The 128,212-nt window shown below is 38.2% G+C and overlaps 1 protein-coding gene across 4 annotated transcripts; it reads right to left on the bottom strand.

The window, feature by feature from the left end:
- Nucleotides 1-8,560: 8,560 nt before the first annotated feature.
- Nucleotides 8,561-126,803, bottom strand: MAPK8 (mitogen-activated protein kinase 8). Of its 4 annotated transcripts, XM_037056664.1 has the most exons (13): nucleotides 126,636-126,803; nucleotides 99,595-99,709; nucleotides 47,804-47,974; nucleotides 44,300-44,429; nucleotides 39,757-39,815; nucleotides 39,529-39,667; nucleotides 29,779-29,944; nucleotides 26,216-26,287; nucleotides 24,565-24,747; nucleotides 24,156-24,280; nucleotides 23,305-23,368; nucleotides 20,227-20,304; nucleotides 8,561-12,845 (listed from the first exon to the last, which is right to left on the bottom strand). In XM_037056664.1, exons 3-13 carry the CDS (start codon nucleotides 47,923-47,925, stop codon nucleotides 12,700-12,702), a joined length of 1,284 nt encoding a protein of 427 aa, XP_036912559.1. In that variant the 5' UTR covers nucleotides 47,926-47,974; nucleotides 99,595-99,709; nucleotides 126,636-126,803; the 3' UTR covers nucleotides 8,561-12,699. The 4 variants fall into 4 exon arrangements, with proteins under 4 accessions (XP_036912559.1, XP_036912560.1, XP_036912558.1 ...); XM_037056665.1 differs by lacking the exons at nucleotides 26,216-26,287; nucleotides 99,595-99,709 and adding an exon at nucleotides 26,639-26,710; XM_037056663.1 differs by lacking the exon at nucleotides 99,595-99,709.
- Between the last annotated feature and the right edge of the window lie 1,409 nt (nucleotides 126,804-128,212).

Below are 128,212 nucleotides of genomic sequence, written 5' to 3'. Positions count from 1 at the left end.
CTGCCCACTCTATCTGGAGCAGTCATTATACCACCTATCTTCCCAGAGTCAGGGATAAACTATTGCACCAGAGCTTGCATGCCAGGGTCTCAGTGCTCCCAGGCAGTGCTGGCCTTCGTGGTGGGAGCTCTGAGTTAGGGGGTCAGAGGGGCGCAAGACTTGGTCTGCCCTCAGGCCCGCTGCCATCACAGCAGGCAGCCTGGGGAACCAGATTTCCCAGAAGATAAAATAATTGTCCCCCCTTTATTCCAAGGAGAAAAAAAAAGAATATGAGGTGACTTTGATTCCTCACAACCACTCAGTAGGGTAGGAATTGGCCCACACTCCCCCTTCAGAGGAAAAAAGCTAGCCGGAGGTAAGTGAAAACAAGATGTATTCTTAGGGTCCTGAGTTCCACAGACCTGGAATTCTGCCAACTTTGACCTGGCCATAAAATACCCCCAGGCTGTCAAAGGGACAGAAAAGACCAAAGGGCTATCACATAATGGAAAGGGCATTTGTCTGTCCTTTCTTAGCCACTAATACTGGCAAAGGCTGAGCTTTTAGCCAAGTCCTTTGTCAACACCTGCTCGTGAGCCTGCTGACAAAACTAGGACCTGCAAATGCATTTTTTTTTTCACAGAGAGTCAATTAGCAATGTTCAGGAGACATTCTGTCCTCCAATTCCCACTTACCCAGCACCGCCAACCCCATTTTTTCTATAATACATGCTGACTTGCTCATGAAGCTCCGGGGCTGACAGGCTCTGTCTGGCCCCATTCCCTTTCACTTTGGTTCTCCTTGAGTGAATGGCAGACGCTGTTCCCAAACCTGTGGATTCAAGCTATAATCCTTGTATTGACATCATTGAATATGATGAATGATTTATTCATCATTGAATAAAGCAGTGAAGTATGAATGTGAAAAGACAAGGAATTAACTTCTTGAAAAATCTACCTGAATGTTTTAGAAAAGACTCAGTAAAGTCAAGTTGCTGAAAGAAAGTTGTCGCATTAAGTATGGATGAATTGAACATGCAGTAGCAGAAAATTAGTGAAAATGTAGCACTCTGCTCCATAACTACTTCAAAATGTATTTACAGAAAAAACAGGAAATTTTAACTCCCATACAGAAAAACAAGGAGTTGGCTGATATTAAAAGACTGACAAGTGATGTACATTTTAAAAGTTAGAGTGCAATTTTGTGTGTGTGTGTGTTTGTGTGAGAGAGAGAGAGAGAGAGAGGCAGAAATGGCTGTTAAATAATGAACCAGGCACAAACCATGTTCCCTTCACATTGTAAAAGGACTTAGGAATGAAATCCATGTATCCATGCTCTCCAGCCTGTGTGAAACCAGTGAAGTCAGAAATAACCACATTTGATGGCCTTAAGTATTCCATTTTGGAGGATAAAAATGGTGTAGAAGATAGGTCCTGGCCATTAGTTTACCAGCCCAAGACTTTCTGAATGCCAGCTTTCCAGGTGTTAACTGAGTAAGACAGGTTCTTCACTCCGGGAAATGCCAGAGGGAAATATCAGCAGAAGCTGAGCACACAGGACGCACCTGCAGACAATATGAAGAGGCCTCCAGCACACTGATGTCTTACACCCTCTGTGAGGCCAGCCGGGAGAGTGAACAAACACGAGATGGGCATGGGGAAGAGAAAGGCATTGCAGAGGGAGGGGGAATTCCTTGAGCTGGGCCTAAGCAATGAGGATTTTAAATACGCAAGTGCAGAGCAAGTAAGCAAAGCATCCAGCTGGAATGGGCTAGACAGCAGGAATGAGATGAAATTGACACTAAACAAAATTCAATACTGACTTTCAGGAATTTCTCTCCAATGAGGAATCATTCTCATCAACCATGTGAAGACTGGGATTCCAGGTGATGGAGACGGTGACTTGGGGGTCAGAGTGTATGGAAGTTTTGTGATGTGACACCACACAGAACTCCTCCCTTTCTTGTTAACGTTGCTCCATCTCTTAAAACACTTCTTTTCCTTTCCAAAGCTAAAGCCAATAAATACACTTGCTTTACATGGGTTATTTTAATAAAATACATTAAGTCAGTTTTACAAAGTGATCGACACGAAGTCGATCATTACAGTAGCCCTGTGAGACTCTCCAGTCACATGAAAGATGAAGCAACACTACACTCCTCAAAGTTAAGCCTTGTTCGAGATTATTCAAACTCTGTATCTTGAGCTCAGGCTGACTTGAACCCACGGGATTCAGCAGATCCCACCTGGTCTAGGACCTTGTCTTGTCAAGGGTTTTAGTTTTCCCTTTTTTCTCAAGACACTGTCATGTTTCTTTATATTTCCTGCCAAAGTTTCAAAAAGACTTTTTACTACTGCTTCACCGTTGACTCAAACCTTAGCGATCCGAGCTATGCCCCCACCTGTCCAGGTAGTTCTAAGTCGTACATATATTACACCCAGCAGGAATCCCCTTGTCTTTCTCCTCTGTCCACAAAATGACAGAAGGGAAATGGTGCAAAGGCTGTACCAGCGGAGGAGGCAGACCTCCTGAGGGAAGAGACTACAAGACTGGAGAGGTCTGCTGGGTTAGGGAGCAATTATTCCTTTCCTCTCACTTTCTCCCCATGTCTGAAACATACCCAATGTGTGTTCTGTCATAGACTCTTCAGACTGGGGTGTACCAGCTGGAAAGTACATTGATGTGTTTTCCCTGCACATCTACAGCCCAATCACAAGGGCTTGAAACCTGAATAGCTGAAGTGCTTATTAAATGGAATAGCAACTAAATAGATAAATAACCCCCCCCCGCCCCAAATGCTAATTTTGGTGATTTTGCTTAGTAATGCCAACACAAGTAACATCTTTTCCATTCTCATTACACAAAAAGGACCACAACTTTCTCATCTGAGTCTCCGTGGCTTCCCAGTCACCAATTTCCACGCCTCCAATCTAGTGAAACTAGTTTCCACTGCCAGCGACCCTCCTAAAACAAAAATTTGGTCACATTACTCCTCTCTCTCACAGCTGCAAGTTCTTGCTGCCTTTGAAATAAAAGCTTTTCCTCCAAAATGTTTCAATTCTGATCCTGAAATTTCAGTCTTATTGCCCATTCTATTCTCTCTTCATATTCCCATGCCCACGCCAGGCCATTCCTCACTCCTTGCCCATTCATTAAAATTTTCTTTTAGTTTTATTTTTTCCCATTACCATTTAACCCTCTTCCCCCCTCCAGTAGCTGCCATCCTGCTCTCCATCTATGAGTCTGTCTCTATTTTGTTTATTCGTTCAGTTTGTTCACTAGATTCCACATGTAAGTGAAATTATATGGTATTTGCCTTTCTCTGATTGGCTTATTTCACTTAGCATGCTCTCCAGGTCCATTCATGCTGAAAAATTTACATAAAGGGTAAATTTTTCTTCTTTTTTGTGGCTGAGTAGTATTCTGTTGTGTAAATGTCCCATAGTTGTTTTAGCCACTCATCTACTGATGGACACTTGGGTTGCTTCCGTATCTTGGTGATTGTAAATAACACTGCAGTGGACATAGGGGTGCATAAATTCTTTCAAATTGGTGTTTCAGGATTATTGGGATATCTTGCCAGAAGTGTAATCACTGAGTCAAAAGAGAATTTCCTTTTGAATTTTTTGAGGAAACTCTGTACTGTTTTTCACAGTGGCTGTACCAGTCTACATTCCCAGTATGTGGTTCCCTTTTCTCCACATCCTTGCCAAACTGTCTGTTAATTTATTGATGGTAGCCATTCTGACAGGTGTGACACAGACATCGGCAAGCAGTGTCAGTGGCGTTGTGGCTGAGACGAGACAAATTCATATGGACTACCGAGTCCTTGGGAGGAAAAGGGACGGCATGGCCACTCTCTCAAGAGGAGAGCACACTGACCCTTGCTTTGACAAGCTTTTATGGGCTTTATTTGTGTAGGAATACAGGGCATATATGGAGAGCTCATCAATCATTGTCAGGCAGTAATAATCAAATAGATAACATTTAAAGAACTCTTGAGGGCTTATTTTGAGTCAGGGTCAGATACCTGAAGGACCATAATACTTTGGGGAAACAAACTCATTTCAGACTTGGACCCTTATCATTTAAATTGAGGATATTAGCAAAGCAGGTTTCACAGGATTTTATGCATTTTTTCTTAGGCCTGATTGCCCCAGGAACCTGCCCTTTCCAGCATAGGGCTGCACCCACCTCTGGCATTGTTTCAGGCTTAGGTTGAACAAGGGAAGTAAGGCAGCCAAGAGATTAGGAGACTTCTTGCAGACAGAATGAGGACTCAGGCTATGACAAAGCTTAGGGGTGAGGGTCCATCACCCCCTTTTTCTATGGCTTCCCAAGTCCTTCCCTGAGGGCCTCGTCATGACTACATCTGTCTTAGGTCATCCCTCCTTTCAGGAATCTTACCTGTCATTGGCTAAACAACCAGTCATGCACTGGGGGCCAGGATGAGGTAAAGTGGGCAGAGGTGGTACTCCTGCCGGGGAGATAAACTTTGTTTCCTTAGTAGCTTAGCATCTCCAGGTCTCTCACTCAGCCTTCGCCATGGGCGTTACAGTTTCTGAAACCAGGCAGGGGAGTTCCCAACATGTGAGGTGGTATCTCATCATGGTTTTAATTTGCATGTCTGATGGTTAGTGATAATGAGCATCTTTTCATATGTCTATTGGCCATCTGAATATCCTCTTTGAAGTGTCTATTCAGGTCCTTTGCCTTTTATTTTAATTGGAGTTGTTTAAGTTTTTAATGAATTTTTGATATTAACCCCTTAGCAGATGTATTGGGGAACACGTTCTCCCATTCTGTGGGTTGTCTTCTATTNAAACCAGGCAGGGGAGTTCCCAACACGTGAGGTGGTATCTCATCATGGCTTTAATTTGCATGTCTGATGATTAGTGATAATGAGCATCTTTTCATATGTCTATTGGCCATCTGAATATCCTCTTTGAAGTGTCTATTCAGGTCCTTTGCCTTTTATTTTAATTGGAGTTGTTTAAGTTTTTAATGAATTTTTGATATTAACCCCTTAGCAGATGTATTGGGGAACACGTTCTCCCATTCTGTGGGTTGTCTTCTATTTTGTTGATGGTCTCCTTTGCTGTGCAATAACTTTTTAGTATGATGTAGTTCCACTTGCCTGGGAAGGTAATATCAGATAAAATATTGCTATGAGCAGTGCCCAAGATTTTACTGCCGATATTTTCTTCTAGGATTTTTGTGGTTCTAGGTCTAGTATTTAAGTCTCTAATCCATTTAAAATTTATTCTTGTGTGTGGTGTAAGAAGGTGGTCTAGTTTAATTTTTCTGCACATATTTGTTCAATTTATCAGCCCCATTTGTTGAATAAACTATGTTTAGTTCATTGTATGTACTTGCTTCCTCTGCTGAATATTAATTGACTACAAAGGTGTGGGTTTATTTCTGGGCTCTCTATTCTGTTCCATTGATCTGTTTATGTCAGTACCATGCTGTTTTCATTATTATGGCCTTATAGGATAGTTTGATACTATGTGGAGTGATTCCTCCAAATGCATTATGAGGATTGCTGTTCCTATGCAGGGCTTTTTATGGTTCCATATACATTCTTGAAATATTCTAGTTCTGTAAAATATGACACTGGAATCTTGATAGGAATTGTATTGGGTAGTATGGACTTTTTTTTTGCCTTTTTAAAAATTTATTTATTTATTTATCTTTTTTGGAAAGAATGTATATGTTTCCATATACATTCTTGAAATATTCTAGTTCTGTAAAATATGACATTGGAATCTTGATAGGAATTGTATTGGGTAGTATGGACATTTTTTTTTGCCTTTTTAAAAATTTATTTATTTTTCTTTTCTTGTATGGACATTTTAATGATGTTAATCATTCTTATCCATGAACATGTTATGTGCTTCCATTTATTTGTTATCTTCTTCAATTTCTTTCTTCAGTGTCCTATAATTTTCCCAGTACAGGTCTTTTGCATCCTCTGTTAGATTTATTCCTAGGTATTTCATTCTTTTTGGAGTAATTGTGAGTGTGATTGCTTCATTTTTTCTTTTAGATTTTAATTATTTATTTATTTATCTTTAGAGGGAGAGGGAGAAAGAGATGGAGAGAAACATGATTGTCTGAGCTACATCTACTGGTTGCCTCTCACTTGTCCTCTACTAGGGACCTGGGCCACAATGCCAAGCATAAACCTAGACTGGTAATAGAACCAGTGACCTTTCAGTTTGCAGGCTGGTGCTCAATCCACTGAGCCACATTAGCCAGGGCTGGGATTGTTTTCTTAATTTCTCTGTTAGTTTATTATCGGCATATACAAATGCAACTGATTTTTGGATATTTGTGTATCCTGCTACTTTGCTGAATTCGTTTGCCATTCAAAAAACTCCTTGCCTATCCTTTAACCTGGGAATACCCCATCCTCTCCAAACCTTCCCTTATACCAAGGCTCAAAAAAAAAAAAAAAAAAGGAAATCCCTCCTTTCCTTTAACCACCCCTTCTGTCTGCATCACTTCAACATTGTTCTTGCTCCTCTACATACTTACTTCAATCGGGTGAACTACACTCTTGAGTGATCTTCATTTTTTTCTCTCCTCATCCCCAGCATACAACACAGGGGCTTAAAATTAAGTGAAATGTTAAGGCATAAGCCTAACATTTACAAAGTATACCTGAAGTATCTTTTAAGTTTAAAATGAAGTCCAAAAATATATTGGCATATTAGTTGTAAAAGCCCCCCCCAACATTAAGTACAAATCAGTACAATTTTCATTCACATAAAATCAATATAGACCTTTCAAAGAACAACATTAAAATGCAATGCCTAGATTAACAGGAACAAATTATTTTTATTGTATTTTACGTTCTTACAGTTATTCCCACTTTTTCCCCCTTTGCCCACAGCCACCCAGCACCCCCTTCCTCAGGCCATTCTCACACTGTTGGTTGTGTCTATGGGTTATGCATAAATGTTCTTTGATTAATCCCTTCACCTTTAAATTTTTTAAAAACAGAATGGTGACCTATTTTTTAAAAGATTTTATTTATTTATCTTTAGAGGGGAAGGGAGGAGAAATATCGATGTATGGTTGCCTCTCGAGCACCCCCTGCTGGTAACTGGCCTGCAACCCAGGCATGTGCCCTGACTGGGAATCGAACCATGATCCTTTGGTTCACATGCCTGCGCTCAATCTACTGAGCTACATCAGCCAGGGCTAAAAAAATCTTTTAAAAATATTTTATTTATCTATTTTTGAGAGAGGAATGGGAGAGGGAGAGAAACATCAACGTGCGGTTTTCCCCTCACATGGCCCCAAGAGGGGACCTGGCCCACAACCCAGGCATGGGCCCTGACTAGGAATCTAACTGGCAACCCTTTGGCTCACAGGCCATGCTCAGTACACTGAGCTACAGCAGGCAGGGCGTCCTTTCACCTTCTTTCATCCAGTTCCCCCAGCCTTCTGAGAGCTGTCAGTTCCGTGTGTCCATGCCCGATTTTATTTTGTCCATTAGATTCCACATGTGAGATCGTATTGTTTGTCTTATGTCACTTAGCACAATACTCTCCAGTTCCACCCATGCTGTTGCAAAAGGTCACGATTTCCTTCATTTTTGTGGCTGTGTAGTAGTCCATTGTGTAAATGTACCACAGGTTTCTATCCACTCATCTACTGATGGGCACTTGGGCTGTTTTCAGATTTGGCTATTGTAAATGTTTCTATGAACACAAATTATTCTTTCACTTGGTGTCACCAGGGTGTTATGACTGGGTGGAAAGTAAATGAACCAACATTCTAGTGTCCACTGTTGCCACCATCTTTCAATGACTCCGATGCAGCAGGGTGCACTGGGTCAGCAGCAGTGGTCAGGTCCTGTCCTTCACTCAAAGTAGATTAAGTCCCAGTGCAGATAGGGTGGGAACAGCAAGACATGGGTGTGATCTGGAGCAAATTGAGCAAGACAAAGGAATGCCGACATATGGTGCTGGTCACATGTAGCAAGTGACCCTGCTAAGCAGCCTGCCCAATGCAGGCTGAGAATATAACGCTTGACAAAAGCTGGAAATGTGCTCAAAGCTAAAATTCCTGGGTTGTTTTTAAAGAGATCCTTTTAAAATGCTTATTTTTGCCAAGTGGTCACGACAGCTGCTCTCTTATATGGTTACCAAGACTAGGTTGAGGCACTGAAGCAAATTTCCTTTTTAAGATAAAGTTTCTCCAGTGATTTGAAACATCAGAAAAGCAAGACTAGATACACCAGAAAACCAGGGCAATAGATTAGGCTACTTATAAAATCCCAATCTAAGAAACTTACCCTAGTACTATCCTTGTTATCCCAAGCCACAGGACATTTTAAAACTGCCCTGAAAAACTTTTTACTACAAATTCAGATTTTTCAATAGAAACACTCAATTTCATAGTTTTATACCACTTTTTTATTTAAAATATTATAACCAATGAACATACTAGATAACATTGTTTACATTCCAGTGGTGCATGTTTAATGAGTAGGGCATGAATGATTAAAAACCACAATAATTATCTCAGCATTCCCTACCAAGTGCCCAGTTTTGTTTTGACTAGAGAGGAGAGGGAACAGACCACAGGGGAGAGGAATGAAGAAAGAATGGCATCATATAGGGAGGAAAGCAAATGTCGATTATCATACTTAAGTTTTCAGGCTTTAAAACCTGCTGAATAGGATAAATTGTAATGAGAAAATAGATGTCACAGTCCAGGTAGACAGCTAGTTCAATTTAAATTCATCATTCAGCTAAAAGATTAAGAGCTTCTCAAAAATATACCAAATATCGGGCCTACAAAAGTAATTTATTTCTTCGTAAAATTTACTAAGATTTATTCCTTTTGTAAAATGTAAAGAATGGACTGATATCACGAGCAGGTTTCTACTTACAAAACAGACACTAATAATGTCCAACAAACACATCTAACACAATTTGCCAAGATATACAGTGGAAGATTTTACACGTGAGTGTCTCTTACTGATGCAAGGTATGCGTTTTACATACTTACTGGTACTGTGTCAACATTGGCTATAAAGTATTTTATACACATTTATAATCACACTCAGTAAAGATCTAACAGCAAGGGCAACAGCTTGGGAAAGCATAGAAAATTAGTGTGAGGTAGTTCAATACAAGCCAAGTTTAATTTGTAAGTTACTGTGAGAATAAAAGGTTGTGCAAAACTAATCCACAGGTAATATTTCTTAAAAGTTTCAGTAATGCAGAGAACCTAAGCCAGAAATGGCCAGGACGTGTTACTCTTACTAGACTCTCCTTAAGAGCACTTGACTAAGAGCAGTTAGTTTGAAATTAGGACTTGTTTTCTAATCATACCCCAAACTATACATTTCTGCTTCAATGCCCTTTACCTCTTCAACTTTCTTGCTATTAAGGAAAAATCAGTTTCCCCTGATTCAGAAAAAAACCTAAGAGAGATCAGTAGAAACACAATCTACACTAAAATGTAAAGGTTACAGGATCAACATTTAAGACAGCTGCTAATGCAGAATAGTGGTGTTTGGTTTTTCTACCAGTTAGAGAAGTTTACTGGGGTCATGGGGCTTCATGCAGTCACTCTACAGCTAATATGTGACTAATAAACAAACACTCACAGACAAACTACAACAGTGTTTTTGAAAACAGACTATGCTTTACCTCAAAATGTGCAAGGCTTGTGCCTAGGCAACACTGAGGAGTTAAGTCTTCACATGCGTAGCACATACTGGCTGATCGTGTATACCAAGTCTTATTTATAACCCCGAAACTTGCCTGCAGCTGATTTTACTATCAGACATTGATGTCTATTCACCTCCATCGTTTTAGACAACATGGCAGGATTAGCATGGAACAGAGTAACAAGGACTTACAGGAAAAGTTTGCTGCTTTACAAGCAATCAAGCTTCTCCACATTGTCAAAGGGCTTGTGTGGCAGTTTCACATAACAGGCTGGCATTTCTCTAGGAGTCTCGTGTGAATGCACTGTGCCTTAACCAACGTGGAAGGGTACACACCAGGAAGAACCAGCAGCCAAGAATATGTGACAAAATGAGAACTGTTCAGCAAACAGTACGAAAAGAGTTGAGATGCAATCCCAACAACCCAATCATTTTACAATTGGTCACTATACATTAGAGGGTAACAGAATAATAACCAGGAGGAAGTATGTAGAAAGAATTAGAATTAGTGTCTGTTTCCTAACCTATAAAGTTGAGTAACAGACCTTGGTCAAAGTAATTTTCCAACAGTAAGATGATGGGTACATTAAATGTATAAAGTTGAAAACTAAAGTTTATAAGAAAGGTGGTTTTACATTAAGTACTTCCTGACAGAAATCTTATTTGTAATTTCTCTTAAAACACAAATGTTTAAGATACTTTAAAGGTTCAAAAAGTTTTCCAAATAAACATGTATATGTTTAGCTTAACAAATTTAAGAGGAATAGTTGTATTTAGATATTGCATGTTAAACCTAGGGCACACAACATTTAACAGACTTTGTTTTCAGGACAGAGTTTAAGTATTTTTTTATCTACATTAACTAATAAGAGTTCATTTTCTCTGAATCAACTGAAACATGCTGGTTGGCAAGTGGGAGCTGGCATTTACAACAAATGATACAGTAAGAACACTTGGTTTTCCTTGCTTAACCAAAATCTGTATCAATAAAGATGGCTTACTAGCAATCAAACATAAAATATGGGGAGCTTCTGAATGCATGTCAGTTATTAAAGTGCAACTGCAAAATGATCTATCCTAGAAAACAGAGCTAATTAACTGTAAAACTAACATAAACTAATAACACACTTATGCTCAGATTCCTCTGTATATCTAATCCTGTTTCTACAAATCAAAATGTTACAGTCTCAACACTCTAATTTGCTTAATGAACTTACTATACCATGTTGTATGAGCAGAAAAGGGATTGATACAAAGGTTGGCAACTTTGAGACAGGAAATCATGACTTTTAAATCAACAAAAACAAACTTGCTGTTTTAAAGCATATAAAAAGGCTAATGTATTTAATCCTAAATATTGCACATTAACAACAATCTAAAATACTTTACTCAAAAGGAATTTTGCACTAAATACACAAATAACATGCCAAGCCAACTTTCAGACGCCACATGCTGAGCCACACCAGTTCTTGCTCTTGTTGGCCTTTAATTCCAATGAGCTTTCTGCCTAGAACCCAGTCACTGATTTAAGTATGCATTTCCCAGTTCATGACATGTAATCTCTCTTGTTCCAAATATAACAAAAGGTGCCTGGGGGATTACAGACAATGCATTTCAGAGATGAGACTTCAATGACATTTTACTTAAGAAAAATTCAGTTACATAGAAATAATTCTGCAGATATAAAATGTAAACAGTTAACATCCACTCGTCAGGAGCAGCACCGTTCTTACACTACTCAACATCCACAGTGTGTGTTTTACTGAAAATCAGGTATTAAAAAAATGACTTAGACTAAATAATCACCATTTATGCCTGCTCTGCTCAGTGTGAAGAAACAGTCCTAGGAAAATGATACCTTATATATGGCTGTGTGCTACTATTTTCTGATGAACAGTATATTGCTCATTTGATACATTACCTACAAATATCTAGTAGGCTTTGGAACCTCCCAGCTTGCAAAAACATGATTATTCTACAGGTAGAATCAAATGGCCAGAAACACCAAAACTGGTGCTCAACTGACTGGACCTTCTAATAGGAAACCAAAAAAGTCCAAGGGCTTGAGGCTGCAGGGAATAGAAAGACCAGATCATCACTGGGACCTACAGCCTGAGTAGATTAACTCAGTGTGTACAAAAACAGGCTCATAGCTAGTAGAAGTGAACCATGTCTTTATTTGCATTGAAATGTATTATTCATGAAGTATCCTCTTGACTTTATGTGATCATAAGCTTCGAGCATGCCACAGATATGCAGAAAACACCATCTTCTTTTTACTTCACATTTGTTAGGTATGGTTGGGGGAAGAGAAGGGTGGTGGTAGATGCCCAGCATTTTCAAAGACATGCTCTGAGTTATTCTGTCATTTAGATGATGGGGCTTTTGCCAAAATTCTTGTAGGACTGTACACCAATTGTTGTAACTAAATTAGGTTTGGCAAGTAGCAAATCTGGAGGTTCTTTTTAAAAAAACATGTTCATCATTTACAGTAGTTATTCCTGAATATAAGTGGCTACAAGTTATTCCCTCTCACTCTTCTGTGATTATTTCATTGATAAGCACATAACCCTGAAGGACAGCATCATGAACAAAACATTTGAAATAATTTCAAATTTAAAAAAACTATAAAAATCTTAAATAATTCATGATATAGGCAAGTCACCACATAATAGTTGCTTTGATAAACAAAATCTTACAAATTCAGTAAAAAAATCAGCAGCATAAGATAAAGCAAATATGCAAAAATTTTAAACCATGATAAAATAATTAGGTTTACATTATACAGTTAATTACAGCAAAAATATAATACGTTCTGTCGCTGTTTTAAAACACAACTTAAGTTTTAAATTACATCACTTGAAATTAAAAAACATAAACTACTTTACTACAAAATGAATTCTACATTTTTGAAATCACTCAAAATAAGACCACTGACTTACTTTTAGTTTTCAAAGTAGTTCTATCAATGACTAAACGACTCCCCATCCCACCCACCCTGCCCCCACCCCCCAAGGCCCAAGTAGTCATCTACAGCAGCCCAGAGGTCCCGCTGAGGCTTCTAGACTGCTGTCTGTATCTGAGGCCAAAGTTGGATCTGTTGACATTGAAGACACATCATTGACAGACGATGATGACGATGGATGCTGAGAGCCATTGATCACTGCTGCACCTGTGCTATGAGAAACAAAAGAGCAAATCAGTTGCAGACAGAGTTGCAGACCCAGCTACTTCCATTGTACTGGCTACCTCCAGTGGTAACTTTTCTCTAGGCTTTAAAAGGCTCACTAAAAATAATCACAGTGATATTCAACACAACACTACTTTACAAAGGCTTTTTATTGCAATTTATGAGGTGAGAACTCTGAAAATATCTGGAAACCTAGAGTCCTGTCCTTTCCACAGATTTGTTTTTCAGTTCAAGACAAAAATCATGAAGTCCAAGCCACATTTAGAAATGGGCTACAGGTTGTGTGTGAATAATACTGACAATACATACAAAACTATCTGTGTTTTATTTTGTTGGATAGAGGATCTTAAAGCTATATATGATTCAAAAGGGTAAAAACTACTGCCCTAATAAAAATTGATTTACGATATTCTCACTGTAAAAGTCCAAACAATACTTCTGGTACACCTTGTTTTAAAATGAAAGCCAGGACAAAGACAGAAATCATTTCCACTGAAAGGGTACTTAGTTCAACTACCCCAATTTACATAGGTTACATGGCTTGCCTCGATCAATCAAGCACCCTAGTTAGGTAAACTCTGGTCATGTAATTTCCATTTTATTTTTTAATATATTTTATTGATTATACCATTACAGTTGTTCTATTTCCTTCATTCCCCTCTACCCTGCACACCCCCTCCCCCACCACCCCCCCTTTAGTTTATGACCACGTCTCAAGTTCTTTAGATTCTATATTTCCCATACTATTCTTGCCCTCCCCCCTATTTTTTACCTACTGTCTATGCTACTTATTTCCTGTATCTTCCTCCGCTTCTCCTCCTCCCACTCCCGTTGCTAACCCTCCATGTGTTCTTCATTTTTACGGTTCCGCTCCTGATCCAGCTGTCCTCTTGGTTTGCTTTTGTTTTAGGTGTGGTTGTTAGTAACTATGAGTTTGCTGCCCTTTCACTGTTCATATTTTTTATCTTCTTTTTCTTAGGGAAGTCCCTTTAACATTTCATATAATAAGGGCTTGGTGATGATCAACTCCTTGAATTTGATCTTATCTTGAGAAGCACTTTACCTGCCCTTTGATTCTAAATGAAAGCTTTGCTGGATAGAGCAGTCCTGGATGTAGGTCTTTGGATTTCATGACTTGGAATACTTCCTTCCAGTGCCTTCTTCCCTGTAAGGTCTCTTTTGAGAAATCCGCTGACAGTCTGATGGGAACTCCTTTGTAGGTGACTGTCCCCTTATCTCTTGCTGCTTCTAGGATTCTCTCCTTCATTTTAGTCTTGGCTAATGTAATTATGATGTGCCTTGGTGTGTTCCTTCTTGGGTCCAACTTGTTTGGGACTCTCTGAGCTTCCTGAATTTCCTGGAAGTCTATTTCCTTTGCCAGGCTGGGGAAGCTCTCCTTTATTATTTGTTCAAATAAGTTTTCCACTCACGGCTGTTCCTCTTCCCCTTCTGGTACCCCTATAATTCAGATGCTGGAACATTTAAAGATGCCCTGGCGGTTCCTAATCCTCTCATTTTTTTGAATTCTTGTAACTTCACTTTTTCCTGTTTGGTCATTTCTTTCTTCCTTCTGGTCCATTCCATTGATTTGAGTCCCAGTTTCCTTTCCATCACTATTGGTTTCCTGTGTATTTCCCTTTACTTCAACTAGTTTAGCCTTCATATGTTCCTCTAATTTGTGGCTAAAATCAACCAGTTCTGTGAGCATCCTGATCACCAGTGTCTTAAACTGTGCATCTGAGAGGTTCGCTATTTCCTGGTCACTTAGCGTTATCGGCTCTGGGGCTTTGAGTTCTTCTTGAGCCATAATGTTTTGGTCTTTCGCACCTGTTATGTATGAGGGGCGGAGCCCTAGGTGTTCACCAGGGCGGGGCGACCCAGTCACTGGGTTGTAACGCTGTATATAGGGGCGGGGCCAAAGGAAAGCAATGGCGGGCACCGTCTGCTGCCTCCTGCAGCCACCTCGGGCTGTGCAATTCGTCCCAATGCTGGTGAATGTGTGACCACGGTCAGCTGCTCCTGGGTTCAGTGCTGGGGGCTGTGCAGTCCATCTCATTTCTCACTCCCGCCGTCCTGAGCCCTCAGTGGGTCCATCCGACGCTACCCCAGATGCCTGGGGTTGGGGGATCTTTCCTGCCTGACCCTGCTCCGCTGCTGGCTCCGCCCCTCTTACTGGTCTGGTAGAAAGGTTCATTGTTGTTGGACTTCCGTATAGTTCAATTTTCTGTTCTTTGTCTGCGTCTTTGTTCTCCAAGCCTTTGTTGTATTCAAACTTGGATGTGGAAGAAGGCACAGTGTTTCCACCTACGCCTCCATCTTGGCGGAAGTCCATGTGATTTCCATTTTAATAAATACTTGATAAATGAAAATACAGATTAAACATGTAAAGTTGGGGAAGACTGTTTCCTTTACCAAAAACATAACCTAAGAATTCTTGAATTAAAAAAAAAAAAGTAGTACAGGCAAGTCTCCTTTTAGGGCGTGTCACTTAATTGTGCTTCACGGGCACAGCATTTTTTTTTGATATATTTTACTGATTATGCTATTGCAGTTTTTACACCCCCCTTTATCTGCCCCCTGCCCTGCTCCCCCCACCCAGTTCAAAGAACATGTAAGTTCTTTGAATTGTTTCCTATACCTTTCTTAACTTCTTCCTATTTTATGCCTGTCAGTTATGCTTCTTATTCCCTGTACCTTTCCCTTCCTATTCCTCCCCTTCCCCTCCCCACTGAAAACCCTCCACATGATGTCCATTTCTGATTCTGTTTCTGTTGTACTTGTTCGCTTAATTTTTGTTTTGCTTTTCTTTTTTTTTTAGGTTCAATTGCTGATAGTTGTTAAGTTTGTTATTTTACTGCTCATAGTTTTTGATCTTCGATTTCTTAGGTCCCTTTAATATTTCATATAATAAGGACTTGGTGATGAACCCCTTTAACTTGACCGTATCTAGGAAGCACTTTATCTGCCCTTCCATTCTAAATGTTAGCTTTGCTGGAAAGAGTAATCTTGGATGGAGGTTCTTGCCTTTCATGATTTAAAATACCTTCTCCATTCCCCTCTTGCCTACAAGGTTTCTTTTGAGAAATCAGCTGATAGTCTTATGGGCACTCCTTTGTAGGTAACTCTCTCCTTTACTCTTGCTGCTTCTAAGATTCTCTCTTTATTTGAGTTCAACTTCTTTGGGACTCTGTGGGCTTCCTGGATTTCTTAGAAGTGTCTTTCCTTTGCAAGAGTGGAGAAGTTTTCCTTCATTATTTGTTCAAATAAGTTTTCAATTTCTTGCCCTTGTTCCTCTCCTTTTGGTACCCCTGTAATTCAGATACTGGAATGTTTAAAGTTGTCCCAGAGGTTCCTAAGCATCTCTTCATTTTTTTGAATTCTTGTTTCTTCATTCTGTTCTGGTTGGATGTTTATTTCTTCCTTTTGTTCCAAATTACTGATTTGAGTCCCAGTTTCTTCTCTGTCCCTGTTGGTTCCCTGAATATTTTGCTTTATTTCACTTTGGGTATCCTTCATTTGTTCTTTCATTTTGCAATCAAGCTCAATCAGTTCTGTGAGCATTTTGGTTGCCAGGGCTTTGAACTCTTCATCAGATAGGTTAGCTTCCCCATTGCTTAGCTCTCTTTCTGGAGTTTTGCTCTGTTCTTTCATTTGGGCCATATTTCCTCATCTCGGTGCACCTGTTAAATTGTAAAGGGGTGGGGCCTTATCTATTCACCAGGGCAGGGCAACCCTCTGCTGTGTTGTGGCACTGTGGGGGAAGGGTCAGAGAGGGAACAATGCAGCTCGCTTGCTCAGCTCTAGCCCCATTTTCCAATGAATTCTTGTTTGAGACTGGGTTTCTCTCTCTATGGGAACTCCTGCTATACTCCACAGTCAGCCCTGAGTCTTAGGTTTCCCTTTCAGTCAGCCCAGCCTGTGAAGTCTGTCGCCTTGCCATGGGATCTATCCATCTTCCTGCCTAACCATCTTCCTCATCTCCCTCCTACCGGGTCTGGTTGACTGTTTCTTTAATTCCTTGGTTGTCGTAGTTCCACGTAGTTTGATTTTCTGGTACTTCTGGTTGTTTACTGATTTTAGATTGATTGTTATCCTCCTTTTGGTTGTGCGAGGAAGAAAATGATTTCCACCTACACCTCCACCTTGACCAGAACTCCACATTTATTTAAAAATTAAAAAAATTAAGCTCAGTGGATTGAGCACAGGCCTACGAACCACATGATTGCGGTTCGATTCCCAGTCAGGCCACATGCCTGGGTTGCAGGCCAGTTCCCGGCGGAGGACTCACGAGAGGCAACCATACATTGATGTTTCTCTCCTTCTCTCCTTTCCTTCCTCTCTAAAGACAAATACATAAAACCTTTTAAAAAAAATTAAAAAAAAAATTATTTTATTGTTGTTCAATTACAGTTGTCTGAATTTTCTCGCCATCCCTCTCCCCTCATCCAAACCCACCTCCCTCCCTTGCTTTCACCCACCCCCTTGGTGCATTTTTTTAAAAACAATCTTAAGTCAAGACCTTCCACTTGCAAAACAATTACAACTTGCTTTTTAGGATGCTGTCTTTGTTCCAGTGGTCTGCTACCAAACCAGCACTATCTCTGAGGTATACCAGTACTTAACTTACAGATAAATTTTCTCAAGGTCAGGAAGGGGGAGGAAATGATATCGGGGGATTGGGAATGTGTTACAAAAGGTGATTCATATAGTAGGTAAGAACTTACAAACTTCATGATCTCTAAATAAGGGTCCTTCCAAATTTCAGTATATCAAGTAATGCAAGTTATACAAAAGTTCCTAAGAACACATTTATGGAATAAAAGCAATGGTTTACAAAATGAGCAGTAATAAAAATTCTAGGAGTGAGTTTCAGGCACCCATCAATGCTAAAAACTAAGCAGGTTGAAAATCACTGTCCAAAACCCATAATCTTGGTGTTTGAAATTATCCCTCCATTCTGTCTAATGACAAGTAATAAAAGCTTAAATATGAAAGGTCCTCTAAGAGCGTGTCTTCAAATGCAACAAGGAAATAGCCAGAAAAACAGGATTAGGTAAATCTTGAGCATGTTGGGGAGAAGACTGGGAGGCAAAAAGGAATGGAACCACAGGAGACAGAGCAGGCGATTAGAGGTGCAATGAGAAAAAAGAAAGCAGACCGAGCACTTCAGGTCTTGATAGGAGAGAAGAAAAGCAGAAATGTGATAACCCAAGAAAGATCCATTAGGTTCCACACTAAGAGTGCAAGGAAAATACTATACTTTTTAAAAAGTTCAATCCAGCCCTGGCTGGCGTAACTCAGTGGATTGAGTGCAGGCCTGCGAACCAGACGATCACGGTTCGATTCCCAGTCAGGGCACATGCCTGGGTTGCAGGCCGGTTCCCTGCAGGCTAACTCCCAGCAGGGGACACACAAAAGGCAAGCATACATTGATATTTCTCTCCCTCTCTCCTTCCCTTCCCCTCTGAAGATAAGTAAAAATAAAATCTAAAAAAAAATAAAAATAAAAAAATAAAAAGTTCAATCCATATGACATTATTGGATATGTCTGCTGTGAGTGAGGAGTATTCAAATACCATGGCTAGCTTCAAAGACTTGTACTGAAGCATTCAATTCATAATAGGATTCCACCATATATACTTTTCTACGCCTCTATTTTTAAATCAAAATTCCCTAATTTGATAATGTTTCATTTAAAAAAATCAAGTAGAAATGGTATTGTGATTATCTGATATTTTGACATCAAAGACTGTTCCTTCTATCTTTGTATACATATAAGAATAGAATATTTTTATAACAGCTTTATTAATATTCTTCTCTGTAAGTTATGAGAATTCAGAGGACATCCAGAAACCTCAAAGCCTGTCTTTTCCATTGACTTTTCTTGTAACCACAGTCAAGTGCTGTCTAGGATCCAAATTTTTCACTTATAAATTAAGAACAAATACAATTGCTCTATTTCATGAGATTAAATTTACTCAAACATTCAACACGATGTGCCACTCAGTAGGACAGTACGCTACAGGGTATTCAGTTATATGACTACTGTTTATCAATACAAAGCTAATTAATTAACTCTGCTATTACAGCATTTATGATACAGCTTTGTTATGACTAAATTTTAAGTAAAAGCCATCAAAATAAATTTATATTTTCAACAAGATCTATATTATAATTTGGAAAACTACATTTCTGATCAAGGACTTAATGAAACAAAAAAATTTTAAACTTTAAAATATATAACCAAAAATGTCACAGGAAGCTACAAAAATTATTTAAACAAATATGTTTACAGTACAACAAATGGGAGTCTGAAACTAGAGTTGAAATTTTTACCCATAAACAGATACAGTATCTTTTTTCTTAGAATTTAGGAGAGTGTTTGAGGAATAAATAGCATAGTGTTACTCAAATTCAAGACCTATCTGCTGAAACACTAACCAACTTTCAAAGATCAGCTCAACTTCCAACTCTTCTATGAAACTGTCGTAACTTCTGGGGCCAGAAAAGAAGTCACTGTTCCCATCCAGAGGACACATAGGATGCTGGGAAACCACGCCATCTGAAGTTACCGATAAACATGGCTTCAAATATTAACTTTTCTATACAAAAGATTTGTAACCTTATGTCATTTCATTTTTCTGAATTTTAGTTCCCTCATCTGTAAAGTGCACATAATGATCCCTCCTTTGGGGTCCTGAAGGTGAAATGAAATAAAGTACATAAACTATCAGAGTTTGTTATACAGCTATGTACTTAACATGTAAATGCTGCCTGCCATTTAATTTTTCCCCTCAATTCTTTATGCTTTTACAAGTACTAAAATTAAATATGAGCTTATGATAAAAAGAAAATGTTTAACTCTTGTAAACGAGTTTCTTCTTAGAGAAAGAGCACTTTCTAATGGTAATTTTAAATGTTACTGCCTTAGTTCAACAAATCAAAAACACCAACAGGAGAAAGAGGGTAACTTGGTATCACTTGTAACAGTTTTTTATTTTAGATTTTATTTTATTATTTATTTTTAGACAGAGGGGGAAGGCGGGGAGGAAGAGAAACATCAATGTGTAGTTGCCTCTCAAGCGCCCCCTACTGGAGAACCTGGCCTGCAACCCAGGCATGTGCCCTGACTGGGAATCCAACCAGCGATCCTTTGGTTCACAGGCCAGTGCTCAATCCACTGAGCTACACCAGCCAAGGCCCAATGCTTTCCAATTTAACCACTCAAAGTGTACTCCTTATACTTACTTAACTTTGTGTAATAATGGCAGTAAGTATGGAAAGAAGTGCAGGTTTCAGGCCACTGAAGATCACAACAAAAGAAGTAAACTGTAATCTTAACCAAGCTTATATTGTAACCAACCTAAAGGAGAGGGCTGTCCCCGTATAACTCCATTCTTGGTTCTCTCCTCCAAGTCCATAACTTCCTTGTATATTAATTCTGAAAAAGAGGTGAAAAAAAAAGCTTTTCAAAGTCTGAGAGCCAATCTCACAAGATAGGTTTTGAGGGTCCGTGCCAGCCTAAGATCCAAAGATGTTAAAAATAATTCCTTGATCCTCAGCCATGAATTATGCTGAAAGAAACAAAAGCTCTGCCTTAACCAGTGTTCCTGAAGTTGGATTAAGGATACAGCTTAATCTTTTTAACCACAGCAACACTTTGCACTATACTGTGTCATACTATGTATCATTCTGTTCTATAAATGCTTGTTTAATTCTGTCTCAGTGAGGGCTCAAATCACATTTGTCTTATTAACTTCTATTTCCTGATAGGATCTGGTACATTGAAGATGCTTACCCAGATAACTGTAGGAACTGGTACATAGTAGGTGTTTACCCAGATACCTATTAAAAGATTTAAATGAAAAAGCCTGTGGAAGCCTCTTTTTAACATAATAGTATGTAAATACATTGTTATTAAAGGAAAAACAGTAGATGGCTACACTTTAAATCCTTCTAAACTGAAGCATGGCTTAGAGCATGCAGTCACCGTCAGGATTTCTCCATGGGAATCTTATTCTTTTACTACGCTGCAGACGGCAAGTGGACTGCAGTGAGTCCCTCTATAGTCACACCAGGTGCTCTCCTGTTGGAGTATATCTTGCCCTGTATTCTTCTAAGTGATCCTGATGTCAAGTGTGATGAGCCTTGTGACTCTGAATGTCTATTTAGGAAGAAACTTCTGGTTGATGCTACAAAGCCATTACTCATCATCTTTTTGGGGTCATGGAATAATTTAAGAATTGCATAAAAGCAATGAACCCTCTTCTGAGAAAAATGTACAAGCAAAAAAACTTTGCACAGAATTTTATGGAGTTTATAATTCTTTAAGCTTCTGATGAAGAATCTGTGATTATTTAGGGTATAACAATGTTTATGCTGGTAATAAGGTGAAGCAAGTAGATATGCTGGAATGAACAAGTGGTAGAGACACCTAAACTTACTTGCTATGGTAACCTTCAGGGACTTGGAAGAATAAAAATAGGAAGTCTTGACAGATGAAAGAATGGTAGATGCTTTTCTTCAAAGAAACAAAAAGGAATGATAAGTGTTCCAGACAGGGGAATTTTAATTTTTATTTATTTATTTACTTTTAGAGAGGGGAAAGGAGAGAAACACAATGTGTAGCTGCCCCCATGAGTCCCCTACCAGAGACTGGCCTGCATCCCAGGCTTGTGCCCCAGACTGGCAATCAAACCAGTAATCCTTTGGTTCTCAGGCTGGTGCTCAATCCACTGAGCCACACCAACCAGGGCAAGATCTTTTGTAAAATGAGAAAATGGTACCCCTTTACGAAAAGGGATTAAGGCAAAAGATCCAAAGCTAATTAGCAGTATTAACTAGGCAAAGTATCTGTAGTTAATGGCTTTGACAATGAATTTTTTCTTTGTGTTGTGATGTTAAAACTTTTAAGCACATCTTGAAAAAGGCGGTTTGTAGGCAATTACTGTACAGCACCACCTAGGGTCAGGGGGGAACATATAGAATAAAAGTAAACATGTTTAGAAATCCCAGGTATATCCTTATACAACAAAAACACTATGTTTTACTGATTTCAAGATCCACTTTCCCCACAGTTTAGTATCTCTGAAATTGGGATGCATTTTATAACCAATGGTACAGTGCAGCTGGTAGTGTTTTCTCTTAGTGGTATATCACAGTATGTTTTGGTGGCCTATTAAGATTCTATGAGATACCATGAACATCTACTATAAATGTAATGACATAAAACTATCAGGTTAAATATTTTAAGTACACATGCTGGTCCACATTTATATCCTTGTATATTACTTACTACATGACAAATTAACTCAGTTTCACCCAATTCTATCATTCTGGTGGGTCTACAGAGCCTAAGTATGTCTCCTAAAGTCAACTCAAAGAAAACTAATCACTGATTATTCCACGGGAAGAATAAAATTCATTCCTCCCAAATAAATTTATAGATGGACTCCCTGTCAGTTTTATACCTCTACAGTCCCTTCTGCTTTCTCAGTATTTAGGTACTTAGTTCTTAATAACAAGTTTTCTGTAACCAGTTTTAAGTTCAGGTAAAATAGGTGGTCAAGTGACTTGCCCAAAGTCATGTAACTACATAAGTGGTCCAAACACAAGTGCAGTTAACAGGATCTAAAAATTGCCTGGCCTAAATGTCCCAGGGAATCTTTTAAAGAAATATTTTAACACTTCTTTGACTACTAAAGCATTATTAATGTCCAACCACATTTATAAAATAAAACTACTATATTTGCACAGATTACTCACTCACTCTGTTGGTGAGGGTAAGGATAAAACAGACATTCCTGTACAGTGCTGAAGGAAATGTAAACTGCGACAATTTCTTGGGAAATAACCTGGAAATCATTGAAAAATATCCTTTGGCCAAACAAATCTTATAGGATTCTTTTATAGGCATGTTCTCACATGTGTACAAGAACACTGTAGTTGTCTATAATGACAACAGACTGGACACAGCTTAAATAAAATACTCTTCAGATGGTAGGTGGATATAAAAATTGCGACACAGCTGTAAAAGAGTATACCACTTGCAAATAAGCCAGGAATGTGGAGCCTAAGAGGATAACCCTCTGTCATATGTGACTACATCAACAAAGCGAGTGTGCACAGTATTCAACCATTTGTGATTAAAACAGAGGGGGAGAGGAGAAGGGGAAGACACCAAACACACATGCCTATGTATCTGCAGACTATGGAAACACAAAAAATTAGAAAAAAGTAATGTTTCTGTCTCTGGGGTGGGGGAAAATGAGAAATTAGGATTAAGTTGGGGAAGGAGACCTACTTTCTATTTTTTGAAAAATAAATTACTAATCATATTACCAAATATGAGTTATAAATAACACAAAATATCTTTAGTTTCCTCAACATAAAAAGCCAGAAGCTCTCTCAGCTTTATCTCTAAGAATCTGGTGACTGTTACCTTTCCACTCTTCTATCGTGTGTTCCCTTTCATCTAACTGCTTGTCAGGTATCTTTGGTGGTGGCTGAAAAACAAAAGGCAACAATAATTGGAAATATGTAACTTCTTCATAATTATCTGAAGTATCAGCCAGACAGAAAGGGTTTGTGAAAATAACACTATTAGACTAAAATTGATTAATCATCTTTGTATGTAGAGAGACTACTTACGCAAGACTCCTTCATGTCAGGAAGAGGATATTTAACCATTTTTTTGTTTGTTTTCCAACTTTTGAAATGGTCACATTTTATTTATTAGCATAGAACGGGGCTATGGTTTGGATACAATAATTTGTTTTTATGACTAAGGATGTTCTCCCAAAGCATTCAATGTTCTAGCTCACCAGACTGTCACAGCTCATCAGATCACATGTCATGACAAGAAGGCAAGAACCTGTGAGAGGTAACTTTATTTTGTGTAGAAGATGCTTGGATATGTGACTAACTTAAGGTTTTTTTAATGCAAAAACAAAATAACATCATCATCATTTATCTGTATTTTTATTTCAATTACAATGCTTCCTCTAAACCTAACTTTAATTCTAACTATAAGAGGCAGTATATTCTTCAAACATTAAGAAAAGAACTTAAAGAGCCCTGGCTGGGTAGCTCAGCTGGTTAGAGCATTGCCCCTGTTAGGCCAAGGTTGCAAGTTCAATTCCCAGTCAGCGCACATGCAAGAATCAGCCAAAGAATGTATAAATGAGTGAAACAACAAACTGCTATCTCTCTTTCTCTCAAACCAAAAAAAAAAAAAAAAAAAAAAAAAAAAAANTAAAAAAAAAAAAAAAAAAAAAAAAAAAAAGAACTTACAGCTTCTGCTTCAGAAGGATCGTACCAGACATTGATATATGGGTGCTGAAGAGCTTCATCTACAGAGATCCTTTTAGATGCATCAATGACCAGCATTTTGGATAATAAATCCCTTGCCTGACTGGCTGCAAAAAAATGATGATGTTAATGTACATGTATCTCATGAAGGTTTTTAAATTAGCAATACATTTCAAAAACTTGAAATTATTATTCATTAAAAAGTATGTTTTTTAAAAAAATAGATTTTACTATAAAATCAGGTCATACATATGATGAAAAAATACAGTTACAGGAAAAAAAAAGAACTAAAACCTTACATTATTCCACCACCCAGAAATAACCCTGTTCCATAATAACATGAAAACACACACAACAGGATGATATATACATATTTATAAAGAAAGAGTACCTTTAAGTTTGTTGTGTTCTGAGTCAGCAGGGAAAAGTACATCAGGGAAGAGTTTCTCAAAGCTATATCCAGCATACTTAGGTCTGTTTTCAACGTAAGTCCTTACTGTTGGTTGTAGTTTCTTCATGAATTCAGGACACGGTGTTCCAAGCTGTTCAATAACTTTATTCCACTGATCAATATCTAATATCAAGTAGCTAAGAAAAATATTCTGTATCTAATGTTCGACACATCAGTCATAGCCATTAACAAAAAAACAACAATTATAAAATCCTAATAAAGTATGTGGCAGTTTTAAATCTTACAGCTACCTTGCAAAAGGTAGACAGAAAGATCAATAAACAAGTGTTGTTAACCTTATTTAGAGAAAGTGTGTATGTATGTGTATTGTCTAAATTGATTTTACCATAAAAATGAAAGCTTAAAGTAACAAATTCTAAATACAAATGACAAGTGACTCAAAGAAGAATAATAATTACTACCCATAGAAACTCTAAATGTAAACTGTACATAACTCTAGAATATAAAATTTTGCCTTTTCTCCTGGCTTATCAGAAAATGTGAATGCATATGTTATAGGCTAAGAAATACTTATTATAACATGTCCTTCTTAAAATATTCTATGCTAACAGAAAAATAATAAAAATGATGGCTTTGATAAAAGTGGCATTTTCTTTTACCATTCTTTGTTCAGCTTATGTTAACAAAAATTTGTTTAAAGCTCTGAAACTTATGAAAATGAATCAGTACTTAGGTAAGTTGTAAGGTTAGAATTCCCTAGTCTCCTTCCTGCCATGTCTTTACACTGAAAGTCCTCCCTGCAGACTAAGAACTAAAAGTTTCCTATTGTTGACTAGTGCATATGGCTTTTCCCATTCCTCCTGTTACTAGCTGATAAACACATAACAGATCACTCACTGGTAATAAAAAATATTAGAAGGAGTCAGATGAATAAAAAGCACGAATCGAAATCTAGTGTATTTTGCCGTGTGTAGTGTGCACCCATGTTTTTGTGCTATTATACATGGAATTATTATACTCACGGCATGTAATCATTATACCCATGTATAATGCACATCCTTATTTTTCCCTCAAAAGTCTGGGCAAAAGTATGCATTATACATGGCAAAATACAGTACTTAACACCATAAAAAACTATTACTGCTGAGATTCTTAAATAAAAAATCAGTATGTTATGTTGAGAAATGAGACAACAACCCAAAGACACAAAATACATCGGACGTTAACAAAAAAGAAGGTGGGGATGGAGGATAAAACAAAAGGATGACTAGAACCAACAGACAATTCCAAAATTCACATTAAAGTCCTACATACTTCTAGACTTACTCAAGTGTATATCAGAAATTTTTAAAGCAAGCCATGATTTTTGATTTAGGTTAAATAAATCAACTCAGAGACAGCAAGTAATTGTGGATAATTACTTTGAGCAGTTCTCAGAAATAATATATGAGACAATCAGTAAGTGAGGGAAAGAAAAGTCTATGTCAAACAGCAGGTGGTATTTTGAAAGAGTAGAGTAATTTAACAATATTATTAGGGAGGGACAAAATACATTATACTTGACCTAGCTGAAGTGCTGTCACACAGTTTGACCTTTAGAGACTACATTTTAGGCCAAAGATAAGGATACGATCTGTACCTGGGAACAAAACACCACCTTTGATCATTTCTCCCATGATGCACCCAACTGACCAAATGTCAACTGAAAACAAAATGCAATGACATTAACATAAAGATTTTGGTTAAAATAAAAAAAATATTAACATTAAAAAAACACACACACCATGTATACTGTAAAATTATAGAAAGCAGTATAAAATAAAAATGAGTGACAGTGAATGTGCTCTAACTACCAGCAGAGACTGTATTTCCTATTGCCAGATGCAGCCTACAAATATTTCCGCTTATCTCAATCATTTTTGAACTATAATAGCCACAAACTGTGTCTGTTTAAAAAACCCACATGTATGAATGTACCATATCCCTTTTCATTAGAGAACATAAGGAAGTGCATCACCTAACTAATTAAACTGCTGCAGCAGCACAAGGATACAGTCCCTTCCTGGAAAGAGGATTTTGTGGCAAACCATTTCTCCCATAATGCACCCCACAGACCATAAGTCCACTATATGTTTGCAGCACAAAAGAAGGAAAAGCAAAGCAAAAGGTCATTAAAATCAAAGAAGCATAATATGACTGCATTATATAAAAACTATAAAACATCACAAAAAGAAAAAAAGTGATTTTAATTTTAGCTAATGGAATACTTTAAAACACAAAATATATTTCAAAAAGCTTTGATTCACAAAAGCAAATGTGAAGTGTGGCCTTTTAACTATATATCTAATTTTAAAGTGAGAGCTATGCATAGAAAGCACATAATTAAAAATGCTATGCACTTATCACTGGAAATTTGTTTATAAAGTATGAAACAGAACCAAACACAAACTTTGTCAATATGGTTGAAAAAGTACACGAGTAAGCAAAACTTGAAAAATAAAATCTTGACACTATTTTGAGATTCAACTGTGCATTATGCTCTCTCTTTAAGCCAAATAAAAGAAAAAGCATGAGTAGAAATAATCTAGTATGTTAAATATTTAACAGAAAACATGCATTTCTATGGATAATTACATTAAAAAATTAATCTAATGCCCTTTAGAAATTTTCAAGCTGGATTTCATAAATTTATTTGAGTAGTGCTGTTTATTCTGAACTGAAAGCCATTTGTTTTTTTGGCAATGTCATGCTACATCTACCCTACTACCCCAATAGGAACGAGTGCAGAGAGAATGAACAAATGATAAATTAAGAAAACTTAATTTAAAAAAGTATACATAATTTTTCCATCTAAAGTTTTTAAAGCCATAAAACTGAATGAAAGTTCCCATTTTAATGGGAACTAATCAATGCTGAAAAGAATCTGCTAGACACAGAAATTAGCAATTTGAGGATTTCCACCTGTTTCATTAAAACTAACAATACACCCTGACATTTTATATCTCTATGTTTGAAAATAAGATAAAAAAAGACTCGGTAACTGCAGTTTAATAGGAAAAGAGGGGAAGAATGAGCAATTTAAAAGGAAAGCCTTAGAAACTTGCATTTGTTTCTGAGGTCTGAACGTCCAAATTCTTTCAGGGCAAAAGAGAAAAATGGCAAAAACTGATGTGAGACAGAGACAGAGATAGAGATAGAGAGACAGAGATAGAGATAGATACACCCTTTAATCATGTTGGAGCACTTAGGAAATTGAAGTGTACTTTCTAACACATTCATAAAAGGAGACTGCCAGTTCATCACAGACTCTTAGGTGCTAAATTGGAAATTCTTTTGAACTAAAGTTTCTCTAAAATTTCATAATAATTTACATGGTTTTATACTTATAGTATGATTCAACTTTCAAAAATAAAATTTTAGAGGAACATTAATATTCATAAATCAGTTCAGGAAAATTTTTTCCCGGGATTTTCATTTTTGGTCAAAATCTATTGCAATAAACTTTCCCTACAGATTTTATAGAGAATGGCAAACTTCAGTTAAATATCCAGGACACAACTATGTAAAGCACTTTAAAAAACATAATAACACATTTTAAACAGATTTCAAAAGCTACAAGCATGGGAAAAGTTACTGTCTGGGTCAGTGGAGACTTTCTCAGAACATGATAAGCCTGGTTCACACATAAAACTAGCTTGGCTTATTAGGCAGTTTAAATATATTCCATTATATCATACTTTCCAAAAAGCTTTGACATAGCATGCAATAAGACAAAATGGGAGCAACAGTAAAAGAAGGAAGTTCATGTGTTTAACCTCGATGGCTAATGCAGTAATCATAATTAAGTACTACATTTGACTCAGTTTTCTGAAATAGAAAAGACAATACAGGGATCTTCATAATTCTTATCTAAGACAGGAAATCGTGTCAATTCTTTATGTAACATTTTTTTCTTGGTATTAATTCATGGTGATTTATGGTAGGGAGCTACTTCCCTAAATTACATTTATTGGACACTGAGTGACATATTAGACAGGATCTGAGACAATCAATGGTTTTACAGCAAATGCAAAAGCAATCTTCATGTTGGTCACTTGTATCAATTCTCAAACAAAAGCAAACAAAAACAAAAACAAACAAACAAACAAAAAAAACCCCACCAAAAAAACACCCCCAACAAAATTCCTATGAGTCTAACACTAAATCCAACTCACTAGAGTCTATAGGGTGTAAGACAATTTTAGCTGGACAGTAAGAAAATAAAACATGTTTATTTAAAAACAAAAGACTAGTAGATGTTTAAATATCTGTTTTTAATTAGCTCACAAAAGGAAACTGAGCTAAAATTCTCAGTTCAATGCTATCTCTTATAAAACTGAAGCATGAAGATTCACTTAATAGCTTCTTAATTCAAAGTGAACTGCTGCTCCAGATTCCTTGCTAGAAAAAAATGTGTAAGTCCTATTCTAGGGAGTATTTTGGATGAAGATACCAAATTTAAAAAGTTATAATTTAAATCAATAAAGTCCTGTACAGACTTACTCACCTCCTGAGACTCAACAAAATTTCTTCTTCAGTATATGTATATATTTTTAAATTCATGAACTACATGCCAGATAATTTTCTTCAACATTGATTCCAATGCTCATATATGTAACTAAATATACCCATACACAATAATGACAATTCTTTAAGGCTGGACACAGGGCTTTGATGAAACACTGTTTCCTATAAAAGGTCACCTTAATTACCCATCAGTTTTGCAGAATGGCTTTATCCTAGCTCTTAAAGTTTATACTAAGTGCTATTAATATTAACTTTAGTTTCAGGGGGTTGGAAATAGGTGCAAATGTTACTAACATCAAACTAGGACTACTACAAAAGATAAACTTTCAGTCCACTATATACTTCCTTAAGCCCATGTTAGAAAAATTCATTTTCAAGTTAGAAGAAAGCAAATTTTAGAGGCAATGGCAACAAAGTCTTTACCTAGCAGTAGTACTGACAGTATTTAAATAAATAGGAGCCCTAAGTTTTTCTAAGCATCTATGACAAAATTTATAGTTACTTTCAAACTCTTGATAAAGCATTTCAAACAGTGACATATATTTAACTATGCATTTCAACTTAAATATTTACATAAGAAATCTGATAAAAACAGAAGAGTATTTCAAGTAAATAGTTTTTGCTGACCGTTCTCTTTGTAGCCCATCCCTAGGATGACTTCAGGTGCTCTGTAGTAGCGAGTCACTACATAAGGTGTCATCATAAAACTAGTTCCTGCAGTCCTGGCAAGTCCAAAGTCAAGAATCTTCAAAGTGCAGTCTGATTTTACTACTATATTACTTGGCTTTAAGTCCTTAAAAAAATAAAAATAAGAAATGACTGCTATGATATGTGCAAATATTTTGCAGTTCACAAGTTATATAAGATCACTGGTAGAACAATTCATGCTAAGTTATTTCTCTCACCATAACTGATATCCACTGTAAAGATTCATTATAATAGGCAAATCTGAGAAATTAGCTTGATGACATTTTACTTTATGAATACATACAGTTATTACAGAAGTTAGTAATAGTTTATTTGCTAAAAAGTATGATTAGCTAGTAATTTTCAATCAGGTAGAGTAAAGGTGATTTGGAAAGGCATCTAAAAGCTCACATAAGAACTAATACGGTAAAAGAAAAAGAGATTCATAAATTAACCTTTATATTCACTTGTATACTAAATTACCATAATTTAAAAAACCAATTTTAAAGATACAATGAGAATTTGGACTTCCAGCTAAGGTGGAGGCATAGGTGGAAACACTGTGCCTCCTCGCACAACCAAATTTAAAGACAACAAAGTTTTAGTAACAAAAACACAACCAAAACACAGAAAATTGAACTGTACACAAGTCCGACAACAACCCTACAGCCAGACCAGTAAGAAGGGAGGAGTCCAGCAGGAAAAATCTGCCAGACCGAGCCAGGCATGCAGGCCGCAGTTGGCAGATCCCAGGTGTGGGGTGGCAACGGGGAGAGCCAGTGGAGGCGCAAGGCAGCTGGCTGACCGAGGTCACACATCCACATAGATAAAGCAGGCAAAGGAGCAAGCAGTGAGACAGATCGCGCAGGCTAGGGCCCCAGTGATGGGAATTAGAGCCTGAAAGCACCAATTGGAAAGCCTTTCGGGGTTGAGGTGCTGGGAGAAGCTCTCCGGCTCACAGAGAGTTTGTTGGAGAGACCCACAGGGTCCTGGAGGATGCACAGGCCCACACACCTGGGAGCTGGCACCAGGGGGGCCAGGTTTGCTTGCGGGAAGCAGCAAAGGGGACTGAAATCTGAGAGAAAGCAGAATAAACGCCATTGCCCCTCTCTGACCCCTGCCCCACATACAGTGTCACAACCCAGCGACTGAGTTGCCCACACCTGAACACCTAAGGCTCCACCCCTCATACATAATAGACTTGAACAGACCAAAACATTATGGCTCAAGAACAGCACAAAGCCCCAGAGCCAGTACTTTTAAGCTACCAAGAGATAGCCAGCCTATCAGATGCACATTTCAAAACACTGGTGATCAGGATGCTCACAGAACTGGTTGATTTTAGTCACAAATTAGAGAAACAAATGAAGGGCAAACTAATTGAAATGAAGGGAAATGCACAGGAAACCAATAGTGATGGAAAGGAAACTGGAACTCAAATCAAGGGAGTGGACCAAAAGGAAGAAAAAAATGACCAAAAAATGACCAAACAGAAAAGAATGAAGAAACAAGAATTCAAAAAAAAATGAGGAGAAGCTTAGGAACCTTCAGGACATCTTTAAACATTCCAACATCCGAATTATAGGGGTACCAGAAGGGGAAGAGGAAGAGCAAGCGGAAAACTTATTTGAAGAAATAATAAAGGAGAAATCCCCCAATCTGGCAAAGGAAATAGACTTCCAGGAAATCCCAGAAGCTCTTTGGGACAAAGAAGTTGGACCCAAAGAGGAACACACCAAGGCACATCATAATTACATTAGCAAAGATTAAAATGAAGGACAGAATCCTAGAAGCAGCAAGGGATAAGGGAACAGTCACCTACAAAGGAGTCCCCATCAGACTGTCAGCTGATTTCTCAAAAGAGACCTTACAGGCAAGAAGGGGCTGAAAGAAAGTATTCCAAGTATCGAAAGGCAAGGATCTACATCCAAGATTGTTCTTTCCAGAAAAGCTTTCATTTAGAATGGAAGGGCAGATAAAGTGCTTCTCAGTTAAGGTCAAATTCAAGGAGTTCATCATCACCAAGCCCTTATTATATGAAATGTTAAAGGGACTTATCTAAGAAAAAGAAGATAAAAATATGAACAGTGAAAGGACAGCAAACTCACAGTTATTAGCAACCACACCTAAAGCAAAAGTTAACTAAGAGGACAGCTACAGGAGTGGAACCATAGAAATGGAGATCACATGGAGGGTTAGCAACAGGGGAGTGGGAGGAGGAGAAGGGGGTAGAAGGTACAGAAAATAAGTAGCATAGACAGTAGGTAGAAAATAGACGGGGGGAGGGCAAGAATAGTATGGGAAATGTGGAAGCTAAAGAACTTGTAGCCCTGGCTGGCGTAGCTCAGTGGATTGAGCACAGGCCTGCGAACCAGAGGATCACAGTTCGATTCCCAGTCAGGGCACATGCCTGGTTGCAGGCCGGTTCCTTGCAGGCCAACTACCAGCAGGGGATGCACGAAAGGCAACCATACATTGATGTTTCTCTCCCTTTCTCCTTCCCCTCTAAATATAATAAATAAAATCTTAAAAAAAAAAAGAACTTGTGATACATGGACATAAACTATAGTGGGGGGGAATGGTGGGGGAGGGGTGTGCAGGGTGGAGGGGAATGGAGGGAGGGAAATAGGACAACTGTAATGGCATAATCAATAAAATATATTTAAAAATAAGTAAAGATACAATGAATTTTGTATAGTATCATAAATCAATAATGGGCCATTCTATGTCAATCCAGGCAAGTGTTAGCTGACCTTTCAAACTGACAGATGCTCATTTCTGAAGGGCTGAAACAGTCATCAGTAGTCTTTCTATCACTAACTTTCCATCCCAAGTCATACAAGTTTGTTCATAAAATTTTTGTCTGCTCGTAGAAGTAGAAGAGCACTGTCTTGGTGTCATTCATCTACAAAACTACTTGCTGTTAACGCTACTAAATAATGTCTCTGTGAAGAATTTCCCACCTGACCTCAATCTTAGGAAATTCTGTTCCATGCTCATTAAAAGGACAGCAGCAAGCATAAACTCATAGTTTGAAGTTCAACACATTTTGCCTGCTAGCTCGCATGAAACCTATTAAGAACCAAGAGACCAAAGAAAGCAAGTGTATATCCACAACACAAACACATTCCACTACTGGAACTGACAGCCTGAAAGGCAAGGATTACTTTTGTAATGTCTACACCCACAAAAATATTGTATGTTGTCTTTAGAACATTTTCACAGGCAATCATGGATGGTTTTAGAAGATGTAGAACCCAAGGGTTTTATGAAATTAAAAATAGAAATCAACAGCCTTAGTGAAACAGAAGATGAAAATTTTCATTCTTGCTATTCTGTAAATGTAACACTTCCACTATTTCCAAAATATAGTATTTTGGCAAACTAACAATGCATGTTCACATATAAAAAATATAAGCTTTGATACTTTAATGTCTACTGTGATAGTTAAAGATTAATGGTTTTTATACTAATGCATTTTCATCTAGAAATAAGAATCCAATATCAAATACTTCATTTTGGAAAATTAAGAGCAAAATACACTTTCAAAAAGATATTTTTAAAGAAAAAACTGCAAAAATGCCTCAAAGAATATTACCATAAATCTATCCTTGTATATCCAATGGTGTACCTTTCTACAGATGTTAGAACCATTGCTAACTATATAAGAATAACTGGATTTGTATGAATTTGTGGAACAGGCAGTAGAACTAACCTAACTCCATCTTCTCTCCCAGAGAAATTCCAGCCTCCTCACAATTAAGTAGGTAAGTGGGCAAGCCTACAGTGGGATGTGAACAGGAGCACAGAACAGAGGGGCATCCTTTTGTCCTTTTCCCTGCTTTCACTAACATCCCAGATAGTGAAGCCTCTGTTAGTCAGTGTTCTGAACATCTGTGTAAAGCAGAGTCCTTACCCATCATGACCTGCTCTAGACATGCAATGTAAGACATAAGGCTGTTAAGCCACTGAGAAGTCAGGGTTTGTTACCTAGGCTTAGCTTAGTTGTGAAATTGTGACTTATATAAATATATATTTAGTCTTTGTCCCAATTACTGACACAGAGTTCCTAAAAACCCTTAAAATTTCTTAAGTGATAAGAGCAATAAAGGTGAAAGGAGTGTTTTTTGTTATTATTAAAAGTCCTTTTCACTACTTTAGTTTATAGTAATGAGGTAACTTTTGGAAAGCCCAAAAGGATGGTTGCTTGTCGCCAGGAAAATAAATCAACATTGCGACTAGAAGATGGGACTTTCAGCCCCACTCCCACACCTGGCTAGAGACTAAGTTCAATAACCAATGGCCAATGATTTAATCAACATGCCTAGAGAGGCAATGAAGCCTCCATAAAACCCCAAAAGGACAGGATTCAGTGAGATTCTGGGTTGGTAAACATGTGAAGATTTGGAGAATGACACACCCAGAGAGGGTATGGAAGCTCCACATTCCTTCTCACATAGCTTGTCCTAAGCAACTCTCCATTTGGCTTTTCCTGAGTAATGTCCTTTGTAACAAACTGGTAGTTTAGTAAGTAAAATGCTTTCCTGAGTTCTGTTAGCCCCTTCAGCACATTAATTAAACCTGAGAAGGGTGTCTTGGGGAACCTCTGAATTAGAACCAGTAGGTGAGAACCACACTAACAACCTGGGTTTGTGATTGGCATCTGAAGTGGGGGCAGTCTTATGGGACTAAGCCCTTGAACCTGTGGAGTTCTGATGCTATCTCCAGGCAGACAGTGTCAGAACTGAGTTAAATCGTAAGACACCCAGCTGATGTCCAGAGAACCTGAGAACTGCTGGTATGGGAAAAACCACCATGTATCTGGTGTCTGAAATAGTGCCCTAGTACAGTAAACACACTGTTTTTCCTTTTCACTAGTCTATTCTGATAACACTGAAATTGGTGCCAGGAGTGGGGTGTTACTACTATGCAAACACAGGATCACAACTTAGCAGCTGAGCAGCATACACCTGGAAAACTAACATCAAACATTGGAAAAGTGACCCAGGTTGTATAGTAGCGATGCATTTCAAGACAGTTACCTTTGATAACTTGGAAGGCATAGCCCTGCATAATAAATGTGAAACTCTAGAACAGGGGTTGGCAAATTATGCCTGTGAAGAAAGTTTTACTGGAACACAGCCACACTCATTCAGTTGCCCATTGTCTATGGCTATTTTTGTGTTACAACAGTAAAGCTAAGTAGCTATAACAGAGACTGTATCATCTGCAGAGCCTTAATTACTACACGGCCTTGCCTTTACAGAAAAAGTTTACTGAGCCACTCTGAAGAAGTGATTGGAAAGTAAAACTTCAGTATTGTATGTTGGTGACTACTGGATGTATTTGAAAGAATGGTCTCTTTAAAGATATAAATGAAAGGGAACAGAATTTAGAATTTCAGCACCTTGCCATTCTAGAAAAGCTAAAAGCTACAAGCTATTACTAGACCCTTAAAAATGGTGAGAGCATGGAGGGTAGCAAGTGTTCAAATATCTCCTCCTCCCAATCCAGTATACTTCTTCACCTTATTGATGGGCCTAGTCATATGACTTGATTCGCGCAACAGAATGTGAGGGAATGTGATGTCACCAAATCTGAGAAGTTTTAAATGTGCTTGCTTTATTTAGCTTGGCTCTTCCTCTTTTATATTTCATCATGAGAAAAGAATGAGCTCAAGGAAGGCACTTCTTCAGCCTAGACAATGAAACCTGAATGTGGAATAAACTGTAAACTGGACTGACCCCATGATCTGGAACAGTGCACATAGCCAACCGGCAGACCTGAGCAAGCGATAAATGCTGTTTTACATCATGGATGCCTTGGATTTGTTTCTGAAGCATCATTTTCACATAATTCTAAAAACCCTTGAGAGAGAAAGACTTGTAAACTCTTTCACTGGTAACGTTGCTTCAGCCTTGCTAACAGTAAGTAGGCTGAAAGCTTCAAGTTTAGACATTAAGTCCAGTGAGCTAACGTTTATGTGCTTTGAAAAGAACTGTAAATAAAAGAAGATAAAAAAGTCTCCTAAGTTTCTGAGAGAGCTGTTCCATATTGAGGGAAAAAAATCCTCCACAGTTCTGTAGCTATTTTAGCCTTAAAGCAGTGGTTCTCAATTCAGGGAGATTTGGCCCCAGGGGATATATGGTACTTTCTGGAGACATTTTGGGTTGTCATGACTGGGGAGTACATATGGCATCTAGTGGGTAGAGGCCAGGAATGCTGCTAAACACTTCACAATGCACAGGACAGTCCCTCAAAAACATGTAAATAGTGCCCAGGTTGAGAAGTATGGCCTCAACATGAGACTTGACCCCCAATCTTTTACTGACAGAAAACTGAGAAAGCTGAGCAGCCCCAAGGAGAACATATTTTCTAATATTCACTTCAGAAATATTCAAGGATGATAGTGGAACCAGGTACCACAGAGCATAAGGTATTCCTTGCACAGATCAGATTCAGAGATTCAGAGCCTAATCAAGGAATAATCTTCACCCCCAGGGGAAGAGACACTCACTATGTCTCACCAAGAGAATTTCAAATTACAGCCCCGGCTGGTGTAGCTCAGTGGATTGAGTGTGGGCCTGTAGACCAAAGCATCGCTGGTTCAACTCCCAGTCAGGGCACATGCCTGGGTTGCAGGCCATGTCCCCAGTATGGGGTGTGCTAGAGGCAACTATAAATTGATGTTTCAATCCCTCTCTCTCTCCCCCTTCCCCTCTCTCTAAAAATAAGTTAATAAAATCTTAAAAAAGAGAATTTGACATTACAAACAACCAACAATTGATTTTTCAATTTCTCAAATGGGATTATTTATTATGGTTACCTCGGCCCTGTTTGACCACAACTTCTAGGGAATGGGGCAGGGGATAGGCATGAGGATGGCTGGATAATTGTCATTTTAGTTCCAATGTTTCTGGAGTAAAAGGAACAACGTCAGGATTTGCTATAGATTTCCATGTATCACTTAGAGCTAATGCCTTGATAGATTAGGACGTTAGTTATCTCACCTAAGGAGGGGGTAACTAAGAAATAAAGGGGGCAGAGGAATTTTGGATAACCAGAAGGACAGACTGTGGCAGAGACTGGTGCTCCCCACATTTCCCTTACAATGAGGTAGGTCTTTATGGCTATTTCTGACAATGGGCTTAGAGCAGAAATGATGTGTATCGTGTCCAGTTCAAGCACAGAAGACCTTGTACATACCACCTGGCATTCTCTTCTCCTGACAGTGATCAGCAACTACCTAGATAGTGGAGACCAAACTCAGCTTGGGGCTCTGAGTGACTCTGTGGAAACCTATTCCCCACCCTTTCACTGAACCCTCATGTTGATCAACAGTCAACTACATATGAAATGTCCAGAATATGCAAATATATAAAGACAGAAAGTAGTTTAGTGGTTGCTTAAGGCTGGGGGTGAAGGTGACAGGGAAGAATGAGATTCGAAGGTAGATGAATACAGAGTTTTTTAAGGAGGGCAAAATTGTTCTAATCTCCGATTATGGTGATGGCTGCGTCTCTTGTGAAAGAACGAAGAAAAAAAAAACCACACCACTATATTTCATTTAAATAGAAATCAAAGATAAGTGGAAAGCTATTCTAATGTCACACAAAACAGACTGCAAGTAAAAAACTTACATGCAGGCAAAGGAGGACAATATATATTGATAAAAGGACCAATTCATCAAGAATGTATGTATACACACTTCACAAAGTCCCACAATACATGAAGCAAAAATTGATAAAAAGGGAGAAATAGACAATTATACACTAATAGTTGAAGGTTTCTCTGCTTTCATTAATGAACAAAACAAGTAGAGGATTAATAAGGAAACAGAGAATGTGAACAATACTACAAACCAACTAGACATAACAGACATATATAAAATACTCTCTCTAAAACAGCAAAATAGTGCATATGGGACATTCGTCACTATAGACCATATGTTAGGCCACAGAACAAACCTCAATAAATTTTATTTTATTTAAAAAATTTTTTATTTATTTATTTTTAGAGAGAGGGGAAGGGAAAGAGAGAGAGAGAGGGAATGAAACATCAGTGTGTGGTTGCCTCTCGTGCCCCCCTACTGGGGACCTGACCTGCAACCCAGGCATGTGCCCTGACTGGGAACTGAACCGGTGACACTTTGGTTCACAGGTCTGCGCTCAATCCACTGAGCTACACCAGCCAGGGCAACCTCAATAAATTTTAGAAAATGAAATCATACAAAGTATCTCCTCTGACCAAGATGGAATGAAGTTAGAAATCAAGAAAAAGGAAAAGCAAAAAATCCACACATTTGTGGTAATTAAACAACATACTCTTATATAAACAATGGGTCAAAGAACAATTCACAAGAAATATTGGTAATACTTTGAGAGGAATGAAAATGAAAATATACCAAAATTTAGGGAATGCCTAGAAAGTAGAGTTCAGGGGTGATTTTATAGTCATTAACACCCACATTACAAAAAAACACCCTCAAATTGATAATCTAATATTTCACCTTAAGAAACTAAAGAGAAGACCAAACTAATCCCAAAGCAAGAATACACCAGGAAATAATAAAGAATAAAGTAAAGATGAACAAACTGGAGACTAGAAAAGCAGTAAGAAAATCAACAAAATGAGAGGTTGGTTCTTTAAAAAGAGCAACAAAACTGACAAACATTTACTTAGACTAAGAAAAAAGAAAAGGAAAAAGCAATTAACTATAATCATAAATGAAAGTGACAACAGTACTACCAAATTTACAGGAACAGAAGGATTATAAAGGAATATAATGAGCAAGTATATACCAACAAATCAGATGAATTAGATGCAACGAAGTTCCTTGAAACACACATTACCAAAACTGACTCAAGAAACAAAATCTGAACATACACGTAATACAGAAAGTAAATCAATAATCAAAATCTAAAAAGCTCAGAAAAAGATGGCTTTAGTGGCCAATTCTTTCAATAATTTAATTAAGAATTAACACCAATCCTGCTCTGGCTGGTGTGGCTCAGTGGACTGAGTGCTGGCTGGCCTGTGAACCAAAGGTTCGCCAGTTCGATTCCCAGTCAGAACACAGCCTGGGTTGTGAGCCAGATCCCCAGTAGGGGATGGGTGAGAGGCAAGCACACATTGATGTTTCTCTTCCTTTCTTCCTCTCTCCCTTCTAAATATAGAATTATCATATGAACCAGCAATTCCACTCCTAGGTAGATACCCAAAAGAATTGAAAATAAAAACTCAAACAAGTACTTGTACATGAATGTTCATAGTAGCATTATCCACAACACTAACATTTAGAAATGATCCATGCTACAACATGGACACAGTTGAAAACATTATGTTCAGTTAGAGAAGCAAAACACAAAGTTCACATAATTGTATGATTCCAAGTATATAAAATACAGAAGAGGTCAGTCCACAGAAACAGAAAGACTGGTACAATGCCAGGGGGTGGGGTAAGAGGAAATGATTAAATGTAAGAGGAAATGAGGAGTGACTGCCTAAAGGGTATTAGGTTTTCTTTTGGAACAATGAGAATATTTGGAATTTGCTATTGGTGGTAGCTGCACATTTTGTGAATGTACTAAATGTCATTGAATTGGACACTTTAAAATGGTTAATTTTATGTTACATGAATTTCAACTCAATAATTAAAAAGAGATTATGATGATAGGTTTTTCTACTAACCCGATGAATAATTCCAGCAGAGTGAAGGTGCTTGATTCCACACAGCATCTGATAGAGAAGGTAGGACATTCTTTCATGATCTAGTTCCATCTGAATCACTTGGCAAAGATTTGCATCCATAAGCTCCATGACTATGTAACTTCATGGGTGAAAAAAGATAACAGCTAAAGTATACAGCAACAATGTAAAAATAAGGTACTAATATAAAATTTTAATTATGACACTTACACATCTTGAAATTCTTCTAGGGATTTCTGTGGTGTGAAAACATTCAAAAGGCCAATTATCTGTGGCAAAAGCAGAGAAATTTTAAAAAAAATTACAAACTGCTTGATAATAGTTTCATTTACAAACTGCAAATACATGGATTAAAAAATCCACGATCCATTTAAAATTTTTCAAATCTTATTTTCTAAGCTTAAGTAATCTCTTTTATGTATTAAAAATTTATGGCTAGGGGTAGGGGTTGGGAGGGAACCAGAGCACAGAGGATCTTTAGGGTAGAGAAAACACTGTGTGATACAATAATATTAGACATCTCATTATATATTTGTCCAAACCCATAGACTGTACAACACCAAGAGTGAACCATAATGTAAACTATAGACTTTGGGTGCTATGGATGTGTTAGCTATAAGATTACTGACTGTAACAAATGTATCACTCTGGCAGGGGATACTGAAAATGGGGTAAGGCTGTATGTGTGGACAAGCATTATCATTTGTACCCGAACTCCTTACCATTCCAGAGTGCCTTCTCTTTTACAATAGAAAGCTCAGATTGATTTTTTTTACTCTTTTTTCAATACTTGCACTGTAATAAATATTTTAAAGAATATTATCCATTGTATTCTCAGTCTGAACTTCATCCTCTTTATTCCCTCTGCACTATACAGGTTAAGGATTCTAATATCATAATTCACATAGTGACTTCTAAACACTACATTCCCTAACAATGGTTTTCTGTAAAGCTAGCTACCATTTTACTCTCTAATAGGATAAAAGAAAGAGCTGATCATATTACTCACCTCCTCAAAAACTTAGTGCCAACAAATTCTATTTTTTTGTTGTTGTTCAATTACAGTTGTCTGCATTTACCCCCAACCACTCACCCCTACCCCAGCCATTCCCACTTCCCGCCCCTGCTTCTACCCCCCACCCCCCTGCCGGTTTTGTCCATGTGTCCTTTATAGTTGTTCCCCCTATTATCCCCTCTCACCTCCTCTCTGGTTACTGTCAGATACTCCCTCCCTTACAGAACATTCAAAGCCCTCAATGAGAAGACATCAACCCACTTCACCTCCTGCTAGCCTTCTATTAAACTTGATACTATGGCCACATTAAATTTAATTTTTAAAAAAATTCTCAACACATTTAAACATACAGTTTCATATGATTTAGTTACCTTCAAGACAGACTTCTTTTGTAAAGTCTGACAACCCCTAGTCCTTGGCAGAGAGGAATATTCTCTCTACTTTGTCCCTATGGTATCTTATATGTTATGGTATTTAACACATTGTAGTATAGTCTCATTTTCACAATAGCTTTGTCCCAACTATACCAAGATCTTTGTTAGAAAGCTGTGTCTTATTCCCTTTATAGCCTTGGCACAGAGAAAGATTATCTGAGACGCATTTTAAAATGTTTGCTGACAACTACACTCAGGGATGGGACATAAACTTCATTAGGGCAGAATCTTTGTTATTCATCTAAGCATAAAGCTTTGCTTATAGAATGCATTCATGCATTCAAATATTTGTTCAGTAAATAAATTGAGAAAACTTTCAGACCAGAAAGGGTAGAACGTATTTAAGATAGGGGAAGTGATAATAAAAAACATTTACTGCTCTAAAGGAATTCAAAGCTCCTAACCAGTTGAACTGCACGCCTAGAGATTTGGAAAAACACTAAAACTGTTCATATTAATATATAGGAAGTCCTAGAGTAGAAGAGAGATGTTAAACACTAAAGAAATATAGAGACAGAAAGGAGACTAGTGGTTACTTAGAGCTGAGAAGGGTGGAGATGGGGAAATGAGAGCTAAATGATACAGGGTTTCTTTTTGAGGTGATGGAAAAAGTCACATCAATGAATAAACTGAACACCACTGACTTGTTCAGAGAAAATGGATGAGTAGTATGCTATATAAACTGCATATTAATAAAGCTACTACAAAAAGACTAAAACAGCTGCCTTATTTTTCAAAAAGAAAATTATATCAATTATAAGCTAGAGCCAAACAAAAGTTAAGAACTGATTAAGTGGGTAGCATATGACTACTATGAAAGATGTAATAACTACTAGGAGCAGGAACAGGTAAAAATTCATTGAGAAACTTAATTTTCTTTTGTGAATAAAAATAACAGAAACAAAAGTAAATCAGAGAAATGCAACTAGATATATGAAGATTTCAAAAAAGCATTTAAAAATTTCTCTGATAACCATCTCCATGTGAATAAGATGAACTGGGGAGACCTAGATAACTTTTAATTAGATACAAAATTTTTGCAGTAGAGCCCAAGGTTGCTAATGAACTAATCCAGATATTAAGAAGGCACCCTGAGCAAAACTGGATGTAAAGTCAACAAGTGAAACGTCAGAACTAAGAAGAAGAAAGCAATCCCTAACAGTCCAGGAAGAGGAACCAAGTTTCACATGGAAAATTTAATACGGAGAAATAGAAAGTCCTACATTTATTCTCCAAAACCAAAGAAAGATGGGAGAAATGCAATCTGTGAGCAGGCCCATAACAAAGAATAACTTGCTTAGACAATGTAAGTAAAATAAGGGTCAGATTTCCAACCAGGATTATAATGTCCACAGTCAAAAGAAAATGGAAAATGACATGTCTCAGCAACTCTTGGAAGATTCAATTAGACATGCAGTGCTGTGTTCTAGGTGATATATTAAAAGTGTATTCAAAGATAAGTAACCAAGTCAAAAAAGAAATTCAAAACCACCTATGAAAAGAGTGGGAAATGCACAATCATATGAATGGCCTTAATATCACTTAAAAATGGTTAACCTCCTATGTTTTGTGTTATGTGTATTTTACCGCAATAAAGAAAAAAGGCAGAGATATTTAGGCCAATAAAGAAATAATTTGTACAGAACATGAAAATGCTGAAAAGGCAAGACATTACAAAACCATCCACCCACTACAGAGCGAAAATATTTACTTTTACATTTGTTCACTGAACAAGTATGTGTTGAGCACCTACCTACTCTGTGCCGGCACTGTTCCAGGTGGCAAGGGTAGTGGCTGCATAGATCTGAGCTACCCCCATTAGGGGTCTGTGAAACAAACTTTCCACACCCTCCATTTAGATGATGGAGTCATCAACTGCCCAGGCTCAGGAAGTACAGCTGCCCAGGCCAAGGAGGTGGGAGTCACTGGCCACCTCTTTCATGTGAAACTAAGGCATGGCTGCCACCACCACCACTGCCATGAAACAGGCTGCAAAGGGCAGCACTAGCAGCTCTATCTGAGTGCTGGAGGCCACCAGCAAAACCTGACAAGCAACATGCCTGGGTCCCACCTACAAGAAGATTGGCTGATATAACCTCCCCATCACTGACTGACTTGAATCTTTATCTGTGTATATATTTTTAATTCTATTTTTCCTCTCTAGCAGGTCCCCTTCCTTCAGCAATCCATTTTTTACTCCATTATTTAAGAATCAGTCTGGGCCCACCCTTTCTCAAAGCTTTTCCATTTTATTAAATTGTACAGCAATCTTTTCTGTCTTGGAATCTAAGCACTTATTTTTCATCCACTATGGTTTGACAATTAAACTTCTATTAAACTTTATTATATTTGGTCTTTAACTCTTTATATATTTATTTGTTTTGTCTTCCAAATAACAGTGAACTCCCCAAATAAGGAGCCTAATCCTTAACTTCCATAAAATTTTCCCCCTAGTGACTAATCTAATTAACTCCAATACACAGAGGCTTTGTACTTAGTTAATTTTGAAAATGTGGTAAATTGTGTCATCTGCAATCAGAAAGTATTGAGCTGATGATATTTTATACACTCCTTTGGACAAAAACCACAAAACATCTCTAGTCAGATATTTCCAGTTTAGTTGTTCATAAAAATGTTCCTTGCATAATTCACTCCCAGTTTATTTCCTCTCAACATGAAGATAATATTCTATTAAAATATTTGTAAAAGTATCATTATACTTAATGTAAGCTTTAAAAAGTGAAACCATTTATTCTCAAAATGAGTAAAAGTTATGTGGTTAAGTCCTTATAATCATTAGAAAACAGAATTGGAATGTTTTTCTAATTCCATTTAAATATGTTTTAAAGTTTTTGCTAAACTGCTTTATAATACCTGGTTATCCTCCACATAAAGTGACCAGTGAGCACCAAAGTAGAATGAGAACAATCTCTGCACTAAGGCTCATTTTCTGAAATGTCAGTCTGACAGCACACAAGTAAAAGATGAGATGAAGCCTAAGAACGTTCTTCTAAAACATCTCTTTCAAAGTCCTTTTACAAATATCAGAAAACCACACAATCTAAATTTCAGAAGCTGTTTTTCTTTTAATATAATTTAATAAGGTTAAATTATAATATAATTTAATAAGGTTAAAATATGAGAAAAAATGCACACTGTAGATATATATAAACCTTTTAAACAATGTTTCAATCCAGAAGAACAATTTAAAACATCTAATGTTTTCGGTTTTTGATTTTCACGTATTCATAAACAAATCTACACATCATCTATACTTAGGAAATTTTCTAAAATGTTCACTTACATTTTTGTGATTAACACATTTCATAAGAACTAGCTCTCTGTAAGCCCGCTTAGCATGAGTTTGATTCTGAAATGGCCGGCTTAGCTTCTTGATTGCAACATTTCTTTCAAGAATGGCATCATAAGCGGCACTGTAATAAGAAATTAAAAAACAACAAAAAACTTAATAAAAAATCCACAAAACTGAATTTATGAAACATTCATTCAGATTCTTTACTTTCTCTAAAGACAAACGCAACTGGATCAGTTTCCAGTCTTTGATGATCAAATGTTTCTTCTATACCTACTACAGCATACTCCAAATAATGTATATTACTAGCTGTCTCTTCAAATGCTAATAGTTTCAAAGAGAAAATGGACTGTGACTGTGAAGAGAGACTACCTGTTCACTGAGTTCCTCCGAGATCCACTTAGAATACAAATAGGCACTCAATGCACACATTTTTAAAAAAGATTTTATTTATTTATCTTTAGAGGGGAAGGGAAGGAGAGAGGGAGAAAAATATCAATGTACGGTTGCCTCTCATGCATCCCCCCCACTGGGAACTGGCGTGCAACCCAGGCATGTGCCCTGCCTGGGAATTGAACTGCAATCCTTTGGTTCGCAGGCCCGTGCTCAATCCACTGAGCTACACTGGCCAGGGCAATGCACACATTTTTAATGAGTATTCAGGTCCAAAAGATAGCTTAAAGCCTAAGTGAACCATTCACCCTACACGTACACCAAGGAAAGACAGAATGAAGAATACATGTGGTCATCAATTCTACTCAAAATATTTGCTAAAGAATTCTACTTAAGTACATCACTTCCATGCTCTCTGGACATCAAATAAATACAGAAAGAAGAAAGGGGACATACAAAAAATTATCTTTGTATATAAAAAGCCCTTAACATGTGTGTTAGAAAGGGAATTAAAAATGGTGTTTATAGGCTGCTTTGTAATTGTTAATGAAATGCCTATAATTCTGGGAAATAAAACAACACACTTATTACTCTTCATATTTTCCTCTCCCATGACACTGACCAAATGGCATGTTACACATATGACAGGTCAGAGAAACTAAAGCACAAATAAGGTAAAGTATCTTAAAATTATAGATTATTATAGCTGAAAGAAACTTTACAAAGCATTTGGATTTACCACTGCCTGATATAAGTCTAGAGATTAAGTACTTTGCCCAAGGTTCGCCAGAAAGTTAAAAAGCAAAGATGAGATTAGAAGACTAAGACATGAGGTCATGCTCTTCACACTAGATCACCTAACATATTATAAAAGACTATTTCTGTTTATTTAATATTCAAAAAGTCAACACATTACTGATTAAAATTATTCTCTTACTTAACTGGAAACTTGACTTTGTTTTACAGCTGTCTTACTATATCAAATATACTATAGAAATATATGTGTTAAGAAATGGGTACTGCATAAATGAACACATCTATACATTCTATATATAGCATAACTATTGCTTATATATACATCAGGTTGGGTAAGAAGTAGGTTTATAGTTGTTCACAGGGAAAATAATTGATAAGTAATAATATGAGAATAAAGTCTGTACTTTCTGCACTCACAATTTAAACCTACTTTTGTCCCATCCTGTATATACATACCAAAATATATATAAGTATTATGATCTTTACTTAGCAAGATCATAATTTACATATTTGCATATTTACAGATATGTCCCTCCTAAATTAAAAAATCAAACATCAGGGGTCATGCAAAATATTTAGAAGTTTTGACTATTTCAGATAAAACATTTTATTTTTAACCATTATATTCATTCTTATTAATTTTTTATCTGCCAAATCACAATATTTCAAACTCTGAAGTTCAAACATATCTGAGTGGGTTATACTATTTTATATCCAAGTGAGTTAGATTTCTAGTTTTTGATTAGTAAATGTGTACAATCAGAAACATCTGGGAATTCGGAGTTCCTAATCCAGACCCAATGAATCTTACTATCTATGACTGGAGCCCAAAATTACGCTTTTAAAAAAATACATTAATGTATTTTTCTTCAGTTGATTCTGATAGTAACACAACAGCGTGTTAAAATTTATTGAATATTTGTTTGTTTCACAGTAAACTTTTATTGAAGAATAAGCAAAACTTTGAAGACTCATAGATAAAGAGCAGAATGACAGCTAGGGTAGGGTGGGGACCAGTTGGGGGTGGAGGGATTGACCACAGAGGAAAAAGGGCTCATGGACATGGACAATAGTGTGGTAATTATGGGGGGCGGGGTAAGGAGGGTATAAAGAGACTAAGTGGTAATGGGAAAAAACACAGTAAAAATAGAAGTCTAAATCAACTGTTCAAAAAAAAAAACAAACAACAGGCTTAGATGTATTAATTAGCTATTAGTCAGAAAGTTATTAAATCATAGCCCTAGAATCTAAACTAAAAGCTGGCTTTCAGCATCCTTCCCATATTGACTTTACCATATTATTTTCTTTATCTTTAATTTGTAGTTGATTAACTATAGTTTGTTCAAATGACAACCAGCAAGCCAAAAATACATTGTAAAATAATTATTTCTATAATTTTTGACTATATTACTTCAAGAATACAGAGAATTTACCCTTGTTGTTACATAGAGCCTAGTTCATTTAAAATATTGCATACTATTTCACTGTACATATATACCACATTTTGAAAATTCTCCTATTGATTGATTTGATGCTGCTTTATAAATGATGCTGCAGAGAACAGCTCCATGTATTCTCTTTGTGTACATGTGCATGAGTTTTTCTAGAACTGGGAGAACTACAGAGTAATAAGCACATAATTTTTTAATAGATTCTGAAAGACATCTGGTTCAAGAACAGGTAATAGATATAATTGTGCTAGAATGAGGCTTAGAAACTTTCCCCAAACTCTAGCTTATTATGTTAACTTAGTGATTTAAAATCATTAGAACTGTCCCCAAGAGTGTTCTTTGCCTTTCAGTTTGTAAGGAACTATGCTGATATATAAACCCTAGGCCTTTTGTAGAAATTAGTTTGTAAATAAATTTTAAAAATACATAAGAGTTTTGAAGCATACAGAGTTAGATGATATAGCTGACTTCATTCCCCAGAGTAAAATAAGATTCTGAAATTCAGAGTTTCATTATAGTGTGAAAGTGATGATTAACTAAAGCTTCTTATTAAACAATCAACAATGGGAATAGGTGTATACATGGAATTAATAAGTATCCCATTTACTCTTTCCTGATACAGATATTTGTTTCTACATGGTTTACAGCCAAGTATTTAATCATAATTTATACTTAAAGATGATGGTGCTGATTTATTGTTATGTTTTATGAATAAAAAAGATAATTAATCCCTGATTAAAACAACTTACTGTGTTATAGCTTTAATGTAAATTTTATAGTTTTAATTATTTTTTGAGAAAAATTAAATTATTTTCACCAAGATATCTATATTAAAAAAGGAGAAAATAGTAGCAGTTAAGAATTCTTTGCCTAATTTTTGGAAGTAAAAACTTACCATACTATTCCTTGAGCTCCTGAGCCTATAGGTTTTAAATTCTGATATCGTTTCAGGACTGTGAATGTAGAATCTCCAATTTCTACACTATAAAAATTGCTGTCCCGCTTACTTCTGCTCATGATGGCAAGCAATTAATTTAATGGCTTCATCCAAAAATTCACTGAGAAGCTGCAAAATGGAACAAAAGGTATTGTTAACAAAATGAATTTGTGTAATCTTAAAATTCAAGTTCTCAGTTCACTAAGGGTAACACCAACTGTTAGATCATGTTAAAAAGGCTGCTTCATTACAAAAACACAATTGGAAAAAGAAAACACAATTAGAAAGAAAAAAATATCAGAGCCTGGTAAGCATTCTGCTATACTTAAGGAAATGACTGATGGTTTAAAAACAGAACTTGTACTAGAATAAACAGTTTCTCCAACCTAGAAGTCCCTGGCATTAATATGCATACATGTCTCAACTTACTGGAAAACTGGAAATATCAAATAATTACAATAAAAATATTTTCAAGGTCACTTCCACAGCATGAAATTTAAAACCAGTCCTTTTTGTGTGTTTACTACAGAGTACTGAAACCTTCATTTTTGTGAGACTGAAAAACTTTCATTTGAAAATAATTCACAACCTCATTTAGAGTGATGTGGGAGGAAAAACAAATTTATATTCCAATAAGCTGGTTAATGCATATCACTCCTATCTAACAAGCACAGAGCAGCACAGTGTTCTCACTGTAACAAAGCTCTTGATCCCCAAAAGCAACATCTTGGAGTGACGCACATATTGAAGTTGTAATGATTGAAAAGGGTAGAAAAATAAGAAGACATACTATTATTTTAAAAATGAGAAAATATGAGAGAGTGAGAAGCATTTAATGTATCAGGATCAAAACAATACCATTCTGAACTGTTTGGGGTATCAAAAGCATAGTTAAGCATGACCTAAGTTCTAAGCATAGTTATTACCACCTGTCTGATTAAAAGCCAAGGTAGTCTTTTCCTACCCTTTTGGGTACTGGTTATTAATAAAACTATTATCCATCCTTACTAGACAAAAGTGGCCTAATGCAAAATGTATATAGCAAGATAGTTCCAACCCTATCCCCCATATACCACAATAAACCCAAAAAACCTGTTAGGTCTAAAGAGTTACTGTGTGTGTGTGTGTGTGTGCACAAATGCTAACAAAACAAAATAACATCCTGATAAAAGTAACAAGACAAAGAATTAATTAAACAAATACAAAGTGCCTACCGTGAGGAAGCTCATGAACTGAATTCCAATAGCTCAGTTCTTAGAGAAGGGTAGAAGCCACAGAAAGTGGAGAACAAGAGAGTTGGAAGAGGAAAACTAATGAGCTACTGCAATAATTCAGATGAAAGAACATTACAATTAACAAAGATTCTTAGGTGTGATGAAATTAAAAATAAACAAAAACTAAACAGAAGTGTTCAAACAATATAAACTTTACAAAAGAAATACATTAAAAGTGGTGGAAGAGTTAGATAAATTAAACAAAGGCCCAGAGAAACATTTTCAAAATCAGTAACTAAACTAGTCATATAATATTCCAGAGAAGACTGTCTGGAATGACAAGTCTCACAAATTCTGCCTAAGCAGAGAGAGTTTAAACAGTTTGGTAATGATTTAAACATTCAGCTATGCTCACAGATTAACAGGCGCAGGTATTGGTAATCCAGGCCAGTTTTGTACCTCAACTTGAATTCCCTCCTTGTCTACCTGCACTTAGGGAAATAGGGAGGAAGAGAAGCCGAACGAGGAATGGAGGGAAGTGTTAACTGTCAGGTCCTTCATCAAATATTTTTACATATTTACCCTGGAAACTGGGTCTGCCTGTGGCTTGGAGACAATAATAGTGGGGTGGAACACAGAGCTGACAGTGTGTATACCTCATTGAGAATAGTCAATTGTGTGTGCAGATCAGATTTTCTAAGCTTACACAGAAGACTTGCATTGCTCTCCTTAGGAAGATAAAGAGGTACCCTTGGTGCTTTGTAGGAGTTTACTTATTACTGTTAGCAAAGCAGGAAACAGAAAGGCTGTGTTGCAGTTTCTCTACTTGCTGGAAATCAAAGAAAAAGCTTAGTAGATTCAGGATCATACACAGGACAGGTTTCCCTTTCTTTTAAAAAAATGTGTGTAATTCTAAAAATACTTCATTAGTTTATTTTTAGAGACAGGGGAAAGGGTAGATGGAGAAAGAGAGGGAGAGAAACATCAATGTGAGAAAGAAACACAGATGAGTTGCCTCTTGCATGTACCTTGACCAGGGACTGAACACGCAACCCAGGCATGTGAGAACATGGTGGCCTTTTACTTTGTGAAATGACACCCAACCAACTGAGCCACACCAGTCAGGGCTGGTTTTAACAGAAAGGGCAGGTTTCCCTTTCTGTTAAAAGAATAGCAAAGCCCTGGCTGGTGTACCTCAGTGGATTGAGCTCGGGCCTGCGAACCAAAGGATTTCGGTTCAATTCCCAGTCAGGGCACATGCCTGGGTTGCAGGCCAGTTCCCAGCAGGGGACTCATGAGAGGCAACCATACATTGATATTTCTCTCCTTCCCTTCCCCTCTAAAGATAAATTAATAAAAAAACTTAAAAAATAAAAGAGTAACAATAGCAAGGAAAGGTTTCTCTCCCTTCTCAGAAAAGGGTGGCCAACCAGCACNGATTGAGCTCAGGGCCTGCGAACCAAAGGATTTCGGTTCAATTCCTAGTCAGGGCACATGCCTGGGTTGCAGGCCAGTTCCCAGCAGGGGACTCATGAGAGGCAACCATACATTGATATTTCTCTCCTTCCCTTCCCCTCTAAAGATAAATTAATAAAAAAAACTTAAAAAATAAAAGAGTAACAATAGCAAGGAAAGGTTTCTCTCCCTTCTCAGAAAAGGGTGGCCAACCAGCACGAGTGGGGTCCATGGAGGAGTCTGGACAGACCTGTGACAGCAGCTGCGCAGGACAGTGTGAAGGCAGCAGACAGAGGACCCAAGGTGAAGTGAGCAGCCCCAGCCACAGGTACCCTCCTCAGAAGCCACAGCTCCCATTCCTATGAACAGGAGATGGAGAGAACTTGATTCAAGCTCTATGCTAAGGTACTGTGAATACAACAGGAATCAGCATCTAGACACTTACAGAGCTTGCATTTAAGACAAAATGGCTTGTTAAAGAGCAATGAAGAAAAAAATGGAAGCAAGTCAACACTAGTATGAGCTCAGGAAAAGGTTCTTTCCCCTAATGATGTATTGTTTGAGCAGGAGCTGAACACTGAATATGAGTTAACCAGGAAGGGAGAGAAGGGAACTTTCTGGACATAAGAAACAACACATGTGAAGGCTCTAAAAAATCCATCAACTTTAACCATACAATGAATGAGTTTCAATAAATGTATACAGCCCTGTTATGACCATCAAAATCATGATGTAGAATATTTCTATTACTGCAAAAATTTCCCTGAACAGTCAATCCCTGTCTTCTATCACTAACCCTTAGCAACCAATGAACTTCTTAGTTGTGTCTTTTCCAAATATTCATATAAAGAAAATCATACACCATGTAGTTTTCTCATCTGGCTTCTTTCGCTTGCCTTAATGCTTTTAAGATACACCTATGCTGCATTCCTTTTTATTGTTGAGTAGTATTCCATAGTATGAATATACCACTTGGACATGTGATTTTTTCCAGTTTTGTGGTTATTATAAATGATGTCAGTATAAACATTCACACACTCTTTTTCCTTCCATCTTGGGTAAAGATATCCCACTCCTTTCATACCTAGGAGTGGGATATCTGACTCCTATGTTTAACTTTATAAGAAACTGTCAAATATTTTCCAAAGTGGCTGTACCATTTTTTAATTCCTACCAGTAATGTATGATAGTTCCAGCTGCTCCACATTCTTGTGATTGCGATTTAATTTTACCTATACCAGTGGGTGTATATTAGTATTTCATTGCAGTTTATATTTGTATTTGCTAATAACTAATGATGCTGAACATCTTTTGTGGGTTTACATGCTACTCATATATTTTTAAGGTAAAATAATTAATTATCTTGCCCATATTGTCTTCTTGTTATTGAATTCTAATATTTGTATACCCTAACTATACATCCTTTATCAGATGTTTTGCAAGAATTTTCTCCCAAGTGGTGGCTTGCCTTTCCATTTCTTAACAGTGTCTTTAAAAAAAAAACAAAAAAACTATTTTACTTTGATATAATTTTAGATTCTCATACAGGCTGCAAAAATAGTACGTACTTCCAGATTATTCTTCACCAAATGACAACATTTGGCATAACTTAGTACCATTATCAAAATGAGAAAACTGATATTGGTACAATACTATAATCAAACTTTAGTCAGATTTTGAGTTTTTACATGTCCTGACTATGTACATGATTCTGTGTAAATTTATGACATACATATATTAGTGTTACCTCCACAACAATCAGGATACAGAATTTTTTCATCACCCCAAAGAGAGTACTTCATGTTATCTTTTTATATAATCATATGCTTCTGCCAACTCCACCCTTGGCAATTACATTTTTCCAATTAAAAATTTTATACAATGAAATCACATAATGTGGAATCTTTTGAGACTGCCTTTTTCCACTCAGTGTAATGCCCTCAATATCCTCCAGACTGGTGGCATATCAAGAATTTGTTCTTATTTTTACTGAATATTATTCTGATATATGAATATAGTCTATTATCCATTCACCTGTTTGTTTGGTCATTACAAATAAAGCTATTTACTATGAACCTCTATTGATTTTTATGTGAAAATAAGCTTTCATTTCTTTAGGGTAAATATCCAGGAGAAGGATATGGCAACTGCACATTTAACATCATAAGAAACTGGTAAACTCTTTCCTATAGTGGCTGTTTACACTCTGTATTCCCACCAGAAATGCATGAATGATCTAGTTTCCCAATGTCCAATCAACACTTAAAGACAATAGTTTTTATTTTAGTCATTTTAGCAGGTGTACAGTATCTCATCGGGGGTTTAATTTTGTATTTCTCTAATGGATAATGACATTAAACATCTTTTTGAGACTTTTGGCCAAGATAGAGGTATAGGTAGATACACTTTGCCTCCTTCCACAACCAAAAGAAGGACAACATATTTAAAGCCAAAAAACAACATGAATTGCTAGAAAATCAAACTGTATGAAAGTCTGGCAACCAAGGGGTTAAAGAAGAAACATTTACTCAAGACAGTAGGAGGGACAGAGATGGACAGCCAGGGTGGTCCCACATTTGCATGTGGATAAATTGGGAGGAACAACTAGAGAGCGAGACAGAACACATTACACACGGTTCCAGTGAGGGGAAATAAAGGCTGAAAATCTCTGGCTCTAAAAATGTGCGGGGGTTGCAGCAGTGGGAGAAACTCTCAGAGCCACAGAAGAGTTCATTGGAAAGACCCACAAGGTCCTAGAACATACACAAATCCACCCACCCAAGAATCAGTAGCAGAAGGGACCAAGTTGCTTGTGGGTGGAGGGTGAAGTAACTGAAAGCTGGCTGTGAATCAAGCAAGCAACACTGTTCCCTCTTGGACACCTCTCCTACATACAGTGCCACAATGCAGCAGCATGGGTTGCCCCAGTCTGGCGAATACCTAAGGCCAAGGGGCAATACCTAAGGGGCAAACCCCTTACAACTTGAAAAAGGCGTGCCGAGACAAAAATATATGGCCCAAATGGAAGAACAGATCCAAGCTCCAAAAATAGAACTAAGAACTAAGTGAGGAAGAGAAAGCCAATCTATCAGATGTAGCATTAAAAACACTGGTAATCAAGATGCTTACAGAAATGGTTGAGTATGGTCGCAACACAGAGGAAAAAGTGAAGGCTATGCAAAGTGAAATAAAGAAAAATATACAGGGAACCAACAGTGAAGGGAAGGAAACTGGTACTCACATCAACCATTTGGAATAGAAGGAAGAAATAAACATTCACCCAGAACAGACTGAAGGAACAAGAATTCAAAAAAAATGAGGAGAGGTTTAGGAAACTCTGGGACAACTTTTAAACATTCCAGCATCTGAATCATAGGGGTGCCAGAAGGACAAGAGGAAGACCAAAAAAAAATGAAAACTTATTTGAAAAAATCATAAAGGAGAACATCTCCAGTCTGGTAAAAGAAATAGACTTTCAGGAAGTTCAGGAAGCTCAGAGAGTCCCAAACAAGTTGGACCCAAAGAAGCACACACCAGGGCATATCATAAATATATTACCCAAGAATAAAGATAATGAGAGAATCTTAAATGTAGCAAGAGCAAAGGAGAGAGTTACCTATAAGAGTTCTCCTAGTCTATCAGTTGATTTCTCAAACAAAACCTTGTGGGCACGAAGAGGTTGTAAGGAAGTATTTAGTCATGAAAGGCAAGGACTTACACCCAAGATTACTCTCTCCAGCAAAGCTTTCATTTAGAATGAAAGGGCTGATACAGTGCTTCCCAGATAAGGTCAAGATAAAGGAGTTCAGGATCATCAAGCCCTGAAATGAAATGTTAAAGGGACTTACCTAAGAAAAAGAACAAAAATACAAACAGTAAAATGACAACGAACTTACAACTATCAACAACTGAATCTAAAAGGGACAAACTAAGCAAACAACTAGAATAGGAGCAGAATAACAGAAATGGAGATCACACTGAAAGTTATCAACAGGGTGGGGGAAAGGGAAGAATGGAGAAATAGATAACAAGGAATAAGAAGCATAATTGGTAGGTACACAACAAACAGGGAGAGGTTAAGAATAGCACAGGAAATGGAGAAGTCAAAGAACTTATATGTATGATCCATGGACATGAACTAAGGTGGGGGGATTGCTGGAGGGAATGTGGGTACCAGGAATAGGAGTACAAATAAGACAAAAATGGGTCAACTGTAATAGCATAATCAATAAAACATACTTAGAAATAAAAAAACTTTGCAGGTGGAAGGGAGTGGCAAGAAACAAAGTGATGAAAAGCAACGATCTACAACCAATATTTCTCTATTTAGCAAAGCTACCATTTAGAATTGAATTACAGATTAAGAGCTTCCCATATAAAACTAAAGGAGTACATAACCATCAAACCAGCTTACATGAAATGATAAAGGGTCTTCTTTAAGAAGAAGTAAATAAAAATATGAACAATAAAATGGCAACAACTACATATCTATCAACTACTGAATCTAAAAAACAAAATAAAACAAGTACAATAAAAAGAGAATCATAGACACAGAGAACATGTTTATGGTTGCCAGATGGGAGGCAGGTAGAGGATTGGGTGGAAAAGATGAAAGGACTAAGAAGTACAAATTAGTGGCTACGGTCAAGTCATGGGGATGTAAACTAAAGCATAGGAAATGGAGTAGCCAAAGAATATCTATGTGTGACTCATGGACATGGACAACAGGATGGGAACTGCCTGAGGGAGTGTGGGGCGGGGGAGAAGGGCAAAAGGGAAAAATTGGGACAACTGAAGAGCATAATCAATAAAATATAATTTAAATAAATAAATAAATGACCTAATTTTATGCCTATAAGAACCTGAAAAAGAATAAAAATGTCCAAAGTGTGTAGAAAGAAGGAAATAATAAAGATCAGAGCAGAAATAAATAACATAGAATCTTAAAAAAAAACCACAACAACCAAAAGAATACAAAAACAAGACTTGGTTCTTTGACAGGACAAAGACCGACAAACCTTTAAGCAAACTTATCAAGAAAAAAAATAAGTGGATCCAAATAAATAAAACCAGAAATGAAATAGAAGTCACCACTAACACCAAAGATATACAAAGAACTGTAAGAAAATACTACAAACAACTATAGGCCAAAAAATTAGACAATCTAGACAAAATGGATACATTCCTAGAAACATATACTCTCACAAAACTGAGTCAAGAAAAATTAGAGAATCTGGAAAGACTATAACTAGTGAAATTGAAGCAGTAACAAAAACATAATTCTGACAAACAAAAGTCTTGGATTGGATGGTTTCAAAGGTGAATTTTACCAAATATTTAAAGAACTAACACCTGTCCTTCTTAAACTATTCCAAAACAAATTAAGAGGGGAAAACCCCCAAGCTCATTTTACAGGGCCAGTATTATCCTAATTCCAGAACCAGATAAAGGCACTAAAAAGAAAGAAAAGTGTAGGCCAATAGCCCTGATGAACAGGTGTGCTAAAATCTTCAACAAAATATTAGCAAACTGGATCCAGCAATACAGTAAGAAGATCATTCACCATGATCAAGTAGGATTTATTTTGGGGATGCAAAGTTGGTACAATATCCACAAAACAATAAACATGATAAACCACATGACAAATTGAAGGATAAAAACATGACTCTATCAACAGATACAGAAAAAGCATTTGATAAAATCCAGCACCCATTCATGATAAAAACTCTCAACAAAGTGAAAATAAAGGGAACATTCCTCAACATAATGAAGGCCATATATGACAAACCCACAGCTAACATACTCAATAGCCCAAAACTATAAGCATTTCCGTTAAGACTGGGAACAAGACAGGGATGTCCACTTTCACCACTCTTATTCAACACAGTACTGTAAGTCCTAGCCACAGCAATCACACAAGAAAAAGAAATAAAAGGCATTCAAACTGGGAAGGAAAAAGTAAAACTCATTATTTGCAGATGACATGATACTGTATATAGAGAAGCCTAAACATTCCACCAAAAAACTACTAGAACAGATAAATGAATTAAGTAGCAGAATATAAAATATCCAGAAATCAGTTGCATTTTTATATACCAATGATGAACTACCAGAAACAGAAATTAAAAAAACAACTCCATTACAAGTGTCTCAAAAAGTATAAAATAACCTAGGAATAAATTTAACCTAGGATATAAAATACTTGTACTCCAAAATTTATAAGACACTGAAAAAAGAAACTGAGGAAAATACAAATAAGCGGGAGCATATATTGTGTTCATGGACAGGAAGAATTAACATCATTAAAATGTCTATATACCCAGAGCAATCTACAATTCAATGCAATTCCTATCAAAATGCTGATGGCATATTTCACTGAACTCTAACAAATATTCCAAAAATTTACAAGGAACCACAAAAGACCCCAAACAGCCAAAGCAATCTTGAGAAAGAACAACAAAGTTAAAGGAATCATGGTACCTGATATCAAACTACACTGCAAGGCCATAGTAATCAAAACAGCATGGTACTGGCATGAGAACAGAAATGTAGATCAATGGACTAGAACAGAAAGCCCAGAAATAAATCCACACTTTTCTAGTCAATTTATATTTGACAAAGAAGGCAAAATAATTCAGTGAGGTAAAAATAGTGTATTCAATATATGGCATTGGGAAAATTGGACAGATATCTGCAAAAAAGGTGAAACTAGATCATCTTCTTACACCATACACAAGAAAAAGCTCAAAGTAGATTAAAGAGTTAAATGTTAGACTTGAAACCATAAAAATCCTAGAAAAGAAAACATAGGCAGTAAAATCTCAGACATTGCTTGTATCAATATTTTTTTTTCTGGTACATTTCCTTAGGCAAAGGAAACAAAAGGAAAAAATAAACAAATGAGACTACATCAAACTAAAAGGTTTTTGCATAGCAAAGGAAACCATCAACAAAATGAAAAGACAACCCACTGAATGGGAGAACATATTTGCCAATGATACATTTGATAAACAAAATTTATAAGAAACTTATAAAACTCAACACAAAAACAACATACAATCCAATTAAGAAATGGGCAAATTACTTTACTAGACAATTCTCCAAAGAGGACATACAGATGGCTATAACAGACATATGAAAAGATGCTCAATGTCGCTAATCATCTGAGAATTGCAAATTAAAACCACAGTGAGATACCACCTCACACCTGTCAGAATGATTACCATTAATAAATCAACAAACAAGAAGTGTTGGCAAGGATGTACAGAAAGGGAACCCTAGTGCCTTACTGGTGGTAATGTAGTATGGAGTTTGCACAAAAAATTAAAAATGGAACTGCCTTATGATCCAGTGATTCCACTTCTGGGAAACCCAGAACACTAAATCAAAAGAACATATGTGCCCCCATATTCAATGCAGTATTATTTACAATAGCCCACATATCCATCAGTAGATTAGTGGATAAAAAACCTGTGTTACATTTACATGAAGGCATACTACTACTCACCCATAAAAGGAAAGAAATCTTACCATTTGCAACACCATGGATGGACCTGGAAAGTATTATGCTCAGTAAAATAAGCCAATCAGAGAAAGACAATTACCATATGACTTCACTTATATGTAGAATCTACTGAACAAAAGAAACAATATATAAACAAACACAGATACAGACAGATGTCAGCATCTGTCAGAAGAGAAGGGATTTGGGACTGGGTGAAAAGGATAAAGGGATTAAGCACAGCAAAGCAAAAACAAACCAAACAAAAAAACCCCTCAAAGACACAGACAACAGTATGGTGATTACCAGAGGGAAAGGGGGGAGGGTTGGGGGAGGTAGCCCAGAATAAAGAGGGGATAAACCTAATGTGGGTGTTATATTATCTTAACATTTCTGTTAGTTCGTATGCACGATTCTAAAATACTTTGCACTCAAAATGACAAAAATCTTAAAATATTACAAAGTTGGTGCCGGGCTTCTCAGTTGTATCTAGATTATTCATGTTAAGGGGCTAAAACACTATGCCAATTTTCACAATGACATTCAAGTCAATAAAAAGAGGTAATCTAATTTGAAAGAATATACTATTTCCCAAGATATACAAAAGGTGTTTTCATTTTAAAGCTAAGAAGAGTTCATAACTATAAGTTCCTATAAGTTTTTAATGAGTTCTTATGCAAGAAAGAATACCTAGCTTTAAGAGCAAGTACCTTTAGTTAACTCTTACATTATCCGAAAAAATTGATTACATAAACATTCTTCTTCGAGAATGACATTTTCTAATAGTAATTTTTGCCAAGTCTTTTAGAAGATTCTCAGGCTCACAAGAGAAGAAAATGTTGATCACATTCAGCTACCACCAGAGACTTTTCCTAAAACCATGAATTAGAAATAGCAAATGAAAAAGTGTCCCAGATGCATCTTACAGGAGATTTTATTCATACTAGTTAATTCTGTATGTAATTACTACAGTTTATCTTGCCAGCAATGTAATTATGATCAGAATTTTTATTTATATTTATTTATTTATATTTTATTTATTTTCAGAAAGAGGGGATGTGAGGAAGAGAAAGAGAGGGAGAGAAACATCAATGTGTGGCTGCTTCTCGTGCATTCCCAACTGAGGACCTGGCCCACAACCCAGGCATGTGACCTGATTGGGAATCAAACCAGTGACCCCATGGTTCCCAGGCTGGTGCTCAATCCAGAGCCATACCAGCTAGGGCTATATGATCAGAATTGAAAAAAAAAAAGTACTAGGTAGGTATTAGAAGAAAATGTTTCCATAACAAACAGCTTTCTGTAATTAAATGTGCCTGCTTCCAGGAGATAAAAAAAATTCACTACATTTCACAGTAAATTATACCATGTTTCAGAATTTGAAAGCTCAGCAAGATGGGAAGAAAACCGGCATTTCCATTTGACTGTGATAACCAGTATGACAAATCTAAGTTGAACACCTGCAAGAATAGTTAAAAGGTTTAACTGTCCAGCTATAAAACAAATTAATCACCCAGAAACAACTTCAATTTTAAGCTCTATCTCATCTTCAAGTTGCCCTTCACTGGGGAAGACCTAAGCTTGGGCCACAAAAATCTTTGTTTTTGCTCTAGCCAGGTGGCTTAGTTGGTTGGAGCATCATCTCATACACCAAAAGGCTGCAGGTTCGATCCTTGGTTGGGGTGTTACAGGGGGCAACTGATAGATGTTTCTATCGACGTTCTTCTCTCCCTAAAATCAATAAAATATATCCTCAGGTGAGGGTTTAAAAAAAAACCAGACAAACCTGTTTTTTCCCTACCAACATAGGAACAGCAACAAAGGGCAGAGACTATAAATATTTTTCCCTGCATGAATCTATAGCAGATATTAAGTGTTTTCTCCCCCCACCACCCCAGAGTATGACTTTCTGGAGTCGTTTAATAACCTATGTATGGAAAAAGCTCATGTAGTCACTTAGAAGACAATTTAAACATAACATGGGTACCCAGGATACCAACTGGCAGAAGTAAATAAAATGGCTTTTATCATACTAGTTTGGAATTTTTGAATCATTTGTTGGCAATAAACATGTTTCAAAGAAGTCACAGTTACTCCTCAAATCCTTAAAATCTCCTTTTATGCTCTCCTATCTTTTTAAAAAAGATATTATTTATTTATCTTTAGAGGGGAAGGGAAGGGAAGGAGAGAGGGAGAGAAACATTAGTGTGGGGTTGCATCTCTTGTATCCCCTGCTGGGACCTGGCTTGTAACCCAGGCATGTGCCCTGACTGGGAATCAAACCACGATCCTTTGGTTCACAGACCTGTGCTCAATCCACTGAGCTATACCAGCCAGGGCTGCTCCCTTATCTCTTATACCCTCTGGAGAACAACTCACAATTTCACAAATCCAGTGGCCTGTTGACTCAACTACTCTTTAACCTTCTTGAGTTTCTCCACAAATTGCTCAAACCTAGCAAGCACAATATCTCTACTTCCCAGTCCTTAAATACACATAGTACAAAAGACTTTATCACTCTACATTATTTCCTTTCCTTGGTAAATTAATGGCTACAACTATAATATCCAAATTTTGTTTCCAGTCCTGACCTCATTCCTATACTTTCAATTGCCTCTTGGTCATCTCAGTATTAGATGTTCCATAGGTATTCATACTCCAAAATAATGAAACTTGCCCTGACTACTGTGGTTCAGTTGGTTGGGCATCATCCCACAAAGCCAAAGATTGGCAGTTCTATTTCCAGTCAAGGCACTAGCCTAGGTTGCAGGCTCAGCCTCAGTTGGGAAGCCTCCAAGAGGCAACTGATCAATGTTTCTCTCTCACATCCATGTTTCTTTCCCTCTTTCTCCCTCCCTTCCCCCCTTTCTAAAAATAGCTTAAAAAATGGAATAGTGAAAAACTGAACTTTTAAAAAAATTCTGTCCAAAGTATTGCTCTTCCTTCCATATCTATTTCTATATCAGCAATACTATTTTTCTAGTAGCACAGATTTGAAATCCTTAAAGAAACTACTGGTTCATTTTCCTTCTGTGTCATCTTCATCTTAGGAAAAATCTGATACTGAGTTACTCTCATTCTTTGCATATAAGGTCCCCCGGGCCTTTTAACAACTCTTTCCTATCAGTTCTCTCCTGCTTTTACTTCTTTCCTTCCTCAGCTTATATGCCATGGTCCATTAGTTAGATCACCACTAAGCCAGTACCCTGCTCTCTCCTGATGCACCAATCTGAAATAGAACAGTAAGGACCAAACTAGCAGTTGCCCTCTTTTGAGCCCTTATCTCAGCTACTGAACAAAAAATGCAAAGGTGCATAATGGCACTGCTTTTAAATTCAAGGCCTTCAATTTAGGCCAGACAGAAAACCCTAGATTTTCCTAGTCAGCTGTCTTCTATAATTTCTACAGTATCTATTTTGAAATAGTTTCCCTACCTGCTCCTTTAACCCTTCCTCACTAGAGAAAATAAAAGTCAGGAAATATGTCAACTTACTTTTATTAAACCAATGTCCATACAGTAATCACTTTTGCATCATTCTTTACTATTACGGTGTGGTAATGCTCTGAATAAGTCTCTTGATCTTGCTTAAATAAGTACCACTCTTTCTCCTAGCACTCAAATATAATTAATACCCTGCTATTTAAAAAAATATACACACACTTTAAAAAACCCTATTTCACTGTTAATAACAAATCTCTAGCTATTGGTTTCCTCTACTTTCTCTCACAGGCAACTTTCTCAAGCACTCTTTATATTTACTTTGGTCTCTTCATCTCTAAAGTCCTCTACCCTTTGCTTCAATTTTCACCATTTTCATTAAACACATTCACCAACATTATCAACCTGCTCCTTGCTCTGAAATCAAACAGAACTTTTTCTTCTGCTGTCCAGCAACATCAAGCACTATATTATCCTGTCTGAAAACTTTCCTTGGTTTCCTACAAACACTGCATACTCTTGATATTTCTCACCTTCTGTTCCTTATCAGTCTTCTCTTGTAGGCTCCTTTTTCTCCCACCAGCCCTCAAATATGATTCTCCTCAGGTCTGTCTTGGCTCTATTAAATCCCTATCAAATCTGCTTCTCCTAAATTCTTCCAGCTCAGGGACTGCTGTCAAAATCCATTCAGTAATTGAAGCCTTGATTCTCCACCACCCCCCCATATCAAATTAACATACAATTCTGGAGATTAAATCTTTATCACAAGTTCATTCTCTCCTTACTCCCTATGCTAACTCAGTTCAACATTATCTATTGCCTGAATTACTGTATTCTAAAGGGGGTCTCTAGTCCCCCTACCCGCAATTTTTCACTATGATCTTTTGATGTTGGTTCATTCTGAGATATCTGCCCAGCCCATGTATCACTGCACCCTCTTAATTATGAGACAGGTGGGTGTTCAAGCAGTTATAATTATGCTAAGATGCTCTCCTGGCTATAGCTGATCAGACCAAGGGGAGACAACTTAATGAGCCAATCAGATTTTCTCCAGGGATTTGGAATTGGGAGAAAAACTAAGTGGCCATGGATTAGCTCTGTAGTTAGAGAAGCAGAGAAGCCTGGATACAAAGAAAGAACAATGAAGCACAAGCTAGGGACAAAAGACACTCTGAGGGGAGGGAGAGGAAGAGGTAGAGCAAAAGCACCTGCTAATTTATAACTTTCCGGTTCCAGACCTTTGTGAATGGAGATCAGCTGTACTTCCTACCTTGCATATTCTTACTTGGATAATTTTGTCTTTTGAGTTTCTTACTTACAATTAAAACACCCTCAACAAAAATAATCCTTCTAACATGCAATCTTCATTGCTAAAAGTCATATATCACAGTTCCTTTCTGCTCAAAAGATAAAGCCCCAACCTTTCATTAGGGTTGTCAGGGCTCTGAATGATTTGGCCTTGGCCTCCTCTACAGTCCAAGAATACAGACAAAATTAACTTCTTTCAGTTCTACAATGTTACCACAATCTCTCTCATCCCTAAACTGACAGAGTGTTTCTTTCTTCCTCCAACATAATTTTACCCACTCACTTTCTCTGGACCAGACCTATTCATCCACGAGGCTTGAAGTGTAGTGGTCAGTGCACTCACTCCCAGGGCACACTAGCTTTCCTTCATGGCAGCATGTACATTACCCTAAAATGTCAACATCTGAATTTCCTACTGGACTAAAATGCTTAAGGCAAAGAGTTATGTATTTTGTTCACATTTTTGTCATCAGAACTGACAGCAGATACAGAAATTTTAAAGAATGAACCTAATCAGTTGCCAGATTGCATTGATTTTACTGATATGCTGGTAAAATGTTCTATTTTTGTAGATACCATCCTACTCAATCTCATTTCTTCTTTTCTAAACTATTTCAATGAATTTTTAACTAACCTCCCTGTCTAATTTCACCCCATTCAAATCCATCCCTTTATTTCCTATAGCAGGTAGGATTTACAAAAGATGTTAGTTCTATTTTCTTCTTAAAAAGTGCCTCTAGAGCAAACTGCAACCCAAATGGACTATATTTTATTTTTTGAACATATCAAACTTGTCTGCCTTTTTACATCTATTCCCTTCTTTGACATGCCCTTTTCACCAGTTCCAACTGTTCAAACATAAGCCATCATAAAAAGCCAGGAAATGGAACTTATCATCTGAATTCTATCTATACTTGTCGTGACACTTAATGGTTTTTATATTGTACTAAAAGTACATTTAACTTTGAACTTTTATGTCAACCAAGAACTGTAAATGTCTTAGTTGCAAAGGTGAAACAACAAAAAAGTGACTGAGTTATTAATGTCCCCAAATATGATAATAATCATGGTTACTTTTAATTGATAAACTGCATTTGTCAACAATACAGACTTTTCATATTTAGAATGTTTTCATTACCAAGGGTTGATGCTTTGTCCTATTTAATGATATCCCCTTAAATAATTAACTTAAAATTTATTTTCTATTTAACTGAAATATTCTTAATTGTAATGGTACACACATAACCAAGGTATTTAATTTTATTGCTTGAGCACACCTTCCAAACAATTTTTAAATCCAGAAAACAAAAGTGGCATAACATTTGGTGATTACCTAGCAGAGAGGATTCAAGAAAGCAAGATGTTTTTAAAGTCACTTTTAAACTGCAATAATAAAGTTTTACAAACATTCAAGCTGCTTTAGAATAGCCAGTTGCTAATACTTAGGGTAAACAGTTTACTTTTTGATCTTATATGGAAGTGTCTTCCTAACTATGAGTCTGAACCCAACCTATTGATGGGTCAGGAAATCAACTTGGTGGATTAGACTTCTTTTTAATGAAGAAAAGAATAGAGAATATCAGAGTGCAACTCATGTGAAATTTTTGTTTCTTGAAACACATAAGTGTACACTGCATCACAATAAAAATCCCCCCACCCCCATATGGATTACTGTATGGATTACTGAAGCAAATGTTTCCTTTGTAAACATAGTAATCATATTGAATAATACTGGGTAATCAGGAATAAAAATCTCAATATATCTAGGCAGAATGCAGGCTAATTTATAAGGTGACATGAGAGGAAAAAATTTACTTATGGTCAGAGCAAGATGACACTGTAACTAAAATCTAATCACACAATATGACATCAGTAGGTTCAAGTCAGTAAGCAGTACTGATTATTTGTTTCAATAGTTGTGAAGGTACAACACCAGCCTTGAAAACTTTGAAAACTTTAAAGGATATGTACCTCATGATACAGGGAAAAAGGACAAAGACTACAGAGCCAAGAAAAATGATAGCATAACCAAAGAGAAATTCAGTACCCCTTTGAATAAGTTTTAAACTCATTTCTTTGATTTTACCTCACTTTTGTTTCCTCAATAAACTTACAGATAATGACATTTCCTCTTTTACACAGCTTAGCTACTGGACCCTTAAACAGGAAAATATACAGGAGTTTATAAAAAGAAACAAATTATTATTAGTTATATAGTTACCATACTATCAATACTTTGTGTACATTTTAAATCAGTAATATGCCATTTTAAAAAATTATATACTGTATTTTTAAACTGATATTAGTAATTCATAGTTATTACAGCTGATAGTGAATAATATACACATATACCTATGTATGTATAGAGTCCCTGAAGAATTAATGTTAGGTACAGTTTCTCTAGATAAATCAATTTTTACACAAAGTCTGAGGTTATCATTCTAAGGTTATCTGTTAAAGAGTATTATGACTGCCATGGTTGGGTGACTCTGGTGGTTGGAACACTGTGCTGTACACTAAAAAAGTTTTGGGTTTGGTCCCTGGTCAGGGTACACAAGGGAGGCCACCAAGCCATGTTTCTCTCGCACATCAGTTCATGCTCTCTGTCTCTCAAATCAGTAAAAATATTTTTACAAAACAGTTAATATGACTGATTGCTCTAGTGTGCCAAGAATACTTCCTTAGATATAAGGTCTTTATAACAAGCAACTGCCAAAGACAATCATTGTTTGGCGTTTTCTGCCTTTAGGATATAAAAGTATCCAACCAGTTAAAAAATAATCAAAAATAGAAGACACTTCAGAAAATTATTTTTCTCCTGGTCAAAAAAGAATAAAGCAATCCTAGATATCCCAAAAAGACCCAGGTTCCCTTTTTGGAGTCGTAGCCATCTTCCCAAGAGATTATGTGCGTACCTGGAGAAAATGAGAGCTTTGAAGCAGGTCTGATTAAGGACCCAAATCTTGTCTCTCCACTTAGCAGTTGTTTAATCTTGAATAACCTACGCAACCCATTTGATCCTTCATTTTCTTTGTCTGTAAAATGGAGATATATGTATTTGTCTTCCACATTCTTGCCAGAATCAAATTAACTAGTGTATATTAAGTGAGAAACTGGCACATAATGAGCTTTGAACTGATCTTAATTCCCCTTCCTTTCTACATCAGAACTACAAGCATAAAATACTTCTGAAGAATACAGTTTTTAAAAAAATTCTTATATTCACAGAGTATCAACAAGGACAATGTCAAAAAGAGAAATTCTCTTCTTCCTGTACACGTGATTGATTACAACATAACCTCCACCAACCATTTCAGTTTACCAATAGTACTTGGCTTCATAAACTCAAGAAAAAATATTAATGCAGTGGGCTCCCTAGAGATAAACATGTCCTGTTTATTCACCCAGTATTTCTCACCTTTCCCCCTAATACAGTGCCAAACATGAAAACTCAATAGATATTACTACTGAACTGAAGCAAACAGCCCTAATATGCCTTAAAAATTCCTACTTAAGTGCCACCATATTCTGCAAAATGACTCAAAACAACTATGAGTCAGGAAGAAAAGAATGATTTACTAACTACATGGCCCAGTTTGAGGGAATCTATGTACAGATTACTGAAGCCCTGAACAGCTCCTGAAAGCAAAAAATATAATCTTTTAAGCATTGTAATACACTGTCTTCACTTTTTATATGAAGAAAACTTTAGCTGATTTTCACGTTTGTACATAACTGGAAAATGTGGGAAACTTGCCATCACATATATGTACAAAACTAGGATAGTTGGTTCAGGTAAGAGTTCATCTAGACAACTTAGAAGCACATGATATTCAGAAAGTAAGAATCACAGGCAAAGTAGGTAAAGCTCAACATGAGGTACCAAAGTGGTGCACTTGAGCTATCTAGCAGATAAGAGAAAAAAGTAAGGAAAGTCTTCTGTAAATTCTGTAAGGAAACTCCTATTGTTTCAATTTTCTTCTATGAAAATAAGGTATATGCTTTTGGGAACAGTAAATTACACTCTATAAAAGACAGTAGAGAACTAAGAAGTAGGTGTTGGAGAAAGATGAAAGATCAAGCAGTAACAAATTAGGATGGATGGAATTGGGACAAACACTTCCTATATCGAAATTTCTTAAAACCATATAACCACCACACTGTATGTTAAGTTTGTAAAAGATATTACAGAAAATGAGAAAGATTTCATACCAGCTACAAAGGTCTGAAGGACTATAGACAGTAAAAGCAAGGCAGCAGGCCTATGATTAGAAAGAAAAAGAAAGGACACTGAATAAAGTGAATTTCTGCAGGACTAAACTTAAAAAAAAGGAGAGATAATGCCACCTTTCTACCCAAGGAGTCCCATTCACTTAGGGTTATGACAACCCCAGCTCACTTAGCATGTCCCCCCGTTCACACAGTTACCCCTACCTCAGAACAGGAGGCCCTTGAAAAATGCAGCAGAATTTTAAACTGTTCAAAATACTCAAATCAACAGCACTGATTCTAAAAGTTGAAATGTGAAATTTTAAAATTTCAGAAGACAAAAACAACATGCAGTGTAATTATTGTACAATACACTTAAATTCTATAGGCATATTTTTCTCGTCTATTAAATTATAGTTTCGGAATAAATTAATGGCAAAATTACTTTAACTCCAAAATTTAATATTTTTTAAAGACACTAAAAGAGGATTCATTCATTATTTTTTTATTTCAAAGAGTGAGGAAGGGGGGAAAAGGGGTCCAGAGGAAGAGATTGAAGGAGAGAGAAACATTATTTAGTTGCCTCCCATGACTCAACAGGGGATTGAACCCTGAAATCTAGGCAGGTTCCCTGACCCAAAAGCAAACCCATGACCTTTCAGTTTATGGGATGATGCTCCAACCAACTGAGCCACACTGGCCAGGGCCAAATCCTATTTTCTGATTTCAAAACTCACTACAAAATTACAGTAATTAAACACTATGTTACTGGTACATAAATCAATCAGAATGAATCCACTCCATCAATAGTCAACTGAGTTTTGATAAAAGAACAAGATAATTCAATGGGCAAAAATGTTCTCTCCAATGACTGACTGATGCTGTCCAACTACATATCCACAAAAAAAATTAAATTGAACCCTTATCTATACCATATTAAAAAAATAAAAAAAAGGATCAAAAACCTAAATATAAAAGACACAACTCTCAGAAAAAAATGGGGGGAATAAATCTTCTTCATCCTGGATTTGGCAATATCTTTTCAGATATGATACCAAAAGCACAAACAACAACAAAACAATGGACGACTTGATCTTCGCCAAAACTAAAAATTTTCTAGATGAAAAGAAATGATACAAGAAAATATGACAGCCCACAGAATAAGAGAAAATATTTGCAACTCATATATCTGACAAAAGTCTAGGATTCAGAACAGAATATATAAAAAAACTCTTACAATTTACCAACAAAAAAACCCCCTTAATTTTAAAATGGGGAAAAAATCATCCTCATTAATCTTTTAACTGTTTTAAAATATATTTTATTAATTATGCCATTACAGTTGTCCCATTCCCCCTTCACTCCCCTCCACCCTGCACACCCCTCCCCGACCATTTCCCCCCTTTTGTTCATGTCCATGTGTCACAGTTCTTTAGATTCTGTATTTCCCATAGTATTCCTGCCCTCCCCCGTCTATTTTCTACCTACTGTCTAAGCTACTTATTATCTGTACCTTCTTCCCCCTTCTCTTCCTCCCACTCCCCTGTTGCTAACCCTCCATGTAATCTGCATTTCTATGGTTCCCCTCCTGATGTAGCTGTCCTCTTAGTTTGCTTTTGTTTTAGGTGTGGTTAACTGTGAGTTTGCTGTCCCTTTACTGTTCATATTTTTTATCTTCTTTTTCTTAGAGAAGTCCCTTTAACATTTCATATAATAAGGGCTTGGTGATGATGAACACCTTGAATCTGACCTTATCTGAGAAGCACTTTATCTTCCCCTCCATTCTAAATGAAGGCTTTGTTGGACAGAGCAATCTTGGATGTAGCTCTTTGGATTTCATGACTTGGAATTCTTCCTTCCAGCCCCTTCTTGCCTGTAAGGTCCCTTTTGAGAAATCTGCTGACAGTCTGATGGGAATTCCTTTTTAGGTGACTGTCCCCTTATCTCTTGCTGCTTCCAGAATTCTCTCCTTCATTTTAATCTTGGGTAATGTAATGATGATGTGCCTTGGTGTGTTCCTTCTTGGGTCCAACTTCTTTGGGACTCTCTGAGCCTCCTGGATTTCCTGGAAGTCTATTTCCTTTGCCAGATTGGGGAAGTTCTCCTTTACTATTTGTTCAAATAATTTTCCACTTGTCGCTCTTCTTCTTCCCTTTCTGGTACCCCTGTAATTTGGATGTTGGAACGTTTACAGATGTCCTGGAGGTTCCTAAGCCTCTCCTGGGGTTTTTGAACTCTTGTTTCTTCATTCTTTTCTGTTTGGTAATTTTTTTCTTCCTCTGGTCTACTCCCTTGATTTGAGTCCCAGTTTCCTTTCCATCACTATCGGTTTCCTTTGCATTTCCCTTCATTTCACTTAGTTTAGCCTTCATTTGTTCCTCTAATTTATGACTAAAATCAACCAGTTCTGCGAGCATCACCGGTGTTTTGAACTGTGCATTTGACAGGTTGGCTATCTCTTGGTTGCGTAGAAGTATTAGCTCTGGGGCTTCGAGCTGTTCTTGAGCCATAATGTTTTGGTCTGTTTGTGCCTGTTATGTATGAGGGACAGAGCCCTAGGTGTATGTGGGGGGGTGGGCAACCCAGGTTGCTGGGTTGTGACACTGTATGTGGGGGCGGGGTCAGAGAGGGTCAATGGCACTTGTTCTATGCTCTCTCTCAGATTTCAGGCCCCTCTGCTGCTTCCCACAAGCAAATTTGGCCCTTCTGGTGCTGGTTCCTGGGTGTGTGGGCCTGTGCACCCTCCAGGACCCTGTGGGTCTCTCCAATGAACTCTCTGTGAGCCTGGGACCCTCTCCCACCACCTCGACTCCTGAAAGTTTCTCCAATCAGCGTTTCTAGGCTTTAATTCCCGTCGCTGGGGCCCTAGTTTTCAAGGTCTGCCCCACAGCTTGCACCTTTGCCCAGTTTATCTAAGTGTGAATGTGTGACTGCGGTTAGCCAGCTGCCTTGCGCCCTCACTGGGTCCACCCGTTGCCACCACACACCTGGGATCTGCCAACTGCCACCTGTGCATCTGTCTGGGTCAGTCCAACCACCTTTTCCTGAGCGACTCCGCCACTCTCACTGGTCTGGCTGAATGGTTTATTGTTGTTGAACTTCCATACAGTTCAATTTTCTGTGTTTTGGTTGCATTTTTGTTACTAAAACTTTGTTGTCTTTAAACTTGGTTGTGGGAGGAGGCACAGTGTTTCCACCTATGCCTCCAACAGAGTACACCAACTGTTGTTTACACATGAGTCTCTCTTAAGAAAAGCCTTTCAAGTAAATGTTTCTCTTGAAAATATGCTGGATAATTTCTTCAGATGTAGTTTTTAGTTCATTACTTCTCTCTTCAAATTTATATGATCTGCAATTGATTTAAGTTTCAATTAGTATAAGTTTCAATGCTGTAAGTTCTGTTGGTTACAAAAACTTTTTAAAAATATTTTTCTGTATTTCTTTTTTTAACATTTGTTTACTGTTGTTCCAGTAGTTTTCTGCCTTTGTCCCCCCTGCCCCCATGTCCCTCACTTGCTTCCACTCCACCTTGTTATTCTCCATGTGTCTTATACGTGTTCCTGTAAATCCTTCATGCCTTTTCCCCTATAATCCTCTCCCCTCTCCCCTCTGGACACTGTCAGCCTGTTCTTGATTTCAGCGTCTTTGGTTATACTTTGCTTGTATGTTTTGTTGATTAGGTTCCACTTAAATACCATATGGCATTTTCCTTTCACTGCCTGGCTTATTTCGCTTAGCATGCTTTCCAGTTCCATCCCTGCTGTCACAAACGGTAGGAGTTCCTTCTTTCTGTCTACTGAGTAGAATTCCATTGTGTAAATGTACAAAGTTTTTTGATCCATTGATTTACTGATGGGCACCTAGGTTGCTTCCAGCACTTGGCTATTGTAAGTTGTGCTGCTATGAACATTGGAGTACATAGTTTCTTTTGGATTGGTGTTTCAGGGTCCTTAGGGTATAATCCAAGCAGTGAAATTGCTGGGTCAAAAGGCCCATTAATTTTCAGTTTTTTGAGGAAATTCCATACTGGTTTTCATAGTGGTCGCACCAGTCTGCAGTCCCAACAACAGTGAACTAGGGTTCCCTTTTCTCCACATCCTCTCTAACACTTGTTGTCCATTGCTTTGTTTCTGATGGCTATTCTGACCAGTGTAAAGTGGTATCTCATTGTGGTTTTAATTTGTATTTCTGATGGCTAGTGATGCTGAGGATTGTTTCATATGTCTCTGGGCCCTTGGTATATCCTCCTTGGAGAAGTGTGGCTTCAAGTCCTTTGCCCATTTTTTAATTGGGTTGTTTGTCTTCTTCAAGTGGGGTTGTGTGAGTTCTTTACATACTTTGGAGGTCAAACCCTTGTCTGAGGTATCATTGGCAAATATGTTTTGCCACTAGGTTGGTTCCCTTTTCATTTTAACAGTGTTTTGTTTAGCCCTATAGAAGCCTTTTATTTTGATGAGATCTCATTTGTTTATTCTTCCCTTTATGTCTCTTGCTCTAGGGGACGTATCAGTGAAAATACTGCTGTGAAATATCTGAGATTTTCCTGCCTATGTTTTCTAGGACTTCAATGGTGTCACAGCTTATATTTAAATCTTTCATCCATCGTGAATTTATTTTTGTGTATGGTGTAAGTTGATGCTCAAGTTTCATTTGTTTTGCATGTAGCTGTCCAGATCTCCCAACACCATTTGTTGAAGAGGCTATCTTTACTCCATTTTATGTTGCTACGCCTTTTGTTGAATATTAATTGACCATAGAGACTTGTGTTTATTTCTGGGCTCTCTGTTCTGTTCCATTGGTCTACGTGTCTGTTCTTATGCCATTGCCATGCTGTTTTGATTACAGTGGCCTTGTAATACAGTTTGGTATTTGGTATGGTGATCCCTCTGACTTTGCTCTTATTCTTCAAACTTGCTGCAGCTAATTGGGGTTGTTTATGGTTCCATATAAAATTTTGAAGTGTTTGTTCTATATCTGTGAAATATGCCATTGATACTTTAAAAGGTATTGTATTGAACCTGTAAATTGCTTTCGGTAGTATGGACATTTTGAGGATTTTAATTCTTCCAATCCATGAACGTGATATATCTTTTCATTTGTTTGTGTCTTCTTTAATTTCTTTCTTCAGCATTGCATAGTTTTCTGAAAGCAGGTCTTTTACCTCCTTGGTTAGGTTTATTCCTAAGTAGTGCATTTTACTTGTTGCTGTATTAAATGGGATTTTTTCCCTGATTTCTGTTTCAGATGTTTCACTGTTGGTATACAAATATGCCTTTGATTTCTGAAAAAAAGACTCTGTATCCTGCTGTTCTGCCACATTCGTTTACTAGGTTGAGCAGGTTTTTGATGGAGTCTGTAGCATTTTCTATGCATACTATTATGTCATCTGCAAAAAATGACAGTTTTGTTTCCTCCTTTCCAATTTGAATGCCTTTTATTTCTTTCTCTTGTCTGATTGCTGTGGCCAGAACTTCTAATACTATGTTGAATTGAAGTGGTGAAAGTGGACAACCTTGTCTTGTTCCTGATCTTAGTGGGAAAGATTTAGTTTTCACCCATAGAGTATGATGTTGGCTGTAGGTCTCTCACCTATGGCCTTTATTATGTTGAGGAATGCTCCCTCTATACCCACTTTACTAGTGTTTTTATCATAAATGGGTGCTGTACCTTATCAAATGCTTTTTGTGCATCTATTAATATGATCATGTGATTTTTCTCTGTACTTTTGTTTATATGTATTATATTTATTGATTTGTGAATAGTGTAACTATCCTTGCATCCCTGGGATGAATCCCATTGATAATGGTCTCTGATCTTTTTAATGTACTGCTGGATGTGGTTATTTTGTTGAGGATTTTAGTGTCTATATTCATCAGTGATATTGGCCTCAAGTTTTCTTTGTTCTGACTTAATCTGGTTTGGGATAAGGATGATGCTGGCTTCATAGAAAGACTTTAGGAGTCTTCCATGTTGTTGAATTTTTTGGAATTGCCTGTGAAGGATAGGGGTTAGCTCTTCCTGAAATGCTTTGTAGAATTCTTCTGTGAGACCATCTGGTCCAAGGCTTTGTGTGTCAGGAGTTTTTTGATTATTGCTTCCAACTCATTTGTTGTTATTGGTCTGTTCTGGCTTTCTGCTTCTTCTTCATTGCGTTTTGCAGGATTATATTTTTCTAGAAATTTGTCCATTTCATCTACACTTTCAAATTTCTTGGCATATAGTTCTTTGTAGCAATTCCTTATAATCCTTTGTATTTCTGTGGTGTCAATTATAATATCTCCTCTTTCATTTCTTTTTTATGTTAAAAATTTTAAATTTTTATTTAATTCTTGTTCAAATACAGTTTTCTGTCTTATATTCCCAGCTCTGCCCCCTCAGTGCTCCCCACCTCCCTCCCATTTCCACCCCCCACCTTAGTTATTGTTCATGTGTCCTTTATAGCTCCTCTTTCATTTCTGATTGTGTTTATTTGGGTCCTCTCTCTCTTTTTCTTGATGAGCCTTCTTAAAGGCTTGTCGATTTTGTTTATCTTTTCAAAGAGCCAGCTCCTGGATTTAATGATCCTTAGAATTGTGCTTTTGGTCTCTGTGTTGTTTAATTCTGCTCTGATCTTAGTTATTTCCTTCATTCTACTTGCTCTGGGCTGTCTGTTTTTGTTCTTTGCGTTCTTCTAGGCATAGGGTTAGGTTTATTTGAAATGTTTGTTTTTTTAGATAGGCCTGTATTGGTATGAACTTTCCTCTCAAGACTGCCTTAGCTGTGTGCCTTAATTTTTGGGATGCTGAGAGTTCATTCTCATTTGTTTCCCAAACTTTTTGATTTCTTCTTTGATCTCATTATTGACCCATTCATTGTTTAATAGCATGCTATTCAATCTCCATGAATTTGTGTGATTTTGAGTTTTTTCCTTGTTGTTGGTTTCTAGTTTTGTAGGGGAAAAAGCCAAATGTCATTTTCTTAAAGCTGATGCAATAACCTGTACTCTGGCTTCTGTAAGCCCACTTGGCATGCATAAACCACAGACACCCACCTGCCCCAGCAGCCTTGGGCAGGAAACCCTGCATAAAGGGCTGTTGAGCAAGCTAAAAACTGATATCTCCTCATGGCTCACCCTGCTTGTTCAGATGTATAAAAGGGAAATAAAATAAAAGTTCAGGGCCTAGACTTTGGGAGGCTACTCCTCTGGGCCCGCATGTGTAATAAAGTTCCCTTCATTACTCCCTCTCTCGCTTGAGTTATAATCCGGTCCCTAGTTTTCTGCAACATTTCTGGTTCCTTGACTGGGGAAACAACCCACGCGAGCATGCACTTTGCCTCCAGTGGGGTGCTCTGGGGAGCCCTGTGGTGAGCGGGAAGTGGGCCACCTGACCCTTTCTCCAGGACCCTCCTTGCTCCTGGGTTCCCCGGCAGGCACCCGGCATCTCTACCCTGACCCGGGCCACAGGGAAGAACGAATGGGCAATCAGGAACCACGCAGCACCAGGAACAGGTAAGTGGCCTTGGATCCCAATCCCAAGTCAGGCCCGTCCTTTGGGATAAAAGGAGAGACTGATCTCCTCTCGAGGCCCTCAGGCCACCAGGCAGGGCCCTCCTGGGAAGCAGGGAGTGGACAGTAAATAACCTCTGGATACCTGTAGTGTGACTACAGTGTGTATGTTTGTGTGGCTCCACGGACCTAGCCCACAGAGTCTGAGTGGGCCCCAACCTGTGGTTCCTCAGCACTGTCATACAGTGTAATGGCTGACTAACCCGGACTTGCACAGGCAGCCTTAGCTAAGACAGACCCAAGTTCCTTGTGAGAGGAGATGCCAAGCGGGAACTGAGTGGTCCCCCAAAAGGTGACACCTTTCCTTTATATGCCTGCGTCACACTGGGTGGGAGGAACATGGGAGGCGGGCAGTCAATCCCCACTGTGTTAGATTGTATGCTGCAGAACTTCGGCAGATTTTGGGCCCTCACTAAACCCAGACATTTTGGCCACCTTCTGTGAATCTGAGTGGCCCATCTTTGGAGCAGGCTGGCTCCCTGAGGGAACTTTAGACCTAGGGATAATCAGAGCAGTCCACCTCATCGTGACGGGCCGGCTGGGCCATCCAGACCAGTATCTATATATAGACCACTGGCAGGAACTAGAACAACTAATACCATCCTGGCTTCAGGCTTGCACCAGCAAAAAGCCCAAGAGCGAAGGGGTCCCCAGCGGGGCATGCCCAGCTCCTGTGTGGGCCGGCCAGGCAGTCGAACAAACTGCAAGACAATATCCTCGTCACCCAGGGTCTGGGACAAGAAGGCATCCCATCTATCAGAGAGAACAAGAGGAGGAACCCCCAATACTATCTTTTCCTCCACCATATGCCCCAGGAGGGCCAGGAGAGGAGCCGGCACTTGATACACCCCCATGGTCAGTTTCTCTACCAACAGCACCAGAGCTGCCTCAAGCAGGCAGTCCAGTAGCAGCCCAATTCCGTCCCCGGCCAACAATCCAAATGCCCTTCCGAGTACACAAGCCCCTCTGCCCCAATTAGGACCAGACGGGACTCCCCAGCCAGGTCAGACAATAGTCTACTACCACCCCTTCACCACCATGGACCTTCTGAACTGGAAGCACCACACCCTCTCCTATTTGAAGAAGCCACAGGCCCTAATCAACATTATGGAACCTATCATGCAGACCCACTGGCCCACCTCGTATGACTGTCACCAACTGCTCCTTACTCTGTTCAATACTGAAGAGCAGTGGAGGATCCTCCAAGAGGCTTTGAAGTACCTCCCGGTCACTGCCCCTGTGGGAATGCTCAACCCAGAGGTGTAGGCCTGGTAGGCCACACCTGAAATGCAGCCTGACTGGGACCATAACACGGAGGAGGGATGAGTGGCACTCCAGTGCTACCAAGAAGCACTCCTGTGGGAAGTTAGGGAGGGAGCTCGGAAGCCCATCAACATGTCAAAACTTGACACCCATGATGCAAAGGCCAGATGAATGCCCGGGGGACTTCTATGAACACCTCTACAAAGCATGATGCATCTACACCCCATTCGATCCTGAAAATTCTGACAACCAGTGCATGGTGAATACTGCCTTATGCCAGGCAGCAGCTGACATAAGGAAAAAGTTCCAAAAGTTAGAAGGGTTTGCTGGGATGAACATCAGTCAGCTGACTGAGATAGCTAACAAGGTCTACAACACTTGAGAGAAAGTGGCAGAGAGAGAGGCCAGGAAGAGAATGAAAGAAAAGGCAGCACTAATAGCCGCTGCTCTAGGGCAGCCGAGACCGCCTAAACGGGAAATGCCTCTGCCCAAACAAGAGGGGAAGAAGACTCACGGGCCCCTGGACCCGGACCAGTGTGCATACTGTAAAGAGAAAGGGCACTAGAAAAGAGAGTGCCCAAACTGTAAGAAGGGGCAACCCCGCCAGAATCAGTATGTCCCAGAACATCGGCTGGGCTTGACTCATACTAGGGAGGACTGGACTCCCTCAGCCTAGGCCCCTGAAAGCCCATGGTCTGCGTCTAGATAGGGGGCCAAACAATCTCCTTCATGGTAAACATGGAGGCAGAACATTCTGTTGTCACCTTACCGGGTGCAACCCCCTTAGGCCGAGCCACCCACATAGTAAGGGGAAACTGGACAGCCAAGCACCCAAAAGACTTTTTGCCAAGCACAAAGCATCCAAATAGGGGGCAACAGAGTCGCACCAGTCCCAGAATGCCCAGTCCCCCTCCTGGGAAGAGACTTGCTTGCTAAACTCAGAGCACAAATAACCTTCCACCCAGGTGGAGATGCAAGCCTCTGACTTGGGAAAAGTCTCCCCCTCCTGGATACCTGCTGTGAGAGGAGGAATATTGGCTCCGTACACACAAGCCAAGAGTTTGCCCAACCTCGGCAAGAAAGAAGCAGAGAAACTCAGGGCCTGGTACCCTGAAGTTTAGAGAGAAAACAACCTGCCAGGCTTGGCTGTCAATCATATGCTGTTAGCAATAGACCTGAAACCCAGCGCGTCCCCCATCCAGTTATGGCAATACCCAATCCCCCGGGAGGCCCGAGTTGGCATCTCTGAAATCATACTGCGGCACCAAAAGAATGGAATTCTCATACCCTGCCAGTCCCCATGGAACACTGCCACTGCCAGTTTGAAAACCAGAGGGGAGTGGCTACCGAACAGTCCAAGACTTGTGGATGGTCAATGAAGGCACCATCAGTCTCTACCCAGTCATGCTGAATGAACCCGTATACCCTCCTTGGGCAGCTCCCCTGTAAGCAGCCTGGTTCACCTGTTTGGATTTAAAGAATGCTTTCTTCTACCTATGGCTGGCAGAACAGAGTCGGCCCCTGTTCGCCTTTGAGTGGAAAGATCCCATAATGGGGAACAAGACCCAGCTCACTTGAACCTGACTGCCCCAGGGGTTCAAGAACTCACCCACCCTCTTCGGGGAGGCCTTGGCCAGGGACCTGGGTCCATTTGTGGCCTCAGAGAAAGGGCTCACCCTCCTCTAGTATGCAGATGACCTCCTCCTGGCGGGACCAACCTGCCAGCAGTGCTGGGAAGGCACCTGCAACCTCCTAGGGCACCTGTCAGGGGCCGGGTACAAGATGTCCTGGAGGAAGACCCAGACCTGCCAGCATCAGGTCAAATACCTGGGGTTCATCATCACTCATGGAAAAAGGACCCTAGGACCTGAGGAAGAAGGTCATACACACCCTACCTGTGCCCAACAGCTGATGAAAATTATGAGAATTCCTAGGAGCTGCAGGATTTTGCCCCATCTAAATCCCAGAGAATGCCGCCCAAGCCAGACCATTATACCAGGCCCTAGTCTGGATACAGCTCCATTTTCCTGGGGACAAGCACAGGAGGAGGCTTTCCGGGCCATTAAGGAGCTGTTAGGGTGGGCGACAGCCCTAGGACTGCCGGGCATGACCTGAGTATTCAACCTTTTCTTCCATGAGAAGGACAAAATTGCCCTAGGAGTGTTAACACAGACAGTAGGACCCTGGCAATAGCCGGTAGCCTACTTATCACAATGGTCCCAGTGCTTGCAGGCCATTGCTGCTACAATTACACTTCTCCAAGAAGCAGACAAATTGACCCTAGGACAAGATATAGAGGCCCATGTTCCCCACGGTGTGGCCAGCCTCCTGACCAAATATGACACAAATGGCTGTCCAACCCATGACTGACCCAGTACCAGGGGCTCCTCTATGAAAACCCCTGAGGTAAAGTCAAAGCAATACGCACGTTGAACCCGGCCACCTTTTTGCCTGCAGAAGAAGGAGAGCACAGCAGCCCCGAGCACAACTGTGCAGAGGTCACCAAATAAATATATGCAAGCAGGCCAGACTTGTGGGACCAGCCCCTACATAACCCCGAGCTGACTCTATACACAGATGGGAGCAGCTATGTAAAACGGGGAACCCGGTATGCAGGGTATGCAGTGGCTGACAACCACTGAGTTTGGGAGGCAGCCGCCCTGACAACAGGGTGGTCAGCACAATGGGCAGAGCTCTGGGCATTAATCTGTGCCCTACAGCTAGCCAAGGGGAAGACTTAACATATATACAGACTCATGGCATGCCTTCGCCACCCTACACATCCATGGGGCCGTTTACAAAGAAAGAGGTCTCCTCACCTCAGGAGGTAAAGAGATTAAAAGGAGAAATACTCCAGCTACTAGAGGCCATATGGGCCCCAAAAGCTGTAGCTGTAATGCATTGTAAAGGCCATCAAAAAGGAAAGACAGAAGTGGCATTAGGAAACCAAAAGGCCGATAAAGCTGCCAAACAGGCAGCAAGAGGAAACACAGAGATTAAGGTGCTCTCAGCCAGCACCTGTCCCTTACTGACCCAAGACCTGCTCAAACCGGCATACACCCGAGGAGAACACATAGGCAGAGAAAAAAGACCGTGCAAAGGCTCCCTCAGGACTCTGGCGCCTGCCAGATGGTAAGATATATGTTCCCTGTGGGCTAGCATTTGGACCTGGTGTCAGAATGCCATCAAGCTACCCACCTAGGGAAGACAGCAATGGAAGCCCTGCTTAAGAAGTACTACTGCATAGCCAGACTTCCCAGCCTTTGCACCCCCATTAGTGCCCCGCTGTGTCACCTATGCCAGGAACAACCCGCCACACCACCCAATGGCTCCACCTGGGATCCAGATTACAGCTAGTATGCCTACAAGTAGAAGATCTACAAGTAGACTTTACTGAGATAAGATCCAGCAAGGGCTACAAATACCTGTTAGTGTTTCTATGCACCTTCTCAGGATGGGTAAAGGTGTACCCAACCTGAACTGAAGAGTGTCAGGAAGTTACCAAGGCCCTTCTGAAAGAAATCATACCCCAGTATGGGCTATCCCAGACTATTGGAGTGACAATAGGCCAGCTTTCGTAGCAAAAATAATATGAGAACTGAGTAAGCATCTACAAATCAAGTGGATCCTACAAGTAGCATACCAACCCCAGAGCTCTGGAAAAGTAGAACTCATAAACAGGACCATAAAGACCACCCTAGCCAAATTCCACCAAGAGACAGGACTGCTGTGTATGGAGCTCTTGCCCTTAGTTCCGTTCCGGGTGCGAAACACCCCGAACCGGGCTGAGTATACTCCCTTCGAGCTCCTTTTTGGGAAACTACCACCAGTCTTACCCCTACCCCAGGAAGATTCACGAGTTCTAGGAGAAGCAGAACAGAGGGCCTTCCTGTGCAGGCTAGGGGAAATTATAGCCCGAATACATAAAGTAGCACTAAGCCGAGAACTCTGGGAACTCATTCCGCTGGCGGGGGTGGAGGGGGGGGCAAGTTCACTCACTTACCACGGCCAGGAGACTACATCTGGGTAAAAGATTGGAAAAAGGAAGCACTCCAGCCCGCATGGACTGGTCCTTACCCAGTTGTCTTAACTGCCCGCACTGCCCTTAAAGTTGCAGGTCTCACACCGTGGATATACCACAGTTGGGCAAAATTCACTGCCCCCCCTGGAGACCTGAACAAGAAGTGGCAGACCATTCCAGACCCACAAGACCCTCTCTGGTTCAAGCTCCAGAAGACCTCTGCGACACGAGGCAGGTGATTGGAAGTGCACCTGGCAGTTCCTACTGTGCATCAGCATCTCAGCAACTGTGCTCAGAATCAGCCTGGTGACAGTCACCCCAGCAGATTGGAATGGCCAGCACCTGGCCATTGGATTGGTCTCTCTGGTCCTTATTGTGACATTTGGGTGCCTTTGCTGTTTTCCCACTTGAACACATGGGAAGGCTAAGACTACCTTTTGCTATTATTATAATAGCGACACCTGGGTGGAAGGGGGGTTCTCACCAACCTGGCATGCCAATGTGCACAGGGAGGACAGCTGATAAAAGTAGGGGTCACATACTGGAAAAGCCCACCCTCTCCTCTTGTTGCCCATACCTTGATACCTGCATGTTGCTCACAATGGGAGGGAGGCAACCCTCGGTGCCCATTAGGGGCCACCTGCTGGACAGGCATTCTGAGATATTCCTCTAGTAGAATATGTCAAAGAATAGGATGAAGTGGAACCCAGGCATGCTGGACATACTTCCCTCAACTAGGGAGCTCAGACGGAGGAGCTCAGACAGGATCAGGCTTTACGGTGCCACATAAACCAAGTCAGACACACTGTAACTCACCCCAAGGCCTAGACGACCTACCTACAAAGGGCTCAACCTAACAGAGTACTTAGAGGCAGTCCAAAGATTCAGTCCCCAAAACAAGTAGAACAAGTAGTCCAAACAGTTTACTCTCTCTACCAAAATACTAGCCAGACGGCAGCTAGTTGCTGGATCTGCTTACCCTTGACTTGACAGGCGCTCATTGGGGTACCTACCCCCTCTAATTGTACCCCAACAGGAATACCCCAAGAGAACACCACTGTCTTCCTTGGGCTCATGGTGACTAGGGTAAGATTCATTAATACGAGGCCAACCTCACCTGCTTAACTCCCCAAGATGACCCCCCAAGAACCAATAAGAGCTGGAACCCTCATTGGGTATCAGTGCCAGTGAAACGAGACCCTTAGAAATAATGGGACTATATGCAACTCCCCAGGCATTTTCTTTCTAAGCAACACTATGGCATACTGATGTCTACAGGCCAACTGAACAGGACTTTGAACATAAGTGTTCTTAACATCAGTCTATCTACACCACAGAAGTAAGGAGTTATCTCTTCCCTAAAGGGCAACAAAAGAGAACTGTGCTAGCCAGCAACACTTACAGGAATCAGTCCAGCAGTAGGAGTAGGCACAGGTATAATTGGGTTGGCAACCTCTGTGGGAGTTTATCATCAACTATCTTGAAGAATCAGTGAAGACATTGAATGAGTAGCAGACTTGCTCATGACCCTCCAGCAGCAAATAAATTCCTTAGCCAAGGTCACCTTACAAACTCGGCAGGCCCTTGACCTCCTTACTAATAAAAAGGGAGGAACCTGCGTGTTCCTGGATGAGGAATGTTGCTATTTCATTAACCAGTCCAGGATAGTGACCCAGAAAGTAAGAGAGCTAAGAGAAAGCGTACAAAAGGCCAGGGCAGATTCTATTAGTTCCTGGGGATGGGGCACCGGACCCTGGATACAGTGGCTACTACCCCTGCTAGGACCCCTGCTCACTATCATAATAGGAATATCCCTTGGGCCATGTATAATAGGGACCCTGGTCCAAACCACAGAAGCCACTGTGATCCGGAGAACCAATTCACGGATACTAGCCCTCCAAAAATATCAGGCCTTGAGTACTGAGGAAAAAAAATTCCTAATCCTAGAAAAGCAAAGTGATGACTATGGTGATGCCCTCTAATATAGGGATCAAAGGAGGGAAATGTAGGGGGAAAAGCCAAGTGCCATTTTTTTTAAAGCTGGTGCACTAACCCCTATTCTTGCTTCTGTAAGCCTACCTGCTGTGCTGAAACTGCAAACAACCACATATCTGCCCCAGCAGCCTTGGGCAGGAAACCCTGCAAAAAGGGCTGCTGAGCAAGCTAAAAACCGGTAGCTCCTCATCACTCACCCTGCTTGTCCAGATGTATAAAAGGGAAATAAAAATTGAAGCTTGGGGCCCAGACTTTGGGAGGCTACTCCTCTGGGCTCTCATGCATAATAAAGTTCCCTTCGTTACTCCCTGTCTCCCTTGAGTTATGATCCGGTCCCGGTTTCCTGCAACAGTTTCAGTCCCTTGTGGTCAGAGAAAATGCTTGATATGGTTTGAATTTTCTTGAATTTGCTGAGGCTTGTTTTGTGTCCTATTATGTAGTCTATGTTTGGAAATATTCCATATGCATTTGAAAAGAATGTGCATTTTGCTTCTTTGGGATAAAAGGCTCCATCTATGTATCAGTTTAGTGCACTTGATCTAGGGCATGGTTGAATGCCACAATATCTTTGTTGATAGTCTGTTTGGAAGATCTATCCATTTTTGACAGTGGGGTGTTAAAATCCTCTACTATAATTGTGTTTCTATGTCTTTCTCGATGTTCTCCAAGATTTTATGTATCTGGGTGCTAATATGTTGGGTGCAAACATATTTCCAATGTTTGTCTTCATGATGGATTCTTCCCTTGAATATTATGAAATGACCACTGTATCTCTTTTTATAGCCCTTTTCTTGAAGTCTATTTTGTCCAACCTGAGTATTGCTAATCCGGCTTTTTTCTCCCATCCGTTTGCTTGAAATACTTGTTTCCAGCCCTTCACTTTCAGTCTGTGTAAGTCTTCTGTTCTGAGAGGGTCTCTTGTAGGCAGCATATGTGTGGGTCATGCTTTCTTACCCATTCTGCTATTCTGTGTCTTTTGATTGGAGCATTTACTCCATTTACGTTTAAGGTTATTATTGGCAGGTACTTACTGCCATTTTTTTCTACCAGTGTTTTTCTCTCTCTTTCTCTTCTTTCCTTTTATTAAAGCAGTCCCTTTAGCATCTCTAGAACAGCTGGTTTGGAGGAGGTGTATTCTTTCAGACTTCTTTTGTCTGGGAAACTCCTTATTTCACCTTCCACCTTAATTGAGACCCTTGCTAGGTAAAGTAGCCTTGGTTGCAGGCCTCTGGTTCTCATTACTTGAAATATTTCTTGCCATTCTCTTCTGGCTTTGAGTGTTTCCATTGAGAAGTCAGCTGCTAACCTTATAGGCGCCCCCTTGTATGTTTCTTCCTTGCTGCCTTTAAGATTCTCTCTTTGTCTTGGAATTTGGCCATTTTAATTATGATGTGTCTTGAGGTGGGCCTGTCTGGGTTCCTCTTGATTGGGACTCTCTGTGTTTCCTGGACTTGTGTGACCTTTTCTCTCATCAAATTAGGGAAGTTTGCCGTCATTACTTTTTCAAACAGGTTTTCTATCCTTTGCTCTTCTTCTCCTTCTGGTATCCCTCTTATATGGATATCATTACATTTCATGTTCTCCTGCATTTCCCTTAATCCCTCTTCTTTCTGGGCCTCTTTTCCTGTTCTTCCTCTTTCTGGGTGTTTTTTTCTACCTTGTCCTCCAGCTCACCGATCCGATCCTCTGCTTCAATTAACCTGCATTTGATTCCTTCTATTATGTTCTTCAGTTCAGAAATTGTATTCTTTGCTTCCTCTTGGCCCTTACTGATAGATTCTATTTCCTTTTTTCATGTTGATATAGTTTGCAGTGAGTTCATTGTACTTCCCCTGTAGTTTTGGTAATTCTCTGTGAGCTCATTGAGCTTCCTGATAACCACTGCTTTGAACTCAGTATCAGTAGTTGACTTTCTTCTATTTCATTTAGCATTCTTTCTGAGGCATCCTTTCCTTTCATTTGGGGATTGCTTCTTTGTCTTCCCATTGTTTGTGAGACTCTTCTTGTTAGCCATTGCTTATTAAATTGATCTGTATGACTCACTGCATTTATGATGTTAACTTCTATGGCAGGAGACCTGTGAGATTCAGCGGTGCTATCTCCTTGATCTTCCGAGCTCACTGGTCTTGGGCTCTCATTTATGTTGGCTGTGTCTGTCTTTGGGTTTTGATTGTTGTTGGGTCTTTCTTTGGTTGGTCCTTCCCTCTAGCTGGTTAACTGAGAGTCACTCCTTCCACTACATCTTGTATTCTGTTGTGCAGGTGTGGACAGGTGTGTTGAAGCTGAGTTTTCTGTGTGTACAAAGTTTTGAGTCTTCTCTCTCACACCTGTTCAGTTGTTTGTTCTGGATAATTTCTCCACCATTTGGTTGTATTTCCAGATCAATCCTGGATTGAGGTTAGTGTGGCTTCCACTCCCTCCTTCACCTTCTTCTGTTGTTATCTGTTGGTGGTTCCTTTGATGATGTGTTTCCTCTTCCAGCAGGTGGACTGGTGTTCACAACTCCCACCTCCTCAGGTCAGGATCCATCACAGTCCAACTTGTCCCAGCCAGCACCCACAGTCTCAATGGGTGCACACCTCCCCGGTGCATTTGCCACTTCATTCTCAAAAATCTTTCTGGATACTCTTCATACAGCTGACCCTTGAACAATGTAGGAAGTAGGGGCACAGACCAAATGCAGTCAAAAATCTGTACATAACTTTTGCATTTGTATCAAAAAACAATTGGCCTTGTATTCCTGGATGTCTAGTCTAGTCCACTGACCTACAGGTCTGCCAACTCCACACTGTTTTCACTCTTCTAGCTATACAGTAAGTTGTATTCTTTATTTTTCAAAATTAGTACTCTAACTCCTTTAACTTTCCAGATAAATCTTAGGATAACTTTTTCTATAGCTACAAAAATACCTTGCTGAGATTTTGATAGGGTTTTGGTTGAAACTTATACAGTCTTTTGGGGACATTAGAGACTATGCTAAGTATGTCTCTCCATTTACTTAATCTTAGATTTCATTGGCATTTTACTACTTTTAGTATACAAGTCCTATACATGTTTTGATAGGCTCACATCTAAATATTCATTTTTCTGAACAATTGCAAGTGGTATCGTATTTTTTATTTCTATTTCCACATGTTCATTGCTAGGGTATAAGTAAATTTTTGTACTTTGGATTTACAACTGTTATCTTAATGAACTCAGTTATTAGTTGTACCATTTGTTTGCAGATTACTTGGGATTTTCTACATATATGATTGTCTCACAGGCAACACAAAAAGAGCTTTATTTTTCCTGTTCCAATCTGTATGCCTTTCCCCCTTGTATCTTATTATGCTCACTGGAACTTCTAATGATGATGAATAGTAGAAGTAAGAATGAACATCCTTGTCACCTTGTGCTCAATCATAGGAGGAAGTATTCATTCTTTCATCCAGTATGACGATAACTCAACTTTTCTGTACATGTTCTTTTTTAAAATTTTTATTATTATTTTTAATTTATTTAATTGTTCAAGTACACTTTTCTATTACTCTGATCTCAGCATACCCTCCCCAGTGGCCCCCACCTCCCTCCCATTTTCCCCCCATCGCCTTAGTTATTGTCCATGTATCCTTTATACTAGTTTCTGTGAATCCTTCCCCCTTTCCCCTGTGATTCTCTCCACTCTCCCCTCTGGTCCGTTTCAGGCTGTTCTCTATTTCAGTGTCTTTGGTTATATTTTGCTTGCTTGTTTGTTTTGCTGTTTAGGTTCTTGTTAAAGGTGAGATTATATGATATTTATCTTTCACCGCCTGGCTTATTTCACTCAGCATAATGCTCTCCAGTTCCATCCATGCTGTTGCAAAGGGTAGGAGTTCCTTCTTTCTTTCTGCTGCATAGAATTCCATTGTGTAAATGTACCATAGCTTTTTGATCCAGTCATTTTCTGCTGGGCACCTAGGTTGCTCCAAACTCTTGGCTATTGTAAATTGTGCTGCTATGAACACTGGGGTGCATAGGTTCTTTTGGATTGGTGTTTCCGGGTTCTTAGGATATAATCCTAGCAGTGGAATTGCTGGGTCAAAAGGCATATTCATCTTTAGTTTTCTGAGAAAATTCCATACCGTTTTCCATAATGGTTGTACCAGTCTGCAATCCCACCAACAGTGAACTAGGGTCCCCCTTTCTCCACAACCTCTCCAACATTTGTTGATTGTTGCTTTGTTTATGATGGTGATTCTGACAGCTATAAAGTGGTGTCTCATTGTGGTTTTAATTTGCATCTCTCTGCTAGCTAGCAACATTGAGCATCTTTTCATGTGTCTCTGGATCCTCTGTATGTCCTCCCCAGATAAGTGTTTGTTCAAGTCCACTGTCCATTTTTTAATTGGGTTGCTTGTCTTCTTAGTGTGGAGTCGTGAGAGTTCTTTGTATATTTTGGAGATTAAACCTTTGTCTGAGGTATCATTATCAAATATGTTTTCCCAAACAGTTGGTTCTCTTTTTGTCTTAATAGTGTTTTCTTTAGCCATGCAGAGCTTTTTATTTTAATGAGATTCCATTTGTTTATTCTTTCCTTTATGTCCCTTGCTCTAGGGGACATATCAGCAAAAATGTTCTTTCGTGAAGTACTTGAGATTTTCCTGCCAATGTTCTCCTCTAGGACTTTAATGGTGTAATGGCTTATATTTAAGTCTTTTATCCAACTTGAATTTATTTTGGTGTATGGTGTAAGCTGGTGCTCAAGTTTCATTTTTTTGGCACGTAGCTGTCCAGTTCTCACAAGACCATTCGTTGAAGAGGCTATTTTTACTCCATTTTATGTTATTGCCCCCTTTGTCGAATATTAATTGCCCGTAGAAACTTGGATTTATTCCTGGGCTCTCTGTTCTGTTTCATTGGTCTATATGCCTGTTTTTATGCCAGTATCAGGCAGTTTTGATTACAGTGGCCTTGTAATACAGTTTGGTATCAGGTATTGTGATCCCTTCTACTTTGTTCTTCTTTCTCAGAATTGCAGCTGCCATTCGGGGTCATTTATGATTCCATATAAATTTTTGAAGTGTTTGTTCTATGTCTGTGAAATATACCATTGGAACTTCAATAGGTATTTCACTGAATCTGTAAATTGCTTTGGGTAGTATGCACGTTTTGATGATGTTAATTCTTCTAATCCATGAACACGGTATATGTTTCCATTTGTTTATGTCTTCCTTGATCTCTTTTTTCAATGTTGTGTAGTTTTCTGTATAAAGGTCTTTTACATCTTTGGTTAGGTTTATTCCCAGATATTTTATTTTTGTTTCTGCTATATTGAATGGGATATTTTTTTTGATTTGTTTCTGCTGTTTCATTGTTAGTATACAACAATGCCTTTGATTTCTGGATACTGACTTTGTATCCCGCTGTTTTGCCAAATTCATTTATTAGTTTGAGCAGTTTTGGGGTAGAGTCTATAGGATTTTCCAGGTACACTATCCTGTCATCTGCAAACAATGCCAGTTTTGTTTCCTCTTTTCTGATTTGGATGCCTTTTATTTCCTTTTCTTGTCTGATTGCTGTGACTAAAACTTCCAGTACTATATTGAATAGAAGTGGTGAACGTGGACAATCTTGTCTTCTTACTGATCTTAGTGGAAAAGATTTTAATTTTTACCCATTGAGGGTGATGTTGGCTGTAGATCTCATATATATGGCTTTTATTATATTGAGGAATGCTCCCTCTATTCCCACTTTGCTGAGTCTTTTTTATCATGAATGGGTGTTGTACCTTATCAAAAGCTTTTTCTGCATCTATTGAGATGATCATGTGGTTGTTGTCCTTGCTTTTGTTTATGTGATGTACTACATTTATGGATTTGCGAATATTGAGCCATCCTTGCATCCCTGGGATGAATCCCACTTGGTCGCGGCGTATGATCTTTTTGATGTATTGTTGGATGTGATTCTCCAATATTTTGTTGAGGATTTTAGCATCTATGTTCATCAGCGATATTGGCCTGAAGTTTTCTTTCTTTGTTGTGTCTCTATCTGGTTTTGGAATTAGGATGATGCTGGCTTCAAGAAAAGAGTTTTAGAATCTTCTATTGTACATGTTCTTTATCAAGCTGAGGAAGTTCCCCTCTATTCCTAGATTTCTAAGAGTTTTAGTAATAATACTCAACTTTGTCAAATGCTTTTTTTGCAGCAATCGATATAATTGTAATTCTTCTTCATTATGTTAATATGGGCAGTTATAATGACTTGTTTTCAAATACAAAGCCAACCTTGCATCCCTGGAAAAAAATCATAGTATATAATTTTTAATATATTGCTGAATTATATTTTCTTATACTTCATTAAGAAATTTTCTTATTTACACTTATGAAGATTATTAATCTGTGGTTTTCTTTTTCTGATTTTGGTAGTAGCAAGGTTTCATAAAATGAGTTAGGGAGATTCCTTCATCCTGTATTTCCGGGCAGTGACTGTGTAGAAGTAGTGTGAATTCTTAAACCATTTGGTAAAACACACCAGTGAAACCATGTAGGTTTGGTTTTCATTTTAGAATGAAATTTAATTTAATACTTACAGGGCTATTCAAATTACCTATACTACATTGTGTGAGTTGTGGTAGTTTTTGGTTTCCAAACAATTCATTCATTACATTAAAGTTGCTTAGACTTACTCTTTGTTGAAAATATCTATTTTTAATTAATTCTTTGCTTGTAATTGCTTGCTTAAACATTTTCTGATGGCTATTTTAAAATCCTTGTCAGCCCTGGCTGGGATGGCTCAGGTAGTTGGAGCATCATCCCTTAATGGAAAGGTCTTCAGTTTGATTCCGGGTCAGGGTACTTGTCCAGGTTGCGGGGTCAATCCCTGGTTGGGTGCATGCAAGAGGCAGCCAATCAGTGTTTCTGTCTGGCACTGATGTTTCTCTCTCGCTCGCTCCCCTGCCCGCTCTTTAATGAGAATAAAAACAAATTCCTTGTCAGTTTAGTCTAACACCTGCACTATCTTAATATTGGTATAGACTATCTTTTCCAATTTGAATTAAGAGATTTCTGATTCTTGGTGTAAGACATGTTTAATTGAAACCTGGACACTTAAGGTATTATGTTATAATTTTCTACATATATGATCAGATCTTATTTAAATATTCTATTATAGCAGGCTTCCTCTGGCTGTGCTCTGGTGGGGAAGGAGGACACAAAAATTCATTATTGCCTGGCAGAGGTAGAAGTGCAGATTCCTCATATTAGGTTTTCACTGGCCACCGGTGAGGAGGAAGGAAAGGCAAAACTTGAGTTCGGGGTCCTGACTAATACTGCAGGCTAGGAAGAGTGTATTGTTACTGTTCCCCACATCACCTCCACTGATACCATGGGGGGAGGAGTTACCTTGTTATATCTGAGGAGGATGAAGTCTAGATCCCCACCTGACTTTTGCTAATCAGGGTGATTTTTAATGTGTATTTGGCTGGAGTGGAACAGTTACTGTTTAAAAGTTTTGTCTTATTAAGCTATCCTTTCCCTGGTCCTTGGTTAGAGTAGACTTTCCTTAGGGGTTTTGTTTGTAGGGCAACCCCTACATTTCTGGGTTGCCAGCTTCTCCACACCCATTCTTGTATATACAAGGCAATAAGAAAGTCCAAGATTTCTGGCATCGTGTCCTAAGCCAATTTAACCTTCTTCTCCCACTTTTCAGAGCCCTAAATTTGTTTTACACATTATGTCAAAAATTTTTGCTCTACTTAGCAGAAGAAATAGGGAAAAGTACATCTATTCCATCTTTCTGCGGTGCCATCATTTTTAAGTTTACTTTTATACTGTCTTCAGGGTTAGGCTTGGTAAAGAGGGGTGTGAGCATCTGCATGAGATGGAGTGTAGAGGGTTGTGTGTGTGTTAAAAAATTATGATCTTGAACTGAAAGAAATATTCCTAATTCATTTACTCACATGGGTCCCAGTAACTCTCCAAAACTTGATGATTTTATTTCACAAAATATTTAGGGTCAGTTTTCTAGAAGAAAATAACAAAGAATCTGAGGCTCGTATACTGGCTGATTCATGAGCCAAATTGATACAGCATACAGTAGTTAAGAGAGAGTGAGTTGAGCATAGGGAAATAAAGTGGGGAATTCACAGAAACACTGGCTTAAGTCATGAAACTAGGAGCTTCTCACAGGTTTACTTAAATCTCTAATATGGCTTATCTTGTTTTTCTCTGTATACTTTACTCTCAGAGGTAAGTATGTTAAAGTTTCCCACTATGATCTATCGAAAAAATAAATAACAAGAAACCTTTCTGTTCTGTTTACTGTTTTATGCCTTGAATTCTACCATACTTGATATTATTATTATTAACTTTGGTTTCCTTTACAATTTCATAGCTTTATAAAATATTTCTGAGTTTGTTTTTAATTTTTAACCTTTCTGCATCACTTTGCTTTAGATGATTTTCTTTTATAAAATATCTACCTAGATTTTTTTCTGATTCTATCTGGATTTCAGTGGGCTGAGAGAAAGAATAAGAGAGATGCAGGATCATGTCACAATCTTGCCAAGCATTCCTGAATTTCTATAGCATTTTAACTTCACCTGCCTCAGTTAAAATGTGTGGAGAAACCCCACACACATTTGGTGTTAGAAGAGTTTTTTAATTAAAACTATTAGATTTTGGCATATTTTATATACATGCTCTCTCTCCATGGACTGTAGGCATTTCAAAGGCAGAAAGGTTTTCATTACTCGCCCCCCCCAAAGTTTCTCAAAGTATTTAGCACACTACCTTGTTTATAGCAGAAAATCTAATGAATATATTTTAAGTTTAAATTAATCATAAAGATTAATCTTACAGCACTGTAAGCCTAGAGAATATATCAACAGTGAGATCCTAGCTACCAAGCCTGACAGTTTAGAAATATATAGCCACTGACAAGATACTCAGTTTCCACTCTTCAAAGCAGGAAAGAACAGAAGAATTGCTTTAGTTAAATACATGAGGAAAAACCAGTAACTAGTGGGAAACAACAGCAGATGGTCAATCTGGCAACAATTTTAAATAGGGTGTTCTTCTTTAGGAATAAAGACAACAGAGAGTTATATACAGTACCAGAATATGTAAGTTCAAAAGTAGCTCACAAAATCTGTGCAGTTTTAAAATGCATATAGAGAAGCAAATCTGTTCTGGTAAACTCCCTAAGCTTTGTCTGGACCAAATTTTACTTATAATAATTGCCAAAGGTGACAAACTATAGTTGCCTCTAAATTATCTGTTGCACTGAGTAACCCATATTTAGAATAGATGTCATGTGACCTTTGTTTACTCTGATGCTGCTATATTTTACCACTTAATTGCATACTTTAAATGTATCCTGGCTACATGAGAGAGACTAGGGAAACACCAGAATCCTGCTATGTTCAATGGGTAACCCACCTAGGATTGAAATACTACAATTCCACACATCAAATATTCCAAGTGTGTAATTAAAACTGTTATAACATGTATTTCCATATATATTTTTAAGATTTTATTTATTTATCTTTAAATAAAGGGAGGAAGGGAAGGTGAGATGGAGAGATGGAGAGAAATATCAATGTATGGTTGCCTCTCATGTGCCCCCTGCTGGGAACTGGTCTGCAACCCAGGCATGTGCCCTGACTGGGAATCAAACCTCGATCTTTTGGTTCACAGGCCTGTGCTCAATCCACTGAGCTACACCAACCAGGGCCCATAAATTTTTATGTATGGCATCACCTTCTTTTTCTCTGCCTCCTTCACCTCTGGCTCCACGCAGCCTTCTCTTGAAAATAGTAGGAACAAAAACCTATGAAAGCTGCATTACTTGCCCTGTGAGGCAAGTTAAAACTGCAATCAACTGATGCTTTCACTTCAGTCAAGTTAGTCAACTGTTTTGGGAACTGGCCCTGGTAGTCACCATTTCAAAGAAAAGAATGAGATGAAATTAATCATGGCTGTCATTCCTCATTCCATAGAAAAATAAAATAGCCCTGGTCAGGTAACTCAGTTGGTCAGTGCATCATCTCAATATACCAAGGTTGTGGGTTCCAATCCTGGTCAGCAATCAACCAATACATACAAGAATTAACCAATCAATGCATAACTCAGTAGAACAACAAATCAGTCTTTCTCCCTTTCCTTTCCTGTCTCTAAAATTAATTAACATAATATAGAAATTAATGCCTAATCAAATGCCCACTATCAACCTCATGGCATTCTACACCTTTGACCTTGACCAAGGCCTTTACTCCTCCTCTACCCTCCTAAACTTTTCTATGGAGCTATTAGAACTATAGCTCCAAATTCCCCTATGTCCTCAAACATTTTTCCTAAGCATTTGCTTTGCTTTTTTGTTTTAATTAAACCTTATCTTTTCTCAAGATAACACTTTGCAAGATACCACTCTCAAATGGTAGTGTAGATATGTTGCTTACTCCCCAAAGCTACCATACGTCCCAAACCCATGTAAGTCACTTACACAAAAACTTTCTCCTTTAAAGCTCATGTTATTCAGCCATAACACCCAGTTCCCCTCTTTGTTGCTGTGATCTACCAGCCTTGCAGTCACCCCCTCATTAGCTGAGGACTGCCACACTCAGTTAAAGTCTTCCCCTTTACCCTAAGTTCCTGCCATCATTCTGGGTAATATCAATATCCTTGAGACCAAACTCTCCAAAAATATGGTTTTCCAGTTTGTAATTAACATCCCTGTCTACAATAATCTACCTCTCTACCTAACCCTAGTCATCTACTACCTGGATCTAGTCATCACTTGAAGCTGATCCGCCTGCAGAAAACATATTTCAGGTATCCCACTGTAAACACAATCTCTTCTTCGGACAGCTTGCTTACAAACTACCCTAACTATGAATACTCTTTGGCCTCAGTTGGTCTTCTAGTACTTTAACTTTCTTACCTTCCCCCACCTATCTTCCTTTTATATATTCATTTATTTTCCTAGGCAACTTAAAATTCCATATTCCGTCCTATTGAAAATACTCTTATGAATACCCTAACCTCCTTAAATTTCTGTCTTGCAAAGTCCCAAGACCTGATCAACCCAGCTTTTTTCTTTCTCCACATTTATGCCCAAGTGCAAACAGAAAAAACTAACACAACAGGACAGATACATACAACTATCATTTCATGATCAACCTCACTATGAGAACATAGTGATGCCCTTTACTTTCCACTCCCTACAACATTTCAAATTTTCTCCATTCACCTCAAACTTCTAATCTCTACCATTTCCTTCTCACAGAAGAGAAGCCATCAAATAAGAAGACACTCTCAACACCCTCCAATTTTGCTTCTGCCTCCAACAAACAGGTCTCTCACACACTACCAATGAAGCATTTTCAAACAACTGAACTAGATCTTTCAGATGTACCTGACATAATTGATCAATTAAATATTTGAAACATTCCCTTCCCTTGTGTGAAGTTGAAAAATGTCCTCCAAAGACATCAGGCCATAATCTTTGGAACTTATGACATTACCCACTGAATGTGACATAGTACAAAACAGATATATTTGATTTAGCCCTTGGTTCCTAAGTATAACTCCTAAAACCCTTGGACTCTCTGGAGAAGTAAAAAATTGTCTTTTATATGCTAATGAGATGACTGGTGGCTCATAGGCAGCTTCAAGAGTGGTGCTGGTTTCTAGAAAGGCCAAAAAGGGATTAGAGGGTTAGAACATTCAGCCCTACCAGACCTAGAGACTGAGCTAATCACCAATGTTCGTTGATTTAATCAAATATGCCTATATAATGGCACCTCCATAAAAACCCCTACATGATGGGGTTTAGAGAGCTTCCCAGCTGGTAAGCACATCAAGGTGTTGGGAGGGTAATGTGCCTGCCTATAGAGGGCACGGGAGCTCGACACATCCTTCCTCCCCATGCCTTGTCTTACACATCTCTTCCACCTGGCTGTTCCACAGTGGCATCCTTTACAATAAACTAGTAATACTATGTAAGGTGCTTTCTGAGTTCTGTGAGCTGTTTCTAGCAAATTCCCAAACCTGAAGGCAGGGTATGGGGGGAACCCCCCCACAGTTAGAGTCCAGAGTTGGGGAATCAGTTGGTATGAGGGAAACCCCCGACACATTTGGTGTTAGAAGAGTTGTGTAGATAAAAACAGCTCAAAGTAAAGCTTTGGCAGAGATGATTAAATTAAGGGTCCTGAGATAAGATTATCCAGAATTATTCAGGTGGACTCTACACCAATCACAAATGCCCTTATATGGCAGAGAGAGATTAGACACAGAAAAAGAGAAGGCACTGTGACCACACAGTGACTGGAGTGGTGTGGCCATAAATCAAGGAACCCTGACCAGCCAAAGATGAGCCAGCTAAAGATGGACGAGGTGCTGGAAGGAATGTGACTCTACCAACACCTTGATTTCAACCCCATAGTTCTACTTATTTCAGATTCTGATTTCTAGAATTATGAGAGAATATACATTTCTGTTGGTTCAAGTCACTAAATTTGTGGTAAGTTGTTAAAGCAGCCATAGGAGACTGATATTCTATAGCTTTAATAATTCACTATCCTGGTTTGCTGAAATCAGTTCTTTGGCTTCTTTAATGATTCATCATCTTTTCTACCTAAACATTAAAAAAGCGAACTTCTCTTTCTATATTCCTTTGTTCTGGCTAATTTCACACACAAAAATTACCACTTCAACAAAATAGATCCAAATGTGTACTTTCAACTCTAACCTCTTCTACAGGATATTTCCATTTGGATGTGCCTGCAATTCACCTCCAATTCAGTATCTCCAAAAATCAGACCTGGTCCTCTTCTAGTGTTCTTTGTCTTAGCAAATGGTACTCTGCTCTCCAACCACATTAGCCTTCTCTTGGGTCCTTGGAATATGAGGGGTCCTCTCCTAATAACTTCTGCATATGCTTCTCTGAGCCTAGACTGCTCTGCACATATTCTACTCACCCTACTTCCTCTCCTTGTCACCAAGCTCTTGCTCATCCCTCAAATCTCAAGTTTCAGCTTAGCTGTCAACTTCTAAAGAGAGCTTTGCCTGGCTCTCCAATCTAAATTGGGTGTCCTTATATACTTTCATGACAACATGTTCTTCTCCACTGTATTTATCAGAGTTCTAATTGTTCACTTTTGTGATTAGACTATAAACTCCAAAAAGGCAGGAAATGCTTGTTTTATTCATTCTGTATCCTGAAAGCCTAAGTCTAGTGCCTGTCATATAGAAATAGCCAACTAATACTTGCCATTTGAACAAATGAAAAATGAAACCAATCACTTCAAGCATGAGTATCCTGGAAGTCACATAACCTTTCTTCCTTTACTTTTTAAATGTAGCTATCAATGCTATTAACATGTTTTAACCCATATCCACAGATATTCAGCAAAACTTTCCTAAATTTTAATCTCTATATTACCCATATTTTAAAACAGAGTTCAATGCGTTTAAAATAGCTCTTACAGCAACTCTAAAACTCAAATAAAATGGACTTCTGCTTTTACAATGGTGGAGTACTGGGATCAGATTTATCTCCTTTCAATAATGAGAAAGTACATAAAATATGATACTGTCATCAAACATCAGACAACCGCGAGTTGGGTCTCAACCCCTAAAAAAGGGAAGAAATTAGGGAAGCCCTATAACTGCCCTGTCATTCTGACCGGGTGCCCTTTCCAGATCACAATGCAGAAGGGGTCACACCACACAGAGAGCATAACAGCCTCACTGAATTGATAAGGAGCTAGATGAGGAAGATGAAGGTAACTGGAATCTTGATGGCACAGTAAAAGAAAGCTACTGACAGAAGAAAGTACTCCAGAAATCACCACAGGGGTTCTCTTAGATCTTTGGCAGAATAATTTAATTTACATATGCATAAGGCAAAACTCCACAAGTCTACAGCAAAGGACAGCTGCAAAGGAGCTGTAAGATGAACAATTCCCAGAACTCATTCAGAAAGAAGGATGAAAATTACCACAGATTTCTCTGAAACTGTGCATGTCAGACAAAGGACATTACAGCTTTAAAATGCTGAAAGATAAAACATCAATTAAAAAATGTGTATCATTTGCCTTTCTCATCCTCTCATAAATGTATAGTTTTCCAGAGGCTAAGAGACCTGTGATATCAAAACAGATTATTCTTCTCTTTTGGAAAATAGCTATTTTTTGTTAACTTGTAATTGGTTTATTATTTTGTAAGTAAGCTGATACTTTTAAAGTTCTTAATTTTTATTTCTAAGAAGGTAAATTTTGATAACTATAGCCAACAAAAAGAAAATATATTTGTGATCCTCAATTAAGTTTTAAGATTGTGAAAACATTCCAAGAATGAAAACTTTTGAGAATCACTGTTTTAAGAGTAGTGGTCCCATCAAATTAGGGTTCATTTGTGAGGCCACAAAACCTGTGTGAAAGTTTTCTATTACAAAATCAATTTCCCTAACAAATACATGGCTTTCTTATTATGTCAGTCAGTATAATACATATCTTTAAAAAGAATATGTCTACTTCATCTAAGTTGTTTAATTATTAGTATATACTTGTTTACGATATTCCCTTAGGCTGCAGCATACACTGTGATGTCTCTCTTTCACTTGAGATACAGATAATTTGGGGATGCTCTCTTTTTATACTGCTCAGTCTGTCTGGAGATAATTTTTCCCAAAAAATTATTAATTGCATAAATTTTGACACTCTAAATACTTGACACAGATGGGTTTTGGTGATAGCCCTGTGAATCCTCATAACACAACGGCAATGGTGATTTAATGAAATATAACATTTAGAAGGTCTGCAGACCTCACTGAGCCAGTATTTTTCAAATGATCAATGAATGGGCAAAAGTTCATTTAAATACAAAATAGACCAATGGATTTGAATAAAGTATGAAAAATTTATTTATATGATTCCATATTTCACACTGCCGTTAAACTGTTGAATTTTGATGTAGTATAAAAGAGGAATATCCAAATTATCTGTAAGATGACATGGGAAGTACACACAGCACTTCTGCTGTGCAGTGAAAACTAATGGTTGTCTGAAGAAAAAGCACCCGTACAACTATTGTTGTAATTGTACAACTGAGTTGTGAGCTACCTTATTATTTTTTACTGTTGTTCAATTACAGTTGTCCCCATGTTCCCCCATTACTCTCCCCTGTCCTACCCACCCACCCCCACATTCGATCCTCTCCCCCTGTTGTACATATCCATGGGTCCTGTATACATGTTCCTTGACTTGCCCCTTCCCTTTCTTTCCCCCATTACCCACTTCCTCCCTCCCCTCTGGTCTGTCAGTTTGGTCTCTATTTCCGTATCTCTGGTTCTAATTTGCTCACTTGTTTGTTGATTAGGTCCCACTTATAGGTAAGGTTGTATGGTATTTGTCTTTTGCCATCTAGCTTATTTCACTTAGCATAATGCTTTCCAGCTCTATCCATGCTGTCGCAAAGAGGAGACGCTCCTTCTTTCTTTCTGCTGCATAATATTCCACTGTGTAGATGTACCACAGTTTTTTTGTCCACACTTTTACTGATGGGCACTTAGGATATTTCTAGCATTTGGCTCTTGTAAATTGTGCTGCTATGAACACAGGGGTGCGCAAATTCTTTTGGATTGGTGTTTTGGGATTCTTAGGATATAATCCCAGCAGTGGAATTACTGGGTCAAAAGGCAGTTCCATTTTTAGTTTTCTGAGGAATTTCCATACTATTTTTCAATGTGAACCACTTTTAAATGTAACATCATTTTTACTTGAAAGAAGAACTGACAAACTATTAATTGGACTAGAAGACATTCTAGTAAATGGAAAACATTTCCTTGAAAAGTGAACCTGTTACTTCACGGTAAACAAATGATGGCATTTACTTCCAATGATAAAATTCAAACTATCAAGTGAAAATTAAAATTTTAGAAAATTTGTACTTGTCCCTTTGAGCCTTGGCAGCTTCCCAAGATTTCTGATAAGATAGTAATATTAACAAATAATCTCTTTGATTATTATATAATGAAGCAGCTCTTAAATTTTTTACCTTAGGACCCCCCTTAGGCTCTCCAAAGTTATTGAAGATCCCAAAGAACTTTTATTTATGTGGATAATATCATTATATACTATTATACATTAAAACTGAGTTTTTGCAATCTTTAAACTTACTTAAAAATAACAAACCTATTATTACATGTTAATAATACTAGCATTTTAATGGAAAATAATCTTTTTATACTCCAGTGAGAAGAGTGCCACTGTTTTTACATCTTCACAAATCCTTTTCCTGTCTGGCTTAATTTCAGACAAGCTGTACTGTTTTATGTGTTTCTGCACTCACTCTGCTGCAACATCACAGGTCAGGTCATGTGGCCTCTGGAAACTCTTGAGAAGAAGCGTGAAAAAGGCAAGTAACATCTTAGTATTACTATAAAAAGTTTTGACTTCACAGAACTCTTGAAGCCCCTTCCTATATCTTCCACTGTTAGAAGGAAGTTAGGAGATGGTCATAAACCTTAGCTAAAGTAAGGTACAAAGACCAATGTTGCAAATCTCTTATTTTATAAAAATTATTTTATTAAGCAACAGATTTCTTTTTAGCACAATCTATTTTTTCAGCTTTATCCTTAATAAAATCAAAGCTGTTATCACTATTCTAGTCCCAAATTCAGGTATATCAATACTACTTTTAAATCCCCTATATACATATATATGTATGTATGAGCCCATGTGTACAGTGTGTATACATAATCTCTCACACGTGCACACACAAAAAGAAATACACCAAAATATTATTAGCAAGACTATGGGTAGTTTTGATATTTTTATCATTATTTTACTCCCCCCCAATATTCTACGTGCTCATATGTTTTTGCATTTCATATTTATTTGTTTATTTATTTAATCAATCCTCACCCAAGGACATTTTTTTTCATTGTTTTTTAGAGAGAGAGAGGATGGGAGAGAAATTCCAATGTAAAACAGAAACATCAACTGGTTGCCACTTGTGCACACCTGGACCAGGGACTGAACCTGCAACACAGGTATGTGCCCTGACTGGGAATTGAATCCAAAAACCTTCAGTGAAGGGACAATGCTCCAACCAACTGAGCCACACTTGCCAGGGTTGCATTTAATTTCTTGAAAATAAATGGATAAATGCTACCCGCTACTCTCTTCCCTTCATTAGCCCTGAATAACATCTTTTCAAAAGAAGAAGAGTGTCCTGACCCTAGGGAACCAGCAGGCCTTAGTAACTACAAGGAGGCAGAGAATAAGAAGAAAACTACATCAGGAAATAGCATACAGTGGACCTTGTGCTGCTATATTAAAAAAACTAAAATTTGGAATTTTGATTTAAGAATCTAGGATTCCCAGTAAAATATATTCTCAAAAAATAATGATCTGTTTTACACAGTGCTACCAGGTACTGTGTACACAAACATACTTATTAAAAATATTTAGTTCTCTGTAACTTAGTGGTTTTACTTACTCTCCTTTGATCTTACCACAGAATATAGTATTTTAAAATTCATACTCTTAAGTGAACTTAAACTTTTTTAAAAAGGAGACATTAATCTTTTTGGAGATTATCACAAATTCATAAAAATGGCTCTTAGCCAAAAGAACTGCAGCAAAGGGCTGATAACTCAGAGCAATGACATACAAGTTCTGAATCCTTCCAATGAAGGATCTCAAGAACTCTATTACTTAAATAACTGGTGTCTACAATGCTACATCATGGAATTAGGATGGGACAAGTGGCACCCACTAACATGAAGAGAGGGGGAGAACATGATGCAGGATCATAACAACTCTTTCACCTAACCAGTAGAGAGGGAGCACAAAGCAGTGGTTAAAACTCAGACTCTGGAGCAGACTGTGTGGATTCAGATTCTGGTGCTACCACCCTGGGAAGTGTTTATCTGCCTCAGTTTCCCCATCTATAAAATGAAGCAGAGGGTAGAACAATAAATAATGTATAACTACAAGGTTGTTAGAAGGGTTAAATGTGTTAATATTTGTAAAGTGCTGGCACATAGTAAATACTTGTGAAAGAAAAGGAAAAAATGCTTAAGTTAAAGTTCAAACACTTTAAAAATACATAATAAAATAACTGTAGAGATGCATAAAAGCCAAATCAGGTACCTGAGAATACTGTATACTCAGTTTTCTTAGCAGAAGTCCACACTGCTAAAGTACAAATCACTTTCAGAGACTTCATAGAAGAGTTTGGCTATATGTAATTTAAAGTGTCTTTATTCCTATGTAAGCTGAAAAGGAAAATGTTTTGTTTTTGAAATAAGGAGGTACACATTCAATAGTAGCATGGACAGGAAGCCTCAGTTGCTTTGTAGACTACCAAACAAAAGCAAAAAGGCTGATCCTGTGTGCCAAATCTGTTCAAAGTCTGAATGAAAGAAACGAACAATTATGTAAAATTAAGATTGAAACCAATTCCTAAAGAAATGGAGTATTTGAGGCTGAAGGAGGTTAAGTACAAGCTGAAATGCTGCCTGCCATCTCATTCTGACAGAAATCAAGGAAGCACTCAATGACCAATCAGATCAGATCAAAACGATCCAGCAGTCATTCCAACAAATTCCCATTGGTCAAACCTGGGACAACATGATCACCAAAAAGAACATAATAATTGACATCTAAGTTTACCAAGCAGAAAAAAAAAAATTAGAGCAGAAATCAATGAAAGTGAAAACAGGAAAATAGAGAAAAATACTCAATGAAAACAAAATCTGTTTTTTTAAATATAAATACATTGATAAACCTCTATCTACACTGAGTAAAAAAAAGAGAAGATAAATTATCAATATAAAAAATGAAAGAGGACCCATCATACTAATTGCAAGTAAATTAAAAGAATAAAGAAATGCGATTATCAAAAATTACCCTAACTTCTTCAATGAAGGCAGCATTATCCTAATACAAAATCAGGTAAAGGACATTACAAGAAATCTTCAGAACAGTATCTCATAAACACAGATGTAAAAATCTTCAACAAAATATTAGCAATCAAATCCAACAATGTATAAAAAGAATTCTACACCACAACCAAGGAGAATATTTCAGGTATGCAAGGCTGATTCCAAAGTCTATTAATGTAACCCACCAAATCAACAGGCTAAAGAAGAAAAATCATGATTATATCAATGGATGAAGAAATTTAACAAAATCTAACACCGTTCATTATAAAAAATCTCATAAAACAAGGAATAGAAGGGAATTTCCTCAATTTGATATGGAACATCTACAAAACAAACAAACAAACAAACAAACAAAAAACAACCCCTAACCCTACAGTTAACATTATACCTAATGGCAAGAAAGTTGATATGCCCTCTATGTTCAGGAACAAGGCAAGAATTTGAACAAGAACAATTCTCTTATCACTCCTATTCAGTACAATACTGGAAGTTCTAACTATTGCAAGTAAAACAACAAGATAAAATAAATGGTATACAGATTGTGAAAGAAGAAATAAAACTGGTTTTGTTCATAAATGTTATTATTTTATGTAGGAATTCAAACCCCCCCCCCCCACCTTGCTGATAGTTGTTTCCATTTGGGTGTGAGTTAATTCTGATATTGCTATCCAAGTATACTGTACATACTGAAATAGAACAATTATCTAATGCATAATTGGATGGCATATGGTAAGAGGCAGTTTTTTCACTGTTGAAGGAAGGATGCCAGAAAGATTGACATGGCAATGAACTGAAGTTGAAGATGGTTAAGAACTCACATTTAGTTTAATACAGACATAGATGGTTATACCTAGAAATACTTATAGACATGTGTATAGACATGTATTTACATATGTGTGCTAATATATATACACTCCATCTTTGCTCTGCTGAGTGCACCTAAACAAACTACATCCCAGTAACAAGCACAACTAGCACCCAGATCTTGAATTCTAACACCATTTTCCAAAAAAAATGAAATAGGGCTCCTTGGAGAAATACTTGATTCTAGGACAGGGCAGAAAATACAAAAAGATGAAGTAGGAGCATCTTACAGTGTCATAAAGTAAGAAAGTCCTCAAAAATTGGCACGCACACACACAATGAGTGTGTTACTCATTTTGACAGAGGTATGTCAAAGGGACACAGCAAAAGGAAAGTTCTCAAAAGGCAAAAGCTGGATCAATCTGAGCAATGAAATGAAGTAGTATTGGATTATAACTCAAAGTATAAAATAAATATCCATGACTCTGTACTGATAATAATTGAATAAATTAAAAAATGAAAAAGAGACAAATCTCTCATGGGGAAGGTTTCCAAATAATTTATGTTCTCCACTCTCAGAGAGGGATGGCCATAACTCCTTAGTTAATCTTTAAGTGCAGGATGAGGATAGGGAGAAGGGGAGTAACTTTATAGTGGTGAAATGAGACAAACACTACATTAGCCAGATGATCAAAGTCAACATCAATAATCAAATTACGTTAATAGTAGGTATCTTTGATTTGATGTGATAAAAACAGCACTTTACCTAGTGGTTTTCCTCCTGAACACCTTAAACCATAATCTAAAAATGAGAAAAACATCAGACAAATTTCAATAAAGAAAATCCTACATAATACCTGCCTGATCAGTACTCCTCAAAACTATCAAGGCCATCAAAAGCATTCAAGAGCTGTCTGGGAAACTCAAAGCCAAGAAGACCCTAAGGAATCATGACAACAAAATGTAATGCGCTATTCTGGATGATGATACCTGGAATAGAAAAGGACATGAGTTAAAAACTATGGAAAGCTGAATAAACTACAAACTTTAGTACCAATGTAAGATGTTCATAACAGGAGAAAGTGGGTGCAGGGCATGGGAACTGTCTAATAAATTCTTATTTTTGCTGTGAGCCTAAACTTTATCTTTTTAGAAATTTTAGGCTCACAGCAAAAATAAGAATTTATATTTCTAAAAAGATACAGTCTACTAAAAAAGGAATAGTGACTAATATGATTATAAAAATAATGAAAAAACAAAAATCTGTAATGCTAAAGGAGATAGGAAAATACTAAGTTTTACTACCACTGGAGATAACCAGTAACCAATTTTCAGAGTTGAAATCCTGTTCAGATTTCAGAGTTGAAAAAGTTAGAGTTGCTCTATCAAAGGAAAGGAAAATAAGCATTGACCTTATCTTCTAAGAGACAACTGGAGGTTAATCCCAGTTGATATGGGAGAAGTCTTTGTAACAGAAGACAGTTGACTAACAGGTCCAGAGGGATGATAGGGTTACAAAGGCAGCATTTTGCAAGCACAAATTAAATAACTGATTTAGACAAGGCTAATAGACGCTAGAAGAATAAGGCAAAAGGCTGCTGGAAAACAGATATTTGCAACTGCTAATTACAAAGGGGGAAACCCATTTTAGATAAAATGGACAGATCTTGTAATACCATCTCAACCAAAATGACCACACTTTAGGTAGACAATCTGATGTTACTGTCATGTATTATGAATCAATATAATGTACACAGGGACATCTAAGCCAAAAGAAGAAGAAAAAGAAAAACTAAATGTAATCCAGCCTTTAGAGCTGGATAGTTCTAATTTAGATTCAACTTTTTTTTTAAGGTAACAGTGGCTAAAGATACCAACCAGATAAACAGTACAAGGAAACAACAAGACAAATCTAGAATGTAGGGACATTCTCTATAAGACAAGTGGCCTGATCTCTTCAAGAAGCCAACGTCAGGAGGGAACAGTGAAGGTGTGCACAAATGAAGTGTGTTAAAAGTGACTAAAACAACAACAATCAAAAGTAATGCATAAACTCTGACTGAATTCTGGAGAAAACCAGCTACAAATGGACAATTAGAGAAACGTGAATAGACTAAATATTGCTTTTTCCTCCAAGTATGGCATTTGTTGAATATGTTTAATTTTAGGAGATGCTTGCTGTAACATTCAGGGGTCAAGTGCAGCCAAACACACACACACACACACCAAGAGAGATATACACAAAAAAAACTCCCAAAATGTCAACAATAGTATCCAACTGGTAGTATTCAGGGGTTCATTGTACCATTCTTTCAATTTGTTTGTATGTTTGAATATTCTTAATAAAAATTGGGGGTGGCGTGAATCAATAAAATTGTTAGAAAAAATAGTGGCCAAATGATGAGTTGTAAGCCACCAGAAAACAGTAATAGCAGATTCTATGGAAAGGTATAACAAAGGAACATGGCTTTTAAACCAGTCTCCTGTGACATATACAGTACATGACCACTAGAAAGTGGGGGGGGGGCATGAAAGAGAGGGAATCACTTTAAGAAAGAATTCCTATCTTCCAAAAGTTTAAAATATCAACCCAAACCCTACTGATACCATCACCTGAGACAGACACCTCCAATCTCTCATTTTTTTTTCACAAGGACTGCAAAAAACATGTCATTTGTGCTCTTTCATTGTAGAGGTTGAAGAGTGGTAGATTTTGTAATTTTGAAATTTCAGAAATATAGGAGTAAGGGTAATCAAGTTTACATAAATAAATTCATGAGGACCATAAATTAATCCACATACATAAATACATATGAATATAGCATATTAGATCAACATTATTAACTTATCATATACCTTATATTAATACTGGGTTTCATAAAATTAAGTTCTCTCTGCAATTATTTACAATACTAGTTGCTGTGCTGTAGATATATACTGCTTATGAGGCACAACCACAAGTCCAGCCCCAAAGTCAACCCCTCTATGTAATGACTTTGAAAGCTATCGTGGGGTTTCTCTGTGGAAAAAATATAAAAATATTATCCAATGTAAATGAGTGGATATTTCTTGGTGCCTCCTCCACAATATCTAGGATTCTACAGCCTTGTAACTACAAAAATATCATGGCGACAAATATGTCAGCTCCTGTTCTGTGTGACTGCCCTTTCCCTTATGTCTTTCCCTTCTGTGTTTTATGTTGCTGGTGGATATAAAAAAGTTACTTTATCTCTCCCAAAGTTTGTGAAAATACCATTTACTTTGCCTAACCCCCTTCATTTCTATTCCTAATCCTATTTCCCTTCTCTAGTAATTGCTACAGTGCATATAAAATAAACATATAATGCTATATAAAGATACTGGTACCCCAAATTTCACCCTGAGGAAAAAACTAATACCACATGAGGATTTCAAATAAGGAATCTAATGAGATAGGTAATTACCAATTCTTACTAAGAGCAGTGAGAAAACTTGGAAAAACAAACATATTAGACACCTCTTTGAAGACATGACAGTGTTAACAAGGCAGTGGGTGGAGGCTAAGATCTCAGAGAGTAAGGAAATCCCTAGAGGTGAGGCAGGCATCTGAGGTGCCTTTTTCATAGGGGGCATTTGTCAATCCCATAAAGGTGGTTGAGAAACTCATTAAACTTTTGACAGATCTACAAGACTTGAGATAGTTGGTGGAGAGATACGGTTTTAAATATTGGAAATAAGGGTCTAACAAAGTATGATGGTAGGGAAATGGGGAGGTGGGGGGTGGAGAGCGGCGGCTGATAATACCCCTTGTTTTATGTTAGGAGTTAAAGTAAGCATAAAATAGGCCAGCCTTTGCAGATTCTGGAGCCCAGCTTTGAAACATCTTTGTTTCTGACTAGGTGAAGATGATCCAAGATTGCAAGTGTCAATAGCTAGGCTCCTACCAACGTAAAAAAAAATCCTTTGTGGAAGGAGATAATATTTTTAAACCTTAAACAAGCTGTATCATTTTTCACATAAAATGTCTTCATAAAAAAATCCAGGTATATGAATGAGATCAAGAAAACAATAAAAAATTAAGTGATACAAAAGCCTACAGGATAATGAAGATAAAGATAATGAAATCATTCAATACAACACAATTAATGTGTTTTTTAACGATTTTAAATTGAGAGTCATTAAAGACTGTCCCAGTATAAAATCTTGCTAATTTAGAAATTTCAAATCAGACTTAATTTCCTAATCCTTAAATTAATCGATGATTCCTTAGGAATTGGCACAACTGTTCTAAACTCTCCTTACTCCTCTTAAGTACACACATCCAAAAAGAACACTTCACCTACTAAATTAAGAAAAATCCAACCTAAAAGGAATTTAATACACCAACACACAGGCCTCCCTAACCTGCCTTTCAGTACATTCCCCAAGAGGGAACATCCCTGACTAAGTCACCACAAGAAAGAGTGAACTATTGCAAGGAGCCACTGTAACTCAAATCAGAGGTTTTCAAGCACTTTACATCACAATTCAGTGTATAATCTTACACATAAGTACACAACTTAATTGAAACACAAATTTCCAAAAACAATTCTTAGCTAAGGTAATTAAGATAGGATGACTCCCTGGCTGGCGTAGCTCAGTGGATTGAGCGCGGGCCTGCGAACCAGACGATCGCGGTTCGATTCCCAGTCAGGGCACATGCCTGGGTTGCAGGCCCGTTCCTTGCAGGCTAACTACCAGCAGGGGACGCACAAAAGGCAACCATACATTGATGTTTCTCTCCCTCTCTCCTTCCCCGCTAAAGATAAATAAATAAATAAAATTTAAAAAAAAAAGATAGGATGACTGACATAAGGATAGATTATATAAATTAACTAAACAGAATTGAGTTTTTAAAATAAAAACAAGAATGACAAGACAATTTGATAAAGTACAGTATTCAGTGCTAGACAACTCCATTACCAGATGCAAAAGAATAAAGTCAGATCCCTTCCTCACACCATACACACACACAAAAGTGAACTCAAAATGACCTGCCAATCTAAATGTAAGAGCTAAAACTATGAAACTTTCAAAAGAAAACACAGGAGTCACCTTCATATCCTTGAATTAGTGCTTTCTTAGAGAAAAATACCAAAAGCTACAAAGAAAAACTAAACCGAATTTCATTAAAGTTAAAATCTTTTGTATTGCACATGATACAATCAAGAAAAGATGGTATCTTTTCAAAGAAACTGAAAAGACAACCCCAAAACAGGAGCAAGTATATGCAACTTGGATCAAGACTACATAAAGAGGGACTTCTGACCAAGATGGAGGCGTAGGTAGACACACTGTGCCTCCTCGCACAACCACAGGAGGACAACAAAAAATTTAAAAACAAAAACCAGAACTGACAGAATACCGAATTGTACGGAAGTCCAACAACCAAGGAGTTAAAGAAGAAACATTTATCTAGACCGGTAGGAGGGGTGGAGACCAGCAGCTGGGTAGAGAATACTACTACTCATGGCAAGGGAGTGGCTGGAGGACCTGGTAAGGGGGCAGATTGAGGACTCAGAGATCCCACATTCTTGTGTAGATAAAACAGGAGGAACAAATGGGGAGTGAGACAGACCATGCAATCCAGGGCTCCAGCACTGGGAAATAAAGCCTCCAAGTCTCTGACTGAAAACACCTGTTGGGGTTGAGATGCCAGGGGGAGAAACTCCCAGCCTCACAGGAGAGTTCACTGGAGAGACCCACAGGGTCCTAGAACATACACAAACCCACCCACCTGGGAATCAGCACCAGAAGGGTCCAATTTGATTGTGGGTATCAGGGGAAGTGACTGAAAATTGTCAAAGAGCAGAGTAAGCAGCACTGTTCCCTCTTGGTCCCCCACCCCACCCCACCTAAGACTCCGCCCCTTACTAAGTAAGGCAGGCCAAGACCAAAAAAAAGGCCCAAATGAAAGAACAGATCAAAGCTCCAGAAATAATACAACTAAGTGATGAAGAGATAGCTAACCTATCAGATACACAGTTCAAAACACTAATAATCAGGATGCTCACAGAACTGGTTGAATATGGTCACAAATTAAGAAGAAAAAATTAAGGCTATGCTAAGTGAAAAAAGGAAAATGTACAGGGAACCAACAGTGAAGGGAAGGAAACCAGGACTCAAATCAACAAGTTTGGACCAGAAGGAAGAAAGAAACATCCACCAGAACAGAATGAAGAGAGGCTTAGGAACCTCCAGGACAACTTGAAAATTTCCAACATCCAAATCATAGGGGTGCCAGAAGGAGAAGAGGAAGGGCAAGAAATTGAAAACTGATTTGAAAACACAATGAAGGAGAACTTCCCCAATCTGACAAAGGAAATAGATGTCCAGGAAGCTCTGAGAGTCCCAAAGAAGTTGGACCTAAGGAGGAACAGAACACACCAAGGCACATCATAATTTCATTACCCAAGATTAAAATTACAGAGAGAATCTTAAAAACAGCAAGAGAAAAGGAGACAGTTACCTACAAAGGAGTGCCCATAAGACTATCAGCTGATTTCTGAAAAGAAACCTTACAGACAAGAAGGGGCTGGAAAGAACTATTCAAGGTCATGAAAGGCAAGGACCTACATCCATGATTACTCTATCCAGCAAAGCTATCATTTAGAATGGAAGGGCAGAGAAAGTGTTTCCCAGATAAGGTCAAGTTAAAGGAGTTCATCATCACCACGCCCTTATTACATGAAATGTCAAAGGGATTTATCTAAGAAAAATAATATAAAAAATATGAACAGTAAAATGACAACAAACTCAGTTATTAATGACTGAACCTACAACAAAAACAAAAATGAATTAAGCAAACCAGAATAGGAACAGAATCACAGAAATGGAGATCACACAGAGAGTTATCAGCAGAGGAGTGGGAGGAGGAGGGAGGGGCAAAATGTACAGAGAATAAGTAGCATAAATGGTAGGCAAAAAATAGACAGGGAGAGGTTAAGAATAGGAAATGTAGAAGCCCAAGAACTTATATGTATGACCCATGGACATGAAATAAAAGGGGGGGGATGAGGGTGGGAGGGGGTGTGCTGGGCAGAGGGGAATAAAGGGGGGGAAATGGGACAATGTAGTAGCATAATCAATAAAATAGTTTTTTTAAAAAAAACCATATAAAGAGCACTTACAACCTAATACAAAGATAAATAAACCTATTTTTAAAAATAGGCATAGGATCTGAATAAACATTTCTCCCCACGATATACAAAGCAAGTGAAAAAGATTAGCAACATCATTAACATCAGAGATGTGAATCAAAAGCACATTAAGATAACATTTCATACTCATTAAAATGGCTACATCAAAATAAAGACAAAACAAACACTGAGATGTAGAGAAATTGGAAACTTTGTACCTTGCTGGTAGGAGTGTTGTAACCACTCTGAAAAAAAATCTGGCAGTTCCTCAAATGTTAAACATGGAATTACCCACATGACCAGCAATCCCAATCCTGATTATATACCCAATAAACTGAAAACATATGTCACAAAAACTTATGAATGAATGTCTATGACAGTATTACTTATTATAGCCAAATGCCAACCAACTACTGAAGGAATTAAGTACTGATACATGCTACAAGATGAATGAACCTTGAAAACATTATGCTAAGTGAATTAAGTCAGCCACAAAACACTATATACTTTATGACTGCTTTATAGGATGCTCAGAATAGGCAAATCTATAGCAACAGAAAGTAGATCACTGGTGGGTCAGGACTAATGGGTGTTGGTGGGTATGTGTGTGTGTGTGTATTAATGGGAGTGACTGCTAATGGTATGGAGTTTCTTTTTTGGGGTCACTTTTTGAAAATTAATGTTCCGATACAGTTGTCTCCATTTTCCCTCTACCACTTCCCCTACCCCGACCTCCCACCCTTGATCCTACCCCTCTCTGACTTTGTCTATGGGTCCTTTATACATGTTGATTGACGACCCTTTCCCTTCTCATTTCCCTTCCTCCTCCCCTCTGGTTACTGTCAGCTTGTTGTTTTTTTAAGATTTTTTAAAATTTATTTATCTTTAGAGGGGAAGGGAAGGAGAGAAGGAGAGAAGTATCAATGTATGGTTGCCTCTCATGAGTCCCCTGCTGGGAACTGGCCTGCAACCCAGGCATGTGCCCTGACTGGGAATCGAACTGCGATCATGTGGTTCACAGCCCCGTGCTCAATCCACTGAGCTACACCAGCCAGGGCCTGTCAGTTTGTTCTTAATTTCAGTGCCTCTGGTTATATTTTGCTTGCTTATTTGTTTCATTAACTAGGTTCCACTTATAGGTGAGTTTCTATCTGGAGTGATAAAATGTTCTAAAACTAGGATGTGGTGATGGGTGCATCTTAACGCAATGAATAATAAAAAAACTCTGAATTGTGTATTTAAAATAGGTAAACTGTAATGGTATGTAAATTAAATTTCAATATAGCTGTTAAAAAATTCTTAGCCCCTTATTACTTGTGATACACCCTGACATCAAGATTCCAATGACAAATTTCACAAAACTAGAACAAATATTTCAAAAATTTATATGGAACCACTAAAGGCCCCACATAAGCAACAGTGATCCTGAAAAAAGAAGAACAAACTTGGAGGAATCATGCTACCTAATATCAAACTGTACTAGAAGTCCACAGTAATTAAAACAGCTGGTACTGGCATAAAGACACAGAGATCAATGGAACAGAATGGAGAGCCCATAAATAAATCCATACGTTTACAGTCAATTAATATTCTACGGAGGAAGCAAGCACATACAATGAATGGGCTAAAGATAGTCTACTCAATAAATGGTGTTGGGAAAATTGGACAGAGAGGCAGAAAAATGTCTAACTTCTTACACCACACACAAGAATAAGTTCAAAATGGATCAAAGATTTAAGTGTTAGACTTGAAACCATAAACATCTAGAAGAAAACGTAGGCAGAAAAATCTTGGACATTGCTCATAGAAATTTCTTACCGAATATATCTCCCCAGGAAAGGGAAATGAAAGAAAAAATAAACAAATGAGACTTCATCAAACTAAGATGTTTTTGCACAGCAAAGGAAACTGTCAACAAAATAAAAAGACAACCCACAGAATGGGAGAACATACTCCCTGATGTTATCTGATAAAGGGTTAATATCCAAAATTTATAAAGTACTTAAAAAGCTCAATACTAAAAAAACAAACAACCCAATTAAAAAATAGGCAAAAAACATGAATAGACACTATTCCAAAGAGGACATACAGATGGCCAAATAGACATACAAGATGTTCAACATCAGTAATCATCAGAGAAATGCAAATAAAAAACACAATGAGATACTATCTCACACCTGTCAGAATGGCTATCATCAATAAATCTACAAACAACAAATGCCTTTGAGGATGTGGAGAAAGAGGAATCCTTTTGTGCTGCTGGAGGGACTGCAGACCGGTACAGCCACTGTGGAAAACAGTATGGAGATACCTCCAAAAATTAAAAATGGATCTACCTTTTGACCCTGTGATCCCTCTTCTGGGAATATATCTGAAGGAACCAAACACTAATTCTAAAGAACGTAAGCACACCTATATTCATTGCAGTGTTCTTTACAATCACCAAGATATGGAAGCAGCCCAAGTGTCCCTCAATAAATAAGAAGATAAAACAACTATGGGATTGTACTTGGCCATAAAAATGAAGAAAATTTTACCCTCTGCAACAGTATGGATGGACCTAGAGAACATCATGCTAAGTGAACTAAGCCAGTCAGAGAAAGACAAATACCATATGATTTCACTCATATGTGGAATCAAACGAACAAACTGAACTAACTAGCAAAACAGAGACAGACTCACAGACAGAGAACAGATGACAGCTAGTAGGGGGCAGAGGGGAGGGGAAGCTAGGTGGTGAGGGACTGAGCCGAAAGGAAAAAGGACTCATGGACATGGACAACAGTGAAGTGATTGCTGGAGTGAAGGAGTGAAAGGGGTATAAGGGACTAAATGGTAATGGGAAAAATATAATAAAGATTATATTTAAAAAATAAAAAGTTAAAAACAAAATAAAAATAAAACACTAACTGTGAGCTCCTAAATTCATTCTACTACCTACTAATGGGTCATTGACTAGCTATTTGAAAAACAATGCCATAGAGACCTCTAGCAGAACTGATACCCACTTTCTCCTATTATTAAGATTAATCCCATTATACCTCACATCCCAGGAAAAGTCCAGCTCTTCCTGGTCATCTGCCTGTTGTTCCCCAAGTTCATATTGCCACCCTGCTGGGCATATTCTCCACTGTATGTATCCTTACTTCTTTCACCCTTTGCTGACTTCACCATTCATGCACACTGATTGACCCCTTTAATACCTCAGCCTCTTTATTCATTGGTCTCTTACTTTCCACCTCAGCAGCCCATTCCCTACACCATCCTGGGTATTATCACCACCTGAAACTGTTACACTTGTCAAATCTCTATTTTAAGCATCCCATTCTGACCACCATGCTCAATCCTTACTTTCCATCACCCCACCCCACACAACAATTTTAATTAAAATTTCCAAAACAGTGATGCTACAATTTCCTTACTATATTCATCCTCACTTCACCTACTTTCTTGTCCACGTTAAACTTCACAATTCATCTCCACTCTTCTAACCATTCCCTTTAAAAAGCCCTCATTTCCCTCGTCCCTTTTTCTTCTATATTGACTTAGTTTTATGCATTAACTTGGGCTACAGTCTTGTTATTCAATCAAATACTAGTGTATAAATGTTAATGTGAAGGTATTTTGTAGATGTGGTAGCATCCACAATTAGTTAACTTTAAGTAAAGGAGATTATCCTCAACAATATGGGTGAGCCTCACCCAAGCGGTTGAAAGCTCTTAAGAGCAAAAGTGAGGTTTCCCTGAAAAAGGAAATTCTGCTTCAAGACTGCAGCATCAGCTATTGCTCAAGTTTCCTGCAAGGCTGCCCTACAGATTGCCAATTTTTCAGTACCATAACCATGTAAGCAAATTCATGGAAATTTCTTTATACATACATTCCTCCCGTTGATGCTGTTTCTCTAGAGAACTCTGATAAACCCGGCAAAACGTCACACCAGAGGAATCCAACCACCTACAGTATCTGTGCTTCTATCTAATCAGTTAAATAATGCTGGGGGAAAGAAAAAAAAACTAGGCTGACTGATACCACCTTAAAATTCAAGATTTCAAACTTTAAATTAACAATCAATAATTATTGGCAAACTGCTTCAAACTTCCCACACTCCCTTACCCTCTGCTCATACCAGTATCACAATTCACTGAGAAAACAGAAACCACAAGAGAAAATGAAAGCCAGGAAGATAAGGCTTCATCTTAAAGCCATCAAACTTCCTTGCAAGGGTACACAACTTTTCTGCATTCCTTCCAGTTCATAAAAGTCATCTCTCTCACAAAGGTCAATCTCTCTCTACTTGTACCCTCCATCCCCTTTCCCACAGATTCTCCTTTCACATGCCTGGACTCCACATTTTCTTTTATCTATCAACCCACTTCTCTGTTCCATTCACAGCCAATCTTCAAAAAGTTGTCTACATGCAATGTGTCTGGATATGCTTTCTTATTCACTTAAAATTTTTTTTACATACATTGTTTTTAAACTGACTTCTGTTTGGTTTCTTTCTCTTCACTTTAATAAAATTCATCCAAATCACCTATAATTCCCCACAAATTCTCTCTGTACCTGCTTCCTTATCTATAAAAGTGGGAATAAGTTTAACAGTGTCTATTTCATAATGTTGTTGTGTGATGTTTAAATAATTTTAACATGTAAAGCACTAGAATAGTACCTGGTGTATGATATACACTGAATAATTAATGAGCTATTCTGGATTCTTGTTTTCCCTCAGTTCTGATTTTATTTCTAGCATATTTGACAACATGAGTCCTTGAGTAGTAAACTGTCTCAGATTTTGGGGGGGCATAGTAAGTGGTAAGAGAGAATATAAATAAACTAGGAAATCTCCATTAAGCAATGAGATTCCTACTAAATTTCGACAAAGGATCTTCAGTCAGCTACCACATAATTTCACAAGGATGAGTTACATCAAACCCAAAACTCAAACCAAACTCACGCCCCTCTACTCCCTTTCTCACTCGCCAAGCTTTCTTGACTTGTAGATTTTTGCCAATAACATTTTTCTAAGCATAAGTCTTTCCTGTTGAAATTCACTTCTATACAGCTTGCCCCTCTACCTTAATTATGTACTTCTAGGAAGCAAACTAAGTTACATTTCTGGAAATTGCCTCTGGGTGCTATACACATAGAAAACAATCTACATGTATTGCTAAATAAAAGGCAAGTTAATTACTAATTCTGCATTTGCTGTCAAAAAAATCACTAACTTATCTATTTGACATTCTGACCACAATTCAAATTCACATTAATACTAAGAGAGAAAACTTCACACTACTCTAATTATTTCCATAATCCCTCCCCAATTTCACTTTTCACATTCTTTAAACCAAGAGTGTTAAACTCATTTTCACTGGGGGACACATCAGCCTCACAGTTGCCTTCAAAGGGCTAAATGTAATTTGAGGACTGTATAAACGTAACTGCTCCTTAACAGTTAAGCAAGAGCTCAGAGCTGTCACAGGGTAGAAAGGTGCCAGGCCAGATTAAGAAAAGAAAAAGGTAGAGGGCCAGATTCAGCCCGTGGGACTTGTTGTTTGACATCTATGCTTTAAACACTCAGCAGGTACACAGGTATTTTGGTTCTCGTTTCACATGTTGTGTGGGAAAACTACAATGTTTTAAAAATCACTGCTGCCAATGCAATTAGAAAAAAACCTAGGGGTATGAAAATTGGGAGAAGGAGGTAAAGGTTGAAGTACAGTAACTCAGGCAAGGGAAACAAAAGAAAAAAATAAACAAATGGTACTATATCAAATGAAAGTTTTTGTACAGGAAAGGAGATCATCCACAAATGAAAAGACAACCCACTTAATAGTCTATCTAATTAGAGGTTAACATCAAAAATTAATGAAAAGAAACTCATACAACTCAACACCAAAAAAAAACAAAACCAAACAATAGAAAATGGGCAAGGGACCTGAGCAAAGGAAAAAAAAATTGAAGCCAAAAATGTGGTAAAATATTTAATAACATAAATAAAATAGTATTTCACCAATATAAATGTAAAGCTACATTTGGACTATGAGATGAACCCCCACTTCCCCCCCAAATTCGGGGAAAAGTGTGTCTTATAGTCTGAAATATACAGTATATATGATCTATATATAGATATATGTGTGACTGTTACTTGGCCACAAAAAAGAATGAAATTTTACCATTTGCAACAGCATGGATGACCTAGAGGGTATTATGCTAAGCGAAATCAGAGAAAGACAAACCCCATATTCACTTGTATGTGGAATCAAAGGAACAATATAAATGAAGAAACAAAAAATGCTATTAGACACCCCAAAAGAGACCTGAACAAATGAAAAGGTAAAGTTTTCCGTATTCTTGGATAGAAAGACACACACCATAAAGCTATTCTCCTACAAAAAAAATACTAATGGCAAACTGCATCAATGTGATAGAAGTTAGTCATGGTGGGGGAGGAGGAGATATTAACTTAAAAAGACATGAGAAAACTTTCTGGGTGATGATAATGTTCCAGATCTTGATATGGGTGTTACACAAGTGTATACATAGGCCAACTTTCATTGGGCTGTAAATTTAAGGTTTGTGTACCTTTCTACATGTAAATTTTAATTCAAAATAAAAAATTAAGTGATCCTAACAGAAATGGCAACCAGACTAGACAAATTGATTCTAAAAGTTTATATAAAATAAGCAAGTTAGAAGAGTCTGAAAAAGAAGAGAAATAAAAGAGAATTAGTCCTAATAAAAACACAGTACAAAATACAATAATTAAAACAGGATGGGTTGGTTCCCAAATGGGCAGATGGATCAGTGGACCAGAAATGATCCCAAATACACACAAAAACTCAGTGAAACATAAAGGTGGCATTTCCAATCTGTAAGACAGAAATGGATTATCCAACAAATAATGTTGGGATCAACTAGCTGATAACCTAAAGGAAAAAATAAGATTGGATTCATACATTGTATCTTACTCTGGAATAAATCCCAAATAAGTAAAAGAATTAAAGATACTAAAAGACAGCCCTGGCAGGTGTGGCTCAGTTGGTGGGAGTGTTGTCCCATAGCTAAAGGGTTGCAGGTTTGATTCCCTTCTGGGCGTGTACAATCCCTGCTTGGGGAGGTAGCCAATAGATGCTTCTCTCTTGCATTGATGTTTCTTTCTCCCCCTTCCTCTCTCTAAAAAAAAAAAAATGCTAAAAGAAATGTCCTTGGGTAAAGACAAAAATGAAACAAAATACAAAAAGAGAGAACAAACCATTAAAATACTAGAGAAATAACATTTGAGATTTATTTTCTTTTTTAGATTTTATTTATTTTAGAGAAGGATTAGGGAGGGAGAAAGAGAGGCACAGAAACATCAATAAGGTGCCTCTTGGCCAACCAGCAAGCAAGGCATGTGCCCTGACTGGGAATTGAACCCACAACTCTTTGGTTCACAGGCTAGCACTCACTTCACTGAGCCATACCAGCCAGGGCCATTTGACAATTTTTACATAATCTTGAATTAGGGAAAGACTTTCAAACCATGGCATGTAATTTAGAAGTCAGTAAAGATCGGTAAGTTTAACTACTGAAAAAAAAAAAAACCATCATGACAAACCATGATAAAAAATTCAAAAAGCAAACAATAAACTGGGAAAAATATTTCCAAAAATTAGCACAGTTATTTTTCCTAATACAAAAATGAGTCCTACAAACCTAAGAAAAAGTAACAAAGAGATAGAAAACCAGACAAAAATATGAAGAATTCACATTAAAAATAAAAAAGCCCTTAAAAGACAAAAGATGTTTAATTTTACTCACGGCAATGAGTAAAGATGCTAGCATCCTTACTGGTGAATGTTAAGTTGTAACAACCTCTACATACAGCACTTTGGCAATATCTAACAAAATTATATGTGCACATATATTTTATCCTAGCAAATCCATTTCTGGGAATGTATTGTATACATTTCTATACAACTATGAAATGATATATGTACAGTATAATCCATTGCATCACCACTCCTGATAGCAAAACACTGAAAACAATCTAAATTTACAACAAAAAAGGGCTAAATAAATGTTACACCTGTATAATATTACGGACAGAATTTTTGTGTCTTCCCCAAATTCATATGTTGAAGCCCTAATTCCTGGTAGGTGGAAGTGGGACTTCAGGAGATAATTCAGTTTACAAGAGGCCATAAAGATGCAGCCCATGAGATTAGTGCCATAAAAAAAAGGAGAGAAGAGCACTCTTTCTGCTGTGGACACGGTAAGAAGGTGACATCTGCAAGCCAGGAAAAGACCTCACCAGGAAACAAATCTCTAGGCATCTTGATCTTGGAGTTCTAAATCTGATCTTGGACCTCTAGAACTGTGAGAAATAAATGTCTATTGTTTAAACCACTCAGTCTATGGTATTTTGTTATAGTAGCCCAAACTAAGACAAATGGTATGCCACGAAGGTGCTAAAAAAATGCTATTTATGTACTGATATGACTAATATAACATCTCTAGGCTATATGGTTAACTTAAAAACAAAAGGTAAAGGTATGGTGCATGGTATGAAACACCTGAAATTAAAAAGGGGAGGGGAGGGAAGAGGGCATACATTATATATTATGTAAGACACACAATCCCTGACTGGCAACCTGAACTCCATACACATCTGAAAAATAAGTTTTTTAAAAAATAAGTTTCACTACAAACTCATTTGGTGTCACAACCTGAGAAAAAAATTACATTAAGCTCTTTATGATCTTTATTTAGTCTACTTACTGTACTATTTATAATAGAACACAGAAATACAGAAATACAGAAATATTAATGTGTTTGATTATGGGATGCTATGCCACTTCTTGCTTAGGGATTTTGTATAATATAGTAGGTGCACTTATACTACTTTTCTATAATCACCACCCTCCCCTCCCAAAAAACAAGACTTAATTCTGAAATACACCTGGACCAAGGATTTTAAACAAGGAATTACGTATCTATTTACTTGCACATACATAAACTATCTTTGGAAGGCATCACAGAAACTTAATACCATTTTCATGTAGAAGAACTGGGTGGCAGCAGAGTGGAAACTTTTTTAAAAATATATTTTATTGATTATGCTATTACAGTTGTCCTATTCCCCCCTTCACTCCCCTCCACCCTGCACACCCCCTCCCACCCACATTCCCTCCTTTAGTTCATGTCTGTGGGTCACACATATAAGTTCTTTGGTTTCTGCATTTCCCATACTATTTTTACCCTCCCCCTGTCTATTCTCTACCTACCATCTATCAGAGAGTGGAAACTTTTTATTGTCTTTTTAAATATTTGGAATTTTATACCAAAGTGAATACACCACTTCGTCAAAAGATAAATAAAATGGAAATACAATCAAATCACTAAAACTCTTTCACTCTCAACAGTAACAAAGCCTTTGGTTTTTGTTTGTTTCAACTATAAAGCAACCCTTTCTTAAGTTACAGGAAAAATCTATACAATGCTGGCTCTCCTTTATCTCACTTCTGGTTGACCCAAATGCAGTTTCAGAGTTACCCTCTCAGGAGAAAGTCAGGGAATGGTGAGTTTACACTCCTATTAACAGCTTTTAGACAATAGCAACATGATTTTTTTATTCCATGTGCCAAGCAAAGCAGCTGTGTTGGGCTGTTTTTCCTCTTTAGTGTCACCAGAAACATGTTGGGGCTTGGGCCTCTCTCAGCAACAGGATGCAGTGAAGCCCACTCTTCTCAATATCAGAAGAAGGCGTAAGAAAGTGTTACCAGCACAGATCTAGTCTTGAGTGTTCAGAGCTTCAATAAAGAGTTTGAGGACTCCCGTTAATACTTGAGGAGCATCTTTTCAACTATGTGCTTTTCATACACTTATTTTGATACCTTACTCGGTTCCAAAATAGATTTGACGTGACTATAAGGTTCACCTTTTCTTTTGATTTAGACTAATCTGTACCACACTTTCAATTTTGAACAGAAATTAGGAGAGAAGACATATTTTTTATGGTTTCTCTAGTAAGTATAATTTAAAAGGAGGATCTGTTTGTTTTCTTTTCTAGGGCCTCCAGAAATATGCTGGGCTTGGGGCTCTCAGTAATCAAAGATGCGTAGTTTGGATGTCCCCAAGTGTCCCAATGTCCAGCCATCAGGCCTGATGACTAAAGAAATTCCTAATAAAATGCCTAACAATATTTGGTTCATTTTGTTGGAACATAAATGCACTTAATGTCTGTCCTTATCTCTCTTAAAGTTATGCTCACTAAAAGTAGAGACTGTCTGCCCCTCACTTCACTTAATACCTATTAATATTTAGTCTCAATGAATACTTCCTGTGCAAACCCAGCATTATTTCATAGTTGTATCAAGAAGGAGCAAGAATCTGATGTATTGCTATAACAGAAACACTGCACAAAAAACAGAAAAACATAAAAAAGATATATTTCTACATGTTTCCTCCCTCATTTTTCTAGACCTCTAGAAAACGCTAATGAACTGGTGTTGTTACCAGGTCTCTAAGAAATTTGCAATCTATGAGTCAAAGATCCCAGTAAGATTAAATTGAAAAGATCAGAGAGCATTCTGTTTTCTTTAAATATGGGAACATGATAAAGCTATTCCTAGCTCCTGCTTTCCCACTCCTTTAGATATCTATCAAAATAAACTGAAGAAAGCTTAAACAATTCTCTGCAATAGGGAAAGGTAAAGTGGCAAAAAACCAAAAACAACATAAAAAAAAACCCACCTTTGTATCAGAGAATGAGGCAAAAACATTTACTTTTAATACATGCTTTGGAACACTCCCAATTTTTAAAGCAGAGAGGATCACTGGTCCAAATGTTAAATCATTTCAGGCAATTCAGATTAGATAATAAAATTTTAAATAAAACTCCTCAGAGATGCAGAGGGAAACAATGGGCATATTCTGGAGAATGTGAATGTACACTGTACATCAAATTGGTTCTAAATTTACTTGGCATTTTGCATTTTTTCTAAGTTAAAAATAATAAGTGATAACAATAGCTAAAATTTCCTGAATCCTTACATCTAGTGCTACAGGCATTGGACATGTAGAACCTTATTTAAACCTCACAGCCCTATGAGACTGATTATGTGCTATTATCATTCTCATTTGACAGATAACAAAACAGGTCAAAAGATGTCATGTAACCTAAACTAGCTTATGCCATACAGTTAGTTGGATTTGGAGCATGGATTGGAACTCAGGGCTGACCCTAAAGCCCATGCTAGCAATCACTTTTCAGTTTGGGCTCCTTAACTTTCTAAAGAATTGGCAGATTTTTAACCAAAAAGTAACAGGGTTCACCATATATTTGTGATATATTTGCTATAGTGTGATATAATCCACCACCTTGAAAAAGAATGGCAACTAAGAAGTTTTCTAAAAGGCCTTATCACACTCACATATAATTTCAAATACTAAATTTCAATGAACTCGTGCTCACTTCGGCAGCACATATACTAAATTTCAATGAACTTTAGCCTACCCAGAGATTTGTGGTAGATGTCTGTTTGAGGGACGACCTCTCATTAATCTTTTAAAAGAACATAAATTCACTATTTTGCTATGCCTAAAGTCCCATCCCTGATCATAAACTTCTTAAGACTAATAAATTTTTCATCTTCACATCTTTTACTAAGTCTCTGATAGCAGAGTCTTGTTAGTAAACATAGAGCTGTGGAATGCATAAAATCTATCCATGGAAGAACTCCCAGCTTACAGTGATGCTTTTTATTTGTTTTATAAGTATGAATATTACAGAAAACATTTGACTGAACAATTTACTCTGCTTCTAAAAATTACCAAAAGCCTAAGTTTCAATTCTATTCTTGACATGGAATTCTTGGATTATCACCTAATAAGACTCTTTCTGTCCTAATATGTTTTCTGAAGAACCACCTATCTGGGGAACAATTTTTCCATTTAAAAGAAAAAAGGTTCCAACAGTGTCAGGGTTCTAAACCCAAAAAGGTTAAATAACTTGTCGAAGGCTCTAGAGGTTACTGATGACAAAGTCCAGATGACAGGTATAATTCCTATCTGACGATTCCACCTACTGCCCTAAATGATACAGTAACTTTTAATTCAATATTCCTGTAACCGTTTAGGTAGTAAAGCCTATTGACTCAGAACTCATTTCTGAAATCAAAGTTTAAGTTAATCTGCATTAGAGCAAGAAGACAAAGCTTCTAAATTTTCAGGTAAGAAGCTAATGACTAAGACAATAAGCATCACAGGTCACTGAAATAGGCAAATGATTCATATTTAAAGCTACCTGGCTATAAAGACTTCCCTGCACTACATGAATCAGGAAGGCTACCATCCATACCACTGACCCGACCGACCAGAGACCTCTAGAGAGTTGGCATCTTAATGTCAAACATTACACTTCTACAGGTGCAACAAAGCATCTCATCTAGATAACTGAAATATGTTGAAACTCAATTTAATGACAAAGTAGACTAACAAGAATTACAACTAGAAAAATTTGACTAGTAACTTAATTGCTTTAAGTTGTTTCATTGAGCATTTAGTCTCTTTACAAGGTCATTTCCATATTAGGCATTGAGCACATAGTTAACATTCTGACCTTATTAATTGTGGTACAATTTATTCTTAAACTAATTTCCTTTCAGAGTGGACTTTCTCCCAAGATCTAACTCTACCTGACACCTAAAGGGAGCCCTTTCCAAGCATATTAATGGAATATACTTACTAACAGAATTAGTGCTATCTTACCTTTAAACATTAGAGGGGAATAGGGAGTGACTGCTACAGGGTTATGAGGCTTTCTTCTTGCAGTGATGCAAATGTTCTGGAATCAGTAGTGATGTACACTCTAAAAGGGTAAAATTTTTCCCGACTGGTGTAGCTCACTGGATTGAGCGTGGGCCTGCGAACCAAAAAATCGTGGTTCAATTCTAGGTCAGTGCACATGCCTGGGTTGCAGGCCAGTTCCCAGTGGGGGATGCATGAGAAGCAACCATACACTGATGTTTCTGTTCCTCTCTCCTTCCCTTTCCTCTAAAGATAAATAAAATCTTAAAAAAAAATAAAAGGGTAAATTTTATGCTATGTAAATTTTATCTCTACAATGCTGTATTTTTTAAAAACCCACAGACCCACAGAAAATAGAAACCAAAAAAAAAACAAAAAACCCCTCTGGTTTCACATGTAGCCCGACAGTGAGCCAAAGGACTTGCACCAATAACCCTTACTGGAATCCGACATACCTAACTAGATAAAGAGATAAATAAGTTTGGTATCTCAAGATTCTCATCCATTATTTTAATAGAGTATCATTTTCTTCATTTGTTCTCTACATCAGATGATAAGCTCACCCCAAATTCTTTCATATCCAAAACAAATGGTAAAATTAATTACACAGGGTGACTGGCAATTAAATGTAACTTGAATGAATTGATATTATTTTGAGTTTTAGGTTCAAATGTTTCACTGATACCATTGGTAAAAGAAAGAATTTAAAATTAACCATTTTTTAAGCCCCGGCTGGTTTAGCTAAGTGAATTAAGCATGGGCTGCAAACCAAATGGTCACCAGTTTGATTCCCCGTTAGGGCACATGTCTGGGTTGTGGGCCAGGTCCACAGTGGGAGCCGTGTGAGAGGCAACCACACATTGATATTTCTTTCTCTCCCTCCCTTCCCCTCTCTAAAAATAAATGAATAAAATCTTTTAAAAAAGAAAAAATGAAATTAACCATTTCTTTTTTTCTTAAAGATTTTATTTATTTATTTATCTTTAGAGGGGAATGATAGAGGGAGAGAAACATCAATGTATGGTTGCCTTTTGTGCGTCCCCTGCTGGTAGTTAGCCTGCAAGGAACCGGCCTGCAACCCAGGCATGTGCCCTGACTGGGAATCGAACCGCAATCATCTGGTTCGCAGGCCCGCGCTCAATCCACTGAGCTACGCCAGCCAGGGCCCCATTTGTTTTTTTTAAAGATTTAAAAAATTTACTTTTAGAGAGAGGGGAAGGGAGGGAGAAAGAGAGGGAGAGAAAAATCAATGTGTGGTTGCCTCTCCCATGCTCCCAACTGGAGACCTGGCCCACAACCCAGGCATATGCCCTGACTGGCACATGGGAATCAAACCAGCGACCTTTTGGTAGTCAGGCCAGCACTCAATTCACTGAGCCACAACAGGCACAGTGGAAGAATTTTAAATTAACCATTTCTAACATGTTATTGGAAATTAAACATTTCTAATAAAACTTTTATGCAGCTTGTTTTCTTTGTTCTAACTTTTCCACTTAAAGGAATCATCAGAAATTTTTCATATAATATTCACAAAAGGATAAATGCAACCATTTTAGATCCCCATTGAAATATCACTCTGTGTGTGTGTGTGTCTGTGTGTGTGTGTGTCTGTGTGTGAGAGGGGGAGAGAGGAGGAGAGAGAGAGAGAGAGAGAGAGAAAGGGTGAGGAGAGGAGGGAGGGAAGGAGAGAGAGATAATATGTAGACACATTTTAGACAAAGTTTTATTTTAGGATAGTGAATAGTTTAATAAGTGATAAAAACATAATTGATACTGAAATAATTCAGAAGCCACTACTTCCATGACAGATAATATATATGAACTGATTATTTAGACATTTGGAAGTGACAATTTGCATAAGATTTCCAAAACTTTACATAGAACATTAAATTTTTTAAAAGATTTTAAATACTGTCAACTTTAAAGAACTTTCCACTAATCTGGCTTTTATTGAACACTTACTAATATTTCAAGCTAGGGGCTGGAGACACATATGCAAGACAAGCATGTCCTTAAAGAAGTCCCATTTTGATTGTTTCCTTTTGTCAGGCCCAGAACTAAACATGTTCACTTACAGCATCTGACATCCCAGGCTTAACCCACAGCAAGAAAATCTGAGGCGAACATTACAGCAGACTATAAAGCTACAAGGCTGTAAGACTGAAAAGTTAAATTTGGAAATAAATAAAAGCTGTTGTATATTTAGACCAAATCTAACTCAACTTTCTATATAACATTACGCTAGAAGTTGCAGATCTATCACTAAAAGATAGTAAAAATGACCCAGAATAAAACTATGTCTTCTTTAACACAAATCACTTATACACGGTGGGCAAAAAGCAGGTTTAGAGTTGCTCATATGGAAAATAATACAATTTAATTAATAAATAATACTACAAGAATAAACTCTATGTTTTGCCTACTCAAAACTATAAACCTACTTTTGCCCTACCCTGTATAACACCTTATTTAAAAGTACATCTACTGCCCTGGCTGGTGTAGCTCAGTCGATTGAGCACGCGCCTGCGAACCAGACGATCACGGTTCAATTCCCAGTCAGGGCACATGCCTGGGTTGCAGGCCAGTTCCCGGCAGGGGCCAGTTCCCGGCAGGGGCCAGTTCCCAGCAGGGGCCAGTTCCCAGCAAGGCATGCACGAGAAGCAACCATACATTGATGTTTCTGTTCCTCTCTCCTTCCCTTCTCCTCTAAAGATAAATAAATAACTATTTTTTAAAAAGTACATCTACTGTGTTAATGTATCACGGCCTTTTTACCCACTCACCTACTGGTGGTCACTTGGGCTGCTTCCAAACCATGGCTATTGTAAGTAATGATGCAACGAACACAGGGGTGCATCTTGTATATATTTTTTAATTACAATGGGATATTACTCAGCCATTAAAAAAAAAAAAAAAGGAACTCTTACCTCTTGTGACAGCATGGATGGACCTGGAAAGCATTATGCTAAGTGAGATAAGCCAGTCAGAGAAAGACAAGTACCATACGATTGCACTTACACACGGAATCTAATGAACAAAATAAACTAATGAGCAAAATAGAAACAGACTCATAGATACAGAATACAGACTGACATCTGTCAGAGGGGAGGGGATTTTCAGGGCTAGAATTAAAGGTGAAGATTTAAGAAAAAAATCTTCATAGACACAGACAACAGTATGGTGATTACTGAAGAGAAACTGGGGTGTGGGGAGGTAGAAGAGGGTAGAGGGGGTTTAGATAAACAGTGATGGAAGGAGACTTGACTTGGGGTAGGAGAAAATATACATGTGATATACTGTAAAACTGCACACCTGAAACCTATATAATTTTATTAACCAATATCACACCAATAAATTTCATTTAAAACTAGGTACATCTATTGTATTTTAAAGCGTTATTTTTCATTAAAGGATTTTTCTTACCCTCAAACTCTTGTGAACCCTGAAAAAAAAGACACTTACTAAGAAGGTCTTCTGGTGGCTAACTGGGCTCAAATTTTTTAAAAAGCAGAAGTCTAGCAGCCATTTCTGCACAAGGGCCTCTCATACAAACTGCACTTCGCAGAGAATCCTCCCTCTGTTCTACTGCCTGCCTGCAGTGTACTTCTGCCATCTAAGCCAGCCCTCATAAAAGAGTTACTGGAATCCTATTCCAACAAATAGTACAGAGACTTTCCCCATCCAGCACAGCTCTCATCAGTCAGAGTGGCTCTACTGTGACCAATCAGGACAGATCCTTTTGGGCCTACTCTGACCAATCAGGACAGTTCCTTTTGGGCCTATCAAAGTGCCACGGTTCTGAGCCCTCATTTGCATGAGAATGGACCAATCAGGGGACAGAGGAGGAAACTTCTGTCCAGTTCCCCCCCCCCCCCAAACAAAGGTCAAAACTGAAGACTGTGTCTCTCTAGATGAGGTGACACCCTGGATGGGGGGCCCAGCAAGCCATCAAGAACGGCGCCTGACCCCAGAGATGTTCTACAGCTGTGCGGTTTTCACAGCCCACTGTAACACTATTGAGCTGTTTGCACTCAATATAGTTTCCTTCTTCAGTGCACCCCAAATTGGGGATTCCTGTTGGCATTCGAATTGGCACCAACAACCATGGTTAAGAATCTCCGTCAGGATACATTACTGAACAGTTGCTGAATAAATGAATGAAAGAATGAATGAAACAGATGTTCTAAATGGCCAAGAAGGTACTTGTTAAAACACAAGGGACTGACAGACCAGAATTCTACTGGAAAGATCACTGTATTTCAGAGGTAAAAATAGTAACAACTGGACATTATCCGTTATTAGGCACTCAGCATGTTATTAAGTTCACGGTAAAGATCTGATAACTTTCAGAAATCAAAATGAGAAATTGTAATCAAAATACTTTAAAATGGACTTGTACCTACCACCTAAGGACTGGAAACACAAGAACACCACAAAGCTATGGGTGGGTGGGTGGGTAGGAGAGAAGGATGAAAAAGTCAAAAGGTCACCAGCAAGTGACCCTCAAGAGAAATGCCCGCTGACCACTGAAGCTGCCCGCACTTGATGATGAACACCTCCCGCCCAAGTCAAGGGCGCAGGCTCTCTCTCGCAGCCCAGACCTGAAGGCCACCCCTGCCTTTTTTCGCGTGGCGCTTACCCAGGACCTTAGCACAAAGAAACCACCGAGAAACAAAACGGTCCCATGGATAGTGGGCAGGCGTAGGGACCCGGTGACCCCAGCTCTCCCCGTGGATGCCCACCGCGGGGAGTGGTAGCCAGGGCGCAGCGGGCCACCCGCGATCCTCAGTCCTCACCCACGCTGAAGTGTTTCTGAACTTGTCGCCCACCTTCCCTGCCCCCACTCCACCGCTTCACCCGCCCCCCTCCCCCGCCTTGACGTGGACACGGTACACGCGCGAGGACGGGCAGGCGGAGATGTGGTGGCAGACTGGGGGCGAATGGCCAGGGCGTGCAAAGGGTCCCACAGCCCCAAGCTCCAGGTCGAGTCCCCGCCTCCCGGGACGCTATTGTTCCCGCGCAGCCCAGGGCCGCGGCGTGCCCCACCCCCGCACGCTCCCGCCCCCACTCCCCGGAGAGGGTCACAGCGGAGAAGGCGGCGGCAAAGGCGGCGGCACAATAACATAAACACCGCGAGGCCGACGGCCGACTGGTCCTTTGGCGTCCTCTGCACTTACCCAGCAGCACAACGAACGGCAACAGGAAAGCCTGCCCGAGGGGGCCGGTGCCGTCCGGTTTGTCGCCAAGGCCGTTACCCAGCGCGACTCACTGCTCTGCCTTTTGGACCGCGTTGTCCGGCCTTGGCGGCTTCGCTGAGTAACTGGAACGCGGGCCGTCACCACGCACACCCGGCACGTCATCGCGCAGGGCACCGCCTCTGCGCCTCACGAGCCCGGGGGCCCGGATTGCGGGGGCGGGGCCCGCAGTCTGAGGGCGGGGCTACTCAGGGGGCCGGGTGGACTTGCGGAGGTCACCCCGAGGAGAAGCTGCGGTGGAGCCTCTGTGTGCTCCTAGTGGAGCGGCGTGACAGGGAGAGGGGGCAGGGCCCTGCTGCTGGCGCTAGGAAGCGCGAGGCCTAAGGCTGCGTAAATGGCCAGGTGCGGTCTGCTAGTCTGAGCCAAAGCCTCAGGTGCTGTACTCCCCAAGCTTTGGAGGGCAGGTGCGATTAAGCCAAACCAGCCCGAGGAGGCGCACACTTAAAGAGTTCATTATATTGATGGACAAGATACATTTTGAGAACACCTGCCCTGGGCCGAGCAACCCACAAGCAAATGAGTTCCCTTCAGGCACTTGATAAAGCTGCTTCCGGTTTTCCCAAAGACCACCTCCTACTAGAGTGTGTGTATTATGTATTTGTCTCTGGGCCCTCAAAAAGCATATATATGTTAGTTATAGAAATTACAAATTGGCTAGTCCTTAAATACCCAATAACAAGTGAAAAGGTGTCTTAAGTTACATACATCTATGCAATAGAATGCATTTTAGCAATGTAAATGAGATGTGTTCAAGGAATTCTTAATGCAAGAAAATGTTCCTAATATATTAAGAGAATGAAGCAAGTTTATATAGATAAAACGATCCTATTTACATGCTATATATACAAAGAAAGAAAACGAAAAGAAATATGCCAAATTATATTTACACTTCATCATTGGACTGTGAAATAGAAGGCAAATTGGTTCTTTTTCTTATATGTTGGATATTTTTGTCTTGGTTTCCAAATGGAACAATTATTTTCATAATCAAAAAAAGTATGTTACTTTAATAATGAGTGAATAATGAACAAAAATATTTGTTGAATACATGAGTGAATTCCAGGGTGAATTCCAACCTTTTAGCATCTGTGGGCCACAGTGAAGAAGAGTTGTTTTGGGCCACACATTAAATACATTCCAACATGTAATCACACACGCAAAAAATATCTCATGCTGTTTTAAGTAAATTTATGATTTTGTGTTGGGCCACATTCATAGCCATCCTGGGTGCATGTGGCCCATAGGCCACTGGTTGGACACCTTTGAATCTTCCCATGTCATGTTGGGCTGGCCAGTTTCCAGTGATTCTGAAGTGGAACATAGATGTGAGCATTCATTTAATTATGCTCTCTCCATTCCCTTGCTCCTTCTCAGGATTCTTTATTTTCTTTATTTATTTACCCAATATTATCTCTAGCTTGATTCTGTGCCAGGCATTGTGCTGGCACTAGCAACACAATGAAGCTTACAGACTTAACCATTGTGGTATGCAAATAACA

This window comes from Sturnira hondurensis, unplaced genomic scaffold, assembly GCF_014824575.4.
Source record: "Sturnira hondurensis isolate 20B ecotype Veracruz unplaced genomic scaffold, ASM1482457v3 Scaffold0009125, whole genome shotgun sequence".
NCBI lineage: Eukaryota > Metazoa > Chordata > Mammalia > Chiroptera > Phyllostomidae > Sturnira > Sturnira hondurensis.
This window is presented reverse-complemented; position numbering and strand designations above follow the sequence as displayed.

What these genes read in the sequence shown, in the direction of transcription:
- MAPK8 (XM_037056664.1), bottom strand. Translation starts at nt 47,925, where the DNA reads ATGAGCAGAAGTAAGCGGGACAGCAATTTTTATAGTGTAGAAATTGGA. An exon ending in ATCCTTCTGAAGCAGAAGCT is followed by an intron (nt 23,369 to 24,155) that starts GTAAGTTCTTTT and finishes TTTGTTTTTCAG; the next exon opens with CCACCACCAAAGATACCTGA. An exon ending in CACGATAGAAGAGTGGAAAG is followed by an intron (nt 20,305 to 23,304) that starts GTAACAGTCACC and finishes CCTCTTTTTCAG; the next exon opens with AATTAATATACAAGGAAGTT.